We start from the raw sequence: 133,112 nt of genomic DNA, 5'->3' as shown, positions 1-133,112 counted from the left end.
TGACAGGCATCATCAAAGTCTGCACTAATCCACTGAACCTCAGAAGACTGTGTGAGACTTTGTGATGAGGCAGAAATATTGACAGATCTTCAGTGAACTCTCTTCTCCCTGTGCCCACTTTTCCTCTACACAAAATCTGCTGGAGAGCACTGCTTCCCACCCATCTACTATTGTTGTCATGACAACGCTGCATTTGCATAATGGAAATCTGATTGTGGGGTCACAGGGAACACACTGCATCTCAAATTCATTGGGGAAGAGTCCCAAGGTACACTGGGTGGAACTACTTCAAATCTTGTGGAGTTTTTCTTTATGAAAATAAAATTAAAACATCATTATGATGCTCATAACAACTGGGCAGCAAATGACAATGCTGTCACCTGCGGTTGAGTAGACAGGGCTTAGAAGAGCTCTACCAATAGTAAATGAAATTACAAACAAGATGCACTAAGTGCCTCTAACTCTAAATGCTTTTTTTCCTTGATAGAAAACAATTTAATGATTTTTTAGCATGTCTATAATTTGTGGGGGGGAAAACCTGTGGCAAGTTGATATGTGTAATTGTCTGAAATATCTGTGAATTAATTCTTGAAAAGTCAGATCGTTGAAATTCAAAATAAAAATTAAAGAAAACAACTAAGATATATCTATAGGATTAAAAATGCTAAGTAAAATCAATTGACAAAGAAAATTAGGGGTTTTTGTTGTTGTTGTTGTTTCATTTTTTTTGGTTTTTGGTTTTTTTGTGGCTTCACCAAGATGAAACTGGGAAGACCTCATCCCAGCCACTGGCTGTTAGAAATGGTGCACAGATGCAGTCATACTTTTCTGAGAGGCGCACGGCCACAGACGTAGCTGCCGATGCTCTGGGGGAAGAGTGGAAGGGTTATGTGGTCCTGATCAGCGGTGGGAATGACAAACGGTCCCCACGAAGCAAGGTGCCTTGAGCCTCCGCAGGGAGCTGGTAGACAGGGACACTCTTGTTCTACGAAGGAGAACTGGAGAAAAGGAACAGAAGTCTGTCAGGGGTGTCCTGAAAACTCCAGGCTGAGTGTTCTCAACTTGGAGATTGTGGAGTCGAAGGGGAGAAGGGTGATCATGGGCCGACAGATGCTACTGTGTCTCAACAGCTGGGCCCCGAGAGCTGCAGAATCTGAAGGTTTCCCAACCTCTCTACAGACGATGTTTGCCAACACAGCATCAGACAGCCTTAGATAGGGGGCAAGAAGCCAGGACCGAAGCACCCAAGATTCCGTGTCTTGTTACGTCACGAGTCCTACAACACGAAAGCCCGCACGTTGCTCTGAAGAAACAGTGTACTGAGAGAACAAGGAGGAAAACTTCCGACCAAGAGAATGAAGGGAGGAGGCAAAAAGACCGCGGGAGTGGACACCGGCTGTCTGAGTCCAGTCAGAAACAAGAAATCTTTAAAAGTGACAAATTAATGATCAGACCTTTAAAAACAAACAAACAAAGCCCAAAAGACTGCTACTCACACCATGAAGTCGCCCCTGTGATTCCAGTTTGTGGGAGGCTAAGTCAGGGGTATCGCATGCTGAAGGGCACCTGGGTTCAGGATGAGAATCGCTTCTCTGGATTTTATCTACTGCTGTTATTGTACTAAAAGCAAAGACACCAAGCTTAAAATACTATCAAAAGTAAATCTATTTCATGTCACATTTTATGAAAGTAAGAATGTCTTAAAAACCGAGAGTCATTTATAAACTTATACATTTACTTTCATAATTTCTTTAAATCTCTGATACTCCCAACAGGAGAAAGGAGTTGCCGTGTTCAATTCAGTATTGGCCTGTTGCTCTGATTGTTTGGGGGCAGTTAAACTTCCTGTCGCTAGAGAAAAGAGTGCTTAAATCACTTTTCCTAATAACCATGGGCAGTGTGTCTTTCAAACTACCTGAACATGGCCAAGTAGAAGTGGTTCCCACACTCTCCTTGGGAATTAAAATCCACCATGCAACTTGAGCACGTCTCCTACCTTACACCCACCTTTGCTCCTAGATCATCACGTGCTGGTCCCCACTGGATGGCATGGGCTCACAAGCATTCATCTGTTCAGTGTGACGGATCCAGTGTGCAGTAGAGCAAACCAGCATAGCTCCCACAACGTCAGTTATTCCTGTCTGTCACAGTTATTACACTGAGAGTTATCACACTGAATTATTACACCGAGTTATTACACAGAGAGTTATCACACTGAGAGTTATCACATTGAGTTATTACACTGAGAGTTATCGCAGAGTTATTACACTGAGTTATTACACCGAGTTATTACACAGAGAGTTATCACACTGAGAGTTATCACACTGAGTTATTACACCGAGTTATTACACCGAGTTATAACACTGAGTTATTATACCAGAGGCTGAGTATTATCGGAGACATGGAATGTAATTTCATACAAAGGTTTTGTTGATGCCAATATATTTTCAATTTTTTTTCCAGAGCCTCACAATGCAGCGCGCAGGCTTGCCTCAAGCTCCTAATCATCCTGCCGCAGTCTCTCTAGCTCTGGATTACAGGGGCACTACCGCATAGTCAGGGTTTTCCTTCCCAAACCAATGCTCTCGGATGCTCTCTGCTCCTGCCTGAGCAGCCCACACATGTTTTGGGTTTCTGTTGGCAGGATCATGAAGAGGTGACAAGCTCTGCAGTCGGTCTGCTTCTGGAAATGAGCCCATCTGACCCTTCACAATTTTTTTCTGAAATCCTCACAAAGCCGTGCTGCTGCATGGGAATTTTGGTGACGTGTTCCACGTAGGCAGCTTGGCTTCCTGTTTGGCGCGGGCATTTGTCCTAGCCTCCCAGACAGCCGCTTACTTAGTCCTTCTTCTCCCACTCTGATCTCATTAAAGTGCATTTGCAATCTCACCTCCTAAACACATCACAGGTCTCTGTGTGCTGCGACCAGACTGCATAGCTGGCTAAATCCAGCATCATATTCCATTCCCTGTGAACTTCGGAATGAAGGAGTCCTGGCCTCCTGAGTGTCCTCTCATTTCCATACCTACACTAACATTGTTAAAAGGAGCCACACAGCTGCTCCCTTCTGAAGGTATCAGCAAGATGGAACTTGACTCCAGACCTCCATTTCCACCATAATGGATGAGTGCCCTGACTAGAATATCTGAGCATGCTGTGTGCTCCGTGCTATGCACACAGACCCGTCTGCTCCCCGGGGTGGGTGGGCGCTGTGCCCCGGTCATGATTCCTTGTAGCATCCTCCATGTTCATGGGCTCACCTGCTACTCTGTGGCTGGGATATTACTACCTTGCTAATAGCAAAGACAACATGCATTTCACTTGCATGTCTGGAATGTGCTGCTTAATAACTAGCACAAAACTCACAGACAGAAGCTCAAATTTGTAACACTTTATAGCAAATTCTATGTGGACAACTTCTCAGGGCTTTTACTGACTTTTTCCAAAAAAAAAATCTTGTACCTGCAGTCATCCCACAGTTACAACTGATTAATGAGTGTAATCTGGCATGCATGGAGGCAGATACTCCATTTGCATCAACAAGAAAACAAAGGAGGACAGTTAAGGTGTGTCAGCTCTTCGCTCCAGGGTAATCTGTCTTCCTCTGCTGAATGAGGTCTGAGCATTGGGAGAATATTTTTCAGTTTCCTACCGCTTACAGTGGGAACCAGACAGGCACAGTTTCAGCTTTCATCAGCCTCAAGACTTCTTCCAGCGACTGTTTTGACAAATCAACCAAATGCTCCTTGATTAAGCCAAGTTCATCTAAATACCATTGGAGTCAGTTTCAAATGGCTGGGATGTCACTCACAGCCCACAGATGAGGAGAACCATGTGGGGTATACACAATATCAAGGGGTTCTACCACATACAATAGTCCCTCAAATGGCAGACGTTGTGTGGTCTGGGTAAAGTGTCAAATGCCTTTAATCAAAGTCCTAGAGAGGCAAATGCAAATGGATCTCTATGAGTTTGACACCAGCCTGGTCTATACAGTGTTCCAGATCAGCCAGAGCTACTTAGTGAAACACCATCTCAAAAACAAACCAACAAAAAGAAATAACAAGAGTGCAGATAATAGGAAAATGTATCAAAATGCCCAATAACTAAATTTTGGCCATTGACATTGTTTCTAAATGATATATAAGTCTGAACTGAGAAAAAAAAAAAGCTACTGAAGTGTAAACTTCTGATTTCTTTGGAAAGTCATGTCAAAAGTGTTTTCCTGAGACCCACAGGTGAAAGGATGTTTTGCTAAAGCAGACACGTGAAGGGTCTTGTGATGAGGGATTCCTTGCTAACGACACACATGTACTGGTCTGCCTTACATTGCATTGCTTAGCTCCACTTGTCATGACTTCATAGAAAACACACACACACCCCAAAAAACTTCTGGTGGTGTTCTGGTGGCTTCTTGGCACATCCACGGACTCAGGCGGATTGACAGAGCCCTGTCAACTGCTACAGACTCACGTGGATTCTTGCTCAGACTCTCATGCCTATCCGTAGTTGCTTTCCCTCATCTGCCACTGGTCTCTAGTACACACAGAGGTAGGATGAACTGAACTTCTTCCCGCTCTTTACCAAATGACAAGATCCCCTCTCGGCATGCCAAGGTGACAGCTGAGGTGAATCTCGTTGTGAAATCCCGTGCTGAAGCACAGAAGCAGGTTTTAATTTATGCATTTATTGCGGACGAGCTCAGACTGCTCCACTTCTGCTTGGTGGCATTTGAGTTGGTGTCGGCACTCTTGACAAGAACCTCGTCACCTTCAGTAGTTTCTCTCCTGAGGATAGGCCTTGAAGGACCATCACTTCTTGCTCCACCCCTGGAGGCATCGTGACGTCCATAAGCTGTGCTGTCATTTAATGAGTGGACTTCAAAGTGTGGGTGCCAGGGACTCCCCCTATGTTGATCATCTTTGTAGGTGTCTTCTGTAGGCACAGATAATAAATCTGGACAAAGCCCAAATATCCACAGGAGCGCACTTGCTCAAGTGCTTGTATTACACTCCAAATAGAAACTGCCAATACAATGCTGAAAACATTACAAATGTCCACTGTAAAAAACAGCATTTTCATTTCTGTGAGGGCATAGAGCATAGTTTTTCCCTCATCAAGTTCTTACTATATAACCAATAGAATAAATATCTAATTTTCAAGGTCTATGATTTATATGAATATCCTCCCCAGACACTGTACAAAGGCTGGTGATGCTTTGGGGTAGGGGTAGAACCTAGTGGAGGTATGCTCTGACAGGAACTATGGAGTGCTATGTCTGCTGCTTGGCTTTAGGGTGAAGTTTGCTCTCTTACATGCTCTTGAGAGGATGTATAGCCCCTGCCAGAATCCTAAAGGGGCTTCCAAATGGTGGAGTAGAACTTCTGGAACCCTGAGCCAAAATAAACCTTAATAAATAAAGCTTAATGCCTTGGGTATTTCATTGTAATGGTGGGAAGCTGATACATCAATCATCAGGAATGTGTATGTGTGTGTGTGTGTGTGCACGTGTGTATGTGTGTGCATGTGTGTCTGTGTGTGTCTGTGTATGTGTGTATGTTGTGTATGTGTGTGTATGTATGTGTGTCCCTTTTTATATAGCTGTGGTTGGCTTGAAACTTGTGATCTTGTGACCCTCCTCCTCAGCCTTCCTACAGGTATGCTCCACCAGGCCTGGCTCCATCATTTCTTATGTAGGTGTTGCTACGGTGTTTAGTACGTATATTCTGTAACTTAGTCTTAAAGTGGAGCTCATTGAGAGAGCATCTTTTTCATTGGTAGCAACTGCATGCCCTTGAAATTGAAATTGAAATTGAAATTTTCTAGGTTGAAAACCCTTCCCTGCCTTTCTCTGGACATCTTAACTAAACCACTGTGTTTCCTGTGTTTCCTGTGATAGAAGGCATTGTTTAAAATTCATATGCTCTGATATCTCCCCTTGCTAGCAAGTGTTTCTTCCATGTAAACAGCCATAAGTTTTGCTTCTATTTCTTTGGTGATCTTACTAGACTAGATTAGCTCTTGATTGCTGAATAGTATTAATCTGAGTAGTATTCTTTTAAAACATTTCTTTTACAATTTCAGTATTTGAAAAACATTTAACATTTCTTTTTCTTGCCTTGGTTTTACATGTTCCTGTCCAATTTTACCTTTCTATAATGTCATTATTTATGTATTTATGTATGTATGTATGTATGTATGTATGTATGTATGTATTTATTTATTTATTTATTTCTTACCTATTCACTTTATAGCCTGCTACTCACTGTCCCCCTCCTGATCAATTCCTCCCACAATCCTTCCCCCAGCCTCCCTCCCCTTCTCATCTGAGCAGGTGGGGACTCCCCCCGGTACCCACACACACACTGGCACTTAAAGTCTCTGAGGCAGGGCGTGTCCTCTTCCAGACAAGGCACACATGGAGCCACCACAGACCACTCGGTTTCACGGGTTCTTCCCACTAATGTGCTCTTCTGCTCCTCCGTCCACTTCTGCATGTGACTTTGATGCTATTTTTTATTACTTTTATGCAAAATTAGTTACTCCAAAGTATTGAGATGAGACTAGACCCAGGTTCCTGTCAGCTTCAGAGTTTATCATTCTGGTGCTGTCTGCGCACTGTTACAACACCCTGCAGCTTGCTTTTGGTGTCTTCTTGGTCCCTACTTGGCCTTCACTTTGACCCACACCAGCTCTGATGTCATGGCTGTCCCGTTCTTACCTTCAGAACATTTTCTTCAGTGCGCCGCTTCATCCCAGAGCTCTTGTGAAATTGCAGGCCACCACGCTCAGCTCTGGGGAGATTTTTTAAAAAGCTACTTTAGACTCGTCATGAACATGTTGGAGATGCAGCAGCCACCCCTAATCTCAACAAAATATGTGAGCACTGAAGTTTGTTCTGGTTACTCCTGGAGCTCCAGAGGACTGCACAATGCTTCATACTTAAATATCAAAACAAATGCACAGTTTGTTCAGTGAGTAGATTCCACTCGGATTGCTTAGTCCTCTGATTTTTTTTTTTTTTTTTTTTTTTTTTTTTTTGCGGGTGTTTCTGGATGTGTGGTTTAAAATAGTCACTTCTCATTGGGTAATCTTTGCTTTGTAGAACTTGATAGTGGCTGGACCCGCTGGCAGCATTGACAAACAGTCTGATGTCTAGGGATGCCCAGCCAGTTGTGCTGGCAAAGCTCAGGGGGTCAGGAGACAGGGTATGACCACAGGTCAGTAACAGCATGTAACTGTGTATCAGCTCCTTCAGAGTGGGTTCTTTAACCAGGGGCTGGATTCATAGAATACACTGAACCGTTCGGCAAGGATGCTGGGATTCTTGCTTGACAGAAATAATTCAGTTTCTTCCTCAACATGGTGGTACTGGCTTTTTTTTTTTTTTTTTTTTTGACACCCCCACACCCCATGCCTCTGTCACTTGAGTCCAACTTGTCTAGGAAAATGGTACTTCAGTCATCAGGATGTTCCACAGCAGCCTCTGGTGAGCGACTCAACTGTAAAAAAGAAAGCACTAATGGGAACCAGAGTAGGAGAAAAAAGGTGACACGGAGCTTGGTGTCCCTGTGCACTTGGTGAGAAGCGGCACTGAGCCTACCTCATGAGAGGGGCAAAGTCGCATCCCTGAGATCTATCTGAACTGAAACTCAGTATGCTGGACTGAAGGGACCTACGCTTCCTTCTTAGAACTTAACAAACCTGATCCACAGATGCCTTTAGAACAGGGCTGAAAATACGTCCTCAGCAGCTTCTCCGGAACACTGTTCGAACTACGCACAAGTGTCACCACTGAAGAACACATGGCCTGCACTCTTAAGACAAACCAAATAGTAATTTGACATTGATCTGTTCGGGAACATCAATAAATCTAAACAGAGCCCTCAAGTTCTGTTTGTAGGGGAAGAGGGATGGGGGAGGGGGGAAGGGGATTGAGGGGAGGGGAAAGGGAGAAGTTGGTTTATTTTCTCTGCACCCAGAATGAAGAGAGGACAGAAGCCAAGCCCTGCCCTTGCTATCTATATAATCTACATAATGAAAAGCACAATGTATTAGAGAATAGAATTTCAATGCGACATGAAATCATTTTAGCCTGATAAGACCATAAAATGAAACAAGTTACACACACACACACACACACACACACACACACACACACAGTACTGATCATACTAAAATATGCCTTACAGTGATCCATCCTCCTCTTTCCTGCTTTCTTCCCATGACTATTGCTGCTGCTGACAAACCGTGCAGAGATGACTCAAAACTAGGAGAGTTAATAAGTCTGTTCACTGTTCTGTGTAGGAAGATGATCTCTCTATTCCACCTGAGACGCAAGCCGTGCTTTTGTCTGGAGAAACCACGCTGTGCACACTATTTGCATGACCTGGCGGTTATCTGGGCTATCAGATGAACTGCCGTGCACCAGGGCTTGCTTTCAGGTTAACTTTCTTTACTTAATGATGGCCCCAGAGTGCAAATGCAGGGATGCACAGGACATGTCCAGTCTAAGGACAAAACATCAAAGGATAGATCAGTGCAATGTTGCAGGGCATGCTGGGAAAAATCAGTGCTTGCCTCCACCAGTACCTGCAGGGATCAGGCCTCAGACTGTTCCTGAACAGGTCCTAAGATCCACAGAAGCACAAGTCCCTTACTGCTGCAGCATCTACTGTATTAGTATCGAGCCTATGCATGTCCCACAGAACTTACGTCATCTTCAGTACTTACAAAACATTTGCTATCTGAATTTTTTTGACCAATGGTTGACTGAATCCACAAATATAAAGCCCACAGATAAAGAGAAAGAAATGTATGTGAATGTAGGGATAGCGATACAGTCTGTTACTGTCCAAGGGTTTAGGCATCCCCCAAGATAGAGATCACTTGTGAATACAGCACAAAATAACTCAAACTGATCATGTTAAATGATCAAAACTAGTTCCTCATGGCAATGACTCCTAGCGACATGTTGTTAAGCTCCACAGTTGAGTGCATTGCTCAGTCCTCATCGAAGACGCTTCTTACAGCAGAAGGAAGTCAACAGAGCCCCACAACTGCACAATATAAGTGAGGGACCCTGGAGCATTCCAATGGGACGTTTCCATCAAAACTCTCAGAGCTCAGGATATACAGAGGAGGGGGATTTATGCTGAAGAAAAGATCTTAAGAGCTAGAGGTGGCAGATGACTTCAAAGTGTCTTACAGACACAACAGGACTGATATACATATTAACTCCCAGAGACTGTGGCAAACTAAACAAGACCTACACGTGTTCAAGCCAGATGGGGTCCCAGCAGTAAAATATGTCAGAATGGGGCAGGGAGAATAGACACCGGGTCCCCTCCCCCGACTAAGAAGCTATCAGCAGTTGATACCGACTGGGAAAAGGAGAACTGGTTTTCTCCAGTGGCATACCAACCACACTTCAGGGCAGGACCCACACCCAGGACGAGGGGCCAAATAAAATGAGCTCAATGGGATATTTATGGTTGTTCACTTTAAATTTTGTTTTGGCATTTTTTAAAAGTTTTATTGGTTGTTCAGATTTTTAGTTTTTGCTTTGTTCTTGAGATAATGACTATAAACTTTCGGGTGTAGAGAGGTGGGAAGAATTTGGGAATTGCAAAACATGATCAAATATACCATATAAAATGTTAATTAAAATAATTTTGATCAAACAGCCTAGAATATATGGCTATATTTAATATATTTTTATGGGGGGGAACCAAAATTAGTTCCTTTCAGCCCCAGGCGTTAGTTCATGAGTATACTTGTAATTTGAGATATTCATATGCAATCCAGGCTTCATCTGTTAAAACAAGCAGACAAAACCCCTGACTCCTACTGGCCTTTGATCTATCAGTTAGAGACTGACAGATCTCATTGCTCTTGACTAAATGTGGACTTTCAAAATGCCTCAAAGGGATAAGAGGCCTTGGATGTTAGGCAGAACCATGACTCCACCTAGAGAGGCCCTGTTACCAGCACCATGTGTCATTCTGAAACATCTTCAGAGTGCCCCAATAGTGTAAGGTTCAGGACGAGTTTCAATGCCACCTGTCTTGAACCACAAGTATCAGAACCATTTGAAAGAGCTGGCTACCAACATAAGTAATCATACATCTTTACTAAAGCACGCTTACCTAAACAGAATGACAAGAAATAAAATGAGGAAAAAGCTTGGAGAGAAAAGACATCAGGCTCTGCTCAGTGCATACTGGTGTGTCCAATCATTACCTCGTTCTGCAAGTGCTGTGTGTGAGCACCTACGAGAAAGCCTCTGGTCACACAGCCCCATGGGAGCAGGGCAGCAGAAGAAAGAAATCTAAGGGATCATTCACGCGCCAGACCACTTGAGGCAATGTGAGAGCACAATCGAGCTGGGTGTCTCCATCGCTGCGCTTGGCCTACAGCAGCTCGAGGACAGGACTCCCTGGCCCCAGCAATGCACACCTGCCTGCAGCAGGCATCCTGCACCTCCCCTTGCTCCAGTATTCGGTCTGGCTCCACTCGGCAGAACTTACAGCTTTCCATATCTCCAGATTTCCAAGAGACTTCAAAACACCATTCTTATTAGTCTGCTGGTTTTCCGTACCCATTTCCTACTAAAAGTCACATTTAGAGACTCCATTATACTAGAAAATGTTAAAAAAAACAAAAAACAAAAAAAAAAAAACCCTGTGCCCCATTTCCAACACTGTTCTGACACAAACCAAACAGCTGCATATTAAATACTCTTTCTAGTCATAAACTTGAGAGGCGTTCTGTGAATGCATTTCAGATCAGAGCTGAGGGTTGGAGTTTAGACACAAGGTAAACTGCACAAAGTTGTTTCCTAAGCACTTTCGGGCTTCTGTCCAAGTGGTGTGCTGTGACATGTGCCTTACTAGAGCAGCATTAGAAGGCTGTGCTCCATGTATTCTGCATATTCTTACACAGATGTCTGCGGAATTAGTGTTAACAGGAAACTCCAGGCTTACTTTAATCAGAAGCTTCTCTCACAAGCTGGAAAAACACTCTTGGCACAAGAATGGGATCTTTTTTTTTTTTTTTTTTTTTTGCTGCTGCAAACTAACAATCCAATATTGTAGCTTTCAAAAATGCAAGTGCTGACATTAAAATAGTCATAGGCATCGGCCACTACTGGCTTTGAGTTTTCACTTCTCTTGGCAAGAGCTATGCATACACTTATGTGTGAATGTATTTGTATGATCATAGCCCATACACTGCTAAGCTTGAAGTTTGGCTGAATTCATGACTTTATTTGTAATCTTCACAAAAGAAAAAAATTAGATTTGCCTGTATCTAACACATAACACCTTTTCAGAGTCATTTCACAGTCTTCAGAGTAAAAGACAAACTACCTCAGTGAAACAAAATTTAAGGGATTACTTTTCTAACTAGAATTTTAATGGTGATTTGAATACACTTTTCCTTTCAATTGTCTCTTTTATGATATTTTGAAGAAAGATCTATCAGTAAATGAAATTCCACTAATAATATTTATTTTTAGCTTTTAATATATTTTCTGCTAAAAAATCAAGTTGCCAAGAAAGGAAAATATTACTGGTTTTGTTATTACAAAAACAACCGATAATTTTTAATTCACAAAGGATGAAAACACAAGACACTTATGTCATTGTACAAACACTATTACAATACAATTATTAGCGGCAGACCAATACAACATTAAAGACTTTGCACACACACACGTGTACTTTGAAACAAGAAGCACAGGACAATTTTAAACCTTTGACATGATCACCAAGAGAAAGAACCCCACAGATCACAGATCTGAGTCTAACTGATTTCCTGGTACACAGTAAGAGACACAAGAGCCCTAAAGTACACTGCGTTATTAACAGCATCTTCAGGTCTACACATTCTGGTTCAGAATTCCTCCCCACCCAAAGCACTCTGCATGAGCTGTCAAGCAGCTTAGTCTGTTACCTATTTAAGAACAACACACAGTATCTTAGCCACAAGACTTAGGAGAAGGTTTGGGACAGATCACACACACACAGATTGTTCCCCAGGAAGGCAATCTGGAAAATTATAAATGCAATCCTAGGAGAAAGAATCATGGTCAGAAATAATTTCCTTTCAAACACTGATGATGACGAAGTGTGTGGTGTTAGGAAAATGTTGGTACAGGAAAAACAGAAAACATATGAAGTGAGAAAAAAAAATGTACCACAGGAAATATGGATTTGGTTGATTTTCTAAAATGAGGTATAAAGGTATGCAGTAAATAAACACAAAATAACAACAAAATTAGGAACCAAAATGCACATTTCCAATGGAAAAAAACCTCTAAGCATATTGTAGTTTCCTTTATTAGATTAGACATTTCATATACAGCAGTTAATCTAGAAAAATACATTTAAAAATCTTCAACAGACCATGCTTCCCTGTAACAAAACCTTCCAAACCCTGTTTTATTATATAAATCAATCTTCATTAGTAATGAAAAAAGAAAATACTCAAATTTTGCAGTGTCATTTTCTATCCAACATCCAATGTACAGGTTTCCACTCTTGGAGCTGGGTTAGAATTTTGTAATGATTTTCCTAATGTCTTCTGTACACATTAAATAACCTAAGGATCTGCTCCTGTAGTGTGTTCACTAGTTAGCAAGTCTAGTCATATTTCCCAGTACCGTTCTCAGTGCAGTGGTCTGCTATAAATGTAACTAAAACCTAAAAGTGCACAGTTTAACTTTCCCAAAGAATGGCCTCTATCTGCAGGAAGCCTAATATTCATGGAAACAGTTACCAATGGCATGATTAGAAACATTGAGTTAGATGTACTCTGAGCCTATACAACACAGTTATATACATAGGGTAAATTATATTAGGTCCTTAGCTCATACATCAAAAACAATGTCTGTTTCCACAGGGTCATACCAAAAACTCAATATGGCACTAAACAGAATAAGGATTGTTAGCTATAATTCAGTACAACAAGACAGGTCCCAAATACCCTGATTTGACTTAGACTAACCAGAACTCCAGTGTATCACAGTGTTTTAAGTCCTGTCAGTGTGCTGCTCCAACAGACAATTAAGGTATCTAGCAAGAATGCCGTGAGACAGTATAATTAGACAGCAAGCCTACACCCAGAAATTGTCTGGGTCACGGGCTTCTGCACTTAAGATGCCACTCGTGCTAACACCCTGAAGGAAGCAGTGCACAGGTTTCAAATGGATCAACTTCATTTGTCCTAAATGCCCAAGAGCATTTTTCAAATAACTGACAGTAAGTATCATTGTACCAAGTAAAGAGCTTACGGACCATGAGAAGGAATTATTATCCAGTTTGGAGACAGCAAGGACAATGCTACAGGGGCCCACTTGGTTGTCCTTACCAAATTATCCAGTGTATATGACTGGTTAGAATTCTGAGTTTTGATGTCTACTGATATTTGGAGGATGAAATGCAAGCATCCAGGAGAAAATGAATCCAAATTTACAGTCATAGCCTGTTGTTTGCTTGCAACAAAGCAGCAGATGAGGGCCCAGCTGGTGCCTTCACTCTCCTCTTCCTCTCTGACCCTCAAAAAAGTGCAAAATCAGAGTCACTGCTTGGTCCAAAACGAAACACACCATGTATGAAATCTTGGAATCCAGAATCTCTTCCACAGGCTGTTTTCACAAGAGTCAACGGCCAAAGACAGTGTTTAATTCCAAGAGAATCAGCTCTACGATCTGGTTTTGGTACACAGTATGAACCGCTATATTACCAGTCTCTCTTTCTGGCTTTAGAAGGGTGGGGCCAAAAACAATCGCTATGCTCTGATAGGTCATTCGGTTTTTTTCTCCATTTTCTATAACCCTAGGGAGAAAAGAGACTTATGTTAAAAACAGGAACGATTTGAGTTGTAGTACAAAGCTAACAGTCTACACTTAGGAGACAATGCTTTGCGCAACGTGCTAGTCGACATACAAAGTGCTTAGCCAGGCAGACGTCCGTCTCGCTGCTACATGAACCTTGCTTTGGCAAACTTTAAATGTGTAATATTTTAGCTTCCCTTCCAGAATTATTATCATTTAAATAACAGTCTATCCTTTATATAGGGAGAGTATTTCATCAGGGACTAGAAATTGAAACTTTCAATTTAATATTGTTAAAATTTTTCTCTGTATTGTTTGTGTGTGCTTGTATGTGCACACATGACACAAAGCACATGAGGAAGTTGGAGGACAACTTGTGAGAGTCAGTTAACTCTTCCCATCATGTGGATCCTGGGGACTGAACACGGGACTGTACACTCATCAGCCCATGCCTTTACATGCTGAGCCATCCTGCCATCCCTCCTGTACCACTTCACTGTTCTTCGCATAGGATGAACAAAATCTTTTATTAAAGTAGCCGTGCAGTAATAATCTTGAGCCATGAAGGTTGTTTTCAAATAATGTATGTAACACGCCTCACTTAAGCTATCCCAACTTCTGTTAATTAACTTCAGTCTTTTCACGACAGCTTCTATGTGGTGAGCATTATATAAAATATATACTTTAACAAAGTCTTCACAACAGAGCATTTCACTAGAATAGACACTATCAGTCAAATTTCCTTTCAGAACTTACAAAGACAGCAAGGGACACATCTGGGAACAGAATGAGGCCTGGATGGCCCTGTCCCCATGTGCTCTCCACTGCTTGACTTCCTACCTTTTGAGGTGTCGAAACAGAATCTGCATTGTGTCTTGATTGGGCTTTGGCAACTGTTTGATCAGTTCCTTAACTGCAGTGACGCGCTGTCTGGGTTCTTGTTCTAAAAGAGAAGTAATGAGCAGAAGGTCTGCAATGGATTCTTACAGAATGAAAGGCAATGGCATAGCTTGGAAGCTGGTGTGTGGTGAGGCACACTGACATCTGGTGGTTGCATTTAAAATCTCTAGAGATACACAATCTACTGGAAAAACCTGTTTAAAGAGACTGGATACTGCAATAGCTTAATCCGTAAGCTGATTTTCAATATTAAGAAAAGCTGAGCAGAGCAATACTTACTAATTGCATTAACAAAATCATTGAAATGATTAAACGTAAAAAGAGGTTCTGGTAGTTCTCGAAAAAACATTTTGAGTGCTCCTGTGATGACATGGATGTCTTCCCATTTACTGTCGTTCAAGTCCAGCTTCTCATCTGAAACCAGCGGGAGTAAGACATTGTAAAAATTGCTCTGAGCCAGTTCCTAAGGTCATGGCAATGCTTCTGGGCGTAAGGCGGGGAGTGCACGCTTACCGTGGTTGACTGCAAACCTCAGCTTCTGGATCACGGCGAGGTTGCCGCTCACTCTGTAGATTCCATCAACATCTAAGCCTGCGAGGAAATAACACTTCATGTCTGCATCTGGGGACGCAGCCGTACTGCCCAGGCTGCTCTTCAGTCCTGGGCTCAAGCAGCCTCTGCTTCAGCTGTGCAAGTGGCTGGAGCTGCACACACTGCACCGGCTTCAGAACACATTTGCTAAAAACCATAAAGGCAAATATCCTGTTCCTCTACATAGCTTTGTAGACACTTGGCAAGGGAATGAAGTAACAATTTATTCTGATTCTGTTTAATACTGTTCTATATTTTATCGGATACACTGTAGCTAAGCTCATGAAAAATCTCACAAAACTCAACAACTGAGGGAACAATACTAGCACCTTGAAATAGCTAAAAGTGAAGATCAACGCATCCTCTTTTTTGCTCATGATTTTATAATGTAAGTGCACATAATGAAGAACCTGGCATTCTTTTCACAAGTGTCTGTCACACCAACTGCCTATGGTAGACATACCTAATAGTTCTATAGAGAACATATCACACAGATACGGGCCAGAATCATTTGAAATCTATGGTTAAACCCAGAAATTAAATGCTCATTAAATAACAAAGCAGTACATATTGAAGAAAAAACCATTTCTAATGTGCTATTAACCATCTAGATTCACATAAAGCAAGCAAACATGCAGAGCCTTGACTGTCACACTGACAGTCATGGGCAAAACACCTGACAATGGCAAAAGTTAAAAACTAGGTACACAAGCTGCTAACTGTGCCAGATGTTTCTGACACACATGGTCTGACTGTGATCAATGGAGTGTCAGTCATAGGAGGCAGTATAATTACGTGTTAAATAAAAATAAAAACACCACATAGTCGTGGTCTTCTTGGAGACTTCTGTATTTGGATACTCTACAGTTGAGCGCTCCTTTCGGCTATAGCACAAACATTCTTCTGTTGGGTGAGCATCCTTGGAGCACTCACATCGGCTTCTTGCTCCTTCAATTTGCCTTCAGTCACCACAGTTTTCATTTAAGCACTGGCAACTCCAAATGGCTTGGCAGATACCATAGTGACATACCAAACACTAAATGCCACCTGAAGGCCTTAACTTGAAACAGGTCCAAGTATGTAATACTTTTTTGCAAACAAAAAGCTTACACACACACACACACACACACACACACACAGAGAGAGAGAGAGAGAGAGAGAGAGAGAGAGAGAGAGAGAGAGAGAGAGAGAGAGAGAGAGACAGACAGACACACATACACACTTCAGAACTGTAGGATCTTCTGGTTGCCTCACTCCAAAAAAAAAAAAAAAAAAAAAATCAAGAACTCCCTTGTATTACACTTATTTACTGTGTGTGGTGGGGGGCGGGGTCATGGTTCTTGTGTGAAGGTCAACAGACACCTTGTAGAAAATAGCTCCTGTTCTCTCTCAGGTCCCCAGGCCTCGTGGCTAGCACCTTTTATCACCTGAGCCACCTTGCTAACCCAGATCTGGGAATTTCGATGGTGAACCAATGAGCAGTTTTGCTTAATGTGAAAAACGAAACTTGGGGGTGTTCTCTTACCATGCTCTTCGACGTGCTCAATGCATGACTTCACAAACTTTGGCACTGTTCCATTCTCCCTCTGACACAGATTAGCAAGATTAGATCCAAATACCTGATCTGAAAGAGATTTTTTTTAATGAGTCATCTTGCTAAAGGTCAGTTCAGGAAATGGCTGAGTCCTTCAGAGTGCAAGAGAAAATATGCAGGGAGTCTAACTTCATTCACAGGTGCCTCCTTCAGCCTCACACCAGTCTTCCTGAATAAACTCCAAGAGCACAAGTCACTCTTGTGGGAAAGCTTTGTGTTTTTTTTATTCCTCCTGTAGAGAGCTTCTCCCTAAATATGGCTCCCTTTCTTCACTTCTGGTCTCAGCAAAAATCCCCTCAGAAAAACCTGACTATCTATAACTAAGTTAACTTGATTTCCAGTCACTTTCTGTCACTACTTTTTGAAGGCTCTGAACAGCAAAGCAACCTGCATCCTTTATCCAGAAGTACTGATGTATAACCCCTAAGATTGCTACTTTGTAGTGGGCTGGCCTGACCCCACTTCTATTCTAATGCTAACACTGGCTCACAGACCAAAGTAACACTACTGACTTTGCCACCAAGTTATTTCTGATTGGTGACTAAAGATGCCAACAGCCAATAGGCTGGGCAGAAGAGACATGAGTGGAGTTTTAGGGTTCTTGGGCTTGGGGGGGTCAGAGGAGAACCAGGAGGGAGAGAGAGGAAGGGAAAAAGGGAAGGGGAGGGGGAAAAGAAACCACCGTGAGTTAGGTGAGTCATGAAAACATGGTCCTGAGGGCTGGCCAACTAGAGTTAACAGCAGCCCAGATGAAACAGTAAGTTAAAACTGGGGTTATCAATAGGAAAGTAGGGTCTAATGGCACAGATGGTAAATATCTGCCCAGTTCTTGTGCTGTTTAAGGTTTACTGTAAATATAAAGGTTGTGTGTGTCTTTTATCTGGGGAACTAACTGGTCAAAGGTAGGGTAGAAACTTCAGATTGGGATTAAATAAATTCTACATTATTCTGTTTGGGGGAAGTGATTGTTTTTATGTCTGTGCATGGGTTTGTATGTGCATGTGAGTGCATGTGCCATGGAGGCCAAAGGCACCCTGGAGCTTGAGTGACATCGGAGGTTGTAAGCTGCTGGCCATCGGTGCTGGGGACCAGCAGTGGCCTCTGCAGGAGCAGTGCACATTCCTATCTGCTGGCTCATCTCTGCAGCCCTATTTTGTACATTTTGTTTGCTTGTCTGTTTTTTTTTTTTTTTTTTTTTTTTTTGAGACAATGTCTCAATTAACACATGCTGGTTATACAAGGAAGGTTGACCTTGAACATCTGACCTTTCTGCCTTCATCTCCCAAGCACTGGGAATATAGAAGAGAACCATCAAACCCAGGTACAGCTGTGGATGTGGGTCAGCCAATTCTTATATAGTCGAGAAGTCTTACAGATGCCCTTAATGGTACTCATCTTATTTTTCAACTAAGATGCTTTGCAAACATGATGCTTTGCAAACATGTTTCCTGATGGGCCGTTACAAACTTAAAACCAGACCCATGTATGCACATTGTACATTACCTTCACAGTTGTTTCTGAATAAATGCCACTGGTTTGAGTTACAAATTTAAAAATTTAACCTTGGGGAAGGGAGTGGAGAGGTGGCTCAGTGGTTAAGAGCACTGTCTGCTCTTGCAGAGGTCCTGAGTTCAAATCCCAGCAACCACATGGTGGCTCACAACCATCTGTAATGGGATCTGATGCCCTCTTCTGGTGTGTCTGAACACAGATACAGTGTGCATTAATAAATAAATAAATAAATCTTTAAAAGAAATTTAACTTTCCAAGATAAACACAACTCTAAGTAACTGTTGGCACAGAGATGTACTTTTAAGGAACACTTTTCTCTTTGTTGGTGCATTACAGTAATCATAAATTAACTGAGAAACTACAAAATCAGTGGGAAACATTTTTTATTAATCTTTAACAAAAGTTAGTGCTAAAAGCAAACAATCAGGAACAGAGCTATTTGCTCCTGCTCCCTTGTGCTTTTAGTAGCTGTCTGTCTGTCTCCTTTCTAACTTCTGACCCTTGTGACGAAGAACCAAAGCCCGTTGTCATAACCCCTGAGACGACCGCCGCCCACCCGAATCCCGTTTGTCCTGCCGCCCACCCGAATCTCATTTGTCCTGCTCTGGCACAGGCTTCAGAGATGTGCATCTGGGATTTATACCTGGCTCCATGTTTTAGCTACACTTTACTGTGCATTTAAAAAAAAAAAAAAAAAACAGTGCTAATTATTTAAATGCTTTTCAACTCTGTAGCAGAAGACTTAACAAATACAACTGGAAATGTTGGCTATGTCCAGTTTTAACTCCAAACACCTGGCTTGACTCAGCCACAGTCAGTGTGCACAGCCCTCCCCCTCCGTACCTTTGATATAACCTTTCTCACGGACAGCTTGCAAAGTGGGGCGCCGGGTGAGAAACTTCTTCAAGTTTTTCTTAGTTTTCTTCTGCTCTGAAGAATCCATGCTGGATCCTTTCATTGCTTAAAATAAATAGATATTACGTATTTCAGGAAACTTCTCTAATTAGGGTTTTCCCACAGATGACGACACAAAACATATCAATCCCATGGTCAAAAATTACAGCAGAAATGGTTATTCTAATTTTAAGTGAAATTTTCATTTTTATATCTAAAAGTAAACTATACCTTACTTTCTTTTAACAAGTGATTTTACTTTTCCATATGTGTCAGAGGGTAAAAATGACACACAAATTCCACAACTCAAACTGAAATTCCTACCCTAGAGAACTTCTGAAGGGTCTGCAAGTCCACACACTGTGTCTGAGACTCTCATGATTGTCTGTAATGGTGTCAAAGGGGGAAAATATAGAACCTGTTTCTATAATTCCTTCGATCCTGATTTATGAGCTACAGTAATATAAATTTTTCAAGTATATTTGTTAAAAATAATTATGTTTGAAGAACACTGAGAATATGGAATATATGAATCGAGAATTAAAAGTTTAAGCCAGGCATGGCAACACATGCCTGTAATCCTACATGAGAATCAGAGGCAGAAGGATCTAGAGCTCTCGGTCGGAAGACAGTATGGACCACACAGAACCGAATCTCAAAAAAAAAAAAAAAAAAAAATCATAAAACTCTGTATTAACATTGGTGGTAGTGTAAAATATTTATTATATTGTTGGAAAACAATAGTTGAAGTGACTTTCTAATCACTCAATCAGAAGGCCAGAAAACCCTTAGCTAAACATATGGATTAGTTAAACAGGAAAAGGTGTGGCGTCACAGCTAATGGTCAATAATACACTTCACAAGAGTCTGCATTTGAAACTATCTTTCTGAAGACGTAGTTTAGCTCTGCTCCCATCGGGGGGCTCCGCAGATCCAAGCACTGACAGTGAAGCTGCCCGGGGCCTGGAGTTAGGGTGGGGCTGTGGAATGATTATCCCTTGACTTCAGACTTCCAACGTCTAAGATTTTATATAAAATCACCTATTTTTAACTCAGAAGAGTCCAGCTTCCCAGAGACCTCAAGAGAAGTGTACTACATTTCCTCTTCAAGTATCCCACCTTCAAATTACTGCATCACACAAATGATTGCACGCTACGGTTAAAGTAACAAAGAGCTAAGAGTGCTTAAGTAGCCCTGTCTTTTCTAATACTGAAGACCACATTTTTATTTGGGCATTTATCAGCCAACGAGGAAACTCACAGCGAAGTTTTTTAAGCTCCTTCTGGTCCTTTTCTTTATCCTGCTTTTCTACCCCTGGAGAATCTGGTGTCTCTTCTTCAGCTGCTTCATCCGCCTCTGCTGCCTGTCAGTGTCGGAAAACACCTGTCAGTCTAGAGCTGCTGTAGGTGAGCAGCACGCTTTTCAGAATGACTCTCACCAGCGATTTTAGGAAAACAGTGTACAGTGTATATGGTTTAGGTATTTGATCAATCTTTAAATTCATAGAGCATTAGGTATAACTGATTCATATGACAATGCACATGGGTGGCACAAACAGCACTTAGACTTCATTGATAAAAGACCATGGACTTTCTGACAAAAGGGCCAGACTTACACTCCTGGGCAGGACAGCCATGTTGCCTGTGACAACAGTTTCAGAGCACATTATTACAGTGTAAAAACAACAATTTAAAGGTGCCTTCTACTTCTACTGAAGTAGATCTCTTCTACAGTCTCACCAGGGAAACCTGTTCAGAAATCAAACAGTGAACTCAATTTCCAAAGCTAAGGGCTTTGTCTCCCTTCTCAAGGAGGTTTGCTGCACTGAGTTTATTTCTGTTTATGGTATAAGGAGGGGCCTCCATTGCTTCTTGTGCCAGTGCTAATCACCACGAGGCAAGTCCTTCCCACTGTTCCTCAGTGCTGGTCTGGCGTGAAGTGTCCATTGGTAGGGTGGTCTTGTCTCTAGGCACTTTCCTCTGTCCCCCAGATCTACCCCACACAGGCATGAGGCTCCAGTGCTTAAATACAGGCTTATAAAGTCCTAATATATGATATAGCATATATTTACTTCTTTCTTCAACGAAGTCTTGGGTATTTTTAGCCCCTTTTATCTCTACAGGAATTTTAGAATAAGGTTCTCAAATTCTACAAGAAAACTACTTGAAATTTTAATGAGATTCAAAAATCTCCCATTCAAAAATCATTTAAAATGCATCTTTACATCGCTGAGTCTAACACCGGTGTCTCTCAGTAACATTTGTGAGTGTTTAAGACCAGCTGTCTCCAAGGCTGGGCTTGCACCACAGCAGTCTCCCTGCCTTACCCCAAGTGCCTTACTTCCTCAGGAGGAAGCTGTGTCTGGCTCATCCATGTTTGGCAGTAGGTACTTTCACAGCTCACAGTAAATAACATGTTCCTCTTTCTTCACTTGCCTCATTCCCTGCTACTAGAGGCCTCACACACAAAACAAGCCCCTTACAGCACTACCCTGCAGTACATTCCCCAGGCTAGCCCTGTCCAATGTCTTTGGAGTATGTTACACTCCCTCATCACCACAGTACACCTCATCTTACTTACTAAGTGATAACCCGTATTTGCTTATTCTGCCTCTGACTATAATTTCTGCAAAGAAGTTGTGATACAGTACTGCTTGCTGCCCAGTACACAGACACTCACGTCACTGTAAAATGTATGCATGCGTGTACTGTGATTACAGCTGAAACCCTACATGGGCCAGGAAAGAATATCTAAATAGACAGAGACAGGGCTCAAGACGGACTTTAATACAGATCACAGAGGTTTCTAAGAATGAACTACTGGCTACTAAAGCCAATTACATTTTAGCAATGAGCTCAGTGGAAGACTGTTTGCCCAGCATGCACAGGCGCCAGGCTAATCCAAACTACTAACAGCAAGCAAAACAAACACACAGACAAAAAGATCATCATGTTACATTAGGAAACTGGTTTAAAGGTTATTCTTATATGGGTATGAAAATAAAAGCCAGTCATGCTTTCTGAGATAAAGAAGCATCTAAAAGTAAAAAACTATACATTATACAATATATATAGTTTCATGATCTATATGCTAGGAAAGCTCACATCTCCCTTAAAAAGTGTTATCGTTCACGTCCCTCAGCTACAAGGCACTCAGAACAAGCGAGAAGTTAAGAATGCAGAGAACACACAGCTCTTGGTGACCCAATGAGGGGGACAATGAACACCTTCAGAAGAGAAGCAGCAGAAAAGTAGACATGGTGTCACTGGAAACACACTGATGGGGCTAAGGTGCACACACTTCAAACCTTGACCTCTGGCCTCTCTCCATCAAACAGCACCCTTCTCATGCATTTGAGCACTGAGTACTATGTAAGCACTGTGCACTAAGCACTGTTGGCCCTTCTTCACCCTGATGCAAACCAATGACACTTCATCACTGGCACAAACTAATAAAGTGGCCTTTGCCTTTCCCACCTGGGTTAGCACATACATGCAGGCATGCAGTCTCTGCATCTGTAACTGAAATTTTCATATAGAATCTACAATCAGAAAACCACGAAAACAGCTCTGCAGTTAAAAAAAGATAAAAGACAGAGACAGGTAGCTCTATCTCACAAGGCAGCTCTGGCTGTTCTGGAACTCTCTATGTAAACCAAGCTACCCTCATATTTACAGGACTCCACTGCCTCTGCCTCTCAAGTGTTAGGATTATGGCGTGCATTACCACACCTGGTTCTGCAAAACATTTTTGCTTAAGCCAAATACATACCTGGTTATTGATAGTGCTGCTAAGAACTTTAAACCAATCATTAATAACAGCATCATTATCAGACTGAATTAGCAGTTCTGTTCCTTGGCGGGTTCTCAGCTTTAGAGAAAAGAAGGGTGAAGAAAGAACACAGTCAGTGCTTTGAACAGAACAAGTGAGAACACGTCCTTCCAAGCCCGCAGTCTGCAGTGCGCTCAGGCTTACACCAGGGCTAGGGGACGCCGTTCACCCGAGTCAGAGCCAGGCTGCTTATTCTATGGCACATAAGGCTGCTTCCTTGTGGTAAGTTCTAAATAAAATCTAGTAACTCTGGATCCTAAAGGAGTATAGTTTATCATTTAGAAATAAATTCAAGAAAAAAGCAATGCAGACAATGAAAACTGAGCCATTAAAGAAATGAAAGTCTGCAGTATCACATACAGCTTAAGAATTTTTTCAGAGCCTGATGACTGGGTATGAAGACAAGGCACAAATGACAATAACGTCACAGCCCTTTGAAATGTTTATCCATCTACCTACTAACTTGATTCATTTATTTATTGCATGTGTGTTCACGTGTGTTCCGTGACCTAAGTATGTAGTCAGAGGACAACAGTCAGTGCTCTCCTTCTCCACGTTGACCCTGGGAACTGAACCCAAGTCCTCAGGCTTGGCAGCAAGTGCCTTTAACTGTGAGCTAACACACAACCTTCACACTGAGCAGAAATACTGCCAACTGTCTAATCAAGAACTGAAGTAAGGATAGCCATTATTTTAAATGAAACCCAAAACCAACTTAATCTCTTTGGACTACATTTTATTTTTTAAACTTTAATGAAAGAACTGTAAATTGTAAAAACATTTACTATTATTTCTTAGCTGATATATGAGTTTGTTTTTTTTTTTTTTAGAGGAACATTTGGCAATTTTCTCCCAAACAATCAATTCCCCCATAACTTTCCAAGTACTATTTAGTAAGACTATTCCTCAAAAAATAAAAATAAATGTAAGATATGATGAAATATTACCCTGAAAAACATCAGGTCAAAGATAGTCTAAGAAGACACTCTCCTTTGAGATTTCTTAGGAATCTGACAGTCTAGAGAACAATGAAACTGTCAAAAATCCAGACAAAATATACTATGTCCAAAATGCACTTGACCTTTTCTAAAATGCATGGATCCTTTTCTCACTGAGGAACCAGCTACTGAAACTGCAATGCTGATTCAGGAAGAAATGACATCCTTTCATGCATCTCTCTAGACAGGTGGTCCAGCCATCCCCCAACACTAAATGTATGCTGTTCTATACGGGGGAGGGGTTCCTGATCAAAATAAAAGAGTTTAAGAGCAGAACAAACCTAACCACTGTGAGTAGCATCACTGTAGGAGCATTTGTCTTGAGTCTTAGAGATATACTGCACTTGGGAAGCAGAGCCCAGCGGGGATTGGAACATAAGGCAGGACAATAAGGAGAAAGAATCATGTAGATTCTGCTTGGAAAACACTGGCAAAGCCAACACCCACAAATATAAAAGGCCTAGGACATGAGGCTATAAAGAACGGGGAAATAGAGGACACACAAATCTCAACAATCCCTCCAGCTTTCTATAATGGAATTCACTGCTCTGGGACCCAAGTGAACTACTCAGCAGAGTACACACCGCTAGCCCCTGACTTGCCATGTGGAGAAGCCTGTGTTAGCTTTCCTGAACAAGAGAGGGCTTACAGAGAAGAAAGCCTGCCCATGAGCCAACACAGGACATGTGGGGAAAGTGAGTCAGTCCAACTACCCACTCCACCTGAGCCTCGTGAGTCCCTGGTGGGGACAGAACAGCTGTTCTCTCATTCTGCACTAACTGGAAAAGGGGAGGGGAGCTCTTGTGCAAAGCTGCCGAGCTCCAGAGTAGACTATTATATGCCAATAACAAACTGACCCAGATCACAAACTGCTGTGGAAGACCTGGAACAAAGCGGAGAGACGTCATTGCTGTAAAATAGTTCTACAGCCACTGCAACATTAAGAAGGCATGAGATAACCCCCCTCCTCCCCACACACTCACACACCACTGCCCTTACAACATGATGGTACAATGACTTAGTCACACACTTTGCCTAAATTTGTCACAACAAAAACCTAAAACATGTACACACTAAAGCCAAGAATGTGAGTTATTTACCTCAAATACGTTCTTCTTGCTTGATTTGTCCTTTGATGCCATTTCAACTGCTGCCCCCTTCAGGTCCACTGTGAATTCTGGTTTGGATTGATTACTCCCAAACTTCATTTCAGAGAAAAGAGACAAGACAGTATGTGATATACACGCATAGGTATGTCTAAAAGAAGACCAACTGTGTATAATAAAGAGATTATCTTAAATCCTTCTCTTCCCAGGTACAAAAATTAAAGTATATCTAAATCTGATGAGCCTTTAAACTAGCAGGTCCTCAGCTCCAAAGGTAAGGCTATGAACATGCTAATTCCCAGGGAAGGAACTCAGGTAATGCTACTATTTGCAAACAGGTGGACATGGATATACTGCAGCTTCGCAGTTCTATTCTTTTAACTTATGTACACTGTATGTGGCTATATAAAATATTATGTTTTAAATGCAATTCCCAACTATCACCTATATATAAATCACAAACAGATGCCACACACATTTTCTAAGAAGCATCATCTTATCCTGTTTTGTGCTTTCAAGACTTACTTGCTTATCCACTAGTCCTGTTGCCAACTAGTGACTGACAGACAGAAACCCTAAGCTCCAAGAGAAATTAGAAGTCAGATGCTAAAGCCTTTAGCATCATAATAAAAGCCGTGAAAAGGACAGGAAAACAGGTTGCTGGACTATGAAAGGCAGCCTGGTTCCTGGATGAGGTAAAGCTAGAAACCCTGGTGGCCCTGAAGGGACAGTAGGCGTTTCACCTGATTCCTAGACACCAGTCCCCTGTCACTAGCCTCAGCCCTCCATAGGTTTGTGGCCATCAGTCACATAAGGGCAATATCCCAAGCCCGTCCACAGGTATAGGATGTGACCACATGTATTCAGAGCACCAAGAACAAAACAGCAAGAATCTCAACCAGTAGTACGAGGATGCAGCTAGATCCAAACAGCGATGGATGGAACATCTGATGATGGACAACTTTTTCCCCCACAAGAAAAAAGCAGAGAAAGGAAGAACTCATAGGTTGAGCCCTGTTGGCAAAAGGACATGATGAGGCAAGGAAAAAACCTGACTTCATAACAACACACAGCAGTGGAATGGCACACGTGAGAGAGAGTGCAGGGAAACCTGGGAGCGTGTGAACACAGTTCTATAATCACACACCATACTAGTGTGGTTAAACTCCCAAACATGTTTGCCAAAGACAGAGGCTCTACAGTATGTTGTAATTATAAAAAATTCATGCTTACTTTTTAGATAAATGGTTTACAAAACTTGCCATAAATAAGCACACCTTAAGCTATATTCACAACAAAACTGAAGGCTAACAGAAAGGACTCAGATCTGGCTCTCAGCCACCTCGTCCAGCCCCTCTGCTCAGAAACCCTAGCCTCCTCCTGAGGAGTACTGGGTGGTGTCTAATGACCCCTTCAGGTCAGTTCCTGTATGTGGTCTTACATAGCTTACTTCCACTTTCTCTGGAATATCAGGACAGATATGATCTTTACCCACTGTGGGACATCTGACAATGTCTAGTTCTAGTAAGTGAGAGGTGGGGCACCAGCCATCTGCAGAACACCTTAGTTCATAGACACCACTCAGCAGAAAAGCCTATCCTAAAAACAGTTGTATTCTGGAGAATTTTTAAAGTGTAAAAGGATGCTTCAAGGGCTGGTAGAATAGTTCAGTAAATGAAGGTGCTTGCTTGAGCAGGCCCGCCAACCAGAGCTCACAGCCAGAGCTGACGTGGTAGGATAGCTCCTGAAAGCTGTCCTCTGCCCTCCATGTGCACTTGCAGTCAGTTCCCCTCCCCCACCTTGCTCTCTTCTTCACCACAGAGATGAAATTGTTAAAAGAATGCTTCAGTGACTGCTGATATTTGTATGTAGCTTTCTCAATGGCAGGTGGAATGTGTGCTCCATTTATTCCAACTGTGACTATTATTTGAAAAAAGTAAAGAACATGGTGATTAAAGAAAAAGAAGCAGAGTGAAGATGAACATGAGCCTGGATGAGTACACGCTTTGAGAGACAGCTATTCCTCAATGATCACTTGGAATCTATGTGGACGTAGCTTCTCTTACAACGTGACCGCTGCAGCTCAACGCCATTCAAGTCAAACTGCCCACAGCAGACAGGAAATACAGACACGGAGAGGACCCAGCGTCAGCCTGCACCTTCTGACGGCCAATGAGAATGTTCTCTCAGCCCAGGCAGGAGCAGCTCCACTGCAGAAAGGGAACACACTTTACCCGTGTCTGCTCTAGCTGCTGACTGAGCAGAGAAACAAACTAGATCCTTTCAAATCATATCCAGTAATCCTAAGAGATGTCTTACAATTCCTGCTGGAACCTTGGTATTTATGAAGTATTTGCAAAATACATTATAAGACTCATATACTTCTTATTTAAATACAACTATTGATATTTACTGAACTATTTAACTGTTTTCATTCTCTTAGTATATGAGTTGTATTTACATGACCATAACATTAATAAAACTTCACTTAAGATATAAATTCAAACAATAAATCTCCCAAATGGAAATGTCATTAATAATCATTGAAATTCAAAATTGGCTAGCCCAGTGAATTTTACACTGCATTTCACTAAGTCTTTCTATGTCTGCATTTGTTTAAAAGTTACATACAGGGCTGAAGAGATGGCAAAGCAGGAGTGCATCGTGAGCTGGTGACCTGAGTCCAACTCCACCATATCGCTAACTCAAACCATGGCACCCACATGCTTTCATGTACACACACACACACACACACACACACACACACACACACAATTCAAACAATGACACTACACACTTATACACACACACATAATCTAAACCATGACACCCACATGCTTAAACATACACACATAATTCAAACCACAGCACCCACATGCTTACACACACACACACACACACACACACACACACACACATACACACACAATTCAAACCATGGCACCCACATGCTTACACACACACAAACACACACACACACACACACACACACAGTCACTGACCACCCTCAGCATACTATCTACTCTCTTATCTACCACAGCCTTCAATAGTAAAGACTCTTTAGTTATCAAATGACTGAATACTGCAGCTTGTTTCAGGCAGTGGGTTGTTATTTATTAACTGCTTCTCCATTTCTTTTCTTTCATGAATTCATTTTCTTCAATCAGCTAGCTTCTAATAAAAGTTGAGCCACAAGTATGAAGAAAAAAATAATTACACAATTCTTCAGAACTACATTAACATAATAACACCACGTACTTTGCTTCAGGGAGAAAGAGGAAGACATAATGATGCATCTACTCTAAGACAGGTCAAACCAACATTTCTGCTAAGTCATCTTCACCGTACTGGCTGAACAGAGAACCAACTCAGGACTAGTGAGGCACAGAGAGAGGGATACTCTAGAATGCTCCCACTCACGCACAACCCATACGGACTTTAGAGACGCAGCAGCTCAGGCAGGCACGGGTGTCTCAGCTTCAGCACTGCTCTGAACCACTGAATCACAAATGTAGAAAACAAAAGGCTACTGGGAGTTTGATAACGGTTCTTTCTTTCCTCAGACATAAGACCTCTGCTAATTTGAAAAAAAAATCAGTATGTGTAAGAAAATGCTGGTTAGGTAGGATATAAAACAGACCAGATACATTTAGAATACTTTCATTTTAAATTTTGTTTGAATGTTGACATTTCAACTGCAATTACTGAAAGTTCTAAAAATACCCAAAGTATTATCTTGGGAGCCACTCTCAACATTCTGAACCCAAATCTGTCACTTAGTACTTGTGAAGTCTTAAGCTTGAATGTTTGATGCCTCAATGTCTCACCTATGACAGGAAAGAAGGACAAGAGAAATGGCCGTCTTGGAGTAGAAGGATAAAAGTGCGTAATCCTCTGCATTTAGGACATGCCAGCATTCAAGACATTAGCAACTCTAAGTGACAACCTGGTAGCATTGTAGCAACTGCAACTATAAGAACCAAGTATCAACAGCAAACACCAAAAATGAACAGTGTCACGGTTCACAAAACAAAGCCCCATTTTTAGTCTCCTAGAAGCTGCCTGACATTACAGACACGGACAACTGAGTCACCGCCTAGTTACAAAGGATCAAACAGACAAAGGTGGGCCCAGCCGCACGACTACCTATTTTCTGAGTAAGCATCCGAAATAATAATTTAAAACACAGAAAAGCTTTCACATCCTATGAGTTAATATTCTGCAATACTCAAGTTTGTGAGCTGTCGGTTCAAAGGATAAAGTCAGCTGCTGATTTAACACACTTTTCTAGCCGTCTGGGCAAGTCAGAGATATATGTTGAGGAAGATGGCGTGTGTGTGCATGTGCACAGTGCCTTACTTCAAGTGCTTTGGACACTTGGATGTCACAGCACTCACAGCACTTGCACACTTCCACACTTCCACAGGGAATACTCACCCAGCTTGTACTGCTTCCTTGAGTTTTCGTAAAAAGTAAAGATGAACCCTGCAGCACTGCCCACGAAGACAACCAGTTCTTTCTGCAGACACACAGATGAAGAGCAACACTAGTCAAAAGGAATCTAGGCCTGCTTAGCACTGTCACTGTCATCCACGGTGTAATGGTTAGCACTTGAACTACTTACACCAGACACAGGATTCCAATGGCATCCATAGTCATTTTAGTGCCTCCATCTGACACACAACCCCACACCAAACAAATGAGGCTACTCAGGAATGTAAATAATCAAATAGTTGTAACCAGAAGACCCAGGTGTTTTCACATGGAACTAGCCTGGTGCACTGTGATTAAGAACATTTCAGTCATACAGGTATGGAACATGTGTATGTTCCAGATACTGGGAATGCTAAATAATAAATATGTTAAAATATATTAAAAGTAGATACTGAATAACTGACCAATTGCTAAGATTTTAAACATTACTGAATTACAAAGACGATACATTTATGTAAAAACCTCTGAATATAAACTTGTGTAAAGGATAGGCTGGTGAGGTGCTTCATCAATCCCCTGGACCCACATACTATAAAGAGAAACTCACACAATTCTCCAACATCAATGTTCACATTGTCAAAACCTGTAAAGCCCCTTCTCCCAGTCCACGGACATTTAGACAGGTACATATGGGTCTTTTGAAAGTGTTACGTGTTACTACTGTATGTGCTTGTGCATGTGAAATCTGAGGATTCCTCTGGAGTCAGTTCTCTGCTTCTATCTTTATGTAGGTCCTAGGGTCCAACTGAAGCTGTCAGGCTTGGGCAACAAGCATTTTCACCTGCTGAGCCATCTTGTGTGACAGGTATTTGGGTCTTTTAAACAAACTGGCCACTAAAAGCTGTAGAGGTGGCTCGGTGGTTAGAGGAAACTTTTGTTCTTGCAGAGGACCTAGGTTCAATCTCTAGCAACCACACAGTATTTTACAACCATCTATAACCCCAGTTCCAGAAGACCCAGAGTACTCTTCTGACATCCTCGGACCCAGAATGCACATACACACTCACAAAGGACTCATACACATAAAATTAAAAATATGAAAAGCAACTATCTACTGATTCACTGTTCTGTCTCCAGATACACAGGTAAGGTTCCCAATAAACATGTGTTCTACTACTAATGTTCCTACTAACTTTAAATGTAACTGACGGTGAGTCTGGCCCGAATCTTCCCTTTTTTGTTATCTTAAATTATCCAGTAATGATTTTTTGCTTAAATGTTTCTCCCACTGGAGTGAACCTTACATTATTTGACAATTTATTTCTTTTATCTATTTCAAGCCTAGAAAATTTCTTTTTAAGTAGCAAACACAGATTAGTATTTGAAAATAACAAAATTACATAATAAGGAAATTCAGTTGCTGGAAGGGTAAAAGGAATGTCAGCTTCATGTGCTATAGTGCTAGAGAGATTTAGAACTTTCCACACGGCCAGCTTGTAGGAACTATGCAAGGACTTGGGTGTGCTTACTTAGTAAGAATATAGAATTCAATACCTATCAATGACATCTGCTTTTCCATTTATTTCCTATAGTTTATGTACAGCTGTTTCTGCCTGTCTGTTTTGCCCAATGAAGTATAATTTAGTCTAGGTCTTATGTGTCCCAGGGCTGAGCTTCAATGTGTAGCCAAAAATGACCTTGAACTTCTTTCTGATGCTATGTCCAGGGCTTTGAGCATGTGAACAGGCACTGTAGCAAGCGAGCTACTGTCCACAGCCCATCACTGATTACTACTAATGATTAGTGCTTTCACATGAACCAATTCACAATACTCTTATCTTTACCTACTTATACACCCATGTGCATATGTAAGCATAGCATGTGTTTGCATGTGAGTCTACGCAAGCATGCATGGGCGAGAAGAGGACATGAAGTGTTTTCCCCTATCACTCTCTGCCTTTAGGACAAGGTCTCTGCCTACATCTAAAGCTCTTCCTTGGGGATGGGCTGGCAACCAGCAAATCCTCATGTTTTTCCTGTCTCTGCCCCTACTGTACTGTGGTTACAGGAAGTGGTGAGACCATGCTGGGCTTGTTACAGGAGTGCTGGGATTCAAACCCAGGTCCTCATGGCTGTTCAAGAGCATCTCTCTGGCTCCCTGATTTGACATTTTAGAGTATCCATGTTTGTAATATTCAAATGCATTTCTTCTTTGCTAGGTTCCTACTCCTGCTTGACTCTTTAAACTTTAACATCCCTACTTATGACTCTAAATCACTTTTAGGCTGTTTTTAAACACAGTGCTCTGCTTCAATCTGAGCACCCATTGTTTTAGTAGATCTAAATCATCTATCTGCAATGTTAGAAACAGCAAGGATTCTAACACTGTTTATTAAAATGTATTTTCTATTCATTTTGTGTGGACCTTTTATGCTGTTTTGAGATGATTTTCATTTGTTTGTGAACCTATTTCATACCTCTCTACTATAAAAGATGCTTTTCTCCCTTTTCAATTTTAGATGTAAAAGGAAAAATTATTTTCCTTTTTTAAAAAAATTGTGTGTATGTGTGTATATGGCACTTGCATGCAAGTGTGCAGGTGCCCATGACCACATACACACAAACAGACGCCGGGGCACTTCCACCACTCCCTGCCTTACTGCCCTGAGGCAGGGTGTCTCACCAAACAGGCACTCATTTTGGCTAGGCTGGCTAGCTGACCAATGAGCCCTCAGTATCTGCCTATTTCTTTCCCCCTAATGCTGGGGGATCCAGCCATGTCCAGCCCACCTAGCTTTTTTACATGGGTGGTGGGGATTTGAACTCAGGCCTCCACATTTGCAAGCAAGCGCTTCTAACCACTGTACCAATTTTACACTTGCAAAATTAACTAAGAAAAACACTCGATGTAATAATGCGTGTAAGAGCAAAGAGTGTAAGCACCCTAAATGGTACTAACAGCAGGCCTAGTTCCATTGTTACAGATAAATAATGATTAACCTGCTAGTGACTGACTATTCTGTAGCAGCACACGCTGTGTAATGTAATGAATTAGAACCATCTCCAAGATAAATATACAGTAGACCATGCTTAACAATGCCATGTATGGCTGGGCACGATGCCACATGCCTTTAATCCCAGCACTTGAGAGGTAGGCAGATCTCTGTTAATTTGAAGCCAGCCTGGTTTACAAATCGAGTCCAAGACACCTAGGGAGTGTGTTATATAGAAAAACCCTGTTGGGGTTGGGGAGTGCCATCTACATATATACGAACACTACATGTAAATTCTCTATAGAAAAAAGTACTTATGCTCATAGGATCTGACGTGGGAACACACAGTTGCTGAAGACATTTTTTATGGTACTCAGTATATCTTTGTTTTTTATTATGCACCACAACTAACTACTTATTGAAAGAAAAATATAGAAAGAAATGTTTCTTCGGGATGCATTATTTCTGAATATTATTTTTAAATATGTTAACAATGGAAATATTTCATGGCAAATTTACTAGAAAATACATGATTGAAAATTTACTTCAATCAGATAAACATGTAAGAATATTAAAAATTTCATACTTACCGAACCTTTTTTCCATTTTCAGTAATTTTTGTTACATTTAACAATCCATATTTCTCCTGACCCTATGGAAGAAAATGATACTTTTAATGTAACATTCATACAAATAAGAATGTTCAAATTAAAATAATCAATGGAATCCAAATGACCTTGAAGTCCAAAAACTTAAGAGATTAGTTAGTATATAGCACACTTATTATCACAGTGATGTACTTATCTTGACATTGTCAGTGATTTATAACTAAGGACTTTTTTCCCCCCCAGAGAAAGGGTTCCTGCAGCCCAGGCTGGCCTTGAACTTGCTATAAACCCAAGCCTACCCTTGAAGTGCTCCTCTTCCCTCCACCACTCACAGGTACTAGGGGACCATAGACAAACCCAACAACACCTGGCAAAACACCTTTTTCTCCATAAGTCACAGCAGCCATTTATACTCATTGTTAGTAATTAGAGTTTTACAAGTAACCACCAGAAATATGGTTTATACTGCTTTGCAAATATGGAGGCCCGAGTTCAAATCCCCACCACCCATGTAAAAAAGTCAAGTGGGGCTTGGATCCCCAGCACTGGGGGAGGAAACAGGCAGGTCCGAGGGCTCACTGGTCAGCCTGTTCAAAGAATGTGCTGTGACATTATGATGATAAATGGTACACTTAAAAAATACTAATCTTGTCAGAACACAATGACTAGGCAGACACATGAAATGACTGATAAATTATCCAAAAGTACCTAGTATACTACATAGACGTTAATGTGATATAAAGTTATGTCAGTATGTGCTTCATTAAACAGATCACCATGTGGGTCCTGCAAACACTAGACTTATCAGCCACAACGTGATAAAACTTTATCATTAACCATCATGCAAGCAAAGGCTAGCTGATGTTTTCTCAAAAGTCCTACAAATAAACATGAATACCTTCTCACTTCATTAGTTTCCTATACAAATGAGATTCATCAAAATGAGTTAGTATCTATCATGATCATCAATCATCAACACTACAAACAATATGTACTTGAGACAGCAGCCAATTATAACCCAACTAAAACACAAACACACACTCAAAAAAATAAATTAAATTTTTATTTCTTTTAAAAAAACGTGTGCTTTATTTTTACTCATGTGTACGCATGTGTATCTGTCTGTAGGTATGTGCACAGTGTGAGTACCGGCAGAGGTCAGCGGGGTACAACAGATCCCTTGGTACCGGAATCACAGGCAGTGTCAGCTGTCTGATCAGTGCTGGGAATCAAACTCGGGTCCTCTGCAAGAGCAGCAAGCATCCCTAACCACTGAGCAATCCAGCCCCAACATTTATTTATTTCTTAGAGAGCAAATTCTCTCTAAGTATTTTAACAAGAAAATATAAAACTTTTTAATATGGCATATAAACATAATATTGACTACCTTCTCAATGATGTTTAGAAGATGTTTGAAATTTTGCTTGCATCTCTAGCTGAAAATGTGTTAACTCTTATTTATCATTGGCATACTGAAAACTTAGAAATAACTTAAGTCATAATTTTACTACACCCATTTTACAAAGCATAGGTGTTTGATCTCTCAGATATGCAATTTGATACTTTTCATAAGAAAAAATGTCAATGACACAATTTTAAGTATGTACAAGATACTACATAAATATACTTTTAAGTATGCATAAGTTACTGTGTAAGAGCCTTCTGAATGCACTGTCCTTTCATCAGACATGGGTAAAGTTTTTCCAAAGAATGGGAATAACACTGACTTCTCTGGATGGGCACTCGGTGAGAACTGAGAGATGTGAGACTCTGGAATGTTTTAAAGCTTCAGCTGGAATAGCGTAAGAGCAGCAGCAGCAGCAGCAGCAGAAAGAGGCCAAAATAAAAACAGAAGACGAAGGGACAGACTGTGAGTGCAAGGATGGCAAAGAACTTAAACCAGAGATTTTTACCAGAGTCAACAGATAGATAAAACGGATTAAAAACAAAAATAAAAAGCATGCAAAAGGCTGCATTTGTTCAGACACTGTTAAAGAGGAGCCACGCTTTCCCGCTTCCCACAGGGAGTAAGATGGAAGCCTGGTGCTCTAAGCACTGAGCACTGAGCACTCTCGTTTACATATAAGAGAGCAAACAGGAAGTACCCCAAACCAATCATCACACAGTGTGTTAAGTGCTAGGAGAAATGGACTCTCATCTCAACCTGGAAGACAAAGAACAGAATCAGAGCAGCTTCCTAGAGGAGCTGACCCCTGACCTATGAAGTAGCCAGATGGAGACAGAAGGAGAGGCAGAGAGAATATCACAGAGCCGACCAATTTCGTGGCAAGGAAGACACATGGAAAGAAGAGAGGCACTAAGAGACAAGAGCATGGCTGGCAACCAGCCGCACCCCTCTACTGATATGCCAAAGGTCTCAACTTGCCCAAGGATAATGAGAAAGGGACTGAATTCCAGAGAGATACCGGTCATGGGGGGGGGGGGGACAGGGGTGACATGCATACAGGGGAACGGGAAGATACTAAGCAAAGTGAACATTTAAGCAACAAGGTAGACAGCATCTGTTTCAATGTCACATTCTTAGAAAACCTTCTAAATCTATACCTCCATTGCCACTAAACATTTATGCCAAGATTTTAATCCACATACAGAGAGGGGGAGATAACTCTGTAGTAACTAGACAGAATGGAAGAGACACATAGGACTCTTAGAAGCAAGGCCAGCAGAGGAGGGGCCTGAAAGTCCATGCCAGGAAGAGAGGTCAAGGGGATAGTGGTCTCAGTGGGAGGCAAAGAGCAGAAAGGGTGTGAGGGGAGGAAAGAACACCCCGTCTGTGTGGAACAGTGGTCCTGGCAGCTCAGGCACAGCTGTTAACAGCACTGAAGCAGGCACACTGGGGCGGCAGTTCCCGGGGTGGCCATCAGAGGGCGCCCTGCATCCAGGACAGTTTAAAGGATGGCAAATGGAGGGGAAGATCATTGACCAAACAGTGCTTTTAAACTCTATGCAGATTTACAAATTGTTCCTGCAATTACTTAGAAACTCCTTTTAATTAAAGTATAGTCTATGAAGATATTTCTGTTAAATGTATTATATCACCTATATTTAAAATTACATGCCACCATTACTTCCTAGCTTATTTAGTGCTAATTAAAAGTAAGAAGTATATAAAATGAGGATCCATAAAATATAAGGATCAAAAAACAACAATTTAAAAGAAGTATATTTGTATTGCCTCATATATATATATACAAAAAGGAAAACAAAAGTGAGAATGATCAGAAAAACAGTGAAGCCTATGCCTGCACAGAATCTGAAGTCTGACCGGTAATCAAAAGTTTGACCTAATGTCATCAGATAGTAACGATCAAAGTTTGTCTTTTTAAAGTGTTAAAGTCACATTCACTAACTAACAAGTCTTTGCTCAGCAGCTACTGTGTGGCTTTGCAGTAGCAATGAGTATTCCTGTCTCTGCTAATAGTGTGTCCTTGCTGGAGAAGACAAGTGACAGGGCTGGATCACAGAGGGTGTCAACAGCTGCTCTTGATTTTATGAAATAAACAGAACTCGTGCTGCAAGGAATAACACAAGGAACCTCATCTAATCTAGAGGACTAGCCTAAATTCTCTGAGGAAGAAAACTCTGAAGTTAATCCTGGTGGATAAGCACGGGCTTCCAGGAAAGGTGTGGCAGAGCCTCAGAGGAAAGGTTGAAAGACTAACCAAAGTGCTGTGCGGTACACATGAAGCGTGAGCTAGGGCCAGTCAGGAGCCAAAGCATGTATGTATGTGTGTGTATGCATCATATGTATGTATGCATGTATGTATGTATGTTTGTGTGTATGTATGTATGTGTGTATACATGTATGTATGTATGTGTGTATGTATGTATGTATGTGTATGCATGTATGCATGTATGTATGTTTGTGTGTGTATGTATGCATGTGTGTGTGCATGTATGTGTGTATGTATGTATGTATATGTGTATGTATGTATGTATGTATGTATGTGTGTATGTGTATGCATGTATGCATGTATGCATGTTTGTGTGTATGTATGTATGTGTGTATGCATGTATGTGTGTATGTATGTGTGTGTATGTATGTATGTATATGTGTATGCATGTATGCATGTATGTATGTATGTGTGTGTATGTATGTATGTTTGTGTGTATGTATGTATATATGTATGTTTGTGTGTATGTATGTATGTATGTATATGTTTGTGTGTATGTATGTGTGTATGTATGTATCTATATATGTTTGTGTGTATGTATGTATATATGTTTGTGTATGTATGTATGTATGTACGTATGTACGTATGTATGCATGTAGTCTTGCCTAAAAATGCTCTCCTTAAAAATGTTAAATGTCGCCCAAAAGAGAACAGCAGAAGAAGCCACCAGCAAGCAGATCAGTGTTGACAGGAAGAGCAGGAGTGTGAACATGAGGATGGTGTCAAAAGGTCAAGACATGGGTTTCACTGTGAGAAGAAAAGCTGCTGGGAGGTTCCAGTCAGACTTATCATCTCCAGTACTCCCGGGCCCAGGCTGACAAGCTCTTCCAAATCACAGACGCGCAAGAGCAGCCATGCTGCTGGGAAGGAAGGGCATACGTCTTACCTTCAGACTGCCGGCCTGGGAAAGAAAGTGAAGTGTAATTGTAATACTCTCTGGAAAGTTCTGCTGTTTGTTTTTTGAGATAGGGTTTCTCTGTGTAGTCCTGGCTGTCCTGGGAACTCACAGAGACCCATCTGCTTCTGCCTTTGCCTCTGCCTCCTGAGTGCCAGGACTAAAGGCATGTGTCACCAGACCTAGCTTAGAATTTTTTTACTTTTAAAAACTAAGTATAAATCTGTCACTTAGAAATATGGCATATATTTAAATATATATGTAAATATAAATTACTAGCATATTTTATACAAAAGGGGCTTTAAATGAATAAAATTTGATTCTTAAAACTGTTTTAATTATAATTTTTCTAAAAGGCCAATAAAATTTAATAAAGGCACAAAAACACTTCAACATCATTTTTAAAGAAAATTAATTTACTGAAAGTGATTGAAAAGGCTAGGCTATTTAGTCTGTATGTTTCTAACATACTAACAGGATCTTGATGCTTGGATGAAGTAGGAGGAGATTCATTTTCAGGTAAGCAGAGTTTTGTGGTAGTTGGAGAATCCTACAAGAAATAAGTAATGAAAAACGTTACTCTATTTTAAATATGTCTGTTCCTCCCTGACCACAGTGGGAGAGCTTAGCAAGGCAAACAAGGGAAACTGTTTCCTTGTCATTCTCTATCTCAGATGCTCTGAGGGAGGATGGAAACCACAGATGTTACTGTAACTTTACAGTAACATATACAACTATGGCATGTTTGTATAGCGACTATGTTGACAAAACAGCATTTATCACTTTTAATTAGCCCTGTTTAAACTTTTGTACACATCAGTCATCATATAACACGCTATTAGCATGACAGACATGATTATAAAGTGCTATGCTAGAAACAGTCACAAGGTAAGTGGTAATTGAAAAAAATGGAATTTTTACTCTAAAGCAATATGAGAAAATAAACTTAATCATATATCAGCATTAAAGGAATTTATAGCTGCTCTCTAATAATTAGATATAAAGATAAAAATATGTGCCAAAGAAATCCAACATTTAAAGATTAGAGATACATGTTTATGTTTACAAGAATATAAAACCAAGCAAGGGTTCTATTAACAGCTGGCTTGGTCAAAACTAATCATTTCTTATGAAGAGTAAGATTGAAAAGATTTTTTTTGGTACTAATACCTGCTCTATTTAAATTTTCTCCACTCTCCTAGATGTCTGAACTAATGTGAGTTAGAGAATGAGAAGTCATCCCAGCCCCCTTACTAATCCCCAGTCCAAGCAGACAGAGCTCTGAACACTCACCTACACGTCTGTTCATTCCAACATCTATGCTCATAAAACTACAAGGTTCTAACTTAGTAACGGTGTAAACCCTTGATCTCAACACGCATTCACCTGGGGAAATCTTCAGTTTGCACCCTGTAAATTTATACACACACACACAGAAACTCTACAGTAATCAAGATTTATAGGGAAACCTTTGGAAGGACAATCTCACAACAAAACAACCAAAGTTAACACCACTAATGGACAAAGATTTGAGTTTAACCTTATTCCAGTATTTTTTCTGAGTTCAGTCATATGACTTCTATGTGTATTATAACAGCCTGGAAAGCAAAAGATTGAATGATCCACAACTACAAAGTAAGTGAATAAATGTGATATACATCCTACATTCCTAAACCCACAAATAAGAGTGATACTGAATACACAATTATAATTACAGTAAAGGAACAACTGTGCATTTATGTGTCTCTGTAAGAATATGTGCATGCACATTTTCCATATCCATGAAGTTTTAGTAAAGCCACACGTAAGCAGAAACAAGGAAACCCACTCAGACGTAATAAAGACTCCTACAACTACCTCCTTCAAGGTCATCTTGCCTGCCTGCGGAACTAGGACTTATGTCACTTAACAAAACTTGCCGCATGATACTGGATTTTATTCCTGAAAGTTATATAGTTGCCCATTATGCAGAAGCTTGTCCTAGTGTGGTCTCTTTCATGGCCTCAAAGACTGCCCTATTTCAAGAAGGCATATTTAGGTGACAAAAAGAAATGGAAATATTTACTTGGTGAAGCAATTAGCTGTGAATCTATTTCAAAGGCAAACCTGAAGAGACAGATTTCTACTAAAAATAAGTAAACGTCTGTTCCCGGGAAGTCACACTGCTGCTGCCTAAGGGCAATTAGATGAAAAAAGACACGAAGTAATTCTTGGTAAAGTTGCCTTCAAGGATCAGGTTAAAGCTGGAATCTCACAGAAATGTGCGTGCATGTGCGTGCGTGCACATGCACCCTTGAAAATGACGGGAAACTTGAAAAAGGGAACTCTTAAGTATACCTCCCCAAAATACTCCTTTTTCCTATCACTGGAGAGGTAGCAGAGGTAGTTCCACAATAGGCTATGCCTTGCCATGTTATATACGGCAGTTAATAGTTTTCTATATACCTAGAAATACAATTAATTCCTGGAATTGACTCTATTTTCCATCAACACTTCTAGGGATCTCATTTGCCTAGCCTAATCTCAATACTAATAGATTTTTCAAACACATCTTCAAAAACACTGATTCCAAAGTGTCTTTCATTTAATTTGTCTTTTAGATGTCTACACTTAGTTGCAAAATATTCTTGGAAATAAAAACTAGAACTGGTCTGCTTTCAATATTGTTTCTGTAAGTTATTATAAATATAGAAAGTGTGCACCCTACACTTCAAAATTTACCCTTTTTTATATACAGAGACTAATTTACACTCAATTGCACTAACAAAACATCTTATTTTAAACGGAAAGAAATCGATTGTTTACAAAAGGACTTAAGACTGAGATTAACAACAGTTCATTTTAGCCAGGCGTAGCGGTGTCTGCCTATCACCCCGCACTCTGGAGGCTAAGGCAGGAGGGTCGCGGTGGCAGTCTCAATGAGAATTGCCTTTATGCATTTGAAATTTGAATCCGTGGTCCCCAGTTGGTGAAGGGTTGGGGAAGACTCGGAGGTGCGGCCTCACGGGAGAGGTGTGTTGCTACAGGTAGGTCTTCCTACTGCACACACCCTGTGCCTATGGATCAGTTGTAAGCTCTCAGCTCTAGTGCCACGCCTGCCTGCTTACAGCTCATGCTCCCACTGTGACAACCAGGCAGTTCAGCTCTCTTAATCTTGAGCCTCCAAATTAAACATTTTCCTCTATGAAGTTGCCTCTCTCATGGTGTCTCTTCAATGCTCAAGCTTACAACTATCCACAAGGACAAGGTGTGTGTAGTGGAGAGACTTACCCGTAACAACACACCTCCTCAAGGGAGGCCGCACCTCCTAATCTTTCCCAAAAACTTTCAGTTATCAAGTTCCAAGACAGCCTATGCTACAGAGGAAGATCCTGATTTTGTTTTTTTGTTTTTTTAAAGGAGAGAAAGAAACATGGAAGACTTGTTAATTATGCTACAAAAGTGATCAGGCCTTTTTAAAGGTAATGTGTTTAATTTTGGAATGATATCATCCCTTCCCCTTCTAATGGATAGATTGATGTTCTTACTAACATACCGTAAATGCCCACCATGCCCTGAAAGAAAACCATATTCTAACTGTAGCTGAAGAAGTTTTTAAGAAGATTCTTTCTGAAACCTGAATCAAAATCCATGTCCTATTAGAAATACAGAACGTCACTTCTCAGACTGATAAAGGAAATATTATGGGAGAAAACAGAGCAAGTAGGATCACAGTCTTCTCTGGGACAGAGAAAATGAAGCCTTTACTAAATAAACTTTCCTGAAGACCAAAGACAGCAAAAGTGGCTTAAAATAGTATAAATGTGTGTATATATTATATATTATACACTCATACAAATATGTGCATGCTAGCTCAAATATGTCAAGTACATACATCAGAAATCAGTAAGTCTCAAAAAAGTTGGTCTATTGTACAGAATTTGAGAAAACCCAAAGCCAGAAAGTAATGCATAGTAGCTGATGCTAAATACAAGCTCATGCCATCTGGTTAAGAAAATACTTTCACAATGCATGTAGACAAAACCATAAACGTGCATGCAAGAATTAACTATTGCATGCTCTGCCCTAAACAGGGTATTTGTATCACCCTCCAAGGCTCAGGAGCCATCAAGGAAGAAAGTGCAGAAAGAACTAATACAGGAAGGTGTGCTAGGAAACTGTTCTGGACATGATGTGGCTCAAAGAAGCAGAAGTTGCCTGCATAGCACCTTGTCAAGTCTAAGCATCTCGGCATTCCAGCATACATAGGAAGGAACTTAGGTCCCATCCTTCCCTGAGAGATTATGGGCAGTGATTGGATGAGGGTTGGGGGGGGGCATCATACTCCTCCGTGGTGCAGCCACTGGTAAGTTACCCTTGCCCGAGCTCATTCAGGAGCCCCTAATCAAATGTAGTAGGCTATAAAAGCAAACAGATGAAAGTAGGGAAGCTCTGTTGAGAAGGGGTTCGGTGGGAACAGAATAAGATAGGCTACTGGGGGAGGCAATATAATCAAAGCACACTACATGTACATAATAATGGAAAAATTAAGACAAAATAACATTTTGTACTTACTCAAAAGAAGTTAATATTTTTGCTAAGAATTGTGTTTAACAACAGCAAATTTGCACATAAATATTAGTACAAATGATTATAACTCACTGTGAACAAGATAATTCCAAAACACTTGACAAGATTCCTAACATGTTTTTCTCCAAGCTCTTACCTTGTCGTTGGAGTCCAGGACAATGGTGCTATGTCTCCACTTAGTTAACACTATTGGTTCCTGCAGCCGCCTGTCCAAGCTCCTACTTTTAATTATCTCTCTCTGCTGCTGAGATGAAGCATTATACTAAACAAAACAGAACAGACTTCATAAGTAAAACACACAAATGTACAATAGCTCCTACCAACACATGACCACTAGGCAATGTTGAAATGGAACCACACCGAGAGCTGTCTCCTCTCATGGTGACAGGACTGAGACCTAGATTTCAGAGTTGGACATACTCGGTCAGTGTTGCCTTTTGCATAATATTTACTCCCCCTAAATTGTTCTTCAGTTCATTCAGTTGCAAAAATGACAGAGAAGAGCTGTCACCTCATTCCGAGTTGTTCTAAGAGTCAATGAAGCAGAAACATCCCAGATCTTCATAAATACTATGATAATTATCATAAGGTTTAAGTAAGGTTTACACATACAGTTTTTATATTTAAGGTTTAAAAGTTTGTCTTTGTTTCACTGAAGGCTACACATACTGTTTTTCTAAAGTATATGACAAGTTCTGAAGATACTTCTGAATACACCAACTATGTGTCCCTGTCAGAAGAACACTGTGTGAAATTAATGTTATCAGTGCAGCAGTAACCCACAGAAGAGTCTGGAATGTTAAGCAGATCATACAGAAAGATGGAGAACTATAAAGCTTTGAGAGCTGTGCTGCCTGATGTAAGAAACATGTTTTAAGTTGTAAGTGGTTTTTTTTTTTCCTTGAAAGGGAAGGATTCCTTGTATCAATACCCCTCAGCTCTGAAATCAGTCCAGCAAACCTTAGCTTTCAATGGCTTTGACCATAACTCACTAATTATATATTAGAGCATGATTTCTGTGCGGTGTGTTATTTTTTGACTCTCCAAAGTGAATGCATACAAACTATGTGACGGCTGAAATCAGGCAGCAGCAGTCAACACACACTGGTATTTGTTTTCAATTCAGTGTTTTCTAACAGCCGCCTTCAGATTATCATTTCTAGATAAACAATGATAATGCTTAAAGACCACCAAAACCTGTGCCAGACATTTAATTGTAAAGAGACCTAACTGTTTCACAGGGCTTCTCTGAACTACAAACATCTCTAGCAAACACTTGTGGCTGTGTAAGCTTATATGTAAAATTTCATGGAACTCGGCCCAGCTTTGGAGCTTGCATTTTGTATTTTATGTTACTGTAATTTAGAAAGCCTTTCTAGGTGGCAAGAAAAATGTAAAATTAATTCAGGCAATAATCATAATTTAAAATGTACTCACAATTTACTAAGTACAGAATATTCATAGGGTCAAAACAAGCACAACAGAATGTGAGACACAATAACAGAGTGCACATAATAGAGAGAAGTCAAGAGAAACACCACAACTTAAGCACCTCCAGTCTTAAAATGTGCCCACATTTTAACACCTTTCTAATTCCTATAAGCATTTTATAAAAATGTGAACTAAAATCTTATTGTGTGCTATTTTGAGCATATACATAAAATTAAATTATAATTAGACCTGGCACTAAGTTTTACTGTTTTAACATAAGATATTTGCTTTGGGTATTTTTTCTAAAGTAACAGTATTAGGTACTCGTTGATGCCTTCCAAATACAACTGCAGATCCATCTCTCCCTCCTTCTCATGCTATATTATATGACGGGCTGCGTGTTCACCACCCACATGTATCTCATATTTCAATAAAATCTTAGTATCAATATATTGTTTAACTAACTGTACTGTGCCCTATGTTTATCCATACCTGGTAGTGTCAAATGTGTGTGTGTGCTCACACACACCTGAGCCACTTAGATATCCTTCACTAATGATGATCTTGAATGAGATTACTATCCTTTCTCTTAAAAAGTCATAAGGCCCATTCCATGTAGGACCCTCGGATAACTAGATGAGCTGACACTGCTGGCATTAAGTCTTTCTGGGGACAGTAAGAGACCAGTTTCAAGCTATCAAAAGACTCCCTGATTGAGAATACCCTGGATGACAGAGCAGTAACTATACATCTCTGATAGTGTTAGGGAACCATAGGGCTTCTTTTTAAAGAATAAAACAAAGCTAGAAATAAATCCGTGGTAAGTTTAAAGCTACTTTGGTCTACATAGGGAACTTCAGACTAGTCTGAGCTACAAAATGAGACTTTGTCTCTAAAACAACAAACCAAAGACAACAATAAAAACACAGAGTCTCATGCAACTGTGTTCAGACATTATACACATAATGTCAGCACTAAGCTTCTTACCTTTGGCAATTCCCATTCTGACCGAGACCCGTCTGCACTATAGTAATACTGTCTCCCTTGATCGTCAACATGCTTGAGCCACTACAAACACAACAGGTTTTTAGTTAATTTAAATAAAACCTAGCTTAAATGGCTATGGTAAGATTAATAGATACTATTCTTAGAAATTTCATCCTACAAGCAACAAGGTAACAAGTAAACTGAACTCAAGAGGCTCGGTGCACTTCTGCTTGGTAAGTGTAACACTCAGTAAGCATGTCCCTCTTCCTCAAAAGTCAGATAAGAATTCAAATATCATGACAACATAGTAAGAAACATAGGACATAAAGATACATGGAGACACATATGTGCCAGTAAAGCAGAGGGTCTAAAACATCCTGAGAAGAGGTTTAACACATTAAAAACATAGTTTCAAGTTTTAGGAATAAAATTTCACAATTTAAGCCTAATTTACACAAATCCTCATTATTTTCCTCAGCCAGTGCATTATACACAAAGCATTTTAAGTAACAAGAGAACTGCACAAATATAGAGCAGAAAATAAATAAACAATAATCTTTATTTTTATAGAAGTAAAAAGCACTAGTTTTATACATTCTGGGACTAACTAACTGAAGCAGAAAAGAGGGAGAATTTGCCTAACCCCACCCTTAACGAGCAAATCAGTCAGCCACCATTTAAAATGACTTTTAAGACACCCATAAAAAATGATATTCATTCATAAACTAGTGAATCATGAAACACTGGATTCATGGTTGTTGTTTTACACAAACTCAGTCATAATGAAAAAAAAAAATATAAGCAGTGTGAGAGTGTGTAATAACAGTAGGTTGGGGGAAAAATCACTGAGAAAGAAAAAAAAACTTCTTCCAAGAGAAATACCAACAAATATTTCTATTGAAGAACCTTAAGCAAAGGACAACAAGCTCGCACTCAAAGGCTCGTCTGAATGGGTTGTCAGTACCATGAAACCACGTTTGCTGCAGCCCATTTAAACTGTGAAGCAACATCAGGGTGTAGCTTGATAGTACAGTGTTTACATATCATATGTGAGCCCCGTGTTCTAACCCCAGCCACAGCACACCAACAGACCATGAGTCAGTAGTACTCCTATGTCCTCCACTGTAAAGCTGAGATGAGTAATACTTCTCAGGAGATGTTTTTGGAGGAAAAGCCTTTGCCAATCTGCCCAGACTAACCTTAAACTCAGCATTCCACCTCTGCCTCCCAAGTGCTGGACTATACATATGCACCTCCGTACCAGCTTGTGAGTTGATTTCATTGCTATTAAACCTCAGTACACAATTATCTCATGAGGATTCTGTCAAGGTATACTAGGTGAGAAAAATAAGAAAAAGAGAAGTACCTTTTCCTTAGTATAGTCACTGGTATATAAGGTATGCCCACGTTCATCCAGCTCTTCTGACCAACCCCTGGGAGGAGAACCACACTGACTATCTGACTGGCTGAAACAACTGCTGTGGTAGTTTTCTTCTGATGAAAGAGGCTATAAACAGTCAAAAACACAAGGATTTTCTTCTTTGAATATAAATATGCAGTGAGTGAATATTTTAAGACTGAATTTACTTGGCTATACACAGTAGGATATCTTGAATATATTAATAATATTCAAATATTTACTTTTCAAAATAAATTGTCTTTAGTACATTGTAAGTTGTGAAGTACAATTAACATTGGTAATTTTATCATAATAATACAACCCTGGACAAAGTCCTGACAGGAAATAAACATAATTACAGTTTAGATGTATGTATGGAAGGCTTGGTTCTCCTGAGCGGGTGCTAACCCTGCAGATGAGATAATCCACACCTGAGTTAAGGACGAGTAAGAGAGGACTGGCTTGAGCAAACGGGTAACAGGCAGTGTGCATTTTAAGGGTGTAACTTGTCCCTGGCTTCTTGCTGTCTGTCTCCTACACCTCCTCAGCTCTCTTTCCTAGCAGCTGTCTTGAGGTGAGCAGCTTTCTTCACTATGGCCTCCTCCTATGATGCTCTCCCCCACACACAGCCAGAGACAGCAGACCCAACTTTCCAAAGACTGAAAATATAAGCACAAACTTCCTCCTTTAATTTTCTTTTCTATGGTAGATGTTACAACAGAAAGGAGATTAATAAAGGCATCTTTACCATTCACATCCTAGCAAGATAAAAGATATAAATCATCTAAGCAACTATCAAGAAAAGACAACATACTCTTTATAGGATAAAATGACAGCTGAGTTTTCAGCATCAACAATGGAAGCCAAAAACCTGAGAATAACTTAGCAAATCAAACCAAACAAAAAAGAACCAAGTCAAAAGCCAACATTAAGTCCTTAAGTTAATAAACACTGTGTGTGCTAAGCACCTGTGGGTACATGTACGTGCATGCACACGCACGCCGTATTTCCAAACCAAAAAATAAAAGAGTCTATCACTAAGAAAAGCTCAGAAGAGAATTTAAAAGCATGTGCTGTGAACAGAAGAAATCTGAGGGAGAAAAAGTAAAATTAAGGCTTAATGTTGAGTTGTAATACACAACAAAGAAGCTAAAAACAGAAACAAAATATACAATAAGAGCCTGTAATGGCTGGCTTTAACAGAGAGTGGTAAAGGTTAAACTGTGATAAAGCAGACATGGTGGAAGTCCAGAGCAGCAGTGGGTAGCAGTATTGCTAGACTCCGGCCAGATAACCCTTGGCTGTGTTAGACAGTAGCAGCCCCTCTGGCCTCTAACACAATAGTACTCCCTCACTGTGACTCAAGTCTACAAACAGTGCCAAGATTCTGGAAAGCACATTTGTCCTGCAAAGCACTATCACCAGGAAGAACTGCTGTCCTTAGGAAACCACTAGATAAGCTTCTAAAACAGCCTCTCAGCCAGTGGGTCCTCTGAGGGTCAAACGACCCTTGCACGGGGGTCACATTTCAGATATCCTGCATATAAGATGTCTACATTACGATTCATAACAGTAGCAAAATTATGGTTATGAAGCAGCAGCAGCAATAATGTTATGGTTGCAGGTCACCACAACACAAAGAACTGCATGGAGGAGTTGCAGCATTAGGTTGGTTGAGAACCACTGCTCTAAGGTAAGACAGAGTGGCATGGCCACTTACTTCCTTTCAAAGTTTACAAAAATAACTATAGTGAATTATGTCTAAAAAGAACACACCCACAAGAACTGGAAGAGCAGATTAGCAGATAACATCTCAATTAACCCTGCAGAAGAGAGCTCAGTCTAAACTGGCAGGCAGGAAATAGGGTACTGGATAACAAGATGCTTACTCAGCAGGATCTGGAGTTGGCTCAGAAACAACAGCATTGGGACTGGGAGACAATGGTTAGGGTGCTAAGGATGGGAGGACTGACAGCACCGGAATCCCTTCTTCATGCCCATCCTCTAGACATGTTCCAGAGCAGAACTGTGGACATTAATCCCCTCAAAAAGGCAGTCAGTAAGAACCTCAGGTGCAGAGCAAAACACAGTTAAGGTAGATTCAAAGACTAAGGCACCCGAGGACTGAATGGTGACATCACTGCCTTAGAGGCCCCATGCTGTAGGGAGAAGAGCTGAAAGCCTCAGTCAGTCTGTGTGGAAAGACCCACAGAGTCTAACAGGGAAGACAAGCAACTGACACAGATGCCCAATTCAAGTGAAGTTCAAAACAACCCGTAACTGTGAAGGGAAATTAATTCCGTCCTAGAATTTTACACTCAAGCATTTGATTAATTAAGTACAAGGACATTTTCAGATTCACAAAGTCTCTCAGTTGTACCTCCCATGTGCATCCTTTCCCAGAACTAATAAAAGATGTGTCCAGAGACTTGTGAAATATCCATTCTTACACAAGGTATACAGAAAGTATAAACTGAGACCCTGATAGACAAATCATTTTCATCTACAGAATAAAAAGCTAAGAAATACATACAAATTTCCTGGGCATACCTTAGTAATTATAGAGATTTTACTATTGATATACAAGATTTTTTCCCCAAATCTTTCTAGAGCTTTCCTTGCCCCCCCCCCCCTTTTTGAGAAGTTTTTCTTTGGTATTTCTATTTTTGTTCTCAATTGTGAACATTATAAGTCACCATGAAAGGGAGCTATGAATAACCAGTTGAAAAGTAGGACAAGAAGGAATACTAACTACAAAGCTTAGATTCTGCTAAATGCAGGACAGGTGACCTAGCTCCTTCCTGGAGCTCTGCACTTATGTGTGTAGCTGCTTCCTGTGAGAGTTAATGGCCCTCATGGACAGCCCAGCACAAAATGGCAGGACTTCACTGAATCCCACCAATCCAACCCACCTTTTAGCCAAATAGCTAAACTAAAAATACAAATAAATAAAGACAAAACAAAACAGTGCTTCCCTAAATGTAACTAGTCAGGTCTCTGTAAGACCCTGCAGGAGAAGCGAAGAGAGAGGAAAGCAGCAGTAAGAACAGTGTGTAACCATGTAGAACACAGTTCTGAGGGAATTATCTTCACACCTGACTAACCCCACTGCAGCAAAGAAACAATCATGACCTCTCTTAAACAGAATCTAAGGGTTGTCTTGAATGCTTACTGGTAGGAAACCATGAAGAGTGTGATGGCCACAGAACACCGACTGCTCTGATCAGTTAATGACTTTGTTTTCGGTATCCGGCTAGGCCCTCCTTTCCTTCTTACTGATGTATACAGTCAGCATCCTCTGGGGAGGGAGCTACTGTGACGGGCAGCCTCAAGCTTGCTGTGCAGCCGGAACCGGCCATGACACTGTGATTTTCTAGCCTCATCTCCCAAGTGCTGTGAGTTTCACAGCTGCTGTGCTGGCTCCTTCCCACTGAGCCAGTGAGTGTTCTTTAAAGACAGCATCTGTACACTAGTTAAAGGTTTGAAGAAAGCTTGGTTCTGGAAATCTTAAGAGGTTCAAATGCTCTACCATACTGACACCAAGAAACCAAGCTCTGTTTCAGTTCTGAATAATGAAGAAAAGCTGAGAGCCTTACTGGTTGGCTCAGATGTACTCGTACCTCTTGCTCTCCTGAGCTCTGGAAATCCCGGCTTGTGCTCACATCCCGAGCCCATCGAGGTGGTTTCCAGGTCCGCTCCTGGGTTGTGCGGTTATAGTAGTAACAACGGCCTGAGCTGTCCTTGTGAGTCTCCCATTCCCCGCTGACGTGAACTGCCGGGCTCCCAGGGAGAGGAGGGAGAGCAGACTGCGATATCTTCAGTTCCTGCAGGTTAGCGTAGACTGGAGAGTCTGGCCTTCCTTGATTAGGGGGTGTGGTCGCCTATGAAATAAAATTTAAATTTCATGTTGAAGTGGCATAACATTTACAAATTGAAATGACACTCAAGAGACCTATAAATAACCATTTATAATGTATTTTAAAACTTGAGGAAAACATTAAGAGCTAAGGGTGTAGCTCCATGGTACACCCCTTGCCCAGAATGTTCAAGGTCTAATTGTTAGCAGTACAAAAATAAATGAGCAGATAAGTACTTCAAAACAACACATAAAAATAACCAAGGAATTTTTAAGGAAAAATAAAAACATATAAAATCATGGACATAAATGGTATGGTTTAATATTACAGCCAGATTGAAAATAAAAACCTTCTAACAGAATCCAATGAGCTTGACAGATCTCTCCCACCCCCAAAGCAATTCAACTAACTGACAGCTGTGGGTTCTATTTAAGAACTGACACCAGAAGGTTGTACAACACTAGACAAAACCACCTCAGCGACCCAAACATGAAGTATTTAACCCATAAACCAAAGGACTGGACTAAGCCACTAAGGTTTCCTTGGCTTTAAAATTCTAAGATTTAGTCAACCAAAAAAGAAATTTACTTATGCATATGTGCGAACCTACGTGAATGTGCTACATGAGGTTAGAAGAAAGTGTGGGACTCCCCGGAGCTGCCCGTGGCTGCCCAATGTAGTGGGAAACAAACTTAAGTCCTCTGTCTAGGACCTTAAAACAATCATGGTTTTAAGCCACCTCTCCAGACAATTTAAATAATATATTTCTATAGCCCTATCCTCAATCAGAGGATAATCTAATCATTCTCAATTCAACAGATAATAATTTAAAATGTAACTAGAAAAAGAAACACTTATTCACAGTAGAGAGACAAACAGTTAGCTAATTAAAAATAATCTTAAAACCCAATGAGAATATTTAGAATCCATCCCTCCAAGGACTGGCTCAATGGTATACTGTGTGCTTAGAATCTCAAAATACATACTTACTCCTCAGCACCACAGAAACTTAGACAGACAGAAGCCCTGTTCCTAATTTCAGAACTTGATTACATATAATTCTCTACAAACTAATAGCACATTAGTACCCATCAGACAACAAGATGTACTGAATGAACAAAGAATGCAAAAACAATGGCCAAATAAACACACAACTAAGGAATTAAAACTAGTTAGATGTGACAGAGAACAATCATTTCTGGTTTGAAAAAAGGTTGGTCAGCTGTGTATGGCCCTATCTAAGAATGAAACATCTCCAAAGGAATTGAGCATCATGTACAAACACAAATAGAAATCCTGTCATCTAGGTTAACAGACAATGTTGAGGGTACATGGGAAACATACTCACTGAAGCAGAAAGAAGCATCCTGAGCAAGAGTGAGGATAAGTAAATAAAGGAGAGCCAGCGGGGAGGCAGAAACACAAGTCAAGAAAACAGCAGGGCAGGAACCAGGCATGGCAATGCCTACCTGGCTTGAGCCCAGCACTCAGGATTTAAGTTTGTATGCCACCTCACCTGACTAAAATTTTTTATTTTATATGTATAAGCATTTGCCTTTATATATATGCCATGTCTCAAAGGCCAGAAGAGGGCGTCAGATTCCCCAGAACTGGAGCTGCCATAATAAGGCCAGAAATTGAACCTGGGTCATCTGGAAAAAAGCCAGTACTCTAAATCATTAAGCTATCTCTCTAACTCCTGGCTTTTTTAAAATTTTGTAAAAATTCCTTTAAAAATGCTTCATAAATATTTTTAAAGGCTTTTATAAAAAACAAATCTGGTTACAGAAAAGAAAAATAATTTCCTAACAGAGGTGTTCGCTGTACTGTTACTTAGCAGAGTCAAACCAAATACCTAAGAACAAAGGCATGGTTAGTACTGTCTAGTATTACATAAGCTTGAAAAGGCCATGTGTGATTGACTTAAAACAGCGCGCACACACACATATGAGAACGAGATCCCATCTAAAGACTTTCCAGGGAAGCATGAAGGATAGCCAAAGCGTTTCAAGTTTTCTCTGGGTAAGAATAGGTGGACCTTCCGCCCATGTCATGTCCGGCTGTATTAGCAGGAGGAGATCACCCACAGAGTTCCTCAGGGGCACCTGCAATGCCACCATTAACACAGTGACAATTTTCCTGAGGAAGCTGATGAGTTCACTGTCTCAGTCACCTACAAGTGTTAAAATTCTTGGGCAGGATCACAGAATTACAAGCAGTAGTGGGAACAGTCAAAGATCTACATGTAAACTGCCCTGGCTAAATTCTCTACACTGTTGTAAAAAGACTGATAAAACTCATCAGTGAAGTAAATCCCTTAGTCTAAAAGCAAATACTTACACAATTCTTTAATCTACACTCCAGCTGACTCTCCCTACATAGGAATCTAAGCAAGAGTTAACAGAGTACTTAGAATTTATGGATTCAAAGTAAAATTCATTTTTCTAACATTTGCAAGAAAAACCTCGTTTGTATATTGTCATCAACAAACAGGTGAATTTTTCATGCAAGGAATCAACCTTTGAAAGGAGAACAAAACTCCAAAGTTAATTGTATAAGCTATATCTGTCATTAATTAACAACTGAATTGGGACTAGTACTGCTGCACATGACCCAATTTTATATTTTAGAAAAGCCTTGGCCTGTTCCACTTTAACCTCAAAGGATCTCCAGGAAGGAGCTCTGGAAACACATCTAAAGAGAGCTTTAAACTTAGAGCATGTCTGAAGTCTCATTTCAATACAGGAAGCACTACTTGTCTTTTTTACCTTTGACGTCACCTTAAGAAATATATGACAACAGACTTCAGAGAATGGCAGAATCCAAGTCAGCTTAGGAGAAACACCTCCTTTATTAAACAACACATGCTAGACAGCTTGATTCTTAAACCCCTACTTCACCAGAAATTCAGAAGTACACTACTGAGCAAAATAAATCCTTATAGCCAATATTATATTAATTTGGGGAAGGGGTTGATGTCTAGGCTCCAAAACTGAATTTAAATTATTTTTTAACTCTAATTTATGCAACAAAAACCTGTGTGTGTATGTGTGTGTGTGTGTGTGTGTGAGAGAGAGAGAGAGAGAGAGAGAGAGAGAGAGAGAGAGAGAGAGAGAGAAAGCCAGGCAAAAGATACAGATCTATAATCCCAGCACAAAGGCAAGAGGAATTCCTCCAAACTCCAGGCCAGCCTAGTTCTCTTAGAGAGGTTCATAATAGCTAGAATTACATAGTGAGATCATATCTCAAAAACAAAACAAAAAAATGTATGTATATAATGCCTTCATAATTTAGTTACTTAAACAAAATTCTCATTGCTATAATTGTTTATTATAACACTGTCCCAATCAATAGACAATAAAGAACAAAACAAGAAAATCTATTGAGCAAACAACAGTAAAAACATGGCTAAATCTATCAACGCTAACTCCAAAGCAAAGTTTTTCACTGAAGGCAACTATTAGAAAAACGGTATAATAGCCATTTAACAATTGTGAGATAAACTTGTAAATCCAAACGCTATCTTCAAGCACAGCCTGAGGCTCCGAGCTACACACACCACACTATTATTCTTGATATTTTACTTCTTAACATTTAAGCACCAATAGCAAACAGCTCCCAAGGAGAAATTTGGAAGCTCAACTAATGCTCATTTCTAGGAATCCTGCAATACACTAATGAAGTCACTTAGGCACTACTCTCTGAAACAGGTGTGAATTAATAATGCTGTCCACAGGCCACAAGAGAAACCAAACTGCTGCACTTCCTAGATAGCAGTGACCAAGGTCTCGCAGCTTTAGTTAGGGAACTTATCCAGACAGGCTAACGGAAAGGAAGGAAAGAGAGCACTCCTTTCAGATCGAATGCTCACACAAGCGTCCTCTCCTCCAGCTTTGCTGCTTTGTGGCTTCTGTAAGGTGCTTAATACACCATTCTCAGCCCAGATTTCCTTTCTGTTTTTCCCTCCAGAACCTGATAGTCTGTGAGGCAGTGTTTGTCTGCCTTATCCCTTCATCTTCTAAGCCAGCATCACACAGAGAAACACTCAGCAAGTTCACTTTGACACAACTAAGGAAGCTGTAAACAGGAAAGCTACAATGGAAATGAGAGTCTAAAAGCAATGTGTCTTCCTGTCTTTATAGTCTGCATGAAAAATCTTACTGATGCCATTGCTTCAGCAAGACAACACTTGCAGAGAAGTAGTCTAAAGGTCTACCATGGCTGAGACTCCACAGTCTCACCCTCTTCCACTTCACTTGTCAGTTTCATAGTGTCCTCATCTACCCAAGTCGTTCTGTGACTAACAGTTTTACTGTTTTCCCATTAAAACATTACTTCAATTCTTTCACGTCTACCCAAAGTCACTACCTAGTCCCGGCCCTGGTCTTGATGTAATGACAACTACCTACAGTGAGTTCCACTGACCCATTTCTTTGTCTTGTCCAGTCTTCTTAGTAGCACTAGCTAATCTCTACAAATACACTTATTACTCATGTGCTTAATACTAAGTCGGAATCCCAGCACAGAAGTTGAGGCTCTTAGCTCTCCCCCATCCCCAGCTGCCTGCACTCACTGCTGTGCTGGGTTCTCTACTCTATTCCCCTTGCTTCTCAATCCTATTAGCAAGTCCATGTTACTTTTCTCCCACATCCTGAAATCTTTACCTCTGACATGTCTCATTCCAGCAAACCACACATAAAACTAGGAACCCAGAGAGTGGCTCAGTGCAGAGTGCACATCCCTCACTCCTCTCAGTTCACCTAACTGTGTATGGCTGCAATGTATCCTGTCACTCAGGGCTTTCTGTATTAGCTCCAGGGGCTTTGGTTTCTATAACAGCACAAAATCCCTGGGGTTAGATACAGCCAAATGGAGCTGGCTCAAACTCTCTGAGCCACTCTCTGACTCCAGAAGCAAAATTTACACAGATTTCTTGTGCATCTGAAGCAGTACAAACACCAAGAGCCAGGTATGTAATCTCACATTTTTTAGTAGCCACATTAAAAAGGTAAAATGAAGTAGCTACTAATAGTATGTTTATTTAATCTCATATATCCAAAATATTATCACTTCTGTATATATTCAACACAAAATATATTCCGTTTCTTTTAAACTTATGCTTTCAAATTTTACTGTGTATTTTATAGAACATTTCAATTTAGATCCGAGATTCATTCTGACTTGTATGTGTTGTTAGCCTTCTGTGGGAACTCTACCCCACAACTCCTGACACTACAAAAGGCTGCTTCCCTCCTCACTCTCTTGCTCTCTTACCCTTTTGTCCCTTCTCTCCCCATCCCCTCCTTTCTCTCCACAGGCTCATGGCTGGCCTCTTCCCTCCCTCCCTCCCTCCTTCTCTGTCTCTCCTACCCTCTTAACTCCCCTCCCCAGACCCTAAATAATCTCTATTCTATACTATACCATCATGTGGCTGGTCCCACAGGGGGAAAGAATGTCCAACATGGGCCCTCCAGAGGCACCCCTTCCCCCCACACCTCACCACACCTCCACAGAATATACCCTCCACTCTCTTCATCTTTTTCATAACATTTGTGTTTCATAAAACGTAATGGCTGAAAATACAACATACTCAAATGAGTCAAAATTCTTAACTTTACATCAAAAGAACTTAATATTAAGTAAAATTTAACATTCAGCTGGGCAGGTCTGACCACCTGAGTTCAGATCCATGCTGAATGAATTTGTCCTCTGACCTGCACATGTATGCTGTGATGTATACACCCTCACATAACCTCACATACACAAAAATAAGGAACAGACTTCTGTGAATCTTATTTTCTCCTTTACTGTTTTCAAAAATCTACAGAATATTTCAAAAAGTAGAAAAGCAAAGGAGATAGCTATTAAGACACAGATATGTACTAAATCTCCATTACTGGTATGCTAAAAATACCATCTAGACACACTGTCTTTGTGGGTCTGCAAAGCACACACAATTCTCCAACAGGACGTTATGCAGCTGTAGCAAGACTTAGCTGCTATTTTATGCTGATGAAGTAGCAGACAATGACTTGGTCCCCTGCCATTCAAATCACAAATCTCCCTCCCAAGGGACTTGAATGTTAACTCTAGCATCAGCATTCAGAGAATGACTAGAGATACTTTGTTCTAAAATTTCTGGAGATTAAAAGCTAATAATGGGGCTGGGGATGGTTCAGTGGTTTAGAGCACTTACTGAGTGCTCTTTCTAGAGGATCTAAGGCTGGTTCCCAGAACCCACATCAGGTGGCTCACAACCACCTGTAAACTCTGGCTCCAGGGAATCCAACACCCTCTTCTTCCCTCTCTGGGCACCTGTACACATGTTGCATTAACACACACACACACACACACACACACACACACACACACACACACACGCAGAGAGCAACCTCAGCTGTTTTTTCCTTTCTCTAACTTTTCATATACTCCCTATTCAAATGAAAACATGCAGGAAACACAGGTGCAATATGCTCCACTCTGTAGGGACTCAAGTCTGGCCAAAACTGCAACTTGTTTTCTAAGACCTTTAGTAAAGTTTTAGGGTTGTTTACAAGCTTCCTTTCTCATCAAAAAACTGGGCTCTAAAGTCAGGTTTTTGTGAAAGATTCCAAAAATACAAAAGACATTCTTTTCATAAGTCAAATTAAAAGATTTTTCTTGTTCCAAGGCACCCTGAGTTGCTTGTCCATGCGCACACCAAGTGCCTGAACACACAGACACCATAAATGGCAAAACCTGCGCAGAGATTTAAATTCAGCTGAAATGTAGTTACTTCTTGCCCAGCATTGCCTTTGGGGCTGTTACTGCCCGTGAAGGCTACTGAAAGGCATAAAAGCACCTGGTTCTCTGAAAAGGTTCTTCCTTTTCAAGGAAGAAAGTGTCTGCTTTTCAGTTTCCAGGTTCCTCAGTCTCCCTCAATAACTGCACTAAGATGAAAATGCTATGCACAGCGAAACACTGTATCCCATGAGAATATTCTGAAACAAAAACTTTTCACTCATAGTGCTTAAGAAAAAGTATTTATGGGCTGGAGAGATAACTCTGCTCTTCCAGAGGTCATAAGTTCAATTCCCAGCAACCACATGGTGGCTCACAACCATCAGTAATGAGATCTGATGCCCTCTTCTGGTGTGTCTGGTGGACAGCTATAGTGTACTTGCATACATAAAGCAAACAAATCTTTAAAAAAAAATGAAAAAGAACTTATAAACTGTCACTTCAGGCTCAGATAAATGGCTTTTTATCTTTAAAAAAGTTTATTTTTAAACTTACAGCAACAAAAAAAATTATAACTAGATCACATTCCTTCCCATTTGATTTTATTTTTCAAACTGCTAGTAATTTATCACACTTCACTGAAGACTTCTCACTGTCCTAGCCCTATGTGAACACATCTTGAGTGTTCATACTAGCCATGACATGAGCACCCAACAAGGTCCCTCAAAGTAAGCATTCAAAATAAGTTCTTTTATTTATACGTCTAATGTGAACCTGTGTGCGTGCTGGGGCCTGCAGAGGCCAAAAGATAACACTGAATCCTCTGCAGCTGGAGTTCTGAGTGGTTGTGAGCTACGCCCTAAGTCCTAAGTCTACAGTACAGCACCTACGTGAGTGCTGGGAATCACACTGCAGTTTTTTGCAAAAGGAGCATCATTCTTAATTACTGAGCCACCCCTCAGCCCCATTAGCACAAAAAATAAATGAAGAAAAATCTAACATGCTTAAAGAAGATATCTAAACAAAAATAATTAACAAAATTTAAAGACAGTGACATGACTTTAAAAAAAAAAGATACATTGGCTGCCTAGAACATTCCCTTCTTTAAGTTGTGAAATAGAGATACAGAGGGCAAAATTGAGTTAGACAATGCACAGAACTAAAGGGAAGTGATATAGACAGCAAGTGTAACTCCTGTTGAGATCTTAAATAACAACAAAAGCACAGCTGACCAGATGACCTTTTTACAGACCAGTTAACATTCAGTTTGCCTTTCAGGATTCCACAGTGAAACCCCAGAGGTCCTTCCACAACACAGTCGGGACACGGTGTGGAAACACAACAGATACTCCCAACACTCAGCAGACTGCATATTCCAAAAACAAACAAAATACCTGTTTCTCTAATGGATCCAAACGTTTCTGAAATACAGGGGAGAGGGTGCAAACTATTTCAACAACGTCATGTATTGCACATCATTGGAAAAATCCTTGAGACAACAGTCTCACAGTTCTTAACATCAAATCCTCTGTGTCCTGCTAATACCATCAGTCACATACAAAACTGCTCTTATATTTCATATGCTCACTTACAATGGAAACAAGGAAGGAGAAAGTTTATGGTAGATAAAAGAGGGGAAACAGCCAGAGGCAGGGACATCCGGGAGAGTTTGGAGTGAACACGACACTGACAGTTCAGCTATTTTTTTAAAAAGTAAAATAATAAAACAAAAATAATCACAGATCTTAGTCCTGCCTCTATGACTATAATCCCATTACAAAAAGTATATCCACATATAAAACAAGATGTTTTTATATAAAGCACTTATGCAGCTTATTTTGTAAACTGCACGCTTTTCTAAGAGCATCTGTTGTTTAGTGCTAGTTTCTCGTCAAATGAATATAAATGAGAGCCGGTGGGGAACAACAACTCAACTGAGAAGCTGTCTGCAACACATTAGCCTGTAGACAAGTCAACAGGGCATTTTCTCAATAACTGAAGTGGGAGACCCAGCGCACTGTGTGTGATGTGACCCCTGGGCAGGTGGTCCAGGGTGTATAAGAAAGCAGGATGAGCAAGCCATGGTGAGCAAGCTTGTAAGCAGTACTGCCTATGGACTTTCCTTTGCTTCAGTTCCTGCTCTGCCTGCCTCCAGTGATGCACCTGAAAGTGTAAGATGAAACAAACCGAGTCCTCCCCAAGTTGCTTTGGGTCCTGGCGTTTATCACAGCAACACTTAAGCTACTAGGAAATGATGCAGATACCAGCATTTACCCCATTACACAGATGGGGAAAGTAGTTGAGAATTCAGCTACTTATCCAGGGGCAGAACACTGGAAAGTGATCCATCAGACCTGAAACTCAGGCCAGCTGACTTCAGAATCTGTACCCCACCTTCCATACAATATCCTGCCTGTAACACTTTACTGAAGGAAGAAGTTTATTAAAGCTATGAATTTAATATAAAAATCAACATTCCGTGATTACAAAAGGTTAATAATTATGAGCTATTGTAACACAATAAAAATTCTTCAGAAAATCATACAGACAAGACTATAAAAAGCATAAATACTTCAGCTAGGAATAAAATAATCCTCCTGCTTTAGTATACATTTGGGGAAAAAATAAGCAGTCTGGATCTTCTGGTTTTACTAGTGGCATTTTTTATGTTCATTCACTCCTTCATTCATTCATTTACTCTCTCATTTGAAAAACATCCATTATAATCCTGCTTGAATTTAAGAATGAAGTAACAGCCACGAGGTCTGTCCTTGAGAAACTTTCAAGTGACCAAGAGCTCTTCCCAAACTTCCCATGGTGAGTTTCCAAGTGAGAAAGTATCATTCTCATAAAATACAAAGCCTAACAAAACGCTCATCGTTAAACACAATGTGACAAGTAGCACATTAGAAACTAACAAGCAGCGCCTGTGTAGAAGCGCGCCTGTAATCCCAGCTACTCGGGAAGCTGAGGCAACAGGATTATCACAAATTCTAAGCCAGCCTGGGCAACTTGGCAACGCTCTACTACAGGATAAACAAAAAGCAGAGCCAGGGGTGTGGCCTCTGGATAGATTGCTTGCCTGACATGTGTGAGGCTCTGACTCAATCTCTGGTACCATAAAAAGGAATAAACAAATGAATTCTAACTTAGAAACTAAACATTTTTAAACTGTTTGCTTAGTAGTTAGAAAGCCTCTTTTAAAGATCTCAAAGAGAAACTCATAAAGCCTTGAATTTCTCTGTTCAATGAATTTTCCTTTAGCCAGATCTAAACCAATAAACAGCTAATGCTATCAAACATGCACTCTGAGGCTAATCTGCTTCCTTATCCTGTCAACTATCTCCAAACCCAGGTGTATGTTCGTCATGAGGAAGTTGCAGAAGCATTCCAAAGTCCAGACTGTTGATCACTACCTGCACTGCCCATGGAGAACTATCACAAGTCATTCGGCACACTGCGGTGTAAAGGATGCAAGAACTCACATACTTTTCTCTCCCTACAGTCAGAGAAATACTCCAGAGACCTTAGAACTACATTACTTCACATTAGCTCAGTTTAGTAAAGGATTTGAGGAGGTTTGATTTCTTCTGTGTCAAACACGTCTGACACAGTATAGGTAGTAAATATCAAATAATTAAGCAATAATCTCTGTGTAAGTATGGCAACCAAACAGGTCAGGTCTTATCTCAAATACTCTCTCCCCTGCCCAGAAGCACATTGTCACCTCACATATTTATAAAACACAAACCGTGTCAGTTCCAGAAGTTCTCATTTAACACGTTTCTGGTCTCGAGCTACCTCTGGTAAGCAAGATGAAAGACAGTTGTCACTACACAAGTGTGCTCTACTGGCACCTTAACAGAATCATCCAACAAAGTGAGTACCTGTACGAGGCACCAGTTAGTTATTTAAAGGACAGAAATAATTTTTAAGATTAGTTTTCATGGTTTCTATCACCAAGAATACTTCATAAAAATCACTTGAGAAATTATAAAACTGCTAAGACAGATTCACCACTTTCTTTTAAATATGAGTTTCAAACACACTTCTGACAACATGCAACAGGAACAGGAACTGTTCCAGACTGGGAAGGACCCGAGCTTAGGAAAGTTTCCAAGACCACTGCCTGGAAAGAAGACTAGACCTAAGCTCTGCAGGTACATCTACACCTTATCAAAGTGGATGGGCTTACCCAAAGAATGCTGAATAACACTAATGACTGGACAAATGTTAGGTAAAGCTACAATGAGACATAAGCAAGCAGGTACCAACTGCTAGTTATAGACAGAGAATAAACAATGCTTACACAGTGTGGGAGAAATGCTGCTAGGTGGAAACTCCTTAACCATATGACTCAGCAACACACCTCTGTGCTTACTAAAAAGAAATAAAATCAGGAAATTAAAAAACATTTTCACTCTCATGTTTAATATGAGTCACAATAGCCAATATAATAACCAGTGTCCAGTAATAGATAAAATGGATAAAGAGAATATGAAAATGTATGGTGAACTACAATTCAGCCTTGGAAATTATGGCAATATACACCACTTTCATTCAGTCATAAAAAGGAATATATTCTATTTGTACAACAACATGCAAGAGACTAGAGACATTATGTTCACTGAAATAAAACATGCAGAAGGATAAATATTACTTGATCTCACTTGTATCTAGATCAGGCCAGTAAGATGGATCAACAGGTAAATGTAGATGTTTCCAAGCCTCAGTTTAGTCCCTGGAACCATGATGGAAAGAGGAAAATGATTCCTTCCTAGAAGTTGTCCTGTGGCCTCCTCTCATGAGCTATGGCATGCACATAAGTAAACAAATACATTTTATCTGATAGAAGTTGCCAACAGAGTAACATTTACCAAAGGCTGGGGCCAGTAGAAACAAAAAGGAGGGAAACTTACATGAATATTAAATCATAAAGAAAAGCTTGTGTCCGGCTATGGGGTGACTGTACATAACAATACATAGTATACTTCAAAAAGAAAAGAAGAAAGAGAAGGAGGAAGAAAGTCTAGAAGTGCGGGGGGGGGGGGGGGGGGCGGGGGGGGGGCCTGGAGCCTGGGAAGATGGCCCAGTGGGTAAAAGGACTTGCTGCCAAGCCTGACAACCTCAGTGTGATCCCTGGAACTTACTCTGCAAGAGTAGAGCGGACTGACCTCCTAACACTGTCCTCAGACCTTCACACAAATGCACACACAAAAATAAATTTGGGAGGAAAAATACAACAAAGGATTAAACAATGTTTTCATCACAAAGAAATATTTTAGCAGATGTATTTACCTGATTCAAACATTATACAATTAACACATATATCAAACAAGCATCACAGAATTCTCCACAGACATAATTTTACATGCCTGTTTTTTTTTTTAAAAAAAATGAAAAGAAATATTTATTCCCTTAAGACTTATATAACTGAACCATTTCCTAAACTTACTTCAAATTTTGGTTCAATAAATTTAAAAAAATAAAAGGAAAGAAATTCACATTATGTGGAAAGACTGAAAATTAGGTCTATCCCTGCTGGCTACCCTGTCTCTTACTGCAAACAGAAAATGGTAGAGGAGACAATACACTAGGTTTTTTTTTTTCCTTAAGCTTTCCAACTTCCAACACAGAAAATACTGTCTTCTCTTTTTACCTTCATCACCAAAGACAGGAGCCTTCTACTGTTTGTCCTTCCTGGTTTGTGTTTTCACACATGAACTGAGCACTCTTACACTTCACTTTACTTGTGGGAGTATAACTTAGTATAGGGCCCTGCAACTGGAGGAGCTCTCCTGGAGCAGAAGTGAGGTCAAGACATGTTCAAATCCCAAAACCTCATTTGAGAGCAGCAGGAGTCAGGACTGCTCTTTTTCTCTTTCTGGGCATACCCTATATATGACCTGCACCTTTGCCACCCATGAAGTAGTCAAGTCATCTGGTAGCCAAATCAGAGGTTTAACTTCCTCTCTCCATATAAGGACATGTCCAGCAAGCACCTGGAATTCCTCTTCATGCAAATAAAGCATTCTCAGCACCTCGGCACTAGCCAATAATGTACACTCACCCAGAAAACCTCTACCAACTCCAAAAGGTCTATGTAAGTCCTTGTTACCCTCAATAAAACTGAAAACCATCTTAGAGAGAGAAGGCAGTTTCTCAACACCAGCCACAGTCCTGCAGAACCACCTGCCCTGCTAAGCTTCATTCCTTGGAGTCTAGACTGGTGCACAATGGTGCCTGGACACCCTGAGGGCAGAAGAAAACCAGGCCGACATATAATCATCTTTATATAGCTATAGGCTAGTTATGAGCAAAACAAAAAGACTCATACTTGAATGTTATTATAGTTTGTAACGTTGTATAGCTGAAAGACCATGTGTTCTACTAACCATTAAAGAATTCAAGTACCATTGTCTCTGTAACTCTAACTGGTTAATTTTAAAGCATTTCACTAAAAATTATCAACAAATCAAAACCACTAATATTTACTCCAAACCTACTGATAAAAAATTTAAGTTCTAAGAGTAATAACTTCATAATGCCACAGTGAATGTCAAGTTTGTCTAGTAAATACTGATCTTTTTACCAAAACAACTCTTTTAGACACAAACAAACTTTTTTTTTTTTGAGGGTAGTACGGGAGATTGAACTTGGGACCTCATAAGTTCAATAAGTTCTACCACAAAGCTACATCCCCAATAGCACCACAGAAAGCTTCTGTCTAATTATTACCTTGTTATATATTAGCATATTTTCAAATGGCCCTGTTTACATTCATTGCCATCTGGATTCTCACATCTGTTTCTATATTCCAACTGTCGCAGTATGTTATTTGGGCTGGAGCGTGAGAAATAATGTCTTATATTTTCATGTAAGTGAGAAAGACAAAGGTATTTTGTTTGCCATTTCGTAGAATTATGAGCATTCTTGGTTTCTTAAGGATTACTGAACTCTAAAATAATAAAAATTAAGAATCTACCTACTCACATTAAAACCCCACCCTTGTCATTAAACACCCACTAAACTATGTTTATCCTCAAAGTGCTGAAACTTCACTATCAATGACAAGTTAACAGCCAGGCAGTGAAGGCTCACAAGTTTAATCCCAGCACTAGGAGAGCAGAGGAGGTAGGTAATATCTAGGAATTCAAGGCCAGCCTGGTCTACAGAGTGAGTTCCAGTATAGCCAAGACTATTACAGAGAAACCCTATCTCAAACACACACACACACAAAACCAAAAAAAAAAAAAAAAAAAAAAAAAAAAAACCAAAAAAAACAAAAATCATACGTTTTTCATCAGAGATGCTTTACAAATAAAGCAGCAAATACAAATTTTTAACATTCTATTTTTAGACTGGAGACAGCTTAACAGTTCCTTCTCTAGAGAACCCAGTTCCATACACCTGCAGCACACTTGTTGGGGGCTCAAAAGTTCCTGCAGCTCCAGGAGATCTGAGGCCATCACAGGTACCTACCTGCACACATGACACATCACACACACACACACACACACACACACACACACACACACACCACACTGTCTTTTAAATTTTTTTGTCTACTTTCTGCTAGGCATGGGGTTGTATATCTTTAATCCCAGTATTTGGGAGCGGAGGAAGGCAAGATCACTGTGAATTTGAGGCTAGCCTGATCAACTTCCAGGCCAGCTGGAACCACAAAATAAGACTCTGCTTCAAAAAATAGAATAAAATTCTACTTTTCCACTCAAAAGTTTGAATTTTATGTTATTTAAGATTTATTTATTCATTATATATAAGTTCACTGTTGCTGTCTTCAGACACACCAGAAGAGGGCACCATATTTCATTACAGATGGTTTTGAGCCACCATGTTGTTGCCAGAATTTGAACTCAGGACCACTGGAGGAGCAAGCAGTCAGTTCTCTTAATCACTGAGCCATCTCTCCAGCCCAAGCTTGAATTTCATAATTTTAACAGAAGTGAACTGTTTTCTTTGAAGTGGTAGTTGTGTTTTATTGTTGAGAAAATGTCAGATGCTGTTATGAATAACTAGACTGTCAGTCATCCTATCAGGTAGAACTGACATTCTATGAATAAAGTGAGGCTTGGCTCAAGATTAAAGCAAACAGGAGTGTCAACACTGTAAAGGGGACTTCTGAACAATGTAACAACAAAGTATCCTTCCTCCAGAGCAGATGAGCAGCCACCAAACTCAAGATGCTCAGTGCAGGCTTTAGAGCAGTGCTGCCCTGCTTTGTCTGAATCCCAGCCCTCTTTAATTGGTTGGTTGGTTGGTTTGTTTTGGAGGCTTACTGGAGGGAAGTGGGAGACAGGGTTTTGCTATATACATCACTGGCTGGCCTAGTACTCAAAAATATGTAGTCCATGCCTCTGACAGCAATGATTCTGCTGCCTCAGCTTCTCAGGTTCTGAGATTACAAACTTGCACCACCACATCCAGCTTTCAACAACTTGAAGTCACTGAACTCTGCTGTTATATGAGACAGAAAAACAGAATTGACAACTGGCATTCAACCACAGTTGACAAGATTTCAAAAATTAAGGGCCTTTACAGCATTCCTGCCAGAGACCGCAACGGCTCTGACTCAGAAGGCAGTTCCTAAACATCAAGTTACATTCATTATTTTTCAACACTCAGACTTAAGTGTTGGATGTACTGTGGTGATTAAGTTATCTAAGTGATCATTCAAGTTCCATCATCTGTCTGGCTTTAACTGCACAACCACAGAAGGTACTCTATGCATCCATGAGGTTCTCTTCTGCTGATCCATCAGCCACCTAGATAAGAAGGCAAGTGGATAACACTGAACAATGGATGTTACACTTCTGGATGATTCTTATGGTCATCCCTATTCTTTAATTCCACACGCATGTATGCATGAGAGATTTCTCAAACTCTGAACTTTCCCTGACTCCACTCCCTAGTGAGGTTACAATTGCACCACCACATGACTCAAGTCCTCAAATCTTACCAGCTGAGCTACTTCCTCAGCCCTATGGGTAGGGTTTTCATTTGTTAGTGTTACAGTAACCTCTTCAACCGGAATAAACTCATTCAATGAAAATACAACTCAGTAACTAAGAATACAAGCTGCACACCTAGATTGTGCAGATCGACCACTACACTACTCTGTTCCCCAGCTATGAGATCCTTTATAACTTGCAGTTTCTCCAAGCTACATGTTCCAGCTCCATCTTCTTCTCCTTCTTCTTCCTCATCTGTTTTTTTAATGGAGTGTTGCTTTCACTGTACAATATTTTCCATAATATTGTATCAAAATGACATCAAGAAATTTATAACTTGGGGAGTCGAACATGCACAAATTCATTCAAAGAAATTATACTATTTTATTCTTCTTACTTTTTATCACTTAAAACTCTTGTATCTTCAAAACCTCCAAGGAGAATCAGAATAAGCTTGGGAACTTTGCTTACAGCTTACATTCTCCCCTGGCCTTTACAGCAGTTGAATGTCAATGGCCATCCTAAGATAAGAGTAAGTATACTGTGGGGGGAGCCGTAGGATGTGCAGGCAATATTATTTTGTATGCCTGGCACCTCTTCCTTATTCTGTAAACAGCCCATCTACAATGTGTTTGGGGGAATTCTTTCTTAATTCTAGCTATGCAGTATGGATCAGCTTCAATCATATCCCAGGATGTTAAGTCAAACCCCTGGCCATTAAATACAGTACAAGCATGTCTCAAACCAAGCTCAGTTAGATTCCTCTAACGGTTGCTCAATTAGAACTAAAGAAAGAAAACCAGATGGTTGAACAGAAAAGTTAATGGTATACCTGGAAGTTGCTAGTAACTTGCCACTAAGTCATGGGGAGAAAAATGTATTTGGAAGAATGGCAACATCATGGATAAACAACCATGGCTCAGAACCTGGAGACCACTCACAGTACATAGGGTCCCTGCTACAATCCTCCTAATGCTAAGTGAATAAATCCATTCTGTAGTTCACTTTCAGAAACCAGGAAATTCTTTGACATAATTTACTCATGAATGAGTTCCTAGTACTTAGTAAGTCATCTGACAGTATGAAAACAGGATGTGGGGGAACAAATAAATATAAAAAAATATTGATTATATCTAGAAATCATAAGGAAAGGTGGCAAATACAATTTAGAAGAAAGATAAAGCACACACCAGTCTCAGCAAAGAGATAATGAACTGAGCATACTGAATATCTATAACCCCAGCACTTGAGGCAAAATATCACAGGTTTAAAGCCAACAAGGGTTATCCTGTGAGATCCTTTCTCCAAAAGAAGGAAAGAAACAGAGGGAAAATGTGAAGATAAAATATGGGACCAGTGACACAATGTGAAGAGGTAGAAGAGAACATAAAGGGTTTTCTTGTGGTCTGTGAGCTAACAAAACCTTAGGGGCGAACACACACACAGAGAGAGAGAGAGAGAGGGAGGGAGGGAGGGAGGGAGGGAGGGAGGGAGGGAGGGAGGGAGGGACAGACAGACAGGGGGGGCGGGGGGGGGGCGCGTAATCCACAGCTTTGTGCTAGATGCTAGATCTTAAAAGAGGTCACAAGCAAGCAAGTGAGGAAGAAGCCTTAGGAGAAGAGCTATCTCCACATAAAGGAAGTTTTTTGCTCCAAGGGGTCGGCTGCAGTGTTTGTGTTCTAGTACCAAGAGGTTCTTAGGGCAAGACCCCAGCTGTTATCACCAAGTGTTCTTCCTGGTGCAGGGTGTTGTCAAAAGAAGAAGATCACTCCTCCAGCTGAGTCAGCTTCTCCTACCACACTGACTCAAATGTAATGTTCACGCCTGTCTTACTCCCAAACTTTCTTCCACCTACTCATCTAAGCCTCAATTTTCTTCAAGTTTTGCTATTGTTTTTACTCTGTAATTACTTTGTCCAGATCACTCTAATCTGGGTCTCTGGATACCTTGAAACTACAATAATGTGATATAAATGTGAACTTTTCTAAGAAAGGAGCAAGCACAGAATTTTCATAATGTTTCAAGTCTTCTGATGTTTTGAATACACAACCAAATAAAAATCTAAGAATTACTCCTCTTTCCTGTTTTAATTAAGTAGGAAGATTTGACAGGAAATAGGACAGTAGGAAGCAAAAACACAAGATACCATTCAGAAAGGAAAGAGGATTTTGTTTAATCTCACTTCAGTTGGTTTATAAACCAAAATCAATCAAATGAACAACAAAAAAAGCATTCTTGACTTTGTTACTCTGAAATTTCACTAAAGTTCCACCCACGTGAGATATAGTGTGAATAGAATCAACTCATCCAGAAGTTAGCAATACCCTTCTGAGATTATTACAGGTCTCTTCTTCCATCTTACCCTCCTCCCCAATCTTTTCTATGAACAAAGGGGTATTAGAGACAATGAAAGAGAATTAAACTGTCAATCACATAAATTCAGAGGTGTAGTTAAAAAACAATGGAAAAATTCATTAAGAAAATACTAAAAGCAGCTATTTGGTTATTCTTGATCCAGACTGCACTTTTACTTTCATATAGGCAGGCATCATTAAAGGACTAAGACAATTATCAGTTTCATACATTTCGATTTTTACTGTGAATATTTTATCTCTTTAGTTATTTAAAACTAATGCTATGATGATTGGGAAGATGGCCCAGTGGATAAGGGCACTTCCACAGTCCCCAGGACCCACACAGTGGAAGGAGCGAACCAATTACCTCCAAGTTGTCCTCTGCCCTCCATATGTGCCACAGCACAAGGGTATTCATCCTTGTCCCACCACAGCGTGCTCGAGCACGCACGCACCCACGCACGCGCGCGCGCACACACACACACACACACATACACACACACACACACTTTGAAAGGGTCATGATTCACTGGCTGAGAAATGCTAAACACAGATTTAGGGAAACTTCTTTAAAGCATTGAAGCAAAAGGATTTAACATTAATTTAAAAAAAAATTCAACTAGCTTGAAAAATCACATCCCTCATTCATTTTAAACCAAAATTCTACTTGTATAATAGTTTAACAGTTTCATTCTGGAATGAAACTCTTTTTTGAACAAACTCATTCTTAGATCTATAGTATTTCAGTCTTCTTCCTAATGAGACTTAGTCATTATTTCTCCTGGCATTTTGTCAGCCTTCCTGGTGAAGTCTACTTTAATGCTTAAGACTGGAAAGACTGATTAAACAATATAAGTATTAGTAAGAGTGTGGGATGGGAGACATGGGGACTAAGGTATGAATTTTTACCGTTATTTTTTTCTTGTTTTGAGGCAAGTTCTTCTACATAGTGCTCTGGATGAACCTGCATATAGACCAGGCCAGAGCTGAACTTGCAGAAACTTCTCCTGCTTCTGATGTACCACCAGGGCTTCTGTTCTGATTTTTCAAGTTTCATTTTCATTTCTTCCATTAGTGTGAACTTTGAAAAGACCTAAACCTATGGAAGACACTGAACTAGGTATATGTCTCTATGAGTGTTGCTGTAAGGGCTATCCAGTTGGGTCTCCCAGCCTTGACCTTTGTGATTTGATGGCAGTGATAAGGGCCTTGCATATGTTAAGCACCTACTGAGCCACTAAGCACCTATTCTTTGTAGTATGAATTGTATGATTTTATCTTAATTCAAATTTTGGAGTCTCTACAATCAATTACAACTTCTTCCTCCAATTCCCATCTAACATTCTTCTTTAAAGGTAGTGTTTATCAGGTAGACAAAACAGCTTAGTGGCTAATGGCACTTGCACAAGGCCTAACAACCAGGGGTCCATCCCCAGGATCTACATGATGGAAAGAATTACTACAAGTTGTCCTGTGATCTCCACATGCAGCACATCCACACAATAAGTAACTAAGTAACAGTGCTCCTATGTGGAAAGCTTTTGGTGCCACTGGACAGTTGGCAGCAGGAATTTTGACATCACCAGGACAAAGAAGTAAAGTCAAAAGGCAGAAATCTGACTCTGGCCCTAAACTCTCAGATGATTGAAACAATGAGCCAAGAAATTGGAATTTCACCAAGGAATCTCAGGCTGAGAGAAGGAAAAGACAAAAGCCTAGCGGCCAATCAGAGGAGAGAGTTGTCTCCAAGGAAGAGATTACACACAATCCTACCAACTAGTCAGACCACCAGACATGAGACACTGAAACAGAGGATTAAGGAAAGTGGCCCAGATTAAGAACATTTACAATTGGAAGCTCAGGGCAGAACATTTACAACAGAAGCTCAGGGCAAAACATTTACATATGTGGCTCAGGGAAGGCTCAGAGGATGTAGGTGTGGCAGTCCCTTTTTGTCTCTGGTCTCTCCATCTAGCCCCCAAAAAGATGTTTACAGGATTTCAGATTATTGACTTGCTTGTTCCTTGACTCAGAACTGATGTTATCTTTCTGCACGGAATTAAAGAGGTTTAAAAGAGAACTGAATAAAAAGACTTCAGCTTCAGAACTGGCTGAAGTCATGTTATAGATTTGTCTAATTTTGCCTTTTTTTCTTTTAATCCTTGATCCTGCCCTGGGGAACCCGTAGTTTGACCCAGCTGGCCTTGGACAAGAGGCTCTGCAACATAAGGCCTCCAGTACACAGGATACAGTGAAAGACACCACGGAAAAGGAAGCACATACAGATGAAAGTTTGGGCCAGTAGTGAATAAACCTTGTAAAAAGGTAGAAGGTAATAGTAAAATGTCTTTTGTGTATGTGCTTATAGATAAGCTAAAAATTCAGAGGAGCAAAAATAAGTCTCATAGGAGATTTAAGTCCCTTTTTTTAAAAGATTTATTTATTTATTTATTTTAAGTACACTGTAACTGTCTTCAGACACACCAGAAGAAGGCATCAGATCTCATTACAGATGGTTGTGAGCCACCATGTGGTTGCTGGGATTTGAACTATGGCCCTCTGGAAGAACAGTCAGTGCTCTTAACCATTGAGCCATCTCTCCATTATGATTTAAGACTTTGTACACAGATTAAAAGTAGTTTAATTGGACGAGAGAGAGAGAGAGAGAGAGAGAGAGAGAGAGAGAGAGAGAGAGAGAGAATGATTTCAGGAAAAGTCCTCTCCCTTGTCTGAGATGGTTTGGCGAAAGAGAAGAAAAATGAACTTAAACTGTTACAGAGCTCTCCTAGAGACAGGAGGTCAGGAGACATCCTGACTCTCTGTTTCCCACTAGAGAAATGTTTAGTTCTGGGTCCCTTAGGAAGGATATCAGGGTCCATTTGGCACATCTAGTTCTCTTCTCTCTCATGTATTGTTTGTCTACTGACACATGAATTTGTCCATGTGTGTCAGTTTGAGTCTGTGTGTTGATTTGTGTTTCATGTTCAAAAGAAGTAACGGTTAAAATGTTATATGCTGGTTGTTCACCCCTTGATTTAGTTTTAACTTGTGTCAAAAAGGGTAAAAATAAAAAAATAAAAGTAGAAAGCAGGCCTTTGGAGCCCTGCAACTGAAGTTACTAGTCTAGCTCAGCTGAAGACCTGCTAGGAGCTGAATGTATGCACAAGACGCTCTTAAAGGTGCCAGCAGCTTCTCAGCTTAGAGCTGTTCACTGTTTCTCCCAGAAAAATCTCTGACTGTGTTTACTGAGTTCAGCAAGTGACAAGGTGCAATTCTCAAAATTACAGCTAGAAAAGGTGGAAATTTTATGTTTTAAATATGTAAGATGTGTGGTCACTTCATATTTGCTTTGACTGGTTTTAAATGTATAAATATGTTCTACATGTCTTGGTTGTAGATTATTGGCTTATAAGTAATTGGGTATGATTAAAATTTTATAACATTGGTAACAAAAGGTTTGTTTAAAACTAGCACTAATACCTCTGAATTGGGCTGTGTTTTATGTAATAAGATAGGATTTAGGACAGTGTCTCTTTGAGGTATTGGCAGCTGCACTGTTGTGCATTTGTGTGTGGGAACTTGCAGCCAAACTTTGTAGCATAAAGATGATGCACTTGGTGTTGATTTTGAAAAGACTGTGTTGTTTGCTGGAGGTTGAATTTTGCTTTCTAAAGTTGTGGTTGTGCTCTGGTTTACAAGGGAAACTTGAAGATTGTGGTGAAACTGCTGGTGTTCCATTGGCTAAAGTTTGTAGTTTAATCACAGGCTCAAGATTTTAACTAACACATATTTGTAATTAAGAAAAACACCAAGCAGGTAGAGATTGTTGCTGGCTTTGTGAAGTGTGGATGAGGCTGTGGAACTTATGGGAGCATCGCAACATAACTTACCTACTTCAGCTGCCATTCCAAAGAATCATAGATTTAAAAGATTGTTTTTATACTATTCCTTTGCATCTTCATGATTTAAAGGGTTTGCATTTGGCGTGTCTGCTTGTGGTTTTGAAAAGCCTTTGAGGCAATGGATGTCTTTGGACCATTCTGTCTCAGGAAATGGCTGATGGTCCTGTATTGTGTCGGAGATTTGCTGCTGCTTCAACAGCAGAAAGTTGGGACTTGGAATCCTTCAATGTATATTGTTGTGGGTGATATTGTTGGCTGATGCCTCTGAAGGAGATATACTACAGGTTTTTGCTCTTATACAATGAGATTTACGATTTTGGAGTGGTTGTTGCTCCAGAAAAGGATCCAAATAATTGGGTTATCAGTCATCTTTGTCAGATTGTGGCATAGAAAATCAATAAAGATAATTTACTTACTATGATTTTCAAAAGTTGTCAGGAGATGTCAATTGGCTAAGGCCTCGCCTTAAGATCACCACAGGAGGTCTTAAACCTCTGCCTGTTATTCTCAAGAAGGATCCAAATCCTAGTTCTCCTCTACAGTTAACTGAAGGATGAAAAGTTATGCAGAAAGTATAGGAAGCAATTAGTTAATAACAGATACATTATAAAGATGTATGATCAACTGTTGGCTGTTTGTGTTTTTTGCTTTGCACCCACATCAGTCTTTTGACAAAAGGGATCATTAATGTGGATTCATCTTTCTTCCTCTAACTCCCTATTATGAATCTATTGCTATATCAATACAGAATTGTAGGATAGAATCATGAAAATATTTTGGAAAGAACCTGAGGAAATATTATTCCTTGTTCCAAACAGCAATTAAATTGGTTATTACAAAATACTGATATTTTGCCTATTGCATGTGCAAACTGTTCAGGCAAAATTGATAAAAGACATGTTGTTAAAATTCTTTTCTCTATGCAGGCTTTTACATTTCCTGTAAACTTATGCACACACAGTCCGTTAAGAATGCACTTACTATGTTTACAGATGGCTCATCTAATGAGAATGCAGCATATGTAATTGGGTCATATGTTCATCCTCTTGAGTTCCCCCCTGCTGCAGCATAGATTATTGGACTACATGCTGTAGCCACTGTTTTTAGATATTAAAAAATTAAAACTTTAATCTATATGCTGATAGCCAATATAGCTTATGGTTTGCAATTGCTTTAAAATGTCCCTTTTTTGGATACTGCTAATTCTCAAATTTTTAAATTCTTTATACAAATGCAACTTAAGAGAATGTACTGTCCCATACTTTACAGGATATTTCAGAGATACTAGATTGTCTAGATCCCTTAGTAAAGGCAATGCCACAGCAGATTTGTATACCAAGCAGATTACAATCTCATTCTTTACTATCAAAACTGTAATGGCCTAAAACAACAATTTGATATTTTTAGACAATGCATGTCAAACTGTAAAGATTTGTCCTGAATCTCCTCAATTTCTACCTGTAGAACATAATGGTCTTAATCCTCAAGGACTTATACCTAACCAATTATGGCAAGAGGTTTAAAAGAGGACTGAATAAAAGACTTCACTTCAGCCTCAGAACTGGCTGAAGTCATGTTATATAGATTTGTCTAATTGTCTTTTTTTCTTTCAATCCTCGGGCCTGCCCTGGGAAACCCATTGTTTGACTGAGTTGGCCTCAGACACTCCTACAATACTAATACTGTTTTCTAAATAGAAACAAGGAGCATGCATCTAGGTCTCTTAATTTTTCCTTTAAGCCTGTGTTCATAGTTTAGCATATCTGCTAAACAACAGGTATACCAGACACTACACTAAGCACCTTATACACTCAGATAATTAAGTATTACCTGGGGATTACAGAGTTGTGGTAGAAGGAGAAAGCAGTGACAACTAAGATGAGCACAGCACAGGGAAACCACATTAGAATGGAAGCTTAGCATGAAAGAAGGACTATAGAAGCCAGCAATACACTAGGTTAAGAGACCAAAATGACCGGAGAAATGACTCAGCATTTAAGGGTTATGATGCTTGGTCCCTAGTGCCATTCAGATGACTACAGTTCCAGGGGGATACAATGACCTCTTATGACCTCCACAGGCATGCCCACACATAAATGTATTTTTTCCTATTTCCCATTTGGTACAACTCTAAATTCTGATATTAATAGATGACACGGATCCACAAATTCTCTGACAGAAAGACAGACAGAACAGTGACATGGGGAAAGTGAGTTCTGTTCCTTTACTTTTGGTTTCCTACATTCAAGATTGGAAAGGAAGAAGTCAGCAACACCAACAGCCATAGTAAGACCAAAAAGTCCCTCAAACAAAATCCCTGCCCTGTCAGGCAGAGGCCAAAAAAGAGACATTCTAGCTCAATGAAAGCTTTCATATATAAACTCTGCTCCAGGCAAATACCATTAAGGAGGGAAAAATAAAACTCTGCCTCACCCCACCTTACCAATAATGTCTAAATAGACAAAGACTTCTACACTCACCAGGCTATCACAAAGTACCCTAACCACTGCCAGACTAGTGTCAGAAAGTCAGAGGAAGGAACCAGATAATCACTGCAGATCAGTAAGTAATAAGGCATCTAGCCCACCACACACAGAGACAAGTCCTTTCCAGCTGCTCCCCCCACTCCTTGCTAGAAAGAAGGCCTTGTAGAGAACAGAATTCTTACTAGCACCAGAAGTAATGAAAGTCTCAGGGCCAAATATCATGGTATATCAAAACCACACAGGTATCACCAGTCGGGACATAGCCATCAAACTACCTTCTTCACCCAGTAATAGTAAGGAAATGTCTGATACCAGAGTAGGCAGCTAACCCAGAAGGGCTGTGGATGTTGCTCACTGACAAAAGTGTTTACCTAGCATCTGCAAGGCCCTGGGTTTTGATCCCCAGTTCTGCAAAACTAAATAAAAATTAAAAATAAATAAATAAATACATGTGTGATCACTTGACATACTCAAGAAGAGAGACCCCCGATTGAGGAACTGACTCCATTAAGATTAACCTATGGACATGTCAGTGGAGCATTCTCTTAATTCCTAATTGGTGTAGAAGGGCCCAGCCCACTATGAGCAATGTCCTCTCTAGTTAGGTAGGCCTGGGTTGTGTAAGGATAACTGAGCAAGCCAGAGGAAACAAGCCAGGCAGTCCTCCTTCCCCTATGGTTTCTGCTTTAAACTACTGCTTTGAGTTCCTGCCTTGGCTTCCCTTGATAATGGGGGGAACCAGTTTCTTTCTCAAGTTACTTTTGATCATAGTGCTTTAGCAAAGGAACAAAACGCTATCGGAACAATATACATATGAAGAGAAATAGAAACAGACACCTTAGAACTGAAACCCATCGAAACAACTAAGAGAATATTACAGACGTGAGAATGGGGTGACAGAAAGATGAAGACCCCAGTTCAAGCATTTGCTTTTGTGACGGAATCTGGCTGTGCAGCCCAGACTGACCTCAGATTCCAGGTCATCCTACCAACAATTACCCAATTCCATCAAAAAAAAAAAGAAGATTAAAAAAAAAACCAGCCCCAGGTACCTATGAAACTGTAGCAAATGATCCAACATTCATTCATATCATCAGAATCTTAGAGGGTCGGGGGAGGTAATGTGTGTGTGAAGGACTGAAAAAATTGTAGAATATCAAAAACTTACCAAGCTTGGGGAGAGGGAAGCCTGTAGAAGCAAACTACAAACAGGATAAACTTCACAGAGATCCGCTCTAAAATCACCACAGTCAAAATGAAACACAAGAAAAAGATGAAAGCAGTTACAAGGAAAACAAGTAAGAGAAAGCTGAAAAGAAAATTGACTTCTCACCAAAAACATAAAAGCCAGAAGATACAGTGTTTTTGAAAACTGACTAAAAAAGAAAAGCTACCCGGAATTGTGTATTTATAAAAAACAAATGAAAAAACATTCTTCGGGAGAAATCAAAACATCCTCAATTGACAGAAAACTTAGAATTTTCCTGAAGTGAATAATTAAGCTGCTGGTTCTCTGGGCAACATGGAAATGATGGGAAGAGGAACCTGGAGGTCAAGAAGAAAGAATGCAGTGCACCTCTAGACTGTCTATGCTGTGCTTAAGAGTCGCAACATAAACAATACAGTATGAGGGCTTCTCTTGTTCCAAACACAGTTACAAATGGCAGAATAAACTCATGGTTTACTCACAGTGGCCACATGATGCCAGCAGAATGACAAATCGTGCTGGTATATACAAAGACTGGAGCAAACACTAAAACTACACAAACATCAGGGACAAAACAAAGCATCCGAAAGAGAATTCTGGAAAATGCCATAGGAAAGAGACAAAATCAGAAAGAAATGTAAAATGGCAGACTTGAAGGTTAGCTATCAAAGATTGGCAAAAAAAAAAAAAAAAAAAAAAACAAAAAAAACAGGCCTACCTATATGTTTCTATAAGAAGAGATACAGTAGATCTCACAGCAAAGAAAATTTCCAGAAACAGATGAATATTTATAAAGACGGCAAATGTGCACAAAAGTATAACAATCTGGGGAAGTGTATATGACAAAAGTGACACTGAAAATCTATGAGCTAAGTAGAAGGACTTGAGACAGACCCACCTACCAACAGGAAGCAAGACCACAGAAACTCAACACCATCAAACCTGAGGGCTCAGGAAAATATACACCAACAACATAGTATAATACACTATTTTAGTGTCTACAGAACTCATACCAAGAACATTGTTTTAAAAACTACCCAGGTATGAAGGAATCAAACCATATGACAGTAATACAAAAGTGGAAAAAAATAAATCTCCAAACACTTGGAAACTAAACAAGATACATCTCCAAAGATACCATGAGCATGTTTACAAATCAAGTTTTAAGTGTTTTAAATGCACTGAGTTCAACAGTCTGAAGACAAACACAGCACACTTGCTGTAGAAAGAAAGGCAAAGCAGAGCTGGGGGAGACATATGCAAGTGTTCGTATTGGGAAATGGGAAAGAAGCAAAGCAATTAGCAAAGCTTCCTGGAGGAAGAGCCTGGAGCAGAATAGGGACATACCAATGATGACTGTAGCTAGGCATGGTGAGAAGTGCCTTAATTTTCCTAGAATAGCTGGGAGTTCAAGGTCATTTTACTACAGTTTACACAGTTCAAAGCCAAACTGGGCTACAAAAAGGCCTGTTTCAATAAACAACAACAACAAAACAAAAGATGATGATGATGATTAAGAAGAAGAGAAGGAAGAAGCAGCAGCAGCATCAACAACAAATTATTAAATGAAAAGCAGGATCAATGCAATAATCTATAAAGACACAGTACCTAGCGAAACGGCAATAAAAGAACACTGCCAGGATAGACTTGACAACTTCAATGAAACTAACCTGATCTCCCCACAATGAAGCATAACTTTTAATACCCCAATGACTATTTTAAGAAATATTCTTTATTTTTTGGATGAAAAGTAATTAACCCAACAAGGGCTCATATGCACTGAGTCTTCCATTTGAACTAACTAGCCAATCTAACTGTGAAGTTCAGCTCCCGCCAGGATGCACTGCAATCACCACCTACATCAGGTATAAAAATATAGAAACCATCTTTCCAAGTATGATTCCTAGCCACACTGGGCTCTGCTGCAACATTTTCTACAAAGAGACATTGGCTTGCCAAACTACATTTACTTTTTCCTGTGTCCCTTTGTCCCATACCAAGATTTATTTCTAACATTATTAATGAAAACAAACATGATACCCAAGAGGATTTGGAGGAAAATACTATCAAAACTACACATGCTCTCTTTAAGTACAAAAGAGGAAGTACTTTCCTGCTCATTTTTTTTTGATATTCTGATTAATGAACAACAGGATCAAACACACCACACACACACACACACACACACACACACACACACACCAAAAGCAACATCTTTTTAGTACAAATGCAAAAGAAAACTTAACATAAGATCACTGACCAGTTACATCATTCATGCGACCAGGACCAAAATTAGTATTATAGAAAGAATGGCCCATGTTCAAAAATCAACAAATATATTAATAAGCAAAATGGCAACAAAATGCAAAATGGCTCATTGGATGTTCTTGTCACAAGAGCCTAACTACCTAATTTGATCCCTAAAACAACAGCAGAACATCCAGTTGTTCTGACCTCTACATGCATACTCTACTCAACACACATGCTAATTTAAAAAAAATTTTTTTAACTCACAATCTTATCAACTTCCAATTCTAGTCCTAATTTGCAGAAAATGTCAAAGTCATCACTCTCTTAACATCAAGACAAAAACAAAAGTCAGGCAATTCATGATTTCCTGCACCCATCAGACAACCAAGATCTCATGATAAAACTACTTTCCCAACATTTGAAGAGGTAAAACCTGAGTTGCAGAGGAGATGCAGTTAAACAGAATTATAGCATTATAAACTGATTAAAACACCTAACTGAATCATTTTGAAATAATGCGCACACTATAAGGACTAGCGTCTGTGAGAAACCATGGATTTTGGTGGAGTTTATTTCCAAGGTGGAGCTATTTCTTAAGTAGCTTTCACAAAAAGACAAAAGTTAAGCCAGTGACCTTAAGTCTAAGTACTCCCTGCTAATAAAAAACTGCTGTCTAAGAAAAACAAACAATCAAACTTCAGCAGAATTTATGCAACCTGGAGAAAATATTCCCCAAACTCCAATGCCCTCTGAAAAGGCTTCTGGTCTCCCTTAAGGTAAAGGGTAAAATGAAGAAACTAGGGAAATTCACAGCCCAACAGCAAACAGTATAAGACTGAGATTTAACCACAGGATTACAGAATACTTGTGACACCTCCCCACTGTGGGCTTCAGTGGACCACAGAGGAAAGAACTCAAGAAGTACATAAAGAGGGAGCTGTTAGAAGAAACTAGGCATAAAGCCACACACTTGTGATCCTAGTACTTGGGAGAGGGAAGCAAGAGGAAGTTAAAGGCCAGTCTTGAACATTTGAGGGCAGTGTGGGTTACAGAGACTATCTTAAAAGAAAAAAAGGAAGGAAGGAGAGAAAGAAAGAGAAAGAGAGGGAGAGAGAGAGAACGAGAGGGGGGGGGAGGAAGAAACATCCCCCCCAAAAATATCCCCAAAGCAACAAAGCCAAAACTACAGATATTAAATTTCAAGCATCTGGTATGTGCAACTACAATAAACATTCAACAAACCAATTTCTGGCTAAATTTGCCTAACACCTTATATTATAGGCCTACTAATTTAATTCAGTTACTATTACTTGATACATATCTGACTTAAATCGGAAGGCTTGCTAAAAGATAACAAAACACAGTAACAGAAGCAAGTAACACAATCAAACTTGGACACAGTACAGACACTAGAATTACCAGACTGGAGACGTAAGATATGGGAAGCAGAGGCAGACGGAGCTCTATGAGCTTAAGGACAGACTGGTGGACAGAGTGAGCTCCAGGACAGCCAAGGCTACACAGGGAAACCCTGTCTCAAGGAAAAAAAATCCTACTAAAGAATCAAATCCAAGAAAAAAATTAAAAAACTGTCACAGAAACTGACTTTTCCAAGGCCACCATCAGTCCTTCAGTGGCTCTGACAGAAAAGGTAACAGTGACCTAAGTCCAGGGAGTCCCTGCTAATACAAGGAGCAGACTGAACATGGCTGCAGGTAGACCTGGCTTGAGCATACGTCAATACGAGTTCCCCAAACTAAAAAGGGGCAAGGACCAAAAAACCTACACTACACACAAGCACATCATATTTAAGCTACAAAAACCAAAGATGAAAGGAAATTGTGAAAGACAGAGGAAAAACACTTTAGAGAGGAAAAAAGAATTATACTTCTCTCCAGAAACCAGGCTAACAAAAAACATTTGAAACAAAAACAAAACAAAATTAAAAAAAAAAAAAAACAGAATTCTAAAAACCTAAATCAACATGAAGCATAAATACTTTCTTATTAAATCTCATCTTAATTATGTACATCTGTATCTGTGTGTAGGTATGTGCATGAAGTATAGGTGCCCAGAGAGACCAGAGCTGTCATACCTGAGTGGAGTTACAAATGGTTGTGAGCTACTTGATAACACTCTAGAAAATGAACTGGGATCCTCTGCAAAATCAATATTCATTTGTACCTGTTCCACCATTCTCCAGCCCATAACCTTTTTCTTTTTTCACTGTGAAGAATTTTAGCTCTGAGTTCAATCCTCAGCAATGAGGAGAATAAGAAAAGCAGAAGTAGATATGACTCCCTAAATTGCTCTACAGCCTCAAAAACAATTTATGCCAAGATCCCAGCCAGTTTATTTGTCAAAGTTGAGGAGCTAATCCTAATATTGATACAGATGTTGAAGGAACCAGGAAAGATATAACTCTTAGAAAAGAACAAATGAAGAAAGCTAACACTTTACAATTTTAAATGGCTACAAAACAAGAGCAATCAAGACTACCCTTACAAGTGTAAAGGTGTGTATAAATTAACAGGCAGACACTAAATATCCAGAAACACATCAGTTTGTCTATGGTAAATAGATTTCCAACAAGGGTGCAAGCCACCCAATGAAGCAAATGTCTTTAAGAAAACAAGACAGTCACTTTTAAAAGGGAATTGGAGGCCAGACATCATAGTCCATGCCTTTAATCTCAACATTCAGGAGGCAGAGGCAGGCAGATTTCTGAGCCTGAGGTCAGCCTGGTCTACTAAACAAGTTCCACAACGGCCAGGGCTACACAGAGAAAGCCCTCTGTCTTCAAGGGTTTAAAACAGAAAGGAAACTGGATGCTTACTTCATACTGTACATAAAAAGTAACTCAGTAATTACAAACTTCACTATATAGGTGTCAGGAGAAGGCCAGAGTCCATCATCATGAACTCTTGGATATGACAACAAAAGTACCAGCAACTACTGTTTTCCCAGAGCATCATCACCTACCAGAAAATCCAGATTCTGAAACTGCAAGCCAGTATATTTGTGCAAACCAAGTGTTTAAAGTACACCCAACCTTGTGATGTATGTACTTATGAAGATACAAACACACACACACACACACACACACACACACACACACACACACACACACACACAGACCCCTCCTGATTCTGTTTCTTCAGATATACCTACAATTGCTGTCTTGAGCTCCTACACTTGAAAACAAAGCTTGATGCACACAGAGAACCAATAAACTAAAGTTCATCAAAATAAAACACTGGTTCTGGGAAAGACCTAATCAAAAGGATGGAAAGCCACTCAACAGTATAAAATCTTTGCAAGCCTCTGACAAATGACTTTGTATTCTGGACTATTAACTCTCAAACAGTCTATCTAAATGGGAAGTGGTAAAGGGGCTGAGGAGATGACTCAGTAGACAAGGGAAAGGAGTAATGAAGCAATACGGGAAAAGCAGTTACAGACCTTTACTAAAATGAAGGAAATACAAACCTAAATTCCGGGAAAAATGGCTCAGCAGGTAAAAGTGCTGACAACACAAACCTAATGATGACTAGAGTTTGAATCCTTTGAGCCTTTGTAAAAAGCTGGATGCACCAGAGGTGGTGGCCTATGCCTTTCTTTAATCCCAGCACTTGGGAGGCAGAGGCAGATGAATATGAGTTTGAGGCCAGCCTGGTCTACAGAGTGAGTTCCAAGACAGCCAAGAATACCTAAAACAGAGACAGAAAAACCCTGTCTCCACAAAAACAAACAAAAGGCTAGATGTAGCAGCAGTATCTTATGCCAGCACACTCCTAGGGCAAAGTGGGAAGCAGAGACAAGAGAATCCCTCAGAAGTTCACAGGCCAGCTAGCCTGGAAAACACAGTGCAGAAGTAAACAAGAGGCCATGCCTTAAAAACAAGGTGTAAGGCAAGCAAAGCAGCTGAGGAGGTTGTCTTCTTACTTGCAAGTTGGTACCATATACACAAACACACACATACACACTCTGGATGTATATATGTGTGTGTGTGTGTGTGTGTGTATGTATAAATATACACACACACACGTACACACCTATGTATATATATATGTATGTATGTATGCACACACACACATATATACACATGTAGACATATATATTAAATGCTGATAGAAAAGACTTAGCAGTGAATCTGAAGCCACAAATGTAACAAGCATCATGTTTTGCAGAGGGTCATGAAAAAGTATAAAGAGCATACATTTTAATAGAAATGTTTAAAATGTTTACAAGAACTGTTTGCACTATACAAGGAGAAAGGCAACTGCCAACACAGATGCTTCAACGATGGGAATAAAAGTAAAAATAATGACAATCACAGTAGCAAAAGTGGTTTACTGAAAACCTGTTAACAGACAACAATCAAGGTATTCCCTCACTAATCCTCAAATCCTGTTACTCACACTCCTGTACAGCGTCTCCCACAGAAAAGAGGGATGAGCTGCATGATCAACAGGATATGACAGTGGGATCTCCAGGAGCAGGAACTGAAGATCTACTGTTCCTTCCACGCTCTCACTCCTTGACTGCTCATTCTGGGGAAGTCTACTTGCTACATTCCAAAACAACTGTGGAGAGATTTAACTAGCAACACTGTAAGCAAGGTATTACAAGTAACTCCCAATTGCAGCTTGGCTAGCCTAAGACTGCAGCATCAGGAGACCCCAAGCTTCTATTAATGCACTGACCCACAAAAGCAGGGGAAGCTGTAAATTTGGTAGTTAATTAAGCAGCAATAGATGCCTAATGCCCTTATCTATGTGCCTCAATATCCCTGTGACTACTCCTTCACTCGGGTTAAGGATCTTTACCCTCAGGACCAGGGAGGCGGCTCAGCAGTTAAGAGTTCTTGCAAACCAAAGTTTGGTTCCTAGAACAAACATGGTGGCTCACAACCATTTAGAACTCCAGTTCCAGGAAATCTGCCACCTTCTCTTCTGACCTCTGCAGACACCAGGCATACATATGGTACACATAACATGCAGATAAAACACTCATACATGTAACATAAATGAAATATCCTTAGAGTTAGGATGTAGCTCTGTGGTAGAATGCCTAGTATACATGAAAGCCCAAGGTTTACCCTAAGCATTACAAAATGAGTAAAATAAAACAAATCCTCCTGTGCCCAATTGTCACACAGCTGGCAAATGCTGGAATCAGATAAAAATGAAAGCTGGCATTACTGACTACTATGCAAATGTGTTCCCTATTTCTATACCACAGCTTCTTTGTGGGTTTTTTTTTTTTTTTGGGGGGGGGGACTTATTTTCTGCTGTTAAGTATAAAGCAAAGTGATCTGATAAGACTAGAGCAAAGTACAAGTGAATCAGCAAAAAGAAGAAAATGCAAAATATCCGAGACCATTGCCATGGAGAGCTAAGAGCCTGCCAATGAATTCTTTATAAGACTTTCAAACAGTGCTAGGCCCATGCGAGATCAGGAGCCATGAACTCCCAGTGCAGGAAACTTAAGATGATTATAACCAAAAGAACAGAGGATTGCTTGTGAACATGAATATAAAATACAATTTTAGCTCTGAAACAATTATAGCTGGGTGAAATAGAAAACACATCTTTCCCAAGGCCTTTTGGTTCCGTAAGAAACTACATACACAAACATTTCAGAAATATCTCTCTCCATACATGCATGTCTATATATATGTAAACATACACACATATTTTAAAGACAGGGTCTCACTATGTAGCTCTGGCTGGTATGAAATTTGCTATTTAGACCATCCTGGCTTCAACTCAGAGATCTGCCGACCTCTGGCTCCTGAGTGCTAGGACTAAAGGTGTGCCTCAGCAGACACTACATAGTCTACACCAGAGTATCCCACAAAAACTGAGGATCCCACAGAAGACGGTATTAGTGCTACTTCATGCCTTGATCTCAAACACTGGAAGTTTTGCTACAGAATCATCTCTTTCCCTATAACCTCCCAAAAATACTAAAAACACCTTACAGAATTAGACAATACCTAAGAGCAGCCTAATTAACTGACTTAACCTGAATAATTTTATTACAAGAGTTAAGAGTTTATCTCTGCAGTGAAGCACTTTCCTATTAAGCCCAAGACCTAGAGTTAAGTTCCCAGCACAAAACAAACAACAAAGAAAAAGGTGTTAAAGGGAGAAAGGGAGGTTCTATTCATCACAAACAACAAACAAAAAAACAAAACAAAAAATAAAACAAAAAACTCAGAGTGGAAGAGAACACAACTTCAGACCAAATAGAGGTTTTTAAATTTTTTAAACTAAAGATAAAAAATTTACTTAAAAATCAGAACTGCCCAAATACATGAGCAATTTCATACATGTGCTTTTAAATGACTTCATTTGAAAAACAAACTAGCATATAGAATCTGAAAAGAAAGCTAGGGAGGAAAAAGTTAAGACCAAAGCTGTAACACCATTCTCTCCTGGCCAGTACTGAAAGCCGTCAAGGGAAAATGACATAAGCATGCAACTGGAAATACAAGTATTCATCCCATACTGCATGGTGCTCCAGGGAGTTTCAATAAGCAAGTTAGCCACTAATATGCCAGTGGCATCTTTCCCATACACCCACATTTACAACTAAGTGCTTGCTAGCAACAAGACAAAATACACAACCAGAAAACAAAGCACATCTTCTCCTAAAGAATCACCTACTGCCATAGGAAGCGCCTCCTTACTAATGCACATCAGTAGGGAGGAAAAGCATCTTCAGGCTCAAGGTAGCTCTTGTCCCACATGGATGTAAGAATTATGAATACCTTCAAATATTTCCAAACTCTGATTTATAAGCAGATTAATAACAGGGAGGGGGAGAAAGAATGATGATTATAAAACTCTGTTCACTTTTTCTCTGGTTTAATTTTGGGGAACTGGGATATAAGAATAAAATACCCCATAGGGATTCCCTATGAATGTCACAGCTACTTCACATTAATTTTTTCTGCTCTTTAAATCAGGATAGACTTCATGTGATCTGAACATATGAAGCAAAACAACCAAATTCGTAACACTATGGCTTTAATTAAAACATTGATTTTATTTAGGAAAGCTCGTATTTCACAGGCCTTTTCTCTTACCCTCATCTGCTCAGTGGAGCTGCTGCTAAGCTCATCTCCAGACTCGGAATCCTGGTGTGTTCTTTCGGAGCCTTCTCCAGCTGAGTCACACGACTGTTCCTGAGAGAAGCTAGTCTTCTCTATGTCCAAGAATTCGGGCCCGGGAAAATGACCAAATAAGCGTGTCCTATTCTGGCTGGAAACTTTAGGAGAATGTGAGTCACTGTTAAACTTTCCGTTATTATGGGTCGCATCCAGGCTTAGGTTGAAACTCTGGCCTGAATTATAATTGGATCCAAAATTCTGATTGGCATCACGAATAAGACTTGGTCCTTGAACAGATGACGATGGTTTTCCAAAACTTGAAAGCTCAGGCATTTTGTTCACATTCTCTGTGGATCTCTGGAGATGTATACTCTGCACCGTCTTCATAGAGCTATTTGGCAGTCCTGCGGTCTGCTTCACAGGCGGCATCAGCGCTTTGCGAGTGACCTCCTTGACATACTGTGCTGGCACATAGAACGCTTTAGAGTTCTCATCAGGTCTGACTTGCCACCAGTCATCATTGGTCTTCTTCACCAGGAGGTAGCGTTCCCCTTGTCTGATCACAATCTTCCTGTCCTTTGCTTCATACTCATAATCATACTCCACCTCAATATACGCTTGTCCTGCAGCAATCTTCCCACTTCTCTCAGCCATTTCTACTCAGTAATACTCAACACAGACAGCATGCCACATTATGCCTTGTGCCTTGCTGCATTAACATAACACTATTATGTAAGTGGAGAAAGAATAAAGAAAAAAGAATAATGTAAACTAAATTTGATACTCATAAACATTATATACCATTTAAAAATCATTACCTTCGAATCTTAAGCTCCACAAAGTAAACATGTCTAGTAACACATGCATCAACCTACATTTAAGACATTTTCATTCTAATTCTTCAGTTTTTTACAATCCAAGAGGGCAGAGTAAGCGCTGTTGTATAAACTGTGTCCCACAGAAGGTACAGACAAGTCCTCACCTCAGGACTTGTAAAGATGGTCTTATCTGAAAATAATGGTCTTTGAAGGTGGAAAAATGAAGGCAGGGTCACTGTGGAGGTTTGAATTAAAATGCCCCTCCTCCCAGGCACATAGGAAGGCAGTATTTTGGAGGAGGTGTGGCCTTATTAAAGGAATTGCGTCACTGGAGGGTTGGCTTTGGTTTCAGAAGCTTAGGCTCAATGGCTCACTCTCTGCCAATGCAGATGTAGAACTCTCAGCTCCCTCTCCAGCACCATGTCTGCCTGTGTGCCACCATGCTGTCAGCCATGATGATAATGCACTAAACTTCTGAACTGTAAACCAGCACCAATTAAATGTTTTCCTTTACAGGAGCTGCTGTGGTCATGATGTCTCTTCACAGCAATAAAAACCCTAAGAAAGGCAGTCATATTTGATAAGAGTGACCCTATAGTCCTCATGTATTTTTTTGTTATGTGTACTGTATGGTGTGTATGCTCTTTTATATGTTTTTTATGTGTGTTTGAGCACATATGTGGTGCATGTCTATGTGTGGCTCAAGGTGTCTCCCTCTATTACTTTACAGGATAGTTCACTAAACACAGAGGTTTGGCTAGTCTAACTGGCCAGCTTGCTCTGAGAATCCTGTCTATACCGTCCATGTGCTAGAATTATAGGCAGGCTGCTACCTAACCAGCATTACCTGAGGGCTAGGGACCTGAACTCTAGTCCTTAGGGTTGTATAGCAAGTACTTTACCAGATAAGCCATGTCTCCAATCCTCTAGCTGTGCCCCCTCCCATGTCTTTAAAAATAAAGAAGACAGATTTAGAAACGGGGGAAGAGGGATAGGGATATAGGCAGTGTGCTTGTCTAGCATGCATGAAGGCCTGGATTCAATCCCTAGCACCGTATCAACAAGGCATGGTTACCTAAATCTGTAATTCTAGCACTTGGAAGGTGGAGGCAGAGGACCTTTAAGTTCAAGTCCATTCTGTCAGGTTCCAAAGAAACCCAAAACAAGGCTCACTCAGTACCTGTGGCTCCGCCCAGCACTTCTTATCCCAGCCCCTATCTTAACCCTCTCCAGCTCAGCGGCTGGGCTCCCCTTCCTTCACCCAGCTTCCCATTCCTATATAAACCTGCTACTTTGGCCACAGGCTCTCTTAGTCAGCTTGCCCTCTCTTTTCTTCTTTCTTCCTCTCACCTCTCTCTTCTCATAGCCCAGTTCAGTCTGGACACTTCCAGATGTGTCTGGCTGAGCTCTCCCTCATGTCTACAATAAACTCCTTCTCCTCAACCATACCTAGGAACAGTTAGTCATTTCCTCATTTTCATTCACATTCTAGGCTGCATAGCAAGTTCGTTGTCAGCCTGGACTGTGAGAGACTCTGTTTCCAAACAAATAGAAAATAAAGGGAGGAGGTAAAGGAGGAAGGGAAAGAATGAAACAAAACAGAAGACAGAGGCAGAAACCAGCAGAATGTTAAGGACTCCCAGCAACAAGAAACTGTGATGAAGCAGGCAGGACAAAGAATGCCAACACGAACAGCTTGATGATTCTACATAAAGGTTCTCATCCTGTAGCCCAGGTTGACTTCATCAAGATTTGCCTGACTCAGCCACTCAACTGCAGAGGTTAATGTCACTGTTTAAAAACACCCATTTACAGTACACTCTAAGCATCACTGATTCAAAACTGAAAAATCTGGAAACTTTTTCAGCATTAACATAGCATAGGTAGAAAATTCCATGCAGATTCCCACTGTGTATAAAAACAATCATTCTTCTGAGGCCTATAGTCTCTATGATAAAGCTAGTAAGCTAAAGTGGTAAGTTAAATTAATTAAAGAAATTAATAAATACATTAACACTGTTTCAAAAAAAATTAAGCTTACCTTGGAAGGCTGGAAACATCTGGTGTTTCATTTAAACCTATAAAATTAAACAAAAAAATTTATATCTGTAAACAAGATTCCTTAAAGACTAAGCATATAATGTGTATAACTTTGGAACCATATTTTTATGGCAGTGATAAAGAACACAGGGAGTAATCATATATCTGACTTTTCAGTGCCACTTTTTAACAGTCCACTAGGAGCTATTACTACCAATTTTGCCACTGCCTTCACTTGCTGCCACCACTGTCTCAACATCCCTTTTATTCTGACAAACGGAGATTATATGATAAACAAATTTGATAAATGTTTAAGGTAATTGTTTCTTCACGTTCATGCTACTGAGTGGGAATAGAGAATGATGATATATATGTTTAAAGTTGTTAGGGATGCTGATACTTCCTCACCCCATCTCCAGATTACTTACTCTTTATAAAGAGGGAAACAGACATTGCAAGGCTTCTTTTTCAATGAAAAGTTTTAATCCAAAGGATCACTCCACCAATCAAGAGCAAGACCTAGAGGAGACACCCCTATAATGCAGACTGTCACTTATGTCAGCCAAGCATAGGTGGCACATATCTTTAATCCCAGCACTTGAGAGGCAGAAGCAGGTGGATTTTGAGGCCAGCCTGGTCTACACAGTAAGTTCCAGGACATCCAGAGCTACATAGTGAGACCCTGTCTAAAAAACATTAGAAATAAAAAAAAAAAGCAAATTTCACTTCATGCAATTACTAGGAAACACACAAATCCAGAAGGCAAAACATTCCACTAGATAACAGAACTAAACTTTTCAGTCAGTATCATGACAAATGAAAAGGGAAAAGATTCCTCAAGACCAGACATTTTTATAAGCAAAACTGATTAGTTAGAAGTACCCAAAATGTACCACATCCAAAGTCTACTTCCTGTCTATACATAACCCTTATACTACTCAATTTGTTCATCATAGTAAAGAGCGCTTCCAATCTCTGAACTGCTCAGTCTGTGCTCTAATCTTACGTAGAGTTTTCACAACTTTTCAAAAGTTCCTCCTGAGGGCAAGAGAGATGGCCTAGCACTTAAGGTCTTCCAGAGGACCTGAGCTCAGATTAGCATCCACATTGGATAGCTCACAGATGTTTAGAACTCCAGCTCCAGGGGATCTAATGCCTTCTTTTGGATTCCATGGGCCATAACACACACACACACACACACACACACACATGTTCCTAAGATGTCAGTGAAGCTGAAAAATGCTGTCATAGTAGTCTAACATCCTAAGGTAACACGTTATTCCTATTTCTGGCAATCCGCCCACCATGCTGCAGTAGTATAAAAGGTGTACACAAATATGCAGAGCATAGTACCTGATGGTAATAAATGACTGTTACAGTTGCTTTTGTACTACATGTTATTGATACTTTAGGAACTATCATCTAATACATATATTTATGTATTTTTAGAAGTTCTTACAACAATATGCATGTAATGCTGGCAGCACCATGAAACACCTTGTGATCACCTTCTGCATCAAGAGACTACATGAAATAAGTAAGCATACAGTCTGTATAAACACACTGATAGTCCAACAATGAGGGAATCAGTCAATGACAGATCTTACAATTCAACTGGTTGGTACATGAAGTGTAACTGTACTTTATCTTTGAATGAGTTGGGTTTTCTTCTTTGCAGGGAAACATAAAATTTAAGAAGTACCTTTGAAGATAGGGAGATGAGTAGGGAGACATGCAGCTACCTTTCACAAGATTGCTGTAGCTCAGAAACATTGGTCAGACAGTGTTTGATTTCATGCTACTTAGAGACTGTGGCACTGGAGAACACTGATCAGTTACAGGCCAATCCATGTTCCCTCTTTACTGCCAGGCTTTATGACTGCACCCACCCTATGACTACAAAGACAAGTATGCAGGAGCAGTAAGGGAGAAAGGATTACACAGGGGAGTCAATTTCACTAATTCAACAGAAGACATCCAATCTACAGTTTAGATAAAGGCAATGACATGTGGGAAAGCAAGTAAATGTGGTAGTTAAATAATATCATCCATATAAAAAAGTGGTCACATATCAAGGCGGATGAAATGAGCAAGAAGACACATGGAAATGAGTAATAGAAGCTACAGATAAATTATTAGTCAAAACAGAAATAAGAGGTAGGAAATGAAACTGGAAAACACTAAATAACTGTTAAAATCATAAGCAAGAAACTCACAGCATATTACACAATACAAATAATTCTACGAAAAATTAGACAAAATGAAGTCTTATTGTAAAGTATACCTTGAAAGAGATTAAGCTATTTATGAGATAACTATAAAAAAAATCCTATACAACTGTGTGAGTCATTTATTCTATTTTGTTTAAGAACAGGCTACAATAAAATTAAAGCTTACCTTGATTTAGATTTGTTTCTTCCTCTTCTCCTTAAATCAGGTCAGTTATTTATTCTGGTAACTTTAGATAGAATTCTGCCTATTTAACTAGAGAATACTCTCACCAGAACACTCCTGAAATGAAACCTATTCAGTACTTAACACCACATGCCTCTGTCCATGTTCACTCCACACACAAACTGCTAAGCACCCAATCACAAGACCATTCAATTTTTGCATGTCTACTGCTTTGAACATCCCCCTACTTTTCTCAGCAATTTTTAAAATGTTCAAGCTTCTTGCAAGTCCTCTTCCTTCCTTGTTGTAATCCTTTCTTCCTTATGTTTCAACAAACACATACACACACACATCATTTAAATATATGGAAGAGAAGTGGGAAGGGATGTGTGTGTGTGTGTGTGTGTGTGTGTGTGTGTGTGTGTGTTTGTGTGTGGTGATTGTTAGGGTGTCCACATGTGCTGGCGCACTCTCACACTCCTACAGAGATCAAAGGACAACCTCAGATATTCTCAGGTGCCATCTATCTTGCTATTTTGTTTGTTTTGCCTTGAGACAGAGTCCAGCTCTGTCTTGGAACTAGCCATGTAGGCTAGGCTGGCCTCAAACTCATAGATATCCTCCTCCCTCTGTCTAAAATGAAACATGTGAACCACCACACCAGGCTTTGTTTTGTTTGAGACAGAATCTCTCACTAGTATGGAATGTACCACGTAGTCCAGGCTGGCTGGCCAGCAAGCCCCAAGGATGCACCTCATCTCCACGTGCACAGGGCTGGATTACAATCCCACGCCACTGTGCCTGGCTTTTTCTGAGCTCTGTAGCGCAAGCAGGTCCCCAGCCATCTGATGAGCCCACCTCTCCCACTGCTCTCCTCAGCTCAGACTCAGAATTCCCATCATGCTGCTTTATCACCTCATAACCTCTCTCATCTGTTAATTTCTTAATTGTCTTTCTCGTGTAAATTACTAAGAAGCCTACCACAAATTATACAGCTCAGCAAATGTTTCCTTCCTCCCCCAGGACATCTGCTTTAACAAACTAATTCTTACTAGATATATCAAAAACAATCCAAAACAAAAATAAACAAGAAAATAAAATCTTCAGAGAAACAAAAAATTAAGTAAATAATCCATAACTAAGAGGTTTATAATTTAAGACTAATCCAGATGTGCACAACACATGCAGTAATTCTGATACTCTAGTACTTAGAATGATAAAATGCTAATATGCATCAAGCATGTCAATATTAAACAATCTAAAAATATCAAAGCTGAATCACTAATTCTTGGCACTATGTTCTGCACAATAATAAAATGAGGCTATAACATACTATTATTGGTAGTAGAACACTTCTCTAACGTGTGAGACCCTCAAAACAAATAATGAATAAAATAACTGGAGACAGGAGTTAGTGGCAGTAAGATGGAGATAAGACAATGGGGAACAAGTGTGACTAGACCATATTATATGCATGTACAAAACTGTCAAAGAGTAAATCAATTTTTAATTCCTTAAAAAAAAAAAAACTGTAACTGGTATTAAATGTAACTTAGTCGGCAGACTGCTTGCTTGCCTAGTATGTACCCAAAACACCACAAGGGGGGAAATAAAAATAAATTAATAATTCCCAAACAAGCACCTAATAAATAAAATTGAATGAGCAAAGCAACAAAATCCACAAAGGTACCAGCAGAGGAAACTGTCCCACCAACTAGTTTTCTAAGTTGGACATTCATGATTAGCCAGTACTAAGCACAAGCTATTTTTCTGAATGAATCCCAGCAGAACAGATACACAATATAAAATACTTCTCTGAATTAAAACAGGCAATGTAAGGAAGGAAAGGCAAATATGATAAACCACTCTGGCTGTAAAAAAAAATTGCAAAAATAGGATCTAGGAACTATGTTGACAGTTGTACAGTGGTAAGGAGGCAACAGAGAACCAGTGAAGGAAATGCAAAAGTAAGACTTAAGCACAAAACAAAAATGAGGAAACAGCAAAGAAGCAAGCAGGGCAAAGTCCTTTCATTGCCGGCGGGAATGTGAAATGGTACAGTAAAGACCCTCTGGAAGTTTTTCTACACAGACATACTTTTAGCACTTGCAGCAGCAATCATGCTCCTGGGTTTTTTATTTTATTGCTTGTTTGGATTTTTTTTTTTTTTTTTTTTGGTATAGATTTGTTTTTCAAGACAGGGTTTCTCTGTATAACTCTGGCTGTCCTAGAACTCTCTCTATAGACCAGGATGACCTCAAACTCAAGAGATCTACCTGCTTCTGTGTCCTGAGTGCGGGGATTAAAGGGGTGCCTCACCACTGCCCTAGTAGCTCCTGACTTTTACCTACAAAAGTTAAGACTCTAAAGCCTATATAAAAACCTGCATACAGGTGACAACCACTATGCTGTCTATAATTACTACAACCAAAGAGCAACTAAGAGATCTTTCAGAAGGGAAATAGTGGAACTCCAAGATATCCATAATGTAATCTGTTTTGTTTTACTGAGACAGAGTCTCAAATTCTCCATCCTCTTGCCTCACCCTCATGAGCAATTTCAGCGCAATATAATTTTAGCACACATACAAAAGAAGAGCTATCAAACCATAAAAAGGCATGGAGGGAACATACCACCAAGTAGAAGAAACCAGTCTGAAAATGAAACATGGTGCATGGTTGCAACTGTACAGCATCCTGAGAACGGCAAACTACAGAGACCATGAAGATCAGAAGGCCAGCCTGTGGTTTCAAGTGCTGGGAGAATGGGAGATGAGCAGCAATCGTACCTCAGAGGATCTCTGAGGTAGTGAAAATAATGTGCATTTTATTCTAACACTGGATAAGTATTTGCCTAAACCCATGTAACCACCAAACCCAAACTCCATTTATATAAATCACTGCTCAGAGAAAACAACAATGTAGGATCATTGGGTTTTTTTGTTTGATTTTTAAATATACACCTTTAATTAAAGGCCCACACCTTTAATCTCGCACCCAGGAAGCAGAGACAAGAGGATCTCTGTGTTTGAGGCCAGCCCAGTCTACATCATGAGTTCCAGGACAACCAAAGTTATAAAATAAGTCTCAAAAAAACAAAAAGAAATATACCACTCTAGTATGGGATGTTCACAATGGAGATGTTCCATTATTTGGATCCTAGGGATCCAACTCAGTTTGTCAGGCTTGAAAGCAAGCACCTTTATCTGTAGAGTCACATCCAAATACTGATGACAAACGGTAAATTCAACATTCACATGGCATTCTTTTTGTTGCTGTTGATTTTTGTTTTTCAAGACAAGGTTTCTTTGTGTAGTCTTGGTGTCCTGGAACTAGCTCTGTTGACAAGGTTGGTCTCAAATTCACAGAGATCCTCTTGCCTCTGCCTCTCAAGAGCAGGCATTAAAGGCATGCACCACCAAAGCAGGTGGTGTACAATATATACAAATATATTGTACCATATATTTTATAGAAAACAAAACGGATCACAGACATTATAAAGTTTACAGGAGGGAAGATATTAGTGATTATTGGTTGACAAAGGTTTATTTCGAATTTTGGCAGTGTTTTTGAGACAAGGTCTCACTGTGTAGCCCTAGCTGGTCTCAAACTCACCATCCTCAGCTTCTCAAATACTGGAATTAGAAAAATATACAATCACATTCAGCTTTGTCAACGGTTTCTTCTAATGAAGAGCAACAACAAAGAAGCAAAAATTCCAACTGAATTCCACCAATTAAAAATCTTTTGCTAGAGCTCCGGGTGTTCCTCAGCATGTGGCAACAACCATGATAACAAAAGCAGGGGTTGGGGAGATGTTCACTGCCCTCAAAACTAGCCATGTCTACTTTGTCTCATGTAAGGTTAGGCTTAATACAACACTTGACTTCTAGCCCGGTGCATCACCAAGACACCGCTATCTGTAGTTCATCCCTTGGAGCATCTGGCTGCTAACCTACAGGATGATCTCTTGCGGCATCAGGCCACCTTACCTACAGGATGCTCCAGCAGGTAAAAGTGTTTGCTTTCTGTACCTGTAACTTCGCAGGTACAGAAATTCAGACTCTTCTCCTTATTTTACTTTATAACTCACCTGTGTTTGGCTTCTATTCTACCCGTTTAACAGATCATAATTCCCAATGGAAAACTGCCTCCACCAAACAGATGGTTTCACTGTAGTGGTTTCCCATTAGACATTTAAAAATAAAAAAGACACCACTGAAAAACTGATTAGGAAAGCTATAGATTTTTGAAAACATATTTCAACAAAGAACTCTGCATCCAGAAAGTATAGAGTTTGAAAGTTAGTGAGACGACAACTCAACATAATCCCAGCACTTGGCAGAGGCAGGCAGACCTCTGTTCATTTAAAGCCACTGTGGTCTATGTAGTAGAGTTCTAGGTTGCCCAGAGTTGCACAGGGAGACTCTATCCCAAAAACAAACAAAAATATGCAAAGTTCTACAGATGCTGAATAAGCTCTTGAAAAAATACCTAACATCTTCAGTCATCAGGAAGATGAAAATTAAAAAAAAAAAAAATGCCACTACACACCTATTGTGGTTAAGTCAAATCACACTCATGTTCCTGGGAATATAGAGCAGCTAGAACTCACACTGCTGCTGAGGATGTAAAATGGTAAAAAGAAAACCATTTGGTTATACTTATCTACTGCTTAAAAACATAACTACAGCACATGACACAGATTCTCCTTTTAGGAATTTATCAAAGAAAGATGAAAGCACAGCTTCCATTTAACAGCTGCAGGTTTATCAACATCTGGCTGCCCAACTATCAGTCCACAGGTATATATGGACATACTGTGTTACACCAATTTCAGGAATGCCATTCAATAATAAAAAGGAATGAACTATTGCCACAACAAACTAGGTAAATTTCAAGTAATTTTTACCAAGACTATTCCAAACATTGTATCTGCACAAAATTCTAGAAAGTGTAAACTAGCTTAAGTAACAGAAAGTGGGTGAGAGATGTCAGGGAACAAGGAAAATGACCTTGAGAGATTCAGGGCAAAGGGAGCAGTAGGTGTACTCAGTCTTAATAATGGTGATGATTTCTGTCTTTGATTTATATAAGGCAATTCCTGAGGCTGGATAATTAGCTCACAGTTTTGGCGTGTAAATGTTGTGGTGCTCGCAATAGCTAGACTGCGGTGAGAATTATAACAAATAGCTTCAAAGTGGTGACAAAGAATGGAGAAGGGGAAACCACAGAGTAAGGAGCCATATCATTGATGAGGAACTAAGCCAGGCTTGTTCTCTTACCAATAACCTTTCAAGAACTAGCAAGGTTTAATGAGAACCACAACAATTACTCTTGAAAGCGGTACACTCAATAGCTTAATAATTTCCTGATAGGCCCTACCTCTCACAGGCGTGTCCAACCTTTCAACACTGCAGCAAGGTATAGTCATCTGCAAAAATCACACTCAAGAGCCATGACCGAAATTTTTAAAACCATATCCAAAAGCATCATCATGTTTTAAGTTAGACTACATTTTGTTTGTTTGTTTGTTTGTTTGTTTTGAGCCATCTTCATAGCTTATCTGTGGTTTTGTTTGTGTGGTGATTTGAATATACTTGACTCAGGGAGTGGCACTATTAGGAAGTGTGGCCTTGGAGTAGCTGTGGCCTTCTTGGAGTCAGAGTGTCACTGTGGGGTTGGGCTTGAAGACCCTCTTCCTAGTCATGTCAGAGACAGTTTTCTCCTGTTTGCCCAGAACAAGATTATAGAACTCTCAGCTCCTCCGGCACCATGCCTGCCTGGATGCTGTCATGCTTCTTACCATGATGATAATAAACCAAACCCCAGAACCTGTAAGCCAGCCCCAATTAAATGCAATGGAAACCCTAAGTTTGTTTTTGAGACAGGGATTTTACCTATGTTTGTTTGCTTGTTTTTGAGACAGAGCTTATCTATATAGCCCTGGATATTTTGGAACTCATTCTGTAGCCCAACTAGTCCTCAAACTCAGAGATCTGCCTGCCTCTGCCTCCTGAGTGCTAGGATTCAAGGCATTTACCATGATGCTCAGTTTCAGTTTTTCTTTTTTCTGAGGCACCTGTAGCCCAAGTTGGACATACCTGCAAGCTCCTGAAACATCACCACATTGAAGAGCAAGCTCCAACACATGGTCAAACTCAACTTATGTTAAAATATAGTATGTTCTCAAGTATGTACATTTTACTAAGCTCATCAAACTGTACAGTTTAAATCAAACAACCAAATATTACTACTTATTTACCTTTTTAAAAAGACAGGGTCTTACTGTACAGCCCTGGCTGGCTTAAAAAATGTGTAGTCTAAGCTGGCCTTGAACTCAGCGTTCCACCAGCCTCTGCCTCCTGAGTGCAGGGATTAAAAAGTTGTGTTTCCACTATACCTGGCAAAATAACTTTTTAAAAAGTATTCTTTGGGATAAGAACAGTAGCAACTGAAACCTACACTCAGCACTGTGAGAATGCAAAATGGCACAGCAATCCTAAAATACAATTTGTCAGTTCCTAATAAGTGTATACTGACTGTCAAAGTTGATAACTTACCCAAGAGATGCAGCAATGTCAGGCCACATAAAGGCCTGTCAATCAGCCACCAAATGCCTAAATAAACTCACATATACACCTCTATAAAATAGTAAACACAAAGGTTTTTGAGAGATAAAGATGAAACGTGTACTAATGCATCTACTAATTTAAAAAGCATGGTAGAAAGTATCCCACTAGTCACTGCTTGCCCAAGGATGCAGAAGTTATGATAGAAAACAAAAATCATAGGGATGAGACAGCCTTCTGTGTTTCCTGTGTGTCATTCAGAACAATGCTTCTGGAGGACAACTGCACTGTTACATGTATTTACTCACAGGAGTTCATTCACTTTAAGCATTAGTATATTATACCTCAATAAAAGCAAGTTTAAATTTGGGCAGAAGATCATTATACATACAACCTGGAGCTTATTAAAAGCGCAGGGGATTAATTTGGAGAAGCAATTACCAACAAGGCAAAGAGGCCTTCCAGAGCTCAGTACTTAGCAGTTCAACTACAAACCAAATCAACTATAAACAGAAACAGCAATCAATCAGCTCTATGAAAGCAACAAGGTAATGACTCGATCGCTAGGTTCTAACACAATTAGACCAGCTGATCACAGAAAACTCAAGTGAGTAAGATGGCGACCCAGTAGGTTCTCAACTAAAAGTGACTTAAAGTACATTGAGCCTTAGTGTTAAAATTATTCCTTTCCATTTGTGACTTGGTCTATAGAATAGGATACAGATTGGTGTACGCATACTACACCTCAATAAAAGTGAAACTTAAAAAACATAATGATATGGAACAAAATATAAGTACTTCTCGCCCAATTTTCAAAGATACCACTCTAACACCTTAAGATATTCTAAATTCTGTGTGAGAGAAGAGGGAAAAAAAAGCACAGAACTTAAGGTCAGAAGCCTAAAGTTTAAACCTGGGCTGTGCCATTTCAGCTCCTTGGGTATCTTATTAGTTTAAAAAAGAAAAGGAAAAAATACAAACTTCAAAAGATCACTGTAAAAGTGGAAAGAAAAAAGACCTTTGTAAATTAAAGCATGATACACAATATTCGTATTAAGAGAAGAAAAATACAATACAGTAAAACCAGTCCCTGTTTCATCAGCTGTGAGATCTGAGAGAAGGCTATGAACCTCTCCAAGCCTGATTCCAGATGCATGTCAAGCTGCTTAGTAACAGGAACCACGGATTGGGAGAATTAAACGTACAGGTACTTAGAACAGTAAGCCCTTCCTAAATTTTATCTCCTCTGGCAAAAAAACACTCAATACCAGATTCCAGTGTGCCATCCAAGCTGCAGAGGGCAGGCCACTGGTGACTCACAGAGCACTGAATCTCTTATTTGGAGCAATGGAATCATCTGGGAAGAATCATTTAATTTTTTTAATACTTATTTTGGAAGAGTTTAAAGACTTGTAGAATTAGGGCTGAAATATACCTTATGCTGAGCAGCTGGCCAGCATGTAAGAGGCCCTGAGTTCTAATCCCAGCACAGTATCAACTCTATGTAGTGACAAACATCTATAATCCCAGCACTTGGGAGGTGGTGGCAAGAATATCCTAAATTCAAAGTCATTCTCAACTATTTATCAAAACAAGGTCAGCCTGGGCTACATAAAACCTTGGTTCAAAAAGACATACAGAATTACTATAAAAATAGTACAGAAGGGTTCCTATGTGCCCTGGGACTCGATTTGCCTCATTAAACGTTATACTTGGCATACTTTTCTTAACCAATAAGTCAGTATCAAAACCCATACTTTGTTCAGATTTTCTTAGTTCTTCCTACTTCCCAGACACTGATCTTTCTGATCTAGGATCTCGTTCACAATGCCACAGGCATTCCATAATCATATACAAGAGAGTTTTTAAGCCATGAATACTGAGTCCCAGTTTTAGAAATTTTAATGACAGTATGAAACTGAAGCTCCAAAATCTACACTTCCCAATCAACACTATGTTGCGCTAATGTGCAAACATACTAAGAACAGCGTCTTAGAGTTCAGACTAACCAGTTGGGCACTCCAGAGGCAGAGGCAGGTAACTACACCCCAGTCTACACAATGAGTTCCAGCCAGAACTACATAATGAGACCCTGTCTCAAAAAGAAAGAGAAAAGTAAAAAGAGTTCAGACTAACCAATAATATATAGCCTAACACAATAGCCACTATTGATTTAACTACTAAAAATTGGAAAGGTGGGTAGAATAAATTAAGTGTTCTAAGTCTAAGCTACATAATTTATCAGAAAGTTAATAAAAAATGAGAATTTTATGTTAATTATACACTAAAATATATTTAACATGCCAGGTTAAATATATTTATGTTATGTAATTTGTTCACTTGGGTTTTTTTGTAACGTGAGTACTACAAATTAAAATCACATTTCTATGATACTACAGTTGTCAGTGGTCTGAATGCAGCACATATGACCCAGGGCCTTATCAGAAGGGCAGGTGATCCCCTGTGCTTGAGGACTATGAGAAGCTGCGGATTATAAACAGGAGCAAGCAGCTCCCAGAGGGAACAGCACTGGTTGGCTCAGTTCAAATATAAAACAAGTAACCTACAAACTGAAACCATGGGACACTCACTGTTTCTATGAAAGCAACAAGGCCATGACTGAAATACACGGTTCTAGTATAATTAGATCAGCTAGCTAACCAAGGAAAAGTGGAGTCACAAAGATGGCAGCCCAATATCAGGGTCCTCAACTGAAAGTGGCTTTAAGTACAACGAATCCCATGTTTTAAGATTCACTCCCACATCTGACTTATTCTACAGGGGAAAAAATTACAATTATAATTAACATTTATTAGGCTCTTGGTTTTACTAGAAAACATTCAGCTAATATACCAAGGCCCTGGGATTGATTTCCAGTAACACATACTCCCAAAGAACATTAAAACTGTTAAGTACAAAGTGGGATAAAGTTCAATTTCACTTTTCTCTTTCATTGTTTATTACAAATTTTCAGTGTCCATTTTCCTGGATCAATCATATTACTACTATTTAGTGACTTTACAGACCACTATCACATTTTAGTTACTTTAAAAGTTCTACTTGTAGATGGACATGGTAGTGCACACCTTCAATCCCAGTACTCAGGGGAGAGGGAGATCTCTTTCAATTCAAGGCCAGGCCAGCCAGAGTCACCTACATAAGTGAGGCCTTATCTCAATTTTTAAAAAAGTAAGTAAATAAATAAAATTAATATCCTTATTCCCAATAATGTCATTTGCACTTTTAGGACTTAAATTAGTAAAGCTCATTTTTAAAATCAGGCCATTTTTTAAAAAGCACCGAATAAACACTTTCTAAAAAAAGGCTAAATGATTTCAACTAATAAGCTGTTCTGCAGCATTTACATATTTCATCTCTGCCTCACAAGTGGAGTAGTGTATTAAAAAACTGGAAGTATTGACAATTATATAAGCACAACTAATCTACACAATTGGTGTCATATCATGACTCAATGAGCAATCTCCAATCCCGTGGTTGATAAAAAACAGGAGATAGTCAATAAATACTAAGAACTACACACACACAGGCAGAGATGAAGAGAGGGAGAGGGCGGAAAGGGGGAGAGGAAGAATATGAATTATGCTTTGTTTCCTGGGCAGAAGAACACCCCCAGAAAGATGTAAAGCTATGTGTACCCTGTTGGCCTAAACTTCGATGGTATGGCTTAAATTACACCTTCATGAAGCCATCTTAGGTATTGCTTTGGGTTCCAAAAACTGTTCTGAAAGGTTTCCAATGTAATTTTAAAATAGAAAACAGTGCACCTGCAGCCAGACACGGAGCAATGGAGAAATGGAAAGATGATCCGTTCTACCATACACCCTCTTAGAGATCAGGTAAGCAAAACCGGACGTGAGCAAACAAACACCTCCAGGCCACCATTTCTCAGCTTTAAGTACAAAAGAGGCACTGCTACTGGCTAGATACTCTGAACAATTTCTCACTGCAACATTCCAACTCTTCCAAGGTTTCACCTCTCCAAGTCAGACAACCCAGGTGACTCCTTGTTAATGTCCCTTCCTCCAATGTACCTCCCTTTAGGAATGTGTGCCTAAATGGTCAATAAAATCCACTTCCGCATGTCAACATGAACCACACAGACCAACCTTGTAACCAGTGTTGAAAACCCGTGGCACTTCACTTGGAAAGGCATTCCAACTTTTTTGAAAAGGCACACTAGAAAATTTGCGTTCGCCTTTGCAAAGCATTTTAAAACGCTGCTGTAGGCAAGAAAAAAAGACAGAGAGAAAACTGCACCCGCCTCAGAAACTGAAGGGCGTGCCTTTCTCCCTAATGACCACCTTGTGGCCATTCTGTCTGCGAGGGTCTGCAGTAACTTAAGACACAACGTGTCAAGGGCAGCCTTTCCGGAAAGACAAAACAAGCGCCCCAGACGGGAGGCAGGCAGCGCGCTGGCAGCAGGGTCTGTTGTCTCTGACTCAAGGGCTCGGAAGAGATACCTCGCAGCAGAACCGGGGGCAGCTCCTCAGGGCCGGGGAGAGCGCGCGGTTCGCGTCCTCCGTCCCCGACGCGGCCCAGCGGCAGGTGTGCCCACCGGCGGCAGCCGCGGGGGGCGGGCCGGCCTCCCCGCCCTCCCTGGCGCCCGCTGCCTGCAGGCAGGAAGCCGGGGAGCCCAGGCTGAGACCAGGGTCAAGTAAACCTGCTCGCCCCGCAGGCCAGGCGGCCGCCGCCCTCCCCGGTGCAGCCTTCGGCGGGCACAGCCCGCGCCCCCCGAGCGCCTTTGTGCGTTCCGCGGGAACCCGCGCCCGGCCTCTTTACCAAGGGACGGAGACCTCGCGACCCGCAGCTCCCTCCTCATCCGGCGCCGTGGCCGAGCGCCTGAGAGACCGCCTGAAGAGCGCTCACTCAGCGGCAACCACAACCGGGCGTCCCCGCAGGCTGGTCTCTGAGGGAGGGTAAGTTCCAGGGCACGTCGGAGCGCGCCGGCGCGGGGGCGGGGCGGGCACTAAGCAGGGGGCGGGACATTTGGCCACGTGACGAGAGGGGCTGGTGGTCTTCTGGGAGGGAGGGGTAAAGGGACGTGAGAAGGAGAGGCGAGACCTTCAGAGGGGCGGGGCGGAGTGCCCACGTGACGAGCGGGGGCTGGGCAGGTACTGTAAATGGGAGGTTAGTTGGGAGCACGTGACCGAGGGGGCGGAGCAATGGTTCTTGTGAGGGACCGGCGGCTCACGTGATAGCTGGAGTGGGCGGGGCGCCAGGTCCCAAGCAGCAAAGGGCGCAGGGGGCAAGGTAGCCATGGAACGCCAGATGGGCGGGGTGTTGGGAGGTTGTTGGGGCAGGCTGGGCGGTGCGAAGGAATTAGGGAGGGCGCGGAAGCCAGAGGCCCAGTGGGCGTCAACACTTTGTAAACATCAAGTGGGAAGTGTTGGGAAAATGCTAGTAGGGATATGGGGGAAATGGAGAACAGAGAGTGCTACGGCGGCAGGCTCCCTGCCGTCTGGGGTTTAATGGCGCCCTAGCTCTAGGGTCCACAGCCTGGCAACTGCGCTTAGTGTCGGTGAACGTGTCGCACTTCTATTGGCACGAAGTGGATCTCCAGGGATCTTGAGTTAATAACTAGGTCTGTGCCTCGCGCAGAGTGCTGGAGGAGCAGTACGCTGGAGCGTGACTGCACTTTGAATCCATAGGGCCTGCTGTGTGCAGTCACTGTCGGCCACTCGGGTGCCATTGTCCAAATCAATCCAGTTTACAGTGTGGCCGCGTGGAGCCCGGAAGTGGCCCGCAGTGAAAGGTATAGCGATCTTGTGGTGAGTAGCCAGAATGAGAATCCGCAGAGGCCTGGCTTCTACCATTAATTGTCGCTTCACCCTTTACACCAACACTGTCACATAAAGACTGTTGACTTAAACCTTAAAGCTCTAAAATCGAGAGACTGAAAAAAAATTAGGAAATCAGAAATCATTCACTAACCACTTGTTGAGTGCCTTTTATGACGCCCAGATCAGATTTCAATGGCACCAGAGAAGAGGGAAGCCAGCATAGGGTTCAAAAGCCAGGCTCTGGAGATGGCTTTTTTCCTGGGCTTCCCCCGCAATGTCTAGGGGGCTTTAGAAGAAGCCGAATTCTCAGTTGTTAAGTAATAAATAAATCTCACTGGAATATTGGGAAAGTTTCTAACAGCTGTAGCTTATAGTCCTTATTAAATCTAATGGGGCCAATATTCTAAGAAATTCTCCTCTTAGATGCTCAAGATGAGAATTAAAAAATCTACAAGACTACACTGTATCTTTGCACTTTCAATCCCCTTTCATTGGCTCTCAGAATGTTTCTGGTCTCCCCTCTATCTTACCCACCCCCGTTCTAACATGGTCTCTTCTTTCCCTTGTTTAGCATGTTCAGAATATGCCATTGTTCAGCACACTGTAATTCATATAGTCGTGTGCTTCTGAAACTACAGCCCGGAGAATCCTCTTTTGATCTCTTTCCAAAACCAAAACAAGGACAATGTGCAAAAAGGAAACTGTACCTCGATAAGAATGTGCTGATAGCTCTATCTTGCCTACTCCCAACCCTGACTTGGGCACTCTTAGTTTCAGCAAGAAATAGAAGGGAACAGTTTGCATACACTTGCAAATCTGCTTGCAACTCACTTCCTATTTCACAACCTAATCTCAGATGATACCACAGTGCCCACAGTATGCTGATCACCACCAACAGCAGATGGAGTCAGATAAAAAGAGCTCTCTGGTTAGCATGTTGTTGGGAGAGGACCTGATGGAGTGATGAAATCATGGGCAACATTGCCCCTAGTTGGTTTTTAAATAACACTTCGTAGCATATGTCTGGCTCCCATGTGGAGAATCTCAACAAATCAAATTCAGGATTTTGACATTTAACAGGCTTCTTAAGCAGCAAAGAATTTCAAAATATAGAACTCAAATATAAGTCCCAACACGGCAGACATGTGGCTTTAAGTTTCTGGTGTGTATGAGTAACTCAGGTGCTTAAAAGGTCTTGACATGGGTTAGATTCAAAAGAAATTCCTGTTGAGTGTATTTTCCAGTGAAAATGAACTCTGAATTACTGAATGGACTTGTGCTTCCTTGGAGGTTCTTTGGTGAGAAACTGACATACTTGGCTCATTTCTAACCTGCAAAGCTTTAATGTCTGTGTAGCATCCCTGCTTTTGTTGGGTTAGAATGAAACAGGAACCAGCAGTATCAAAATTACAAACGCATGTGAACTTGGAAAGACATATCTCTATACATAAGAAAGAATAGCTTTTTGCACCAACACATATTCCAGCTAGGGCATGCTGCCAAATCACAAGTTCAAAGCCACAGGATCAACCAATCGTGCTAGAACTCCATCACTGGCACCAAAAACAAAGCTTTTCTCTTCATAAGGTAATTGTCTCCTATATTTTGTTATAGTAATGAAAAGTTAACATGTTACTGTTGTAAAGAATAGAAGAAAATTGTCAGCCACAAAAATGTACATCAATGGAATACAAGATCAATTTTAATATTACTTTATATTAGGTAACTATTAACTGAAAGAAAAGGTTCTTTCTGGTTTCATATGAAGTTTTCAAGTTCTTAAGTGAAACTGCAGAAATAATCTAGTTTATGAAGTAGTTTATATGGAGTATGCTAACTCAGTAAACAAAAACCAAACAATTCTTTTTGAGAACTAGATATGTTTCTTTTTTTTAAAGATTTATTTATTTATTATATATGAGTACACTGTAGCTGTCCTCAGACACCAGAATAGGGCATCAGATCTCATCACAAATGGCTGTGCACCACCATGTGGTTGCTGGAATTTGAACTCAGGACCTCTGCAAGAACAGAGTGCTCTTAGTCGCTGAGCCATCTCTCCAGCCCCCAGATACGTTTCTTAACAAATGTATGTAAACTTGCCTTTCTTCCTTCTCATACCGTATTAAAATGTTACAGTCTAATATTTTAGGGTCTTGATCAAGTTCATTTTCTCTGCCAGTTAAAGAATTAAAGGCAGGAAGAATCTGAAGCACAGCAAGAGTTAAGGGCAGGCAGTGGGAAGCAAGCCAGTAAGCAACATCCCTCCATGGTCTCTGTGTCCGCTCCTACTTTCAGATTTCTACCATGTTTAAGTTCCTTTCCTTCAATGATAGGCTACAATGTGGAAGCATAAGCCAAACAAACCCTTTCCTCCCCAGCTTGCTTTTGGTTAGAGTGTTTTGTGGCTGAAGCAATAGAAGAAGCACTTAAGGATTTGAAGAGGAAGCCAGATGTCATGGGAATTGGCCACTGTTATTACCTAGCCACAGTCCCTCTCCCTGACCGGCTACCTACCACAGTCTTGTCCAATGAGTGGTCTCTCACTTTTTTTGTTTCTTTCCCACTACTGGGGACTGAGCACTAGATTCCATGCAAGGAAGGCAATACTCTGGCATTGCACTACAACCCCAAGCGCTCTCTTAAGTTTTCAGAAGTGTTTTAAGTAGAACCTTGTTTAAACAAGTTTTAATTGCCTGACTCCTCTGGTGTAAACATTAAAATTAAAATTTCACAGACCAATTTTTTTTTTTTTTTGGTCAGCTAATTAAGGTCAAGGGGAAAAAAATACTCAGGAAAACTTCAAGGCAATGTGTCTTTTTGTGTAGCTGTTCTCTTGCCTCCTTTGTAAGATCAACTGCCCTTTGTTTCCATGGGTTACACAGATGCCCCATAAGTCATGTGATCTGAGATGTTTCAAATTTGATTTGCTTATTTCTAAAAGCCTCAGAAATGAGTACAATAGTAACTAAAGTAACAGAACACCATTTTTTCTTTTATTAGATACATTTTATTTACATTTCAAATGTTATCCCTTTTCTGGTTTCTCCTTCATAAATCTCCCATCCCATCTCCCCCTGCTTTTCTGAGGGTGCTCACCCACCCACCCACTCTCCCTACACTGCAGCATCAAGCCTTGGCAGGACCAAGGGCTTCTCCTCCTATTGATGCTCAACAAGGCCATCCTCTGCTACATGTGCAGCTGGAGCCATGGGTCCATCCATGTGTACTCTTTGGATGGTGTTTTAGTCCCTGGGGGCTCTTGTTGATTGGTATTGTTCTTATGGGGTTGCAAACCCCTTCAGCTCCTTCAGTCCTTTCTCTAACTCCTCCATTGGGGACCCCGTTTTCAGTTCAGTGGTTGGCTGTGACCATGTGCCTCTGTATTTGTCAGGGGGCAGCTCTATCATAGAACACCATTTTTAAAAGAAATATTTACTTTTTCCTACAAAATGTCGCTGATTTGGAGCTCTGTTTCCAAAATGGCATAGCCTGTTCTGCCTAACAAAAGAACAGTGTAGAACAACTTCCTTTAATCCTAACACTCTGGGGCTAAAACAAGACTTTCTCGAAATAAAAAACACACACACACACACACAGAGAGAGAGAGAGAGAGAGAGAGAGAGAGAGAGAGAGAGAGAGAGAGAGAGAGAGAGAAGAGAGAGAGAGAGAGAGAGTGAGAGAGAGAGGGAGGAAGGAAGGAAGAAAGAAAGAAAGAAAGAAAGAAAGAAAGAAAGAAAGAAAAGAAAGAAAGAAAGAAAGAAAGATTAGTAATTGGCCTTCAACTTTAGGCAATACTTAGCCATCCAATAGTTTTGAGATACATTCATTGATTAATGGCTCTGCTGCGCTCTTTTTATTAAAAGTGCATTCACTGTGTTTACATTAAGTTTTTACTTTTTAAATCCAGGTGTAGTAGAAACACTCTTGGGGTTGGGGATTTAGCTCAGTGGTAGAGCGCTTGCCTAGCAAGTGCGAGGCCCTGGGTTCGGTCCTTAGCTCTGAAAAAAAAAGAAACACTCTTAATCCCAGCACTCGGGAGGCAGAGGCAGCTTGACCTCTGAGAGGCCAGCCTGATCTACAGAGTGAATTCCAGAACAGCCAGGGCTACACAGAAAAACCCTGTTTCCGAAGAGGGGGAAAAAGTTGTTTAAGCTAATTATCATAGTGAGTAAAACTGTTACTGTCACAGTTGGGTCACAGCTGAGAGAAAAGAGCATGGCTTGTTTGGCTTGTTTCTTTGATAAAGGAACAGCAAGGACATCTGCTTCTGCCTCTAATAAATATCCAGCAACAGGTCTATTTGGAAAGGAAACTTTAGGGAAGTTTTGTCATTTGGCCCAATAGATAAAACATCTACATTGTTAAAATGAGTGACCAGTGTGTTAGGATGTGTGGAGGACAAACAAAATAACAGATCGGCACATTCTTATCAGGGCTCAGCTTCCTCCGCGTAGTCTGACCTCCGCGTAGTCTGACCTCCGCGTAGTCTGACCTCCGCGTAGTCTGACCTCCGCTTGGTTGGAGAATCTTAGAAGCAGATGCGGAAACTCGTGTCAGAAGCAAACCTGGGGCAAATGGTAGGGGCAGGAAATGTGAACGAATCTTTTTTTCAACTCTTCTTGTTGGTAAAAGGGAAGGCTGATGAAGAGCAGACCTAGCACTTCCGGCTAAGCTCAAATAGGAACTTGACTTTGTTACGAGTGATGGAATCAGCCACCCTAGTTGGAGCCTGGGCTACTTGGAGTTGACAGTGGGAGGTTTTTCCATTGTGTGAGTTTGTGCTGCCAATTTATACTACCATTACACACAGGGTTGGGTTGAGAAGTGAATCTCGGGCAATTTACTTTATTATGTACTTGGAGAATTTGTTTTTGGGTTGCTAAAAAATATTAGGATAGGAAAGTGCATGTGGTCATCTTTTTTGCTACAGAGACTATATCCTTGTCATTTCCCTGTGTCAGTGGTGATGTGAGCTAGGGGTGTTGGCTCTGACGGAGTCTATCCCAGATGGCATGGCCCTGAGTGCTACCCATGAACAACACTGAGAATAAAGAGGTGTAGTCAGCCATCCGTGCTGGCTCACGCCTGTAGTGCCAGCACTCTGGAGGCAGGGACAGGTGGGTCTACTGAGCAGGTTTCAGGACAGCCAGGGCTAGGGCTACACAGAGATACCCTGTCTGGAAAAAACCAACCAAGCAAGATGTAGTAATATACCTACAAAACTGTTAGCCAGATACACGATAATATTGACCATCCAAATAGCTAATAAGAAGATATAAGAAAAGGGTGGGTGGCTAAACAATTTAAGTTACAGTGAGTTAGTCTCCTGGTCATTCTCCATTTCCTAAGCCAGTTTCCAGATTCTTTCTCCACCCTCTGTGCCATGAAGGCTCAATCCTAGGATTGAGGTTTATCAATGATCAGTGAGGTTTCCTTGCTCCACCATTCACAGGCAACAGAGGTGAGAGGACAGAGAGTCAGATTTTTGTCTCCCTTTGAGCTGTATGTTGCTCAGGCTCTAGAAGCAGCTGTTCACCTGTACAATGGCTGTGTGCGCTGGACAATCATTCTTTCATGCTGTCTGTTCCCTTAGGCTCTGTAACAATGGCCCTTCCACTACTACCTGGAGGAGTGCACAAAGATGTCTTCTGACTGATCTCAGGGTGCCTCAGCATCCTCTCTTGATTTCCCCTTTGCTCTGTCCACACCTCTGGGAATCCTCCATTCATCCTGACTACTAAGTTCACTTGAATACTTTTTCCCAAGACCCTGATTAGCACCCTTATTTGATTTTTCAAACAAGAAGCTTTTTAAAGACAGGACATGTCTTTGATAAATGTTTATGCAACTAAAACATTCAGGAAGAAACCCCTGCCCCTTCTCCCGATTCAGGGAGCACAAAATAAGTAATAGCCAATGTCAACAAAAATGGTCAGGTGGTGTTAGAGGAGAGAGTAGAACAGTCTGTACACCATGAAGCAGAAGTAAGTGTACCCTGAATGGCGGGAAGAGGAAGCCTACACAGAATGTTCCAGACTCCTGAAAGGCACACAATCTGATCCTGGATTACAGCTCACTAGTCACTGCTTGGTATCAAATGACACTGTGGTGAGACTGTGGAGGCCATGCCGAGTATCTCAAATACACACACACACACACACACACACACACACACACACACACACAAATGGCTTCCTGCATCCTTTATGAATTTAGGGCTGTTTCCACTTGAAACGTTCTTTAGGATCAGTCTGTCTTTACTCTCCCTCTCCCTCTCCTATTCTCTCTCCCTTTTCCCTTTTCCCTTTTCCCTTCTCCCTTCCTCTTCCTCTCCTGGAAGAGGAGACCTAGTTCCAGTAGCCCAGGCAAGTCCTGAACTCACTATATAGCAACAGATGACAATGATCTCCTGAGCCTCCTACCTCCACCACCCAACTGCTAGGATTAGCGTCACACACCAGCACAGTCCACATGACTCAGCTTTTCTTAAAATTCACACTTTCTCTCTTTTCTATTGTTTTTAAAGTGTGTGTGTATGTGCATGTGTGTGCGTGTGTGTGTGTGTGTGTGTGTGTGTGTGTGTGTGTTACAAGTGTGCAGATGCTTGAAGATGTCAAGAGAGGGCATCAGAATCCCCGAAATTGAAGTTCCAGGCAGTGATAAGTTGTCTAATGTGTCAGGGACTGAATTTAGATCCTCCTGGAGAACAGCAAGTGCTCGTAACTGCTGATCCCCCACACTGCTGGCTGCATTTGACGGAACTCTGAAGACAGTGCAGGAAACACTGATAATCAAGGCAGTGATGTGCCATAACAGAATCAGAATGGCCCATCTGCTGCTGAATCAGGATTTTGGAAGCCAGGGGCCAGTGAGATGGTCCGGCAGATAAAGGCAGTTTTCACCATCTTAGTCTGACCATCTTAGCTTAGTCCTAGAAAACCACTTGACAAAAGAAGAGAGCCAGCTCCCACAGATTGTCCTTAGACCTGCACTCAAGAGCTGCTTAGCACGGGGAGCCCCCCACTCACAAAATGAATAAACAAATGGAACAATGTTTTTTAAGCCTGGAGGCTAGAGATGGCTCAGTGATTAAGAGCACTGGCTGCTCTTCTAGAGGACCCAGGTTCAATCCACTTGGCAACTTACAATTGTTGTAACCACAGTTCCAGGGGATCTGATGCCTGGTGCCCACTTCTTGGCCTCTTGCAAATGGTGCACAGGCAAACACGCAGACAAAACACCCATACAAATACAATTATAAAAATAAAATTTAAAGAAAGAAAGATCCCTGAGGCTTGTATCATTTGAGAAACCGAAGCCCTTTGCCAATAAAGGCACCAGGTACTTGTCTGATCTGAACCAAAGTCTCTTGGGTTAAGTTGGTTTTGACTTCTGGTGAGCTGAACCTGGCCAACAATTCCGGAGGATGTCTCTCATAAACAAATGTTAAAACAGCATAGAATGATCGTAAGGAGAAACTAAATGCTTAGCCCCAGTTAGGGAGAAGGGAACAGCAGGGAAGAACCATGGGGGAGGGGCACAGCCAGCTGACTTACTCAGCTGAGAGGACCATTTGAAGTTACCCCTGGTTGTTGTTTGTTTGTTTTTGGAAATTAGCCAATTTTAAGGTTTTGGAAGCTTCCTGTGCAACTCAGTTAGAAATGTTTATCCAAGTATAGTGTGTGGTTCTGCCACATCACAGACACGGCCCCTGCACCCCAGAAGTAATTAATGCGGCAGAGTTACATGTGGCCTCCAACAGACTGAGCAGGGCCAGGTTAATGATCATGTATTCATTTTAGGCTATGTCTGTTGTAGGCTAGGACCCAACATTCTTTTACATCTCCAACCACCAGAGTTCCTTTTAAAAAAAAATCACACCTTTGGGAGTGTCCTTGGCTGTCATCCTCATCATCTGGGGAGTTGTCACCGGTGCATGGGACAGTCTTTCTAATGGGGATGAAGATTGCCATGAGGTAGCGCCTGAGCTATTTCCTGTCAAATGAAAACTGGGAAGCCAGGCTCCCCAATAAGCACTGTCCTCCTGTTTGCCAGGAATTGAAGAAGTCATGGGGTGGGGTGTGGGAGCACATATTAACCTAGACATATTCTAGAAATTTGGGGTCTCATTTTTAGGTAAAACTTTTGCTGGAAGATGGCCAGAAGAGCTGTAAACTGGCTTCTTCTGGCCAAGACACGGCTTCTGAAAGCCAGAGTTCACAGCCGCTACACATGTCTGCACTGGATCTGCACAAGAACAGGCCATTGGCAGTCAAGAGGCATGAATGGAGGAGGGGCCTCGGGGCTCACCCCTTCTGCTGTACTATTAGCTACTGGGAGACTCAGAGAAAGGGGGTTGTACACCCACTGATGGCCCCCCAGGCTCTAGGTGAGAGTTAATGGTCACACAGAGGCCCTGATTCAACTGATGTGTTGCAAAACATAAATGAAAAACCATCAATTTGAGAAATGAAAGGTAGAGATGAATGGAATTGGGCTAGGGACTGATAGGAGTAGGGGCAAAGTATATTATATACACGGGATATATACAAAGAATATATTATATACACAGAAGAAAAATAGAATCTATTAATCAAAAACAAAGGTTGGCATTAACAATTGCCAAAAGGCAGGCTGAAGAGAGGTACTGAGTTCAAATCCCAGCAACCACAAGGAGGCTCGCAACCATCTCTAATGGGATTCAATGCCCTCTTCTGCTGTGTCTGAAGTCAGTGACCGCGTACTCACATAAATAAATAGATAATTCTTTTTAAAAAATTTAATAGCAAAAAGGAATAGAGTAAAATGAATCTAGCAGTTAAGTTACTGCCAGAGATGAGGAGAGACCTCAGAGAGTTGTAAGGAAGGATTGGGCTAGTCTCTAACAAGTCTCTCCTTGGTATTTAAAATCCCAAAGGCACATAATGTTAAAAAGGTAGATGCTAGTTTTCTGCTTGCTAGTCTTAAAGGGTTTGTTAAGTTAAAAAAAAATAAAAAAAGAAAAAGACTTGGCCATGTGGTGGCCACACTTTCAGTCTCAGCATTCAAGAGACAGAGATAGCCGGATCTCTGTGAGTTCGAGGCCAGCCTGGTCTATAGAGCAAGTCCTAGGACAGCCAGGCTACAAATAGAGAAACCCTGTCTCAAAAAAGAAAAAGTAAAAGGAAACCAGACCTATCATTCTGTAAATTAATTTTGTTTAGTTTCTGAAGAAATATAATTACTAAAATGATACATGTTTCAGAGGAGAGAGGACTGAACTTCCAAGGAAGGTGAGACAAAGTCTGTGGATCTTATGACAGCATTTACATAGCTGTCATGGCAACCTTAATTTAATCCTCCATTAGTGTCTTGGAACACCCAGGCATCCCAGGAAGTGAGGAGGGTGAGTCAGGGAGTGGCACACTCCAGCCTCTGAGCAGGAAGACGGCCCTGTCCTCCCTCAGCATTGCCAGGGGCACCTTTCAAGGGGTATGAGCCACTGTATGATCCGTGACACTTTGTACAAGAGCCACGTGAAGACTTCTTCATCCCCCTGTAAAGACAACCCCAGCGACTGAGTTCTCACTTTGTCCTGACTGGGGCCTTTATTTCCTGTTTACAGCATGTCACTTTTCTCTTCAGGCAAGGTTGGCAGGGACAGAAAGCAGCCCCTTTTCTTCTTGTACCAGTTTCCTTAAAGGTTAGTGAGAGAAGAAACAGAAATAAATGGCTAAAGTGAGGTTTCATTGGTGTTTCCTGGCATTACGCCCCAGGCTGGAATTACTACAACCAACACATTCACATCAGGAGTTGTAGAAAAACTTCTTTGACTGTGTGTTCCACACAATGGGAGAAGTCTGCATGAACTGCTGTTTGACCCTGAACCCACTATTATCTACAGAGTGCAGAATCCAGGAACAGCCATCTTTCAGCCCTCTCTGTATTTAGTTATTTTTAGTAGCCTTGTTTTGCTTAGACTTTGAGACAGGGTCTTGCTGTGCAACCTTCACCACTGCTGGCTGGCACTCCCTGTGTAGAGCAGGCTGGCCTCGAACTCACAGCAGTGGTCCTGCTTTAGTGAACCACCCAAGCACTGCAATTACAGGGGTGCAACCCCACACCTTGCTCAGAACATTCATCTTTAACAGAAGAAATAAAAACAGGCAAATAATTTGGCTACTTCAAAAAGTGTTAGGGAAGTTCATTGAAGTTTGGAACGTGTTCATTGACCTCTAATGACTTTTTGAAACTGGGTATCACAGTGGAAACAATCCTCCTGCCTCTGCCTCCAGGTACTGGGACTCCAGGCCTGGGTCCTCACACCCAGCTCTATTTTTCTGTTCCAATGCATGTCTACACTTCTTGAATGTATGTTTCCAGTGAGAGGGATAGTTTTGTATAGCTGGATACTGATGTAAGTTGGATTGAGTGAATTACACAGAGGAGCACAGAAGTTGGGAACTGGGAAAAGAAAATGAGAAAAAGAAGGAAAGCTCCAGCCTCGGCTGATACACTCTCTGCTGCCCTCCATCTGCGGATACACTTCCACCAGCCAAGCCTGAAAGTAGCTACTAATATACAATTTCCCATAACTCCACTCAAATAAAGCTCCTTTATTTCCCTGCTTCCCCTATCTTCTGTCAATAGTGTCTCCAGCTGAACTCCTACTGAAATGGCTGAAGAGAAGGCTGTGTCCCTGCCCGTGGGACTCCTGTGAGGTCACCTCAAACCCTGCCTCCTTGCTGCCTGCTGCCTGCCATTTTATTTCCTCTCATATTAATCAATCTGTTGAAACAAGATTGCACACTCTCGGTCAAACTGGTTCCACTTCATTTCAGTGACCTTCGGTCTGCGTGTTTGCAGTGTGTGCTGGCTGATAGGGAATGGTATTAACCTGAAATATGACTCTGGAGATGTTTTTCTTGATTAACATCTGCTCGTTGATACTTTTTTTTTAAGGCTTTAGTCACATGACATTTTGTTTGCATAAATTCACATCTTACTGTCATAAATTTTTTTTATCTATATTTTTAGTATTATTTAAAGTAGATTTTTTTTTCTTTTGAGAGAAGCTCTCATGCTATAGCTCAGGCTATCCTGAGATTTCCTGTGTAGCACAGGCTGGTCCTGAACCACAGTTCTTTTACCTTGGCATCCCAATGTCACCATAGAAATGGCTTTTATTGGCTCTCTAGCCTTTCTTGCATATTTCATAGGAGGAGGGAGAGAGAGAGAGAGAGAGAGACCATGCTACTGCATGCATATAATCCCAGCACTCAAGGAAGCTGAGGCAGAAGTTCCAGGCTAGACAGAGCTCCGAGGAGAGGAGAGGATGGGAGAAAAAGGAAAATAACATTGCATCTTTTAGCTACTGACTCTTCAGATGCATGAGTGTTTTACCACTGAGTCACACTTGAACATTATTATAACATATCCTTTGGAGCTGGAGATTGGCCCAGTAGGACAGCACTTCGCTCAGCATGTGAGGCCTTGGGCTCAATCACTAGCACTGTGTGGTCATGGTTTATATCCATTGCTAACTTTATAGGATCAAAATTCACCTTAGAAACAAATCCCAGGGCATCCTTTGAAGTGTTTTCTGATTAGGTTTCTGGAGGTAGGACGGTGCACTGTGGGCAGCACTGTTATATGGGCGGGGTTGCCAGTTCCATAAAACAGAAAATCAAGCTAATCACTGGCATCCATGGCTTTGTATCTCCTGACACAGATGCAATGGGACACATTTGTATCTCCTGACAAAGCAGCACCTTCTGCTCTGGCCACCATGTTTTCCCCACCATGATCAGAACTTTCTTTCAAATGGCCAGCCGAAATAAACCCTTTCTTCCTTAAGTTGCTTGGGTCAGATACTTTACATAACTGTGAAAAAAATTCAACAGAAAAAAAAAATCAGAGTATGAGAAGAACAATTACTATCTCTATTTTTTTTTTCTCTAGAAACTTGGAGAAGTTGCTTGAAAAGTCGATGTCAGCATTTGAGGCTCACTTCCTGCTCTCAAACCCTGCCAAGCCAACAAGCCTGGGTCAGGATAGTCCCTAGCACAGTGAGAATAACTCAGTTGAGCCACATTCACTTTGCGATAGGGAGCCTCTGCTTGTATCTTTTCTTGTATTTGCTGCACTGAACCTAGAGACCAGGCTAGCCCTGGCCTTCTCCCGAGATTACCATCATGCTAGACCACTTAAAACACTCCGAAAGAGAAGTGTCAAGAGGCTCTACTTCCCCAGCAGTGCCTCAGCTTGCTTTCCCCCTTTTGTCCCAAAGTACTTTGCTGCTTGTTAGCAACATACTGACATCTTTTGGGTACTGAATGTAATTAGTTCAATTTGAATATCGGCAACTCCTCCACTCTTTAACAGCTGTTCTGTAATATGTGGTTCCAGAAAGAAAGGCTTAAAAGTGACAAAGTGACACACTGCTCTTAACTTACAGATCAAAAGTGGAAGGCAGGCCCCTTTTCACGCATCCTGTTGCTACCGTGCCATTGCCTGAGTACAACCATGCATTGTTTCCAGTCTTCCCTTGGGACCTGTCACTATCCCCACATGGGACTTCTCCCTGTCACCCCCAGCTAGGGAGCAAGTGGCCCTGGCAACGCTCACACCCTGCAGCCTGTGCGCATCCTCCTCACCCCGCTCACCCTTTATGGATTGTTGCAATCTGCTGGGAAAACAGGGTTGACTACCAGATGGTGCTTTTGAAATTTATGCAGTAAAGTAGTCCCCTTTGAGGGAAAAATCGGTTTCGTTCTCTCTCATGGAAGGGCTGAGGGTCTAAGAAAGGATTTTCAACTTTGTGTCCCTTAGGGAAGTGTCAGCAGGTTCAGTTGTTGCACAGATGACATATCTGTTTTCTTTAAAAACCACAGACGGATAGGACTTATGAAAAATGTGGGCCATGGTTAAGTAACTCGGTGATCCTAAACAAAAGTGACTGAATAAAATAGAACTAAAATTCACTACCTTGCCTTTTGCTGAGGGGAGGAAATAAACACACACACACACACACACACACATACACACACACACACTCACACACACACTCACAAACACACACACACTCACCAACACACACTCACACACACACTCACCAACACACACTCACACACACACACACTCACACATCCAGCTGCTAGAGTCTGTAATAACACACTTGAGCCCTTGAGCAATTTTAGGGCGTATTGGTTTGTAAACTGATATTTATATGTTTTCATCATTTGACAGTTACAGAGTGACAAGATGAATGTGATCTAAAGCAATGAGCAGTTTCTCTCTCATAAGTTGTCACAAACTTTGCTAGTGCTGTCACAGTTCTTTACAATCCACAGTAACAAGATAGCAGGTGTGAGTTGCTCAAGAGTCCCGGTTATACCAGAAGCAGAGGACTGAATGTTCAGGCTGCTATAAAAAAAACCGGATAGGACGAGCTTGGCATGGTGGACCTTGCCTAGCCCAGTACTCCAGCGGCTGAGGCCAGGGGACCAGAAGTTGGAAGTCAGCCTGGACTAAATAGTAAATAATAAGACCCTGTTTCAAAGATTACAAGACAGTTATGGAGCGAGCCTTGATTGACTGTAATCTATCTTTAAAAAAAAAAAAAGCAAAACTACAAAGGGTAACTAGAAACATTTAATGAACTTTATAGCAACTAGTATCTGCGTGTATGTGTGTCCTTGGGGGTGGGCTATGTGCATTTGTAAGTGCACATGGAGACCAGAGGGCAGCTTCAACTGTTGTTCCCCTCACATGACCTGGGACTCACTCTGAGTCTGTGCTGACTAGCTGGAAAGCCCCAGGAAACCGCCTGTCTCTGCATTCCCCGGGCAGGGATTGCAAGCACGTGCTGTCACCCCAGCCCTGTATCAGTTAGTACTATTGTATCTATATAATACAGTGCTTCTCAGGTAGAATGAGATTGTGACTTTTTCTTTTTTAGTAAAAAAAAAAAATTGTATTTACTTAGAAGCATTCAGAATGTCAACAGCCGCAATATTTTTTTCAAATAGAGTTGTATTCAGTTAACAGAATAACAATTATCTTCATATAAGCTGCATCAGAGACAACTGAAGATGAAAAAAAGACCCCAAAATAAAACCAAAAGGAAACAAAAAACAGAAAAATAAAACAACTAAAACCAACCAAACTACTGTCCCCATATCTAACTAATTTGTGCTTTGCACCAACAAGAACCTGCTTTAAATTTCCATGCCAATTTACAACCCCCAGACTGTACCGGGCAAGGTTAGGGGCTATTGAAAATACCACAGGACAGGACTATCTAAAGACACACTGGGTCGTGTGTTAACTATACAAGGAAGACGCTGTACAATTTAAAAGCAAATCTTACACAGCCTTACACTTCAATTTCTTTCTTTAAAGGAAGTGAGTTGTGTACAAGGGAATTAAATGCTTTATAAAAAAAAACTGCAATAGAGCTGACTTATTCATCATCATCTTCTTCATCTTCTTCCTCTTCCTCATCCTCTTCATCCTCCTCATCATCTTCCTCTTCCTTCTTTTTCTTGATCTTTTCAGCCCTGACCACCCCCTTCTTCACTACATTAGGTTTTCCTTCAGGTCTGTAGGCAGCAACATCCTTCTCGTACTTCTCCTTCAGCTTGGCGGCCTTCTTCTCACAGGGCTGCTTGTCATCCGCAGCAGTGCTGTTCCACATCTCTCCTAGTTTCTTTGCATCATCACCAATGCATGAGCCAGGATGCTTGCCTTTGATTTGGGGCAGTACTCAGAACAGAATGAAAAGAAGGCCGAAGGAGGCTTTTTGGGTGCATTGGGGTCCTTAAACTTTGTTGGGGGGAGGATGTAGGTTCTCACTTCTCTTTCATAACGAGCCTTGTCAGCCTTTGCCATATCTTCGAATGTCCTCTTTTCTTTAGCAGACATGGTCTTCCACCTCTCTGAGCACTTCATGGAGAACCTGAGAAGTTGACAGAAGCATCCGGGTGCTTCTTGTGCTCCTCCCGGCAGGTTTGCACAAAGAATGCACATGAGGACATCTTGTCTCTCGGCTCCTTAGGATCTCCTTTGCCCATGTTTAGTTGATTTTCCTCCGAGAGGCAGAGTCGCCCGGTGCCCGTCCGGCTCTTGCTTACCCAGCACTGTCTCAATGGAGCTCAGCGTACTGCACATTGTGAGTTTATGAGAACATTCTCTTCTTCAAGATTCAGGATAATCTTTCTTTCAACTAATTGAAAGAGGAAAGTATTTGTGGCGAACACTAAAAGTTAGTGAGTCCAGACAGAGACTGAATGCATGCACATTCACTGGTCGAAGTTCTAAAATTTTTACAAGACTGGGCGTGATAGTGCACACCTCTAATTCCAACACTCATACAGGCAGTTGGATCTTGGTGGGATTGAGGCCAGCCTAGTCTACTTAGTGAGTTTCAGGCTAGCCCAAGCCTATGTTGTGAGACCCTGACTCAAACAAAAATAACTAAAGTACAATTTTGCATAAATATCACATTTTAAAAAAAAGAATTGGGAGGACTGGGCTTGGTAGCTCATGCCTATGATCTCAACACACAGGAACTGAGCTGATGCCAGCCTAGACCACGTAGGAAGACCCTGCTTCAGAAGGAAAGCCAGGGACAAACAAGGCTTGGGGGGAGGACGGAAACACATCTGCACTCGCTGTCCTTGGGTGCTGCTTTTTACATACACTGCAGTTGTCACTGGGTCTGGGATGCCAGAGAGCACTTGGCCAAAAGGAAGGAGGTCCACGTTTCAGCCAGAACGTCTCTAATCTGGGATGGGAAAGTTGGCCCAGTCATTGCCCTAATAGTAGAGCCATTGCTTTATTGCTAGTTGGCAGACTATGAGGAAGGTCATTTAGTAGGATCAGAAAGCATTAATTAGTTTCTGCTTCCAGAGCATGCTAATATGAAGCAAGAATTCAGTTTACTGTCTGACCTTAACCAAGAAACTGAACATGTATGAAGCACATGTTTCCACATGTGAACAGCAGGAAACAGGGCAGTGTTCCCTCAAAGAAAAGAAGCAAATGAAATGAGACCTGTCCCCAGCCTCAGCTTCCTATCTAGGGAGGAGCATTTGGGCTTTGGCTCCTGGTGAGGAAAACACACACAGGCTCTCCTGGATTTGCCAGGTTGAAAAAATAGAGTTGAAAATGACTGACTGGGACTGAATATAATTAGAATCTGTAGTTCAAAACCAGGCATGGTGGCATATTTCTGTAATCCCAGCACTCAAAAAGCAGAGGCAGGTGACTCTCTCTGGGAGTTCAAGGCTAATCAGGTCTACACTGTGAGTTCCAGGCCAGCTAGGGCTACATAGTGAGACCCTGTCTCCAAACAGAACAAAACAGGAGAATTTGCTGTAGAGAACAGGAAAGAGCTGCGTAGAAAGGCAATTCCTCAGAACTTCCTCTTGGGTCTTCACAGATCAGCACACGCTTTTGAGGAAATTGCCGGAGAGTAGAGAATGTCCTATCATGGGAAGGAAATAATAGAATCACTGCCTTGGGCAGAGGTATTCACTATGTCTGCATCGCTGTGACCAGAACTCCTGATGGAAACCGGCTGAGAGGGAAAGAACTTGACCCTGGTTTCTAATCCCCCATGGTGGGAAAGGTTAAGGCTAGAGAGCTGGGAAGGGGTTGGGGGGGGCAGGCCAGGAGCAAGAATGGGGTTGAGGCGTGTCTAATCCCCCAGAAAAGATCAGCAGGAGTAGCTTTGCCCTCCAACCTGCCCTGCCCAGGTAGCCAGGCTGAACTTCCTCCCTCCTTATAAAATCAAGTCCAGCAGTACCTGGAATTTCCTCTTTGTGCTAATGAGGATCCCCAGCACCCCAGGGTGGTCCCTTGTTCACCTGCTTCCCTCTGGGGCATCAGACAGCTCTGTGTGCCAGAAGGAGGAGGGCGAAGGGGACAAATAAGTCCCCCAGAGCTCCAGTTCAGCTGGGAATACCGGAGTGCTCTCAGAAGAGAAGCAAAGAGGTTTGGGCAGCCTGGCCAGCCAAGTGGGTCCAAGATCCAGTGAATGCTTTGGGAAGGAGAACTCTTCCCCAAGTGTTACAGCTCAGGAAAGACAGCCACTGTCAGACTATCCATGGTTAGGGACTATATGGACGTAGGGGGTGGGGTGGGATTTGGGGGTGACTATTTTCTATTGGCTGAGTTCAAGATGTTAGTGATGCTCTATTTGCATGGGGAAGGACTCCAGGTGTACACTATGTGACTGGCTACCTCTGGTCCTCCCATGGTCCTCTCAGTGCACACTTATATGTTCCAGAGGAATTACAGAGACAGGTAGAGAGAAGCTCCACTCCTGCCGTTCTCAAATCTCTGAGATTCACTCAACCTTACCAGTTCTTGTGCCTGTCTGGTGGCATAGCCCACTTGCCCTACACGCTGGCTTCCAACTAATGATACATACTTACCCCAAAAGCCCCTAAGCCCCCCAGGCTTAAATAGCGCCCCCATTAAAATGAGCTGTCCCCGCTGAGGCTGCCTCCCAAGAATGCTCTCACTGTGCTTACTTATTTCCACCTGAGCTCCGAGCTGTCCAGCCTCATTTCCCTTCCCAGAATCCACCTGTGGTCAGCACATCCGTTCATGGCTGCAGGCACATGAGGCAAAGGTTCACATCACAGCCGACCAGGAGCAGCAAAAGAGGCTGGAGGCAAGGGCCAGGTATGGCCTCCAGAGGCCCGCACCAGGGCCTACCTGTACAGCTAGGTTCCGTTCCCCCAAAGGGTCCTGGAGTTACCCACCAAGATTGAACAGAAGAGCCTGTGAGAGCAGGCTCTGTGTGGCAGTGCCCATTCCCTGCAACGATGCCCCGATGAGATAAGGTGTGATGCTGTGAGGATGAAGTTGATCTCCGATAGAGTCCCAAGATGTTTCTAAATCCTCCAAAGAGCCCTCAACGTCTCCAGCCAAAGCACGAAGTGTATTAGAGTGTATACTTCAGATTCATGCCATGGAACTCTGTCCCTGACCCCACTCCCTGAGACTCACGGGCATCACATAATGCAGAATGCATTCAATCCAACTTTAAAAGTCCCAACATCTTTTTTGTTTGTTGGTTGGTTGGTTGATTGGTTGGTTGGTTGGGTCGGCCACTCAGTCAGTTGATTGGTCAGTCGGTCGGTTTTTTGAGACAAAGTTTTTCCGTGTAGAACTGGCTGTCCAGAAACTCACTCTGTAGACCAGGCTGGCCTCGAACTCACAATCCTGCCTCTGCCTCCCGATTTCTGAGATCAAAGGTGTGTGCCATCGATCCCAGAAGCACAAAGCAGTCTTTAAGTTTTGATTCCCTATCAAGTAATAAAAGAAAGTTGCACACATCTAAAGTACGGTAAGATGGAGCAAACATTCCTACTGTAAAAGGGAGGGATGGGAACACAGTGGGGAGGGATGAAGCTGAGGTGTGACTGAAGCCAACAGGCACACATTTAGCTCTGCGTTGTCTGCACCTGATATTTAAGCAGGTATGACATCATCTGAGCTCCAACAGACACGGACAGTGTCACCTCCCTGGCCTGGCCATTTGTAGTCCACAGGACTCCTTTCTTGGGCTGGCAGCTTCTCCTAGCAGGCATCTCCAGCATTGTAGAATCTCTAGCATATCTTAGGCCTCCTGTAGCTTCACACACTGTCCTCCCAAGGGCTCCCTGCAAGGAATCCAACAGTGCCAGACCATGCCTGCTCTTGGGGTTTTTTCTTAATTTTGTAGCTCATATTTTTTCTGCACCTGAAAAACAGTATCACATAGATGGTGCCAACTGTTTCTGGAGCCCTCTTAGACAATAGCTGCTGTCCCCTCTGAATGCCAGGGTACCTGAACTATGAAAACATTCCTCCTAGGAGGTTCTTTGTAAGCAGGATGCAGTGGAGACACCCTCTTTCCAAAGAAAATCCCTTAAATGGTCTTCCAGTTTTAAACTGCACAGTCTGCAATGGATGAGAGCCTATTAATTCTTAAAATGTCTTCAAGGTATTTTTCTTGTTATCCCATTCAAAAGCATGTGGCTTTCCTTTAACGGGTCTAATGATCTCTGTCTCTCTCTCTGTCTCTCTTTGTCTCTCATCCTTTATTTCTCATCCAAACTGCCACAGTGCATAAATTAACATGTATTATTATGGCATTTTCATATACATGTGATATTACACATTGCTCTTACTTACCACTCACAACTTTAAATGTTCTATTTTCTGACCATTGTGTTTTCCCACTTTCCCCTCCCAGTTCTCACTGTAAACGTGGCTAAAAGCAGCCACTGGCAGCCATGCCACAGCTGAATGCTATGCTCTCTTGGGATTTCCTCTGCCCAGTTTCCTAGTTTATTACTTGGGAATTCAGCCTTACTCCATTTCTAAGGACCCTGGCAAAATGGAGACTAATTATCTGCCAAACTGTGACACAGTGGGGTTGTAGCTCAGTGTCCAATGACGTCCCTGTTTCGGACTGAGACCTCTTGAGCACTCACTCTCTTTGTTCTCCGTGTTTCTATTGGTTTCTGGTCTTCTGTACTCCCAGTGCATTGCCCTTTAAACTCTTCTTACAGCATGGTGGGGCTTTTCAGTCTACTTATCCAGATCCTGTCACAAACCAGTGTAAAAGGTCCAAGAGCCACACGGCCAATTGAAACAATGGCTCCACTTCTTTTTTATCGGTTTTCCCTATCAGATGTTTTTAGCCTCTGTGATCACAATTTTTTTGGCAGAAACGTGGAGAGAAATATTTATTTTGATTCATAGTTTCAGATGGTCTCATTCATTCTTGGAAGAAAGGTACGGCAAAGCGTTCATCCCAGTTAGTGGGGGCGGAATGTGACCAGAGGTTGTCACTTCCCTGTAGAACATACCTAGTGAAGTGCTTCACTGTCTAGACCATTCCTCCTGACGGTGTCACAGCCTTCAGAGCAGTGCCGTGCGCTGAGGAACAAGTGTTAGACCCTGAGCCAGTGGGACATTTTATTTTCAAGCCGTAACAGTGAGAAGTGATTTGTGTTCACTGAATGAAAGACCTCCTAACTATGGAACACTAATCAAGTACTTAGTAGGGCATTTCCATTTGATACCTTTTCAATTTTTAATTTGTATTTATTTTAAGCATATTGGTATGTATGTATGCCACATGTGTTAAAAGTATGCACGTTTAGTTTTGAAAGAAACTTCCAGAGTGTCTTTACGGTACTTTTCCCCATTCGCACCGCAATAAGGGAGTTCCTAGGACTCCACCCTTCTCTGTTCCTGGAACTGTCAGCACCGCCCTTGTAATGAGCATGGCTAACATCTCATTGTTGTTTTAATTTGCATTTCCTTGGTGGCAAAGCTGTGGATCTCTTGATATGTTTATTTAATGTTTATACCTTTGATCTGTTAAAGTCTTTGACTTTTTTTTTAAAGATTGACCCTTAATTCTGTGTCTTTTATGTGCATATGAGTGAAGGTGCTTGTGGAGGGAGGCCTGTGCACTGGATCTCTTCAGCTGAAGTGATTGTAGTTGTAAGCTGCCCAGCTTGGGTGCTGAACTTGGGTCCTGTGCAAAAACAGTAACTGCTCTTAACTGCTGAACCATCTCTCCATCCCTGGCCTATTTTTTAAAAATATTTATTTATTTATTATATATAAGAACACTGTAGTTATCTTCAGACACACCAGAGGAGGGCATCAGATCTCATTAGAGATGGTTGTGAGCCACTGTGTGGTTGTTAGGATTTGAACTCAGGACCTGTGGAAGAGGAATTGGTGCTCATAACCACTGAGCTATCTCTCTAGCCCGAAATCACCTCTTTCTCCCTATATGTTTGTCTCCTTCTTTCTCCATATGCATATATTTATATAACTCAGAGAGTTTGTGTACAGCAGCCTAGAGCTTGTGTAGATACAAACTCAGGCCCTGGACCTCCTGCCAGGCCCAGGGATCCCCTGACAAAGGTTTGTTTTCTGGATTGGACTTCCTGGAACACACACACACACACACACACATACACACACACACACACACACACACACACACACACACACACACACACACACACACGGTTTTTAAAGTCACTGTGTAGTCCTGGCTGTCCTTGAACTCTCTCTATACACCAGACTGGCTTCAGACTCAGAGATCCTCCTGCCTCTACCTCCTAAATGCTGGTTTAAAGGCATGCATCACCACACCTGGCTATATTCTTTTATTTTAACTACTCTTTTTCTGTAAGATGTATTTATGATGATGGGCGTTCTATCTGCAAATTTGTCTGTGTGCCTGCGCAGCGATCGGCTGGGATTCTTATGTAGCTTTTCAAGGCATCTGTGACATGTTCAGAGTGGCCGTCGTGGTCCAAGAGGAGTCTCACAGGCTGTTTGACTGAGGAGGCCTTTTACTTGAAGCTTTCAGGAGATCAAAGGAAAGTTCAGCAGTTGGCAATTAAAGAGTTAAATTTCTCTGCCAACAGCTTTAAAAAGAATTACAGAACATTAGGAGTGTTGACATTAAGAACTTACTCATCAGCACATTAATGATGTTTTAAAGATTCATTCATTCATTCATTCAATGTGTGTGTGTGGCCTGAGCATGTGCAGGACACGTTGTATGTATGTGTGTGTGTGTGTGTGTATGCATGTGTGGTATGTATGTGTGTGTGCATGTGTATGTGTGTGGTATGTATGTGTATGTGTGCATGTGTGGTGTGTGTGGTATTTATGTATGTGTATGTGTGGTATGTGTGTGGTACATATATATGTGTGCATATGTGGTATGTGTGTGGTATTTATGTGTGTGTGCGTGTGTGGTGTGTGTGGTATGTATGTGTATGTGTGGTATGTGTGTGGTATGTATGTATGTGTGCATGTGTGGTATGTGTGTGGTATGTATGTGTATGTGTGGTATGTGTGTGGTATGTATGTATGTGTGCATATGTGGTATGTGTGTGGTATTTATGTGTGTGTGCATGTGTGGTATGTGTGTAGTATTTATGTATGTGTGTGTGTGCATGTGTGGTGTGTGTGTGTGGTATGTATATGTGAATGTGAATGTGGTGTGTGTATGTGTATGTGCATACCTGTGTGTGTGTTGTGAGGTTTGGAGGAGACACATTTTCTCTGTGTAGCTCTGGTTCCTGGAATTAGTCGTAGACGAGGCTGACCTGAAACTCTTAGATCCACTACCTCTACTTCCTGAATGCTGTAGTGCCACCAAGTGTTGGTGCCACCAAGCCCAGCCATGCTATTTAGCATCTTACAGACAAACAAAAGTGTTCTCATTTTTATCTAAATGTCTGTGTGTGAATATGCCAGGTGTATGCAGGTGCCTATGGAGGACGTCACACTTCCAGGGGTTCTATATCAAAGTTCAAGAAGGCAGGAGGGAGAAGGATTGGCCAGGGTTTCATTACGCTTGCTTCCCTTGGCCGTTACAGTAGGGGAGGTGGAAGGACAAAAGGAAGGGAGACAGCTCACTGTTCATAAGTGCAGCCAGGCGTGGTACCTGAATCCCAGCCTGCAAGAGACAGAGGCAGGAACAAAGTATAAAACCACAGGTAAGACATGAAAAGGCAGAAAGCAAAAATTCAGAGTGACCCTTACCCGAGTGGGATAAGGCTTGGTACTCACTGGTTATGCATATATGCACAAAGGCATTATTTTTAGACTGTTAGCATGTTCTGTTTGCCTGTTTACATATTGTGTGTGTATCTGCTTGTGTGTTTCTGTCTGTGTGAGCTTATTTGCTTGACAGTTTATACCACATGTCTGCTAAGCACGATGGGAAATGTGACAGGCACTGTTTCAAAAATCTGTAACCTGCTAAAAAGATTTGAACAGACTGTTTTCAATATAAAGCTAACTGCAAATGTGTCCAAACAGTCTGGAACCCTGGTAAAGGAAAACTACAAGCAAACATGTATGTTTGTGTATGGTGTGTGTGTAGTGTGTGTGTGTTTGTGTGTGTGTGTATAGTGTATGTGTGTATGTGTTGTGTGTGTGTTTGTGTGTGCATGTGTTTGTGTGTGGTGTGTATGTGTGTATGGTGTGTGTGTACTGTATGTGTGTGTATTTGTGTGTATGTATGTGTGTATATGTGTGTGTATATTTGTGTGTATGTATGTGTGTATATGTGTGTGTATGTGTGTGTATGTATGAGTATGTGTGTATGAGTGTATGTATATGTGTGTGCATGAGTGTGTGTATGAGTGTGTGTATATGTGTGTATATGTGTGTATGTGTGTGTGTATGAGTATGTGTGTGTGAGTATGTGTGTGTGTGTATGAGTGTATGTGTGTGTGTGTATCAGACACTTTGCAGGATTTCTCTCCTTCCACTGCATGAGTTCTGGGGATCAATGAGGTCACCTTGTCAGGAAGCATCCACTGAGCCATCTCACTGGCTCTAAACCTTTAATAAAGCCTCTTTGTTGACATTTCTCTTGGACCAGTGGCTGAGGATTTTGCTGATGACTTGATTTAAGAAAAGCAAAGTCAGAACTTGAGAACAGAGAAGTGTTTAAGTTCTAGACCAGTTTAGGGGTAACCTTTCCTATACAAAGCACTCAGAAGCAGCCGTGGTGACTATTAAACAGCTTTTCAGTGTTTTACATAGTGTTTTGCCACATCCTTTTCTACCTGTTCTTTACAGGTTTGTTGTTTTGCTTTGCTTTGAGACAGGCTTTCTCTGGTAGCTCTGGCTGTCCTGGAACTTGCTTTGTAGATCAGACTTGAACTCACAGAGATCTGCCTGCCTTTGCCTCCTGAGTGCTGGGGTTAAAGGCATGTGTCACTGTGCCTGGCCGTATTTATTCATGTTTGAACCTGAGTTCTCAATGGGTTGCTCAGGCTTGCCTCAACCTCCTGGGTTCAAGCAATGTGTCTCTGGTAGCTTGGAACACACATTCAGGACTCCCCCAGCCCCTTTTGGCTATGTGTTTCAGTTCAGATCGTAGCTGAACAGTGGACATTCAAGGTAGCTAGACAGTGAGATGCAAGGAGACATTTGCATCGTGAGCACCCTGAGGGGCTGAAGCGCTTTTGTTGACATGTGAGGCTGGAGGATACAAGGTGAACACGCCGTGCTGTGTGCTCGCTGCACTTAGAGATGATGAGGTAGCCAAGCTCTTCCAGTCACACCAGGAAGAGACGCTGATGCAGGAAGCCCGGAAAGGATAATCTTGCCAGTCAGCCAGGGTGGGAGGGAGTGACATTTCAAACCCACCTAAAAACAACAGCAGGAGCCCGGAGTGGGAATAACTGCTGACCCCACTTCCGGCCAGGACAGATTGACAGCGATCAGATCACTCTCCCATTAGACACTGCACACTAGGAACAGAGGACAGGGATTTCTGGGATAGGTACATACGAGGAGATGTAAGTAATTATCTTAGTTCACTGGAGAGAGCACGGTACACTTTAGGGTGGGGTCACGCGGAGTCTGTGGACTTCCACAGGCCGAAGTACTTCGAATTCACATGGCAAGAACTGGCAAGGAGAGAGTGGGCTGAGTATTTTACAGATGGGAAGGACTCCTGAGTCTTAGTCATTGTAGGCATTAGCGGCAGACCCTTCTGGAGGCTGCAGGAGCAAACTACTTGGTCAGAGCGGGAAATCATCCCTGAATGAAGAAGCCCAGTGCTTCACAGGACAGACACTCAAAGAATCTTAGAAAGCCAGCAGACATTAGCAGGGGTGGAAGACCATCCAGTGTGAGCCAAGGGACTTGGTCACATCTGCCTTGTATTAGGTACTTTCCTGTGGCTTTCATTAAATGACAATGGAAGAAGAAATGGTTTATTTTGATTCAGGGCTCCAGGGACAGTCTCCTGGTGGAAGAGGCTGTGAGGCAGGTGGACTGTGAGGCAGCTGGACTGTGAGACTGTAAGGCAGCTGGTCTGTGAGGCTGTGAGGCAGCTGGTCTGTGAGGCAGCTGGACTGTGAGGCAGCTGGTCTGTGAGGCAGCTGGTCTGTGAGGCAGCTGGTCTGTGAGGCAGCTGGACTGTGAGGCAGCTGGTCTGTGAGGCAGCTGGACTGTGAGGCAGCTGGTCTGTGAGGTAGCTGGACTGTGAGGCTGTGAGGCAGCTGGACTGTGAGGCAGCTGGTCTGTGAGGCAGCTGGACTGTGAGGCAGCTGGACTGTGAGGCAGCTGGACTGTGAGGCAGCTGGACTGTGAGGCAGCTGGACTGTGAGGCAGCTGGTCTGTGAGGCAGCTGGACTGTGAGGCAGCTGGTCTGTGAGGCAGCTGGTCTGTGAGGCAGCTGTTCTATGAGGCAGCTGGACTGTGAGGCAGCTGGACTGTGAGGCAACTGGACTGTGAGGCAGCTGCACAGTGAGGCAGCTGGACTGTGAGGCTGTGAGGCAGCTGGACTGTGAGGCAGCTGGTCTGTGAGGCAGCTGGTCTGTGAGGCAGCTGTTCTATGAGGCAGCTGGACTGTGAGGCAGCTGGACTGTTAGGCAGCTGGACTGTGAGGCAGCTGGTCTGTGTGGCTGTGAGGTAGCTGGACTGTGAGGCTGTGAGGCAGATGGACTGTGAGGCAACTGGACTGTTAGGCAGCTGTACTGTGATTCAGCTGCTCTGTGAGGCAGCTGGACTGTGAGGCAGCTGGTCTGTGAGGCAGCTGGACTGCTAGGCAGCTGGACTGTGAGGCAGCTGGTCTGTGAGGCAGCTGTACTGTGAGGCAGCTGGACTGTTAGGCAACTGGACTGTGAGGCAGCTGGACTGTGAGGCAGCTGGACTTTTAGGCAGCTGGACTGTGAGGCAGCTGGTCTGTGAGGCAGCTGTACTGTGAGGCAGCTGGACTGTTAGGCAACTGGACTGTGAGGCAGCTGGTCTGTGAGGTAGCTGGACTGTGAGGCTGTGAGGCAGCTGGACTGTGAGGCAACTGGTCTGTGAGGCAGCTGGTCTGTGAGGCAGCTGTTCTATGAGGCAGCTGGACTGTGAGGCAGCTGGACTTTTAGGCAGCTGGACTGTGAGGCAGCTGGTCTGTGAGGCAGCTGGACTGTGAGGCAGCTGGTCTGTGAGGCTGTGAAGCAGCTGGACTGTGAGGCAGCTGGACTGTGAGGCAGCTGGACAGTGAGGCAGCTGGACTGTGAGGCAGCTGGTCTGTGAGGCAGCTGTTCTATGAGGCAGCTGGACTGTGAGGCAGCTGGACTGTTAGGCAGCTGGACTGTGAGGCAGCTGGTCTGTGTGGCTGTGAGGTAGCTGGACTGTGAGGCTGTGAGGCAGATGGACTGTGAGGCAACTGGACTGTTAGGCAGCTGTACTGTGATTCAGCTGCTCTGTGAGGCAGCTGGACTGTGAGGCAGCTGGTCTGTGAGGCAGCTGGACTGTTAGGCAGCTGGACTGTGAGGCAGCTGGTCTGTGAGGCAGCTGTACTGTGAGGCAGCTGGACTGTTAGGCAACTGGACTGTGAGGCAGCTGGTCTGTGAGGTAGCTGGACTGTGAGGCAGCTGGACTGTGAGGCAGCTGATCTGTGAGGCAGCTGGACTGTGAGGCAGCTGGTCTGTGAGGCTGTGAAGCAGCTGGACTGTGAGGCAGCTGGACTGTGAGGCAGCTGGACAGTGAGGCAGCTGGACTGTGAGGCAGCTGGACTGTGAGGCAGCTGGACTGTGAGGCAGCTGGTCTGTGAGGCTGTGAAGCAGCTGGACTGTGAGGCAGCTGGACTGTGAGGCAGCTGGACAGTGAGGCAGCTGGACTGTGAGGCAGCTGGACTGTGAGGCAGCTGGACTGTGAGGCAGCTGGTCTGTGGGGCAGCTGGTCTGTGAGGCAGCTGGACTGTGAGGCAGCTGGACTGTTAGGCAGCTGGACTGTGAGGCAGCTGGTCTGTGAGGCAGCTGTTCTATGAGGCAGCTGGACTGTGAGGCTGTGAGGCAGCTGGACTGTGAGGCAGCTGGAATGTTAGGCAGCTGTACTGTGATTCAGCTGCTCTGTGAGGCAGCTGGACTGTGAGGCAGCTGGACTGTGAGGCAGCTGGACTGTGAGGCAGCTGGACTGTGAGGCAGCTGAACTGTGAGGCTGTGAGGCAGCTGCACTGTGAGGCAAGTGGTCTGTGAGGCAGCTGGTCTGTGAGGCAGCTGGACTGTGAGGCAGCTGGTCTGTGAGACTGTGAAGCAGCTGGACTGTGAGGCAGATGGACTGTGAGGCAGCTGGACAGTGAGGCAGCTGGACTGTGAGGCAGGTGGTCTGTGAGGCAAGTGGTCTGTGAGGCAGCTGGTCTGTGAGGCAGCTGTTCTATGAGGCAGCTGGACTGTGAGGCAGCTGGTCTGTGAGGCTGTGAGGTTGTGAGGCAGCAGAGACAGCGGAGTGTTTGGGCTCAGCTTTCTCCTGCTTGTTCAGTCCAGACCCCAGCACACGGCAGGTTGCTACTCAAGTTCATGATGCTTTTCTTGCTTCCATTAACGGAGTCTTAAACATCCTTCACAGACGTCCCCAGAGGCTTGTTTCCATGGAGATTCTAATCCCATCGAACTGACAAGCTTAACCTTTATGAACACACAATAAACAATTACCAAGCATGTAAGCATGCAGGAAAATACAATTAAGATTAGGGGAAAAATCAATAGAAACAGTTCAGAAATGACACTTATTAAGTTAGACAAAGGTGAAATTAATAGAAAAAATTTAACACAGTTATTTAAAACTATATTTTGTATGCTTAAAATCTAAAGAGAAAAATGACAATGTAGAGAAATGCAAGTTAGAAAATAAATGAATTTCTAGATATAAAAATACAAAACCTATTGTGAAAGATATAATAGAAGAGATTAATAGTAGATTAGATCAGTTAAAAACATTTTTAAAAGCTGGATGTATGCAAATGGAGACCACCAAAAACGAGCACTGTAAGAAAATCCGTTGAAAGCAAAATAAGACAGCACTGAGCTGTGAGAATACACAGTACACTACAAGGAAGTGTGTCCTTGTTGGAGTGGGTGTATCACTGTGGGTGTGAGCTATAAGATCTTCATCCTAGCTGCTTGGAAGACATTCTTCTCCTAGCAGCTTTAGATGAAGATGTAAAACTCTCAGCTCCTCCAGCGCCATGCCTGCCTGGATCCTACCATGTTCCTGCCTTGGTGCTAATGGACTGAACCTCTGAACCTATAAGCCAGCCCTAATTAAATGTTGTCCTTACAAGAGTTGCCTTGGTCATGGTGTCTGTTCACAGCAGCAAAACCCTAAGACAGTCGAGTTGAGTGTGGAGGACCTCCTGTTATGCAATGTCAGCAGGTGAGCATCAGCTCAGAGAGCAAGTGACAGTCACTTCTCTGCATCTATGATTAGATCTACGAGAGTATGTGAGACACATGTGCCAAAGCGAGTAACTGCTTACCTCTTCTAGGAAACAGTGGAGAGACCAGAGTCCTACCAGTCCCCTTCCAAGGACCCTTATGACCTGAGATACATAAACGCAGAGGGGAAAAGCCCACTAATAATTAGGGGGAAAATCAATCAAATCAATAGAAACACCAAGAAATAATATCGCTATTGATTAATAAAGATGGAGCTAGTTGAGAAAGACACCAATACAGTTGTTGAAGCTGCCACATAAAGGGCGCGGGGGAAGACTGTGGTGGGAATCTTGGCAGTGGTGGTGCAGGGATTTAATTCCAGTGCTCAGTAGACAGGCAGGCAAATTTATGAGTTCAAGACCAGCTTGGTCTACAGAGCAAGTTCCAGGACAGCCAGGACTACACAGAGAAACCTTATCTTGGAAAAAAACCACCGTCGCCTCCACCACCAATAAAAAACTAAGGTTGAGATTAAATCACATTAAATAGGCAAACCCAGAAAGCCCCAGGGCATAAGGTGTGGCTCAGCTGTCAGAGCAGTGCCTAGAATGCACTGAGGCCTGAGTTCAAGCCCAGTCTAAATCCATGGTGGCACGTGCCTGTGAGCCCAGCTCTTGGGAGGTACAAGTTTGAAGATGGGAAGCTCAGGGTCATTGAATTCCACAATGAGTTTGAGGCTAGCCTGGGCTATGTGAGACAAGATGCAGAGAGAGCATGTCTATCCAGACAGGGAATGGAGGAGAGCCAGGAAAAGAGGATTTGCAGGAAAGGAAAGTTGGGGCAGGTGGTGACTTTGGGTAAAAGCTTTTGCTCCACAAATCAGATCCCCAGGGCCTACTGAGGAAGCAGAGAACCAACTCCACACAGCATCCGTCTGACCTCTACCCATGCACCATGGCACAACCAAGCAAGAATCCGTGTTCATACACACAGACCGAGATGCTCAGGCACATCACACACACACACACACACACACACACACACACACACACAAGAGAGGAGGGAAATAAACAACAGTTCACATTTTGTGTACCTAGAAAGTATCTAAAAGTATCTAGAACATTCCAGACCTTAGCCATTAACCACCAACTGTCCATGTTTCTCACACAACTTCTTTTTTTTCTGCCCATATTTACCACACATGAATCAATATTTCTGACCTCAACTTGCTAACTTCACCACAATGTCATATGGTTTTAACTCTTTGGAGTCCCGTAGTACCTGAGGGATTAGGCAGATCAACAAGGAAGGAAGGAAAGAAGGAGGGGAAGAGGGAAGGAGGGGAGGAAGGGGAAGGGGAGGTGGGGAGGAAGGGTGGGCTTAGCTGGTTTCCACCAGAGTGAGTGCAGGAAAGATGGAGAAGAGTATGTATGCTGTCAATAAGAGAGTGCTATCCAAATGGAGCCGTTGAAGCCTTTTTTGGATACACATTTGCTCGTGGAAAGAAACTTGGGAATGGTGTGTCTATTTAGATTTTCAAAAAGCCTTTCACAACATTCCACAGAAAAGACTGGTTTAGAAGTGGCATCGTCATGGTTGGATGGGGACTGGGTGATACAGGAGGAAGTTGCTTGGAGACGAGAAACAATGGTTTGGAGATAAAAGGGCTCCTTGGAGGACTGGGATTCCTGTCCCTGTTTTTCATGAATTATTTGGGAGAGGAAAGACAATGTCCACAAGCCCTCCTGACTAGGAAAAGCCTACACATAGCAGCTAACCTGGGCAGGCAGAAAATATCAAAACAGTCTTCACATGGGCAAATAATGTGCCAAACGAACACATTCTAAGTTACACTTAGAAGATTCATTAGTTGACCCAAAAGCTGTTGAGGGTTGCCGAGAGATGAATGGCCACTACACGAGAGAACAGCAAGTTAGGAACACAACTGGAAATATGAGGAATTTGGTTTTCTGGGTGTCAAACTGTTAAGACTGAAAAAGGAACTCACGATATTTAGATAATTTCACAAAAGGCTGGTGTGGTTTCAATAAAGGAAGCAAGGATTGGGAGACACACCCAATGTCTAGGTAAATTAGTCACAGTCATTTTTGTTTCAAGAGGTAAGCATTGTGACCCAGGTGTGGTG

The 133,112-nt window shown here is 41.5% G+C and overlaps 1 protein-coding gene across 7 annotated transcripts; it reads right to left on the bottom strand.

Annotated features, from left to right (window-relative positions):
- Positions 1 to 11,638: 11,638 nt before the first annotated feature.
- Positions 11,639 to 101,894, bottom strand: ARHGAP12 (Rho GTPase activating protein 12). 7 transcript variants are annotated; one of them, XM_080916847.1, is made up of 20 exons: positions 101,767 to 101,894; positions 88,003 to 88,039; positions 85,120 to 85,868; positions 49,896 to 50,156; positions 46,243 to 46,383; positions 44,877 to 44,957; positions 42,595 to 42,720; positions 38,365 to 38,439; positions 37,881 to 37,895; positions 33,282 to 33,343; positions 29,702 to 29,783; positions 25,259 to 25,360; positions 23,101 to 23,199; positions 20,590 to 20,692; positions 19,278 to 19,394; positions 16,854 to 16,952; positions 15,251 to 15,328; positions 15,017 to 15,151; positions 14,678 to 14,780; positions 11,639 to 13,838 (listed from the first exon to the last, which is right to left on the bottom strand). In XM_080916847.1, the coding sequence occupies exons 3-20, from the start codon at positions 85,795 to 85,797 to the stop codon at positions 13,664 to 13,666; spliced, it is 2,532 nt and encodes an 843-aa protein (XP_080772973.1). In that variant the 5' UTR covers positions 85,798 to 85,868; positions 88,003 to 88,039; positions 101,767 to 101,894; the 3' UTR covers positions 11,639 to 13,663. The 7 variants fall into 7 exon arrangements, with proteins under 7 accessions (XP_080772973.1, XP_080772974.1, XP_080772976.1 ...); XM_080916848.1 differs by lacking the exon at positions 37,881 to 37,895; XM_080916850.1 differs by lacking the exon at positions 46,243 to 46,383.
- Between the last annotated feature and the right edge of the window lie 31,218 nt (positions 101,895 to 133,112).

The sequence above is a fragment of the Micromys minutus genome, assembly GCF_963924665.1.
Source record: "Micromys minutus genome assembly, chromosome: 5".
Lineage (NCBI taxonomy): Eukaryota > Metazoa > Chordata > Mammalia > Rodentia > Muridae > Micromys > Micromys minutus.
Note: the sequence above shows the minus strand (reverse complement) of the source record. Positions and strands in the feature narration are given on the sequence as shown.

Coding starts and splice junctions, on each gene's coding strand:
- ARHGAP12 (XM_080916847.1), bottom strand. CDS start 85,797: ATGGCTGAGAGAAGTGGGAAGATTGCTGCAGGACAAGCGTATATTGAG. Junction 23,200..25,258: donor GCAAGAAGAACGTATTTGAG/GTAAATAACTCA, acceptor TTTTCTCTAAAG/CTGAGAACCCGCCAAGGAAC. Junction 15,152..15,250: donor GAGGTTTGCAGTCAACCACG/GTAAGCGTGCAC, acceptor CGCTGGTTTCAG/ATGAGAAGCTGGACTTGAAC.